Source organism: Elephas maximus, chromosome 10 (assembly GCF_024166365.1).
Source record: "Elephas maximus indicus isolate mEleMax1 chromosome 10, mEleMax1 primary haplotype, whole genome shotgun sequence".
Classification (NCBI taxonomy): Eukaryota; Metazoa; Chordata; class Mammalia; order Proboscidea; family Elephantidae; genus Elephas; species Elephas maximus.
Window position 1 is genome coordinate 34,143,350 of NC_064828.1, and position 139,000 is coordinate 34,282,349.

Below are 139,000 nucleotides of genomic sequence, written 5' to 3' on the forward strand. Positions count from 1 at the left end.
TTTTTTTGTTTGTTTTTTTTTTTTCTTTCCCCCTTAAAATACCTCCAATATCTGTCCCTTTCCATCACATCAGCCCAGATTAACTCAGGTCCTCCTCCCTGCATATATTAACTATTGTAATATACTCCTCCTAACTGGTCTTGAAACTCCAGTTTCTTTTCACTATTGTCTCTTCTATATGATGTATTCCAGAGGTTGGCAAACTATGGCCAACAGGCCAAAGCTACCCACCACCTATTTTTGAAAATAAACTTTTATTGGACCACTTCCACATTCATTGGTTTACATATTGTCTGTGGCTGCTTTCAAGCCACAATGGCAGAGTTGAGCAGTTGCAACAGAGATGTATGGCCCATAAAATATTTATTCTCTGGCCCTTTACGGATAGTTCGCTGACCCCAGAAATGGAATAGTCTATTCTATTCTGTTACCAGATTGATCTTCCTAAAATACCCTTGTTTGTGTCATTCTTCTGCTTCTAATCTTTCCTCATGTCAGCGGCCATCCAAGGTACAGCAAGTGGTCTATATTCACCTGGAGCAACAGAGGAAGGAGAGTCAGGAAGAGGAGGACGATATGGAATATGTGGCTAATTGCCGCCATGAACAACTGCCTCCTTTGCTACAGGACCAGAAGAATAGGATGGTGCCCAGCTACTATTACTGAGCATTTCAAAGATTCTATAAAAGAATCCTGATCAAAGGGGGGGAAATGCAGAATAGAATTTCAAGTTCTCATGGAATCCAGATTTTCTGGAGCCATGGAGGCTGGATGATCCTCAGAAATTATTGCCCTGAGGTAATCTTTAAAACTTAGAAGAAAAATATTCCCTAAAGTCTTCTTAAAACCAAACAATAGTTTAGCTAACTAGTAAAGAATGTCCACCTTGAGCATTCTGCTATTTTAAGATCTATATAGGATCAAATTGACAACAGCAACTCAAAAGATTAGATAGGAAACTTACGGGACAGTGAGTTTATGTTAATCGTGGAAGAACAACTCAGAAAAGGAGGGTGAAAATGGTTGCACAACTCGAAGAATGTAGTCAATGTCACTGAATTGTACATGTAAACTTTGTTGAATTGGTGTATATTCTGCCATGTATATCCTCAACAACAACAAAAATAAAATAAATTATTAAAAATATATATATTACAGCCTTGGAAACCCTATGGGGCAGTTCTACTCTGTCCTACAGAGTCAAAATCGACTCGACAGCACACAACAATAATACCATTAGATTCGGAGAGCACACAGCAAGTGTGCAAGTTAAAAAGAAAACAGAGATTTCAAACATACTCGAAACTCTTCTGGCTTTGAAAGCAAAATAAACACTTCAGTTTATTAAAAAGAAAAAAAATTGTTGCTCATGTCTACAAAATAAAATCCAAAGTCCACAGTTTGGCATGGGCCAACATTTTCCCAAACCTGGTGCCATATTAAATTAATGTTTAAATCAAAAATTCAGTGAGATAGTGAATATAACTTAGTACAATGCCCAGCACATAGTAAACAATTATAAGAAAGCTTAAAAACTAGTCTCAAAAGGATCGAAGTTATCTACAAGTAACTTAACTGTATGTCAGAACAAATTCCAACATTTTTTTAAAAGAATACCTAGTACCCAACAACATAAAATTCACAATGTGTGGCATCTAATAAAAAAATTACCAGGCATGGAAAGAAGCAGAAAAATACAACTCATAACTAGGAGAAAAATCATTCAATAGAAACAGACCAGAAACAACAGAAATGATGGAATTAGAGGATAAGAACAGTAAGAGCTATGATAAATCTTCTAAATATGTTCATGAATATAAAGAAAAATAGAAATATAATGAGGAAAATGGAAGATATAAGAAAATTAAACTTCTATAGATGAAAAATACAATATCTGAAATGAAAAACACACTGGCTAGGATGAGCAGATTAGACACTGTTGAAGAAAAAAGTGAACTTAAAGGCATGGCAATAGAAGCTATCCTAACTAAAACACAGAGAGAGAAAAAATAAATAAAAGCTTAAAAAACTGAAGAGGCTGTGACCTGTGGGACAATATCAAACAGTTTAGCACACATGCAGTTGGAGCTGCAAGGAGGAAAAAAAGGGATAGGACAGAAAGAAATTTAGAATAGTGGCCAAAAAATAAAGATAAAAATCAGGAGGCCTTATAATAAAATCTATTAAGAAAACATTCTGCATCCCACTTTAGAGAGTGGCTTCTGGGGTCTTAAACGTTAGCAAGCGGCCATCTCAGAGGCATCAATTGGTCACAACCCACCTGGAGCAATGGAGAATGAAGAACACCAAAAACACAAGATAATTATGAGCCCAAGAGACAGAAAGGGCCACATAAATCACAGGCTACATCAGCCTGAGACCAGAAGAACTAGATGGTGCCCGGCTACAATTGATGACTGCCCTGAAATGGAACACAACAGAGAACCCCTGAGGGAGCAGGAGAGCAGTGGGATAAAAAAGACCAGACTTAATGGTCTCACCGAAACTAGAAAGGCCCCAGAGATCATGGGGATTACATTAGATTAGAGATCTGTTAGCCCAAGACAGGAGCCATTCCCAAAGCCAACTCTTCAGACAGGGATTGGACTGGGCTATAGGATAGAAAATGATACTGGTGAGGAGTGAGCTTCTTGGATCAAGTAGACACATGAGACTATGTGGGCAGCTCCTGTCTGGAAGGGAGCTGAGAAGGCAGAGGGGGACAGATACTGGCTGCATGGACACGGAAATACAGGGTGGAGAGGAGTGTGCTGTCTCATTAGGGGGAGAGCAACTAGGAGTATATACCAAAGTGTACATAAATTTTTGTATGAGAGACTGACGATTTGTAAACTTTCACTTAGACCACAATAAAAAAAATTTTTAATAAATAAATAAGGGGGCTTTGGTGATTATTTCAATAGCAGATGATGGAAGATACTAAACGGAAGATCAAGGATGATGCATACCCAGGTTTCTAGCTTGAGCAAAAGGGAACATGGTAGTATCATTTATCAAGATAACGAATACCAGTAAGAGAAAAGCAGGTCTTGGAGGTTACGGGTGCGTGGAGATAAGTTCAGTTCTGGACATATTTTAACTTAATCTGAGGTGACTGTGAGAAGTTAAATAAGATTGGGTCTTGGACTTGTCATCTGCTACAAGAAAGGACTAGTCCAGGTCAGTTTTCAACCTAGTAAAGAAGCCACAATTGAGCTTCAAGACACCTTTGAAGCCCCTCAAAGTATATGCAGAATTTTGTGGGGGAAAAATATGTATTTTTTTAAGAGGATCACAGCATCGACCATACTTTCTAAACAGACTGAAACACATAAAAAAGGGTTACGAAATCACTGAATTCTTGAACAAAGGCAGAAACTCTTAAACATCTAACGTTCTAGGCATTTTCCTTGTTATTTTTTCTTACATTGGTTGTTAATAATGTGCCTGCAGGGCAACTACAAATTTTCTCCCTCCTGGATCAAGAGACTAAAAAGCTGAAACAGTCACTTAAAAGTTGGGGGTAAGAATTACTGAACAGTATTCTGCACGATACCACCATGCATTCGTATTATGTCATTTAATCTTCACAGTAACTCCAAGGAAATCCCAAAACTTGTCCAAAGTCACAGAACTAGTGGTACGGGGATGTGAATCCAAGTGGCCTTACACCTAGCTTGGCCCTTGTAATTATTACATCTACTTTGCCTGTCAAACTCCAAAATGAGTTGCCTTCCACCCCATTCCGACACATGACAACCCCGTGTGTGTCAGAGTGGAACCACGCTTCATCAATTTTCAAGGGCTGGTTTTTAGTAACTAGATGACCAGGCCTTTCTTCCGTGGGGCCTCTGGGTGGACTTGAACTTCTAACCTTTTTGTTAGCAGCCGGCCGCTTAAAATTTCATTGAGTCTGCAGTTATTTAGCAGAAAGAATTAACCGTCATTGTGCAGGAGGAAGAACCCAAGTCAAGCACATCCAAAACTGCCGCGGGGCTATTTTTTACCAAACAAATCGGGGAACAATCTCTGCTTTAGTGCACTGAGGAAAACCCCGGGTTTACGCCGTCATTAACCATGGCAGCTAAGGTGGCTTTTGGCTTCAATCTCCTAAAACCGCCCTGCGAGCGATCTTGTTAACGTAGCCCTTTGCGTCTTCTCACCCACTTCAAATATGGCCGACTAGCTCTAGTTTCCTTTACCACCTGATCCGTGACGACAGCTCCGGCTTCAAGCCCATTTCCAAAAGGGCCTCTCCCCGCAGGGCTGCGAGTGTGAATGCGCAGGCGCAGGTCATCTGCCTAGGCAAAATGGCGATGAGGCTGATGTGCGAGCGCCGGGAACTTATACTACTGCTACGGTATCAGCGTCAGGTAAGGTTGCACCCGGGTTTAGCGCCCGAATGCATTCTTGTCCCTGTGATCCGACCCCAGGGACAACTCTTGCTTGGATCACGAGCAGACGCTGACCTCCTCACCGGGACCTGCGTCTCATGACCTCGGGTCGCATGAGACGCGGAAGGGTTAGTTCTGCGCCCGCGAGCTCAGCGACCCAGTATCGTTGCCTGTTCCTGGGAACAGGTTTGGCACCTCAGCCTCGCCTGTGGGCCCCAGGATGGGTCTGGAATAACTGAGATGCAGGACTGCACTCACCAGTTATATGCCTTCGGGCCAAGTCCTCACTTCGGGCCAAGGCCCTGTCAGCCTGCTTCATGGGAAGTGAGCATATGAACGTCCTGTGCCCCCACGCTGGGAGTTCTGCCCCCGATTCAGGGGCTCCCTCATCCTTTTACCCGCTCAGTGCCACAGCATCGCGGGGATCTCGCCCTGGCCCCGGAGACCGCTGACCGCTAGGCTCCTGTTCCCAGCCGGCCAGAGCTGCAGGCGCCCGCATTATGTCGTCGGCCCCCGCTGCCTCAGTACCTCTGCCATCTCTTTTGCAGAAGCCCAGGTAAGAAGCGTTTCGTCCCTGCAGCGTTAGGAGGGGTGCTTGTTGGTTGTTTGGTTTTTCTTTTGGTTGAGGAGGCACGGGACGTAATAAAGCAGTTTTCCACACTCCCCACAGCTCTCAAAAATGGTAGCATTGGGGTGCGATTTTCAATTCGTTTGGGAAATGATTCGAAGTACACGGGGTGAGATTCACTGGTGGTGGTATATGAGATATGATTCCAGGTGTATATGTGTATTAGAAAAATTATAACTTGCATATCAAGTCCATGATTTAATGGAAATTATTTCCTTGTATAAGACCAGCTAGGTATTCTGGTTTTAAAAAGCGGGTTGTTTAAAAGAAAAATCCTAAGTATAATAGTTCCAGCATACAGCGAATATCATGAGGGTGGTACGCCAATGACTGAAGTTTGGGATACACTTATACAAGAAATGGAAACCCTGGTGGTGTACTGGTTAAGCACTACCTGCTGCTAACCTAAAGGTCGGCAGTTGGTATCCATCAGGCGCTCCTTGGAAACTCCAGGGGGCAGTTCTACCCTGTCCTCTGGGGTCACTATGAGTCAGAATCCACTCGACCCCAACAGGTTTGGTTTTTTTGGTTCATACAAGAAATAGCTTAACATGAAGTGAGGTCTTACTCTGAGTAACTTACCTTCCTGCATATAGGAGAAAATAAGATGACAAAACTTTTTAAGGTTTAGCTGTAGTCTAAACCTGGGAGAAGAAAGAGAGTCTAGAGAACAGAACCAAGCAATGGCTTTCTGTCCGTCTGCCCTACTGAAATGACTTCCTTTCCCACAGGTCCAGGCTTCTCCTCCAGTCGTTCCTGTAACTCTCTCACCCACAGCAGTGACTGAGGTGGCTCCTGGAGAGACTGCAGATGTAGTCCAAGCTGCTGTAGAACAGACCTTCACTGAACTGGGGCTAGGGTCATACACCCCAGTGGGACTGATCCAGAACTTGCTGGAATTTACGCACGTTAACCTGGGCCTGCCATGGTGGGGGGCCATTGCTGCATGTAAGGGGAATATATTCTGGGCAAGGGTAGCAGGGGGGAGCCCTGGTGGTGCAGTGGTTAAGTGCTCAGCTCCTCACCAAAAGGTCAGCAGTTCAAACCCACCAGCAGCTTCACGGGAGAAAGATGTGGCAGTAAAGATTACAGCCTTTGAAACCCTACAGGGCAGTTACTAGTCAGTCCTGTAGTCACTATGCATTGGAATCATTTCGTCGACAACAGGCTTAAGTGTAGCGGAAATGGGGAATTAGGGATTGACCCTCAAAGATGGCAGTCTATAAGTGGATCAGGGAAATAGTTGCAGAAGTTTGAGGGTCAGAAAAGCAGATGATTCAAATGAGGGATAGAGGTTCATGATACATAAAAAAAATAGATGACTTATTTTTCATAAAGGGCATTCTAGAATCACTAGATCATCTGGGATTTGAGAACTATCAATATTTGAGCATGGAATTACAGTAAAGAGAACCTACTAATAGGATAAAGCTGCCCTGATTAGGGAAGGCCAGATTAGGCATTTAGACCCCAAAATTGTGAAGCCATCCACATTGCGCCTTTTTTTTTTTTTTAATTGTGCTTTAAGTGAAAGTTTTCAGCACAAGGTAACTTCTCATATAATCCCCACAATGTGACAGCACTTTCCCCCTTTTCCACCCCAGGTACTCTGTCCATTCGACCAGTTCCTGTCCCTTCCTGCCTTCTCATCCTGCCTTCCGACAGGAGCCGCCCATTTGGTCTCCTGTATCTGACTGAACTAAGCAGCACACTCCTCACATGTACTATTTTTTGTTTTATAGTCCAGTCTGAAGAGTGGGCTTCAGCAATCACATTGCACCTTTTGTAAAAGACAAAAACTGCTTTAAATTGTTTCCCTCTGTTTCTTGGTACATACTGCTCCATAGGTTATCCTTTCTCTCCCCTGTGTTCAAATTTTCCCTCCTTACTGTCTACCCTGAACCTGTAAACATGCTCAAGCATGCCACATATTTGGGGTAGGGGGTGGTTCCTTCCCTTCATCCTTCTCCTTTTATGACTACCCTACCTTTCTCTCCTTCCTTTCATAGGTTTATTTTAAAAAGTGGTCAACATCCAGGGGGCAACCTGGCTTTTAGATATACCATTTCATTGTAACTGCCAGTAACATAATTGCTAGACCCACTTTTTCTTATCATACTTGACCTTTCTGCATTAGACACTACATCTTGAAATCAGCCCCTTGGCTTTAAGAAAACTTTCCTGGTTTTCTTCCTGCCTTTCTGACCACACCATTCCATCTCCATTAACCAGTCTTCCACCTACCCCTTCAATGCTGATTTCCTGGCTTCCAGGCTCAGCTCCTTTCTCTTTCTACTCCCCATCATTCATAATAATGTTAATAAGGCCGAAACCTGTATCTACGTGGTCTCTTCTCAGCCCAACCCACTTGCATATCCTACCAAAAAAAAAAAATCTGTTGCCGTTGAATCAATTCTGACTTACAGCGACTCTATAGGACACAGTAGAACTGCCCCATAGGGTTTCCAAGAAGAAGCATCTGGTGGATTCAAACTGCCAACCTTTTGGTTAGCAGCTGTAGCTCTTAACCACTGTGCCACCAGGGTTTCTAAAACCAAACCCATTGCCGTGGAGTCGACTGTGACTCATAGCAACTAAAATAAATATTAGAATGATTGGGAAATACAAAGTGTAAGAAATAGGAATGAGCTAAAGCACCATATTACTTTCTGCTCCAAGGATTTCTAGAACAGTGGCTTTCAAACTTCATTCCTGGGAGCCCCCGAGTTCTGTAAAGGTGTATCTGAATAAGGTGTAGGTCAGAGCATACATAGTCAGCTAGCCAAGCTATCTCTTTACCCAGAGCAGCCTGATTTTATCTGTTTTATATATTGGGCTGTACTTAAACAGTTGAACAGAACTGGTAATTGATAATAGAAAGGTTTGAAAATCATTGATCTAGGGAAATAGATTCTGACACCTTTTTACAGGAAACAGGCAGGATTCCTGGTTATCTGCTTAGAGAAGTTAACACCAGTCTTTTGTTCTCTGCAGAGAACCAAGCCTTAAAGGAATTAAATCTTGTTGATAGTTCTAGGCTCCCTGGGCATGAGTCACAGTGTGGTAAAAGCTGGAATGAGAGAGACCCATTCAGTGAGAACCTAAAAACTTTGCATCTTCCAGCTGCAGAACTACTTTCAATTTCACTCCAACCCTGATTTGTGTTTTCCAGGTACAGTCCTTGCCCGCTGCCTGGTTTTTCCTCTCATCATAAAGGGCCAGAGAGCAGCAGCCAAGATCCACAACCACTTGCCAGAGATCCAGAAGTTTTCCAATCGAATCAGGGAAGCTAAGTTGGCAGGAGACCAGGCTGAGTGTGAGTCAAACTGCAGAATGAACGTGGGAGAGAACCACATTTACACTTTTCCTGACATTCTGCTGCAGGAAGCAGCAACCTGCAGCAGGAGATGCTACAGTTGGGCAAGTTCTAAAGACTTTTCTGCTCCCTGGGCCTAATGTGTCCAGTGACTAGCCAAGGTCAAGTAGAAATTTCATAGGCCAGATGGTGAGAATGTTCAGACGTTCACCTCCACAGACATAACCATTAGCCTATTAACTTCTCCTCACCTTCCAGTTTACAGGGCCTCCTCGGAGATGACACTTTACCAGAAAAAGCATGATGTGAAACTCTTCAGACCTCTCATTCTACCTCTGACTCAGGTGAGCAAAAACATCTCTCTCCTTACTTCATCCTGAATCCATCAAACAGGAAGCACAGAGAATTGCTGCCTCTATGCTTCGTGCACCCTTGCTCCCCAAAAAGCAGGTGTTGATATTACTCATGGCTTTCAGTAATAAGGTAATGAGAATTTCCCCTCTGCTAAAGAGTCCTGACACTGTTTATCCTCTTAATAGGCCCCAGTCTTCATCTCCTTCTTCATTGCCTTGAGAGAAATGGCCAACCTTCCAGTGCCCAGCCTCCAGACAGGTGGCCTTTGGTGGTTCCAGGATCTTACAGTATCCGACCCCACCTACGTATTACCACTGGTAGTCACTGCCACCATGTGGGCTGTCCTTGAGGTAAGCCCAGGCTGGCCAAGTGGCTGGCCTACAAAGCTGATGGCTCTAGTGAACTGGGAATGGGGGTAAAACAATTGTGCAGAATGGTCATTCTTCACTCCCTAGAGAATATAGATGATGGGTAAGAAATTAGAGCCAGATTCACTAAAATTGACATGCCTTTGCTATTCCTCTGGCTTTTCTTTTCTTTGGCAGCTAGGTGCTGATACAGGTGTGCAAAGCTCTGACCTTCGGTGGATGAGAAATGTCATTAGAGTGATGCCGCTGGCAGTCTTGCCCATAACCATCCATTTCCCCTCGGTAGGTAATGGCACAGGAGCTGGCTCCAAGCTTTTCCACCTAGCCTTGCCATTTCCTAGCAAGCTAACCAGAGATCCCACTTCTGAGTACCTTCTCTTTGTTCTCACCCAGGCAGTGTTCATGTATTGGCTCTCCTCCAATTTGTTTTCCCTGGGCCAGGTGGCCTGCCTCCGGATACCAGCAGTACGCACTGTCCTTAAAATCCCCCAGCGTGTGGTGCATGACCCTGACAAATTGGTTCCACGGGAAGGCTTCATAAAGAGCTTCAAACAAGGTAAGGACTAGTCCTCTGTGAAACAGGACCAGGGGAAGTGGTGTAAAAAATGGGTGCAGGACTGACTCTTCTCTTTACACAGGCTGGAAGAATGCCGAGATAGCACATCAAATGCGAGAGCGTGAACAACGCATGCAGAATCACTTGCAGCTAGCAGCCAGGGGTAATCTTTTCAGTATAAATTCCGTCCTTTGTTTCTTCCCCTCCTTTATTCTTCAAAATTTGTTTTCTCTTCTTTCCCCAGGCCCGTTACGACAGACCTTTGCCCACAACCCTCTGCTACAGCCTGGAAAGAATCACCCTCCCACCACGTCAGACAGCAGCAGCAGCAAACCAAAGTCAAAGCAGCCCTGGCGGGACACACTTGGCTAACTTATGTTCCCTGCTTATACTGGCAGGAACTCTGTCTCCTGAAAGACTCAGCCTCAGAGCAAGGCTTGATGCTGTGCCCTTACCCCAATCCTAGGAACTGTGGGACACAGAGGTGTTCATTTTAAAAGTGGATTCCACTACAGTTTCTCATACCTGTGTGTAGAAGAGAACACTGGGAAGCCGGGTGATCTCCCCATCCACAGAATTAGTAAATTCCTGTACTACATGCTGCTTCTGATACTTATTAAACAGGGAAATGGGTTGTATACTTCAGAAAAATGAAGACTGGGTTGGGAGCGATTTTGCAGTGTCTCAAAACGTTTTTAACTGGGCATTAAGACCCTAAACCCCCACCCCATAGATGGTAGATGTGTTGCTGCTATCTGCATTTGCATTGCAGTGATAGGGTATGACTGATGAGTTGAGATTTTATCTAAATTTGTTGCCCCCAAAATTTAGACTTTATCCAAAGTTATGTAAATTCGTTGCCCCCAAAACTCCCTGTAAAATTTCTTTTAAGAAGTAGGTATGCTCAAATTCTTACTGATAGTTAAAAAGTTAATGTTGTTTTTATTAACAGCCTAACATTTTACTGTGACAGTTTAGGTGTTCCTCCTGTCTGCCTTGTATGTGTAGAGATTGGTTGCATCAACCTTCAGCCACTGGCTTTGGAGGGAACACTCAGATACTTTCAGGCATAAGATTGTTTTGTCTTTCTGCCATTCCAATAATGGAAGCTATCCTAAAGATGCTATAGCAAATGAAGCAACTGAAAGCTTAGGAATATATCCCTTTTATTGTTGTCCAGCACCTGTGACAGTTTCCTATCTCTCTAAAAGAGTCAAGAAGCTCAGAGCATTACTGGTCCTTTTAAAGGAAAAGAAGATTGGGTCAGCACAACCCAGAGGTGAGTCAGCATCTTAAACACCTAGGAATGTGCTACGAGAACCATCAAACCCACCCTTGACATGCTCCCCACCACAGCCTGCTTTACCATTCCCTTAAAAAAAAAAAAAAAAAAAAAAACCTGGAACACTATATAGCAAAACAAATAAATTACTTTCCATCTCTCAAAAAACAAGTTCACAAGGTTATTGAAGCTGCCTTGACCAGGCATCTGGTAGGTGCCTCCAAAGAAGTGAGCTTTCCTTTTCAACTTCTTGGCTCCAGCTAGTAGGAGACAAGAGGTCCTCATATCAGGACTCACAGTGGTATTTAGTTAGACTTGGGGTCTCGTTGCTTAGGCATCTCTTCCCCATCTTCCAAATCCATCTCTGTAGCAACTGCCATACATAGGACCTGGAGGTACCTTGTGGTGGATGCTGTAAGAAGAAATTTGAGTCAAAACTGGGAAGAGGTCAACTGGGCACTGGGTAGAGCTGGGCCTGGGGGGAATGATTCAGTTAAGCCCCAGGGTTAAGAACAGGAAGGGGCTATGGCAAAGGTGATTTGGAGCCTAGATGTGCAGAAATAGCTGAGCTCACTTGAGGATCCCAGGCTTACCCACAATCCTTCGGAGGCAAAGAGGTTGTTTGTGTTCTGGCACTCTGATGATGAAGAAATAAAAGGGCAAGCCTGAGAGGGCAATGCCAATGCCAATGAGGGAGTTGATGGTATCACTGTAAAGTGGAACAGCCACCAGGAAGATGGTGCAGAGGCAGAAGACAATGGGGAAGAAAAGGCTGAGCTAAGGGCACAGAGGAAACACAAATGAAGATTAGACAACTCAGGATTCTTAGCCAAAATAACCACACCTTCTGTGAAGATCAGAGCACTGAACCTTCTTTCCACCCATTCATCTCCGTACCACCACATCCTAAGCAAAGGTTTCTAAATAAATGGTCTCAGTCTCCTATCGCAGCAGCTCTAGCAGTTCAGCTGGAGCAGAGAGAATGATCGAGGTGAGTTACCTTAAGAGGTCGAGGCCAGCCAGGCTCCTTCCAGCGCAGATAAAGCTGGCCCACAATAGAGAGTCCCACAAAGAACCAGTAGCTGAAGCTGTAGTAGTTAATAAGCTGGAAGATGTCCTCCACACACAAGTAGATCAGTGCCATGAGACCCTGTAGGCACACAAGCCACCTGTCAGAGCCTTTGTTTTTCAAGGCAGTTTTCACTCCCCGTTACCCCCCTGTGAAATCCTCAGTCTTTTCTCATCTGTTCTTTTCCCTATCCACCCTCTTGACCAGCCTAGTTTCTGTACCTCCTTCCTTCTCTATGAGAAGCCAATAACCTCTCAACTGCTTTTTTAGCCCATTCAAACCTTTGCCAAGTTAACCTATAAAGCACAGCTCAAAACATAGTCCCTGAAAAGCCTTTGGTCTAAGAGCCCCTTCATAACAGCTCCAACCTACATTCCAGTTTTTATCTCCCACTACCCAGCTCCACACTGTTTTACCTCCTCAGGATCTTCTGGTGCTGTTTCTCTTACCCATCTCTACTGTTTATAATTCCAAGCTTCAAAATCTACTTCAAATACACTTCCTGCAAGAAGTCTTCCCTCATTCACCCTCCATCCCTCTGGAAGTGATCATTTTTCCTTTGAATACCACATCGTTCACTATCTTCCACTGCACTCATTTCACTACAGTATGTATTCCATGTACTACAGTGTGCCTTATCTTAGACCAGAGGAAGTTGCCATTCAGAAGATAGAGTATTTCTACATAACCACTGTACCAATTAGCACAGTGCCTTGTACACAGTGGGTGTTCCTGCAGTAGTTTTTCTCTTAGAATCTCCTTTAGAACTTTAAAAGAAGCTAAATAAGTCACATCTGCTGTACTAAAGTTTCTCCCACAAGCCTCTTCTCGCTTTCAACGTCATCCTTGAGATTACTTACATTGAAGAGCAGAGAAGGTACTGGTGTGAACCGCTCAACATGAATCATGCAGATGGCATCAGGAAGATGACCTTCTCTTGAACCCACAAAGAAAAGCCTAAAATAGATAAAATCGTAAGACATGGTACACCTGACACACAGTCCTGCCTCTCTCCCATCCCTTCTTCAAAAGAGTTTGAAAAATATAGAATGGAGTTCAGTATTGAGATGAGTGAGAACTAGAGGCTGCCAATGGAAACAAGAAAAGGCCGTGGGTATCATCTGGGGGACACAGGTGGTAGACTCTGGGTCCTGTAAGTCCTACCATTCCCTGCCATTCCTCCTCATAATAAAAAAAACATAATACCCCCCAATAAAAGATACCACTTTTACCTAGAAGCAGCCACAATGGAGGCATTGAGGCCACCAAAGCAGGATAATGCAACTGCCAATGGAATTGTCCAGTTGAATACTCCAAAAATCTGGTCTGCAAAAGACTAAGGGAAAGGAATGGAAAAGAGTCATCAGCAGTGCCTATAAGGGATGAAAGGCATGAGCATGTATGCCCCAAATTCCCTTTACTGGAACCCAACGTTCTTCCACAACGGGTAACGGGACTTTCCACATCCAGTATCCTAAGTGTATCCCTTCCAGGCTATCTACACCCTTTCAAGAGCTGGAATATACTCAGGAGCCCACAAACACACCCTCGGTCTTTTGCTAGTCAGAAATCTTACCACAGCAACAGCATCACTGGCCAGGATGTCTCTCATGTCCAGCACGGTGTAATACGCCACATTGGTCAAGATGTAGATGATGGTGACAATGGGCATGGAAATGCCAATGGCGAGTGGCAAGTTCCTACAGCCAAACAGGATAAAGGATATATTAGTCCCATGGTCCAATCCCTATTTCTGCTTTAATCCTTAGATTCTTTCCCTGTCGTACCATCTTTCCAGGGATGGGGCTTCCTGCTGCAATTCTCTAGTGCCTTTGCCTCTGAAATAGCCTAGGATACTGGCTCAAGCCCTGAAGCTTCAAACTCTTATGAACAAAAGAACATCAGGGAAAGGGCTAAGCAAATGAAAGAAAAAGGATTAACAAAGAACTATGTCACAGCTGTCTGGGAAGAAGTACAGCCAGAATGCTCATTAGAAGCAAGGATGGCAAGACTTCATTTCACATACTTTGGGCATGTTATCAGGAGGGACCAGTTCCTGGAGAAGAACCTCATGCTTCGTAAAGTAGAGGGTAGGCAAAAAAGAGGAAGACCTTCAATGAGATGGACTGACACAGTGGTTTCAACAATGGGCTCAAATACAACAACGATTTGTGAGGATGGTGCAGGACCAGGCAGTCTTTCATTCTGTTGTACATAGGGTCTCTATGAGTTAAAACTGACTCAATGGCACCTAATAATACAACACGTCACAGCACAGTAATAGCACAGGAAAATGGGAAGTTTCTTTGACTTGTTTTTTACATTGAAAGGTCTCTTGATGTCAGTATGCCTTCTTTAAGACTGTTAACACTGGAAAATGTGTCTTAAGCTTGGAAAGTATAAAAAGAAATTATGAAATCTAACATCTCCCTTCTCAGTAGGAAGAACAGCGTACATATCTGAACAAGCAACCTGGGAAATATGTCCACCCCATCCCTTCCTCAGTTTGAGAACCTTGGGTGCCATCCTAACTGGTGGCCAAGAGAGACAGAAAGATGTCTCAAGATTCCTCTACCCCAACAAGGCCATCTTCTTTATAAACATCCTTGACAGTGAGAATGCCCAAAAAGAAGAGGGGGCAAATACTATCCAGTCATTCAGCTTCTGTCCAGTAGGTGGAAGCACGATGCAAGCCTGGATCCTGCTTATTATCTCTGCTCTCCAAGGTTGCAACACTGGATGTGTACCAAGAGTGTTCTTTGTTTCTCAAAGCCAAAAGGGGTTTATTGGTATGAGAATTGTTATTCCTTTGACTTGAAAATTTATAGAAACTCCATTCCCTGGAAGATTTTAGTTCCCAGAATTGGAATTTTAGAGCCAGGATTTTAGAGCCCTGGAGGTCACATAATTCAACTCCCTCCACTACAGATAAGAAAGCAGGCAAAGAAATGGTGAGTGACTCCCTCAAGGTCATCTAGCTAATCCATGGAAAGAAGATTCCAGGCCATTGACTCCCTGTCCAGTGCTCTTTTCACCCTGAATGACTACAGAATCATTTAGAGTAACACTACCGTAGAGAGGTGATATAGTTGAATCACTGAGACAATACCACGTTGTCCGTATGAATTTGGGAAACAAGGAAGGATCAGTTCAATAGAAGTCTTCTGGAAATCTACAGCCTGAAGTTGGGGATAAGGGTGGGTGAAAAGATCTATCAAGGAAGATCTATAAAAAAGCATACATAAGCTAGCAATAAACCCATACATCTATGGTCCAAACCACAAAAAAACAAAAATGCAGACACCAGAAAATTTACATCTCAGCTCTATCACTGTGTGACCACGGACAAGTTACTTCTCTGGGCCTCGGATTCGTCTGTTAAAATGGGACTGATAAAATCAACCTCAGAAGCAGTTGTGGTCAGCTTCCTGGCACACAGCAGGAGCTCAATAAATGCTGTCTACCATTACTGCTGTGGAAGGCTGACGGTGAGGTACCTACCTCTCAGGATTCTTGATCTCTTCGGTGACATAGTTGAGGGTGTCCCAGCCCGAGTAGGAGAACAGAGCCGAGTACAGGGCCAGGGCAATGTCACCCATCGCATATGACGAACCCTCAAAAGAATTCTCAAAGTGAGATGAGGCTCCTGGAACCCAGAGAACATTGAAAGGCAAAGTATTAGTGGCCCAGCTCCCCAACTTCAAGGTGATCCAGTAAAGAAGTGAAAGAATATGGTTATAACAGGGGATAAACAGCTTATAACACCTTCAGCAGCAACAGTACCAGTGAAGGAACAGGTAGAAGAGTGACATCTACAGAGATGGGCTGGAATGGAGGGAACAGCATGGAGCTGTTGACTGCCTGGGCTGCCTTCAAGGCTAAGAAGTCACCAGGGAGCAGAAGGGCTGGAGTACAGGAGTGCCGCAGCTCCGTTATGCACCCTGCCTGACTTCTGCCCCCTTTCTAACACCAGACAGAGCTGATACAGGGTAGAGAAAGAGGCAGGGCTCAATATACCCAGGTCAACAGAGGATCTGTCATACCGGAAAACTGGAGAGGAATGGAACAAGGAGTTAATTTCTTCCCTTGCCCACTCCCAAGGACAGAAAAATAGCCACGGCATTTGGGTTCAGCAATCAGCAAAAGCCAACTCCCAGGGCAGGACTGTGAGCCCTTTTGCCAAGATCAGCCTCTTCTGGGAGGCAGCATGCATAGAAGTTAAGCTACAGGCTTTGGCGTCAGTCTGTCCTGGACAAATTTCAGTTCCCCACTTGCTATCTAGTGACTCAGTCAAGTTACTTAACTCTGCAGCCTCAGTTTCCTCATCTTTAAGACAGGGATAATAATAGTACCTACCAAATAAGGTTATTGTGAGAATTAAATAAGATAATAGAGAGCACTTAGAAAAGTGTGGCTCATCGAAAATGCTTAACAAATGTTCACTGTTATTATTTCTTACCCTGGCTAAGTCTAACAATGCCTGCAATGATGACCGCGATCAGCGCCAATACTTTAGCATAGGTGAAAATATCTTGCACCAGTGTTCCCCACTTGACATAGGCACAGTTAATGAAGGTTAAAAGACCTGAAAGAAAAAGAATACTGATTGGTAACTGTCCCTATCACCCAGAGGACACTGGACTCTCAAGCAATTTTTCCAGTATTAGTCATGAAGATAGACCCTTTATCCAAAGACAGATCAGGGTTCAGGCTCTAACCCGCTCTATATTGGAAACCTCTGCCCCAGAGTATCCTCACCATTATCATTCAAAGGCACTTCCTGAAGGCCTGTGTACAGAGCTCCACCACCACCACCACCCCAGCACCTTGTATGGGAGACATGAAACAAAGTGACCATGGATCTGATAACATACAAAAGCGCACACAAATTCCCAATCACAGCAGTGGGAGGCAACGGGTAGTTGTACAGGATTAGTGATGTTTTCCGGCTGTTGGCTCTGAAAAGTCACAGTCACTCCCTTTCCCCGGACATGGGCTCCAGGACCCAGCACGCTGACTCTGCGGTGTTATTGCTGAGTTTCGTTAACCTTGATGAATCCTGTTATGATTTATCCAATGTCTGGGCCAGCAGGTCAGGACGTGTGGCCAAGGATTGGCAGCAGGGCCAGGCTTCCTGCCGACACATTGCCTGCCAGCTCAGCTGCTTGTTTTCGTGCTTGGAAAGATTCTTGCAGGTAGGACAGGGGCCTAGAGAATGGGGACAGGGCATTTCTCCTGGCCAAACAATGCAGAAGAGCTACAAACGTTCCTGAAGTCCTTCTACCCTGTAGTAGAAGCAACCCCTTTCAGTCTGAATGAGCTTTAGTAAAGTTTATGGATCACCTTTCTGAGCCAGGGTTCTTAATTTTAATTAGGGCCATGAGCTTCACACGCTCCTGAAATCCTTTGCAAAGTGTTAGGTCCATGTGAGTGTATGTATTTTTCTGAGAGTCCATAGCTTGCATCAGAATCTCAGAGAAATTCATTTCCCCAAAAAAAGCTATAAACCACTAAAAATACTTTAAGAAATTCAGGGGGAGGCCAGACAAGCTGTGAGGTTGACCAATAGCCCCAGGATGTGGCAGGGGAAGAAAGTCAGAAGAAATGATTCTGAAACTCAGCAGAATGTTCTTTGCAACCCCTCCCAGCCTCTTAAGCAGTCAGGCAGGCACATTACAACATACCTTCCCCACTGGTGGCAGAATGAATCGCTTCGCTGCACTAAAGGATAACTTAACAGTCTTTCTTCAAGAACTCCAAGGAGAAGGTCAGAGTTACTCTGCCTTACCAATAGAGAAACAGCAGCCCAGTACTGGGCTTGCCTGCCTGAGGCCACCAACAGTCAGTAAGCACTCCCCATCTCAGAGTTCTACTAGCAGTGAGAGGTCCTTGGTATCCCTGGTCCACCTGTTTTGGTGTGTTCTGGCCTCATCACACTCTGGCCAGAGACTACTTTATCCCGTGAAGTAGGAGAGACCACCCTCTCAGAGCAGTTATCCCATCTTTTAGTTCTCAGTCTCCCTTATTCCCTCCTACTCTACTCAAGTAGAATGTCCAAGTTCTTTTCTGCTCTTCGAAAAAAAGGGCATTCCAATACAAAGCCTTGCCTTTCTGCCTAATAAACAATAAACAACCAAATCTTATCACAGGGCTGGGCTAAAATGCACCCATATAACTCTAGGCTACCATGGTACTAAGTTAATAATTAAAGACACACGTGTCCAGTCCCCATTAAATGACCAAAGTATCTGTATCTTGCCCTCCACAAATCTTCAAATCTGTTGATTTCCCTCAGCCAGTCACCTAGCCTTTCTCCCCACTGGACTTCTGCCTCCAACCATCCCACAACCTTCGTATCCCTTCTCCCCATGCTGTGACCTCTACCACTTCCTGCAGAGGCTCCATAAGCCCGGTTTCTGATTAGAAACACCAGAGACAACTGAAGCTGTCACAGTCACAGCGAATGGAATCCCCGAATACAAATTCTTTGTTAGCCCTCAGGGTAACCAGGGGTCACAACACCAAATTGGAATAGGCTTAAGGGACTAGATCTAGTTCAGAGTCAGAGCAGGCAGTGGTGCGCCACAGGTTCTGTTCTCAGCTCTGTGGGGATGTAGACATTCACCCACCAATACTCCTGCCCTCACTCCTGAGCCTTATTTCTCAGCTACTGACCTCATGCCCTAATCTGCTCTCTGTATTGAGCACAGGGGACTCGTTCCCCCCACCCCCCAAGGTAAAGTGTCATATTTATTCCTACTATTTATGTATTTGTTAACAAATACAAATTATATATTTGCATTAAATCAATGACACATGGTACACATTTAATATATCTAAAACTATTCTATGCTTTTTACTACGCTCTTATCTTTTTTTTGTTTTTCCTCACTTTTTTTTTAACTGTACTTTAGATGAAGGTTTACAGAACAAACTAACTTCTCATTAAACAACCAGTATGCATATTGTTTTGTGACATTGGTTAACAACCTTGCAACATATCGACACTCGCCCCTTCTGGAGCTTGGGTTCCCCATCACCAGCTTTCCTGTCCCCTCCTGCCTTCTTGTCCTTGCCCCTGGGCTGGTGTGTTCATTTAGTCTCATTTTGTTTTATGGGCCTGTCTAATCTTTGACTGAAGGGCGAACCTCAAGAGTGACTTCACTACTGTGGTATAAGGGTGTTCCAAGGCCATATTCTCAGGGTTTCTCCAGTCTTTGTCAGACCAGTGAGTCTGATCTTTTTGTTTGTTTTGTTAGAATTTTGTTCTACATTTTTCTACAGCTCTGTCTGAGACCCTCTATTGTGATAACACAGGGGACTCATTTTAAATGAAGAAGGGAATCCCGTGGAAAGAAACCAGGGAGCAGAGATAACTGCCTGATGAGAACTTCCTCCAGGCCCTCTTGGCCGTGGGAGCAGGAAATTGGTGTATGGCCAGCAGCAGTGCTGACTGGGCTCTTTCTCCCTATCCCAGGCGGATACAGCTGACCAGCAGCCCCAGAGGCCAGCCAAGTGTGCTGCTCTTGAAGTGGATGGAGCCTAACCTTCTGCTTCAGAGGCAGAGACAGGAGGGGACTGTGGGGTTAAAATAATATGGAGGCAACTGCCAAGTTAACTTCAAGGACAAAGACTCTGTACCTCCCATCCCCAGGTACAAGTCAGTCCCCACTCAACACTGGGCCAAGTCCGTAGTAGAATGGCCATAGAATAAACTTTGGCCCTTGACTCAGGTGAATTCCATTCTCAACCCCAGCGGGGGGACAGAGAAGCTGTGAGGCAAAGTCACTCCTATAATCACCTAGAGACACTCCTGGGTGGATGGGTCATCACAGCCAGCCTACACGGGCTCTCCTGGAGCGGGATGCTAGTTCTGGCACTAAGGTCCAGAATCAGCTCTCAAACTAAAAGCCAGGAAAACACTGCACTAGGTTGATCCAGAACAGAACAAAGCATCCAGGCCCACTCTAGATCAGATGCCCAGGTTTTATTTGTATGCCCAAACTGAATGGTCCCTAAAAAAGAACATTAATCCAACAATTCTCCCAGTACCGTTAGCACAACATACAAAACTTGGGCTGCCATTTAATCCACCTTCTGCTTCAAACTCCCAAGGACTATAAAACCTTCATACTTTCTTAGGCAACTCAGTCCATTTTTTAACAGATTTATAGGACTTCCTTCCCCTAAGCCAAAACCTTCTTCACAACTTCTACCCAGTGGTCCTAGACTTCTCTGGACTAATTTGCATTGCTTTAAGCCGCTAAATTTGTGGTAATTTGTTACAGCAGCTATAGGAAACGAATACATCACTTAACAAGGTGTTTTCACATCCTTTCTGTTCTTTGAGATCTGAGATTCCTGGTGGTAGTTCTGTGATCTCAACTAATTATAAATTCTTTCCATTTATCTGCACCTAGAGACTTAACACTTTCTTAACACAATGACATGCTTTATTACTATCCTCTCAACTCTCTTGACCTGCTTCTTTGTTGGCCTAATCACATTTATTGAACCCTTTCTCGGTTAATAACCCTTCTGCCACATATAGAAGTTTAGAAGGAAACAGAACTTGGTCCCTTTCCTTTCTCTCCATCATCTATTATCATAGCACTAACTGCCCCCAGAACATCCAGCCCTGACCTCGATGTTCTCACTTTGAGTATTGAGTATTCCTCTCAGAGGTATTATCCTTAGTCATTTCTTAAGATTTTAGTTCATGCCGGGCATTAACCTTCAGGACACTCTTCTTGTACCTCTAGGCCACACCTGTATTTACTCTTGATTCCATCACCTCTCCACCATCTCTGGATTTTTTTTTTTCTAAAAATCTAAATTCACCAAAAAGCAACTTGGTCAGTCACACTGGTTTTTACAGAGGAGTCTTTTTTTCTAACTAAACAAGATTAAGATCATTTTCAACCATCTTATCAGAATTTAATTTTCGAGAGCCTCTTGGTCTTTTCTTTTTTTAATAAATCCCTGGCTGTGGTGTGATGGATCGCTTTTATATGGCTGGCAGAGTAGGGTGCTTCTGGGCACTTATTGGTGGAGCTAAAGAGCTTTGTAACACTTGCCCAAGCAAGGCAGAGGCTAGGCTGAGGGGCCAAGGGCCAGAGAGAGGCCTGCCTGTGGGCAAGACTGAGAGAAGGCTGTCCTGATGGAAGAATTATATCCTGAGCTGTTTTTGATTCTGAGTTGTAACCTATCAGTTCCCTAATAAACTCCATGGCTACGAGTATGGTCTGTGAGTTCTGTGTGGCCATTGCAACAAATTATCGAACCCAGCAGGGAAGTAGAGAGTGCCACGGGAGGGACAGCTGGTGTCAGAATTGGTAAAAAGGTTGGAGAGAAGAGGTGTGTCTGACCTCCACCTCATAGGAATCAGCCTTGGTTGTTGATCTTGATTCTTTTTCCCCCTCTTGAAGTTAGAGAAGGTCAGACACCCCTACCTTGCCATTTTCACACTGGCCATGAGATTATAATTTTGTTTTCCCTAAACTTTTTTGCAATCTGATTGCCTCAAATTTAGAGTGAGGAACCCAGCATTTCTTTTCCTGAGAGGTATAAACTCCTAGCTGGCATTGTCACTTCCTCCCCAGGATTCCACATTTCCCCTGAATATGTTAAAAAGTAGTAATAAATACTTAAAGTCCTTATCCTTGAGGGATTCATATTGAAGGCTTTAAAGGTTAAACAGTATGATGTCACTGATTCACTTTAAATAATCAAGTGGGGTGAGGGAAGGGTGGTTGAGAGTATAAATGAAACTACGTTGATAACCATTCAGGTTGGTGTTTGGACCATGGGAGTTCATTTCATTATTTTCTTTTTGTATACGCTTGAAATTTTCCATAACATACCATCTTTTAAAAATTTATAGAGGTACTGCCTTTAGTAGAATGAAACTGAGTTTAGCAAAAGCTATGCAGGGAGTTGACGCTTCTTATCACTACCACTATTTGCCTTTTGTACCAATTTTATAGCCCTTATTACGAAAGCAAAATATTTTTTCTCCTAGTCAGGTGATCTGCAGAGCCCTGGTGGCGCAGTGGTTAAGAGCTACAGCTGCTAACCAAAATGTTGTCAGTTGGAATCCACCAGCCGCTCCTTGGTAATCCTATGGGGCAGTTCTACTCTGTCCTATAGGGTCACTATGAGTTGGAATCGACTTGACGGCAATGGGTGGGTTTTAATCAGATGGTCTGCAGTATATACCCACAATTAGATCACTTCTACCTCTATCTGCTTTCTGCTTCCTATCGTCTCCACCATGCTTCTTCCCTCAGGATGCACTATTCATACATTATTGTTATGGCAGGCCTTCAGAAAAATAACCAAAACAGAACCTGAGAGCTCTTTGACACCACCATGTAATAATTTGTCCTTCAAAGGTAAGCAGATGGGATTAACAGAGGCCAGCATCTCTGTACCCCTTCTCAGAGACAGGCTGCATATCTGAGCGAGGGAGGAAAGACTTCTATGTAGCTACAGGAAGAAACCACCTGCAGGCAGAGGGCTGCACTCAGTACTTGGGTGGTACCAGTCATTACATTCCTTGGGGAACAAAGGAGAAAGAGAATTTTTTGAAGATCTCTGTACCTTAGCATACTGAACTTTCACTCTCACTGCAATCCAAAGGATCAAAACGTGACCTTACCCAGAAACAGAGGACACCCCTTATTAGAACAGGTCCTAACACAAGTTCATATTGCTTTGATATGCTACATCAATCCCCAGCTCTTTCTAGCAAATCTCTTTTGAACAAGGTATACCTTTTCACTGTTATATTCCAGTGAAATATCACTGATAGCTTTGAAATTGTTTCCTCCATTTAGTAAAATGTTAAATGTGTTTATTAACCTTTGTGTGTGTGTGTTTTAGGTGAAAGTTTACAGCACAAATTAGTTTCTCATTCAAAAATTTATACACAAATTGTTTTGAGACATTGGTTGCAATCCCTGCATTGTGTCAGCACTCTCCCCCTTTCCTTTATACCCCAGGTCCCCCATGTCCATTCGCCCAGGTTTCCTGTCCCTTCCTGCTTTCTCGTCTTTGCTTTTGTGCAGGTGTTACCCATTTGGTCTCCTATACTTGATTGAACTAAGCAGCATGTTCCTCACATGTGCTGATGTTTGTTTTAAAGGTCTGTCTAATCTTTGGCTGAAAGGTGAATTTTGGGAGTGGCTTCAGTCCGAGTTAGCAGGGTGTCCAGGGGCCACAATTTTGGGGGTAGTAACCTCATTTTTAATGTTTGTCGATATAAGTCCAGAAACATCATTACCAACCTTCTATCCTATTTTCTCCAAGTGAGCAACCCTTCCACCTTTATTCTTCTTTCTGTGTAAAATCTGATAGCCTCTAAAATATCCAGACATATACTTTTATCTGTGTGCATGTTTCTCCCTTCCTCTCCAGTTTCAGTTAAAGGCCTATTAAACCCATCCCTCTCAGTCCCTGTGAAATCTGCTCTATACCTTGCCAGGAGACCTTTCTGGTATCTTAGCATTTACGGTCAGATGCCCTATTCTGTGTTCTTTTTTCCTTCACATAGACAGCCTTCCATTGACAGAGACATGAAAATTCCGCCTGTCACTCAGCTTGCTACCTTGAACTTCAAAGTCACCAGTGACACATCTCGGGTGTTTTCCAACTGGTGATGTCATTCATCCCACAGCAATCAGCAGGAGTGTAGTGGTCCGTGGGTTAATTAAGGTGAACAAGCTCTTCGTCACATAACCCAAAAAACCCATATTGCTAAGAAAACCACAAGTCTCTGCATTAAGCTGGCTCTACATATAGTCAGAGTCACCCTGGTTGGGTGGAGCAGCCAAGCCTCTTAACCAGTATACTCGTACCTGCTAACACCCTGGTGTCTCCAGAACACTCTACCACTGCTTCCTCAGAAAGTCCAGATCATGCTGTCTTGGAAAAGCCTCATATCCGATGTCTAAACCCAGAGGTTTCAAGTTTCTTCCTTTTCTCTGCTGTTTATCACCATCCTTGTTTTGTTTGTTGGTTTTGCCTAATACAAATTTAGGATCCCCCAAAAATTTAGGATACTCTCTAAAAACCAAAGAAACCAAACCCAGTGCCGTCGAGTCGATTCTGACTCATAGCGACCCTATAGGACAGAGTAGAACTGCCCCAAAGAGTTTCCAAGGAGCGCCTGGCAGATTCGAACTGCCGACCCTTTGGTTAGCAGCTGTAGCACTTAATCACTACGCCACCAGGGTTTCCAGGATACTCTCTACACCTTAAAAATCACTTTTCCTTCCTGGCTTTCTTGATGTAGTGTTTCTTGCATCCTGTCTAGGTGCTATTATTTTTCCCAAATAGCAGGTGGTCCTCAAACTTTTTTACCTTCTCAGGCTAGAAAACCATTTCGCTCAGCTCAGGTATCACGGCTGAGAGCTTCTGACAAGAAGACACACCAAGCACAAACTCTATGGGTCACTGGATCAGATCCCTCCTACTCTCCTCCCTGAAAGTCAGTCAGCACTTTAGTCCCTGTGGCTCTGCACCAAACTGAAGGAGCAAGCAGGCAGTTTGTACCAGAAGGCCCTAATATTAAACAACTCCATCTGCTCCTTTTTCAAAGTCAGCTGGAAAAAAAAAAAAATCCATGCCGTCGAGTGGACTCCAACACATAGTGACCCTATAGGACAGGGCAGAATTGCCCCATAAAGTTTCCAGGGAGCGGCTGGTAGTTTGAAACTGCTGAACTTTTAGTTAGCAGCCTAGCTCTTAACCACTGCACCACCAGGGCTCCCAAAGTCAGCTAGCTCTTGTTAATCTGATCCCTACTGGTATGCTCAGCTAGATCCAGTTTAGGCCCTCAGAAACCTGAGCCTCAAGGGAGCATCGGAATCACCTGAGGAATTTGTTAACCTGCAGCTTTGGAGCCCCACCCCAGAAGTTATGATTCAGGAAGTCCAAGACGGGGCTCCCAGGGAGTCTGAGGGTCTGCCTGCTTTGGACATACTACCTCAGCAAAATCATCACAAAGAGAACCTTGATCAGAACAAGCTCAAACCCTTTACTTCACTCAGGGCTCTTTTATCTTGGCTGCACACTGCCGTCACGTGACCAGCTTTAACAAAGTCCAGTGTTCAGGCCCCACTCAAGGCCAAGGAAGTGAGAAGCTCTGGGGCTTAGGCCCCCAGGTGATTATAAAGCTCAGTGACAAATGAGAACTCTTCCCACCTTCTGTAACACATGGCCACCATCCCCTCAGCAGCAACTTTTCCTCAATTCTCATTCTCCAAGCCAATTCTAATTCTACCCAGCGGTTCAGAAGTTAGGAAGAGAGAAGGAGGAGGCAGACGCATAAGTGTTTTGTTTTTTGTTTTAACTCCCTAGGTTATTCCAATGTGTGCCCAGAGTTGGAATCCATGGTCTCTAGCTCCTTCCTTGGCCTCCTCTAGACTATCCCTTCAGCTTCTTCTGAAGCTGAGAGAAAGAGAAAAGAGGAAGTCAGAGACCAATGGTGAGCCCCCAAAGAGCCTTGGGGATCAAACAGCTCTATGCCCTTCACTGCTGATAGTGTTCCAAAGTTCACGTTGACCCCATACTAGAAAGAGCCCACGGGTCTGACTCCAGCCTGTTTTTGAAGTGAATGTGGAGCATGAAATGTAAGCTTCCTCATTCCAACTGTAACACAGCTCTTGGGAAAGCCCCTCCAGGAGAGGTAACTAGCTTCCAAATAGAAAGTTCAAAGTGTAAAAATCAGCGGGGGGCCCAGCATCTGGCTGTTCCACCTCATTAGCCACAAGTACATGAGGTCAGTCATTCTGATACCAGGAGAAGCTTCGTAAGGGTACGTGGTCAAAGCTCTCAGACGCAGAGATCCGAAGTCCTTTACAGTCCACGGCAGCTCTAGCAGACTCAGGGTTGAACTGCCTGCCCTCTCCTCTGCCCAGTTTCCACAGCAGCCCTCAGCCCCCCACCACCATCCCGAGAGCCAATTTCATGCAATGCCCTGCTAGGCCAAGAGGAACCTGAAACCACGTCTTCTGTTCATTCACTCAGCCAACTGTTATTGAAGCAACTACTACATGCAAGTCACTGTCAAGTGTCAAGTGTCAGGGACATGCAAGTTGCTAGGGTCAAGTGTCCCTAAAGAACAGTACTCTATTCACAGGGGGCCCTGAATAAGTGTCACTGGCTGACTGGGACAGTGGACAAGCTGAAGACACAGCAGGTAAAATGTCTTATAAATGAAAGGTCAAAAAAAAAAAAAATTCCGATCACAGTGTAGGCAAGTCTAGGCAAGGTAAGTCAGGAGCAGAAACATCCAACCATTCTAAGAGTGAGCCAAAACACTGGGCTCTGAGGAAAGGACAGTAGGTGAAACTGGACTTCTGGACACCTATCCCTGACTCTGCCAAAAGGAAAGTTCCACCTCTCCTGCAAAACAGGAAGAAAAGTCTCAACCCTGAACTGCTTGAAAGCCAACCAAAGACAGACTGTAGAAAGCACAGTTTTTAGAAATTACTAAGATGCATATGATTGTGAATATAATTTGCAGTAATAGATACCATTTTTGACTGACAATTACATGCCAGGTTACACACATACATCATCTAATTTAATCTGGCATAAGACCAAACCAAACCCGTTACCATCAAGTCAATTCAGACTCATGGCAACCCCACATGTTACAGAGTAGAACTCCTCCATAGGGTTTTCTTAGCTGTAATATTCATGGAAGCAGATCACCAGGCCTTTCTTCCACAGCACCACTGAGTGGGTCTGAACCACCAACCTTTAAATTAGTGGACAAGCACCACTGTTTGTGTCACCCGGGACCTTAATCTGGTATACGATAGGTTTTATTATCTTATGAGAGAAAACTAAGGTCACTCAGCCAGACACCAGCTCCAAAGCCTGCATACATTCCACCACACCTTGTGCCTCCCTATTTGTATACAAGGATGTGGGGCTAAGAGTGGGATTGTCTCCACATATGGCAATAGAGTTTCTGACTAGAAAACCCGACAATCCAGGAGGAACTCAGAAGCCAGAATAATCAGCTTCACGAGGGGCCATCTGCACACTTCTCTGACAGGGAAAAGCAACCTTTGTCTAGTACTCTGGACAAGCCAGAAAGCTTCCTTCAGAACTCAGAATCCATTCATTCCCCGAATAAGCACGTATTGAGCACCCACTGTATACCAGGCTTGAAACCCACTAAGTGTCAAGCTCTGCAATTAAGATCCAGTCCCTAACTGGTTGAGACTGGAGGGCTCCCCAAGATTACTGCCCCAGTACTCTTCAAACCTTGAACAGAAGCTAATCCCTCAGGTCACATTATAGCTAGATAACAGACTGGCTCACAAAATAATGAGTATCACCTCTAAGTACCGGGCTCCTTTTTAAAATCACGTGTATATGAGACCAAGGAAACCCTGGTAGCGTAGCAGTTAAAAGCTACAGCTGCTAACCAAAAAGTCAGCAGTCTGAATCCACCAAGCACTCCTTAGAAACTCTATGGGGCAGTTCTACCCTGTCCTATAGGGTCACTATGAGTCGGAATTGACTTGAGGACAGTGGGTTTGGTTTGGTTTTTATATGAGACCAAATGATGAGCAATTACTTTAAAACAAAGACGAGAATGTAAGAAGGCAGGGAAACTAGATTAATGGAAACAAAACAATCAGAAGGGAAATAATGAGAATGTTCACCATTGTGTGAAAATTGTTAAACGGGAACCTGAACTACTGTGTAAACCTCCACTGAAAACACAATAAAATCTTATTTAAAAAAAGATAGTCCCTATACAGTCCCTAACCTTCATGAAATTACAAGAATCAGATGCTATGAAAGTTACTAAGAAGGAGGCAACCCATGCCGTCTGGGGGAGTGGAAGGGAGGCAGCACCCAACAGCTGTTGACTGAACTGAGTATATGGAAGCTAAAAACTGGGATAAGGGTGGGAAAGGGAAGCAGTGTTCCTAGCAGAGAGGGTAACCCGTGCTTACCCTGACAATAAAATCAGCAATGAGTAAGTCACCCACCTGTAGGAAAATTTACCTAAGCAATAGTGGTAAAAGGTTTCAAGGTCTAGTAGCCATATTACCCTAGGCTGTGGTTCAACAATTGTTCTAAAGGAAGACCTGTATTGTTATGCAAATAAAGCAGTGCTCTACATTTTTTGCCAACCTCGCCCTCCCCCAAGCCAGGTATTTTCTTGAGCGTGCTATGCTAATTTTTTTACCTGTTGCTGTAATACAATGTGTACATTATTTGCATAAAAATAAGCTATGCCTATCAAAGGATAGTAAGCCACTCAACAGGAGCAGAAATTGTGTTTGCTCTCTTGAACTTGTCACTGTTTGAATAGACAAAGATGAAAGTATGGTGGAAATATAGGTCACCCCCCATAAGGTAAGAATCATTCTATGGATGAGGAAACTGAGGCTACAGATGAGGAAACTGACTGCATCCAGGCCTGCTTGATTCCATACTCTTAACCATTATGCATGATACACCCCAAGGGATGAGGGTGTCCCCTGCACTGTTCAAGGGAGAGAAATGCTGACTCAGGGAACCCAAACATTTCAGCCACAGAGAAGGTGCCTTTGTTGTGGGGTAAGGATATATCACTCAGCTTTTCCAGGAATATACCCCAAACCAACCTAAGACACGTTTAAGTCTTTCCCATAAAACCCTCCCGCAACCTTGGTCCCTCCCTCTACCAACCATCAGCCTTCCCTTCAGAGTAAGTCATCTAGAAATCTTATCTACATTCCCTCCCCTCCTGTACAACCCACCCCACCACTCTACTGAAACAACTCCACCAAAGTTACCCTTGATTTCCTATTTGCCAATTCTGAATAATGTTCCATTCAATAACAGTTTCTTGACAGTTTCTCAAGAAAGGCTACTCAAGTATAAACCAGGCCACCCCCTAGGTGTGCTGCCCTTCCTCTGGGCCCCCACATCCCCACACTAACCACACTGTACTAAAATGGCTTACAAATCTGTCTTCCCCAGAGACCTTGAGCTACTTAAAGGCAGAGGCTAGATCAAAGTCATCTTCATATCCCCAGGGCCTAGCCCAAAACTAGGCACATAGCAGACAAATTCTTCACTGGGTGAAGGAATGATATCTCTGAAATCTTAACTCCACACTCACTGGCCTGAAATTTCCCTCTTCAAAGTAACCAGTGATCTCCATATGATAAATCCAATCAACCCCAGTCAGTGATCTAGTTGACCTCTCGGCAGATAGGACAGCTGGCTGTTCACTCCTCAGATTGCTCTCTTCCACTCACCATTACTCAGATTTCCTCTTTCTCTCTAGATGCTTCTCTATCTTTTTGCAGGATACCTATTCTTCAAATGTTGGTATTCCTAAGAATGCTGTCCCACCCCAACAGTACTAAGCCTTTTTCTCCTCTTTCTACAGGTCATTTCTCCTCTTTCTACAGGTCATCTCATCTATTCCCATGGCTCCAATTACCATCTATATGCTGTTGACTCCCAAAAGTATATCACCAACCAATCTCTCTCGCAATTTCTGATACATATGATTACCCAACTGCCTACTGATGTACGCCAGGCGCATCAAACTCAACATATCCAAAACTGAGCCCATGGATTTCCCTCAAACCTACTGCTCCTCCAGTGTTCCCATGTAAGTAGTTAGCATCACCATCCACCCAGTTGCCCAAGCCAGGAACCTGGGCATCTTATTATGATCAACAACCTGTACTCACAATTAATCAACATCTAAGTCTTAACCCTCCTCAGTCTCCACATCCCCAAAACACGACTCCAGTTCAAGCCACTATCATCTCTCACCAAGATCATGGCAACAGCTTCCAAACTGGTCTCCCTCCTTTCAGTCCTGCAGAGCCAGAGTAATCTTTCTAAAATCACAACTCTGATTATGCCACTCTCCCGTTTTAAAAGCCTTAATAGGTTTCCATTGTCTTAGGAGAAAGCCCACCAAACTCCTTAACATGGTTCACGGGGCAGACTGTATTTTCCAAAGATGCCTCGACAATATCTCCCATCCCACATGCTTTTCTCACAATGTGACTTTCATACTTCACCCACCAAGAGGTGAGGTCTGTGCCTCTCCCTGTGAAACCGGGTAGCTGTCTGTGAATGTTTCTACCCATACAGTATGACTGGAGTAGCTCCATGTGACTTCAGAGGCTAGGCCACGAAAGATGATGCAGCTTCCACTCTGTCTGCTGGAATGCTCATTCTCGAGGCCTTCAGCTGCTTTATAAGCAGTCTGACTGCCCTGAGGCTGCCATGCTGTGAGGAAGCCCAAACAAGTATCTATGGAAATGTAACATGGAAAAGCCCTGACACTACATGAACAGAAAGAGATGCTCAGCTAGTCCCCAGCTTCTTCAACATCCCACTGATCTAGCTCCCACCACCACCTGACCTCAACTATATAAGACACCCCCTAAGCCAAAACGGCCCCATTAAGCCCTCCCCAAATTCCTGAGCCAGAGAAACCATGGGAGATAGCAATAAAATGACTATGTTGTTTCAAGTAATTATGTATTAGATGATTTTTTTAAATAAAATAGTAACTAGGACAGTTTATAAAGCCCTGAACAACCTGCCCTCCCCAACCCTATTTACCTCAACAGGCCCAACTCTTAACATTTCCTACCTTAAACTCAACACAACAGCCCTCCCTCCACTCCTTTCAGCATCTCAAAGATGATCTTTCTTGCCTTCAAGCCTTCACACATTCTGTTCTGCTGCTGAAATGTTCCTCTTCCTATTCTCTTAATGCCTCTTATCAAATAGCGTGAACTTCCTAATGAAGGACTGCTAAACTCCTAGGGTAGGTCAGGTATCCTCCCGTGCATTCCCAGAGCTCCCTGTACTTTGCAAATTGCCCAGCGGTGATCAAAACCCATTATAATCTTGTGTTGGGTTGTCCATCCTGCCCTCCCAGCACACACATACACACACTGAGAGCACCAAGAAGGTAATGACCAGTACCAGCAACATGGCAAATGCTCCATGAGCATTTGTCAAATGCTCAATCTCCAGCCCATCTCTTTCCTGAGCTCCAAACAGGCACGTCCACCATGTCCTACAAATAAATTTCAAATTCAGCATGGCTCTGTCCTTCCTCTCCCCATAAACCTACACCTCCCCTAGAACGCCTTTTCTCTGTACGTGATGCCAGCACCTACCAGTTGAGCAAACCAGAAAAAAAAAAAAAAAACTCATCTGTATAGTCAAAAAATATTTATCAAGCCCCTGTCTTTGCTGGGGATATGGTGGATCCTGAGACAGGCACAGCCTTGCTGGCACAGAACTTAGAGTTTGGTGGAAGTCTTTCTAGACATCTCCCTTTCTCTCACACCCCAATCTTCCAGTAAATCTATTGGTTGTACTGATTAGATCTTTTAAATTGCTCTCAGATCTACTTTTTCCTCACCATCCCTACAGCCACTGCCCTAGTTTAGCCTTTTGTTATTTCCTTCCTGGATTGCTATAAGAGCTGCCTGATAGGTGTCTCTGCCTCCAGCCTTGCCCCCTATGTCCCACTCCAGATATAACACTCTCCTGCTCAAAATCCTTCAGTGGTTCCTCATATGCTTTAGGATAAAATCTAAACCCCCTTGGAAGGTATTCCTCACGCTCTAGCCCGCCTCCCTTTGCTTCTTCATATTGCACAATGTTCCATCCACACCCTATACTTTTTCTCACCTTTGTGCCTTTACATCCCCTTTCCCTATACCTAAAATGTCCTTACCTCTTCTTCATTCAACAGGTATTTATTGAACATCTCGCAGATGCCAGGCACTGTTCTAGGTGCTGGGTATTCAGCAATGAGCTAAACTAAATTCTTGCTCTCATAAATATTTACATTCTAATGGGAAGACAAACAATAAACAATAATATGTCAGGTGGTGATGAGTACTATAAAGAAAAACAAAATGGGATGGGGGACTGAGTGACCGTATTAGATAGGATAAGTCCCTGGTAAAGTAATATTTGTGCAAAGATGTGAATGGAGTGAGGGCATAAATTCTGCAGGCATCTAGAAGAAGAGCCTTCCTGGCAGAAAGAACAACAAATACAAACCCCCCGAGGTGGGACATGCTGGGCATACTGGAGGAAGAGCAAAAAGGCTGGTGTGGGTGGAACAGAGACCGTGAGGGCGAGTGAGGCGTGAGTGTAGTCAGAGAAGTCAGATGGAGCAGAGCCTTGCAGATAAGGGTTTGGGTGTTTCATCCCCACATTGACTCCTTTCTATCCTTCAGTGTTGTGTGCAGATGCAATCTCCTGAATAAACTGCTCTCCACCCATACCTAGCATTTTACCATATATACTGTGTTTAATTGGCTATTCATTTGCCTATCTCCACCACCATACTGTGAGTTCTCAACTTGCCACAGCCTTTCAGCTGTTTTTATAGAGTTCATCACAGTTCCTCGTACCTAAGAAGCACTTGGTAAATTTTTCTCCAACTGTCAAAACTTTCTTCCTTTGTTCCAATTCCATGCCCCACAAGGAACTTTCTGGTCACTAGATGGGTTTGATGATGGTACTAAGAACTGAGTGTTCTGATAGGGACACACATTCAGGTCATTCAGAATTACACATATATTTGGAGGTTTAGGATCATGGTTTCATGGGACATCCCAGTTAATTGGCCTAATAACGTGTTTAATGCTTCTGTTCCATCTCCTAGTTTGTTGTGTAGTGCCTGGGGTCTTAAAAGCTTGCAAGTGGCCATTGGAGGCACAACTGGTCTCTATTTGCCTACGGTACAGAGGAAAGAGAGTCAGGAATAGGAGAAGGAAATGGAATATGTGGCTAATTGCCTTCATGAACAACTGGCTCCTTTGCCATGAGACCAGAAGAACTGGATGGTGCCCAGCTATCATTACTGAATATTTTAATCAAAGATTCTATAGCAGAATCCTGATCAAAAGGGGGAAAATACAGAACAGAATTTCAAATTCTCATGAACTCCACACTTCCTGGAGCTATGAAGATTGGATGAACCCCTAAAACTACTGCCCTGAGATAATCTTTAAAACTTAAACCAAAAATATCCCCTGAAGTCTTCTTAAAACCAAAAGGTAGTTAATTTAACTAGTAAATGTCTGCCTTGAGCATTACGCTCTTTTAAGAACTATCTACATGGAATCGAACTGATAACAGCAACTGGAAAGATTAAATAGGAACCTTGGGGGCAGTGAATTATGTTAATGGAAGAGGAACAACTCAGAAAAGGGGAGTGAAAACAGTTGCACAACTCAAGGAATGCAATCAATAAAAAAAGAAAAGAAAAGAAATTACATACACATGCTCACCATTAAACATTAGTAAACTGGCGTCATCATTTACACATCAACCTGTTTCAGGTAAGTGACTCAGCTGGTGGGAAAATGACCAAACTCTGACTCATGACGACCTAAGCGAGGCGCTGCTCACAGAAGGGCCACGTACCAGTAGAAGTCCCAGATACCCCTCTGCCTCCTTACTCAGTCACCTGCCCTATTTCAGATGTCTGTCCCATGACCCTCATCGGCCCAAGCTTAAATACTCAGAATCACTTCTGAGAGCTCCCATACTGCCCACATCCAGAAGTCCTAGAAATTCCACCTTATAACTACTTCTTTATCCAGCCCCTCATCTCCATTCAAAGGCCATTTCCACTCTTCATCTGGAATCAGGTTTCAGTCTCCCTACCTTCTGTCTCACTCTTTCCAAAAGACCCTCTCCACATGGCCTCCAGAGTCCTTCTTCTAAGCAAATCTGATCATTGCACTCCCCTGCTTAAAATTAGTAGCTTCCCAAGATAATGTCCAACCTGTTTATGCACTATCTAAAACTTCCTTGTGCTGGCCCTGGGCTGTTTCCCCTTTCTCCCACCTCTCTTCCCCACTCCTCCCACTCCACATTCCAAACATACCAATACCTGGAATTCTCTAAACAGTCCCCTTCTTGCACCTCCACACCTTTGCACAAGCAGTTCCTCCGTGAAAAATGCCCTAGGAAACAGCTAGGTTCAGATTCAGACATCGCCTTCTCTGTAAAGTCTTCCCGAACCCTCCTCTCCACAAAAAACAAAGTTGTCCCACCTGCTGTTAAAATACTCTATCACCACACTTACGATATTGCAGGACAATTATTTGTTAATATGTCTCCCTCCTGGACTATGAGTTCTTGGATGGCAAGGGCCACACTTTATTCTTCTTCGTTTCCCATCCCAGCATTAAGTAAAAAATATCTAGCACGTTAAAAAAAAGAAAGAAAGAAAAAACAGTTGCCAGTCAAGTCAATTCTGACTCGTGGCGAAAACGTGTGTCACAGTGGAACTGTGCTCCCTAAGGTTTTCGACGGCTGATTTTTCAGAAGTAGATCACCAAGCCAAATAACAGATTGTCTCATAAAATAAACAATATCACACATGAGTAACGTGCTCCCTTAAACAAATCAACTATATGAGACCAGTCAATAGTTACCCAAAAGCAAAGATGAGAAGGCAAGGACAGGAAGGGAATCTAGATCAATGGAAATAGAACAAATAGAATGGAAATAATGAGAATGTTGACACATTGTAAAAACTGTACCAATGGTATGAAATGACTTGTATGAAAATTGTTAAAACCATAAACAAAAGAAGACCCCTTTGCCTGTTGAGTCGATTTCGACTCATAGTGATCCTATAGGACAGAGCAGAACTGCCCCCATAGGGTTTCCAAAGAGCAGCTAGTGGACTCCACTGTCAAAAGAAGACCCCTTTGCCTGTTGAGTCGATTTCGACTCATAGTGATCCTATAGGACAGAGCAGAACTGCCCCCATAGGGTTTCCAAAGAGCAGCTAGTGGACTCCACTGTCAACCTTCTGGTTAGTACATGAACTCTTAACCACTGTGCTACCAGGGCTCCAAAAATAGTTAAATGGGAGCCTAATTTGTTGTGTAAACCTTCACTTAAAGCACAATAAAGTATTCTTTTTAAAAAGTAGATTGCCAGGCCTTTCTTCAGAGGTGCCTCTGGGTGGACTGGAACCATCAACCTTTCAGTTAGCAGCTGTGCGTGTAACAGTTTGTACCACACAGGGACTCCAAAATATCTAGCACATAAAAACCAAACCTGTTGCCATGGAGTTGATTCCGACTCAGAGTGACCCTACAGGACAGAATAGAACTGCTTCCTAGGGTTTCCAGTGAGTGGTTGCTGGGTTTGAACTGCCAACCTTTTGGTTAGCAGATGAGCTCTAAACCACTGTGCCACCTGGGCTTTATAAGTACTCCCTAAATAAATGTTTCTTGAATGAATAAAGAGTAAATGAATGGAAGCTTTATATTAAAGCCCTTCTCTTGCTAAATCTGAAGATTTAGCTTAAGTCCACACTGAGGCTAAACAGAATATCCTCACAGGTCTCAGCAGCTGACTTGTACTAGGTGTTCCTTAAACAATGGCTAAAGGAATAAACCCATGGATCATATGCCCCTAAATTCTCACAATCTTGGTTGTCCTTCTGAATCTTCTCCCAGATCTCCATCTCCCTCTTAATTTATTAAAGATAAAACAAAGTCCAGATTCTACCTGGTCAGAAGTATCTCATTTATCCAGCTATAACCACTCAAGAGAAAGCCAAGAAGCAGGAAAAGGGAAAGGCCTATAGGCTGCCAAGAGAGAATTTTAACCATCAATATCTTACACTTGAGTCATGGTTTATGGTTTTCTCATTTCATTCTCACAGCAGCCTTAAAGTAAACAGCCACTGCACCTTGCCTAAGGTCACACAGCCATTAAGCCCAGCTTTAAACACAAATCTCATCCACTTTTCACTCTACCAAAGTTGTCTCAAATATATGCCATAAATCTACACACAGAAATCCACACCTTTTATTCACAAGTAAGCTCCTCAGACTAATTCATAGCTGTGACCACTTTGCATGTATCCTTACAAGGGTATACATGTGTGTATATCTGTACGTGGGTGTACACAGGTTTGAGTACCTCTCCATTTCCAAATTAGAAGTCACAAATTAGAAGGAGTAACTGGCGGAGGTAGGCACGATGCCAGAATCAAGGAATGACAGCTGTCAGGCATGACACAGATAGAAACAATTAAGAATAAAACCTGAAGAAATGAAGTCAGGCCAACAGCCTGAGGCCACTGAGTAAGGAAGCAAACATTCTTCCCTACCCAGTGGCCGGGGAAGACCTCACAGTCATACAAGAGCTGAGATGTGCAATGGTCACCCTGAGTCATCAAAAAAAAAGTCAAAATATGAAGGCAGGCAAACATGTCATTGGTTTTAAAGAGATTTCCAGCAAAGATGGTTAAAATAATAGAATTCTGGCGCTTTTTAAAGAGATGCAGCCATCTGGAAAATTTACTTAAATGGAATAATCTTTATACAAGCTAAGGAACATACGCCCAGGGGGCTCCAGACCAACAAAAAAAAAAAATTAGTTTCTCCAGTAAGCCAACCTACCAGATCATCAGTAAATGATGCAAAAGAGATTACAGATCACATTTAAGGCTGCAGGAGAAAACCCTCATCTTGCAACACAAGGCAGTGCCTTCCACCCCTCCTGGCTGTTGCCATGCACAACAAACATCCCCACGCACAGAGATGAATCTACACCATACACATAGACGCACAAATCACAAGAGGACCGCCAGTTCTCTGCACAAGAGCAAAATTAGGAAGGCTGAGGAGTAAAATGGAGCAATGGAAAAACTGAAAGAGAAAAGGACATAAGGCTGATCGGGGAGCCAGTGAGTAACTACACCCGGTACAAGACTCTTGCACCCCACCACTGCAGCTGCTGGAGCAACTGCCCCTCAAACTGACAGAATTTCTGAGCTTCTTCCCAGTTGAGAGTGGGGAGAAGACTCTCCAAGGTCCCAGTCTCTTCTAAGCTGGGAGGGGATTTTTCAAGGACAGAAGCACCTGAGGCATGGAGCCATAGCAGACTGTCCTCTAAGCACCTCCAACGTGGCTTTGCTGAACGTACAGATTTAAATAATATTATTTGAAATGGAAAAGAAAGTCAAGGTGGATTGAAATGACAGTTTTAAGAATCTAGTCTACAAAAATACTCATGGACGTACAATAAGGATATTCAATGAAGCTTTATCTGTACAACTGAAAAACTGGAACCAACATAAAAGGCCATTAACAGAGGTCTGAATGACAGTACCAAAACCCAAAACCGGAACCCTCACTGTCAAGTCGATCCTGACTAATAGAGGCCCTAGGGTTTCCAAGGCTATAATCTTTAGGTAAGTAGACTGCCACATCTTTCTCCCGTGGAGTGCAGTGGCTGATGTGTTCAATACGCTGACCTTTCAGGTTAGTAGCCACGCACTTAACCACGGCACCACCAGGGCTCTGAATGACAGTACAGCCTTGAAGTTAATTAATGTGGACTAACATGAAGTATTAAAAAGAATATTTGATCTGTAAATAGAAACAAATATCACTGACAAATACTGGGAAAAAAGCAAATGGTTGAATTATATGTACAGTATGATCCTTTGGAACAGACAGAAGAAAACAACATCTATTTAAGGAGTATAAATAAAAATCAGGATGGACACACAAACTGCTAATGGTATGGACAATGGGATACTGGGAAGGGTAGGGATTTTTTGCGGGTTGGGTAAAGAAAAAAAAACTAGTTGCCATCAAATTGACTCCAACTCATGGCAGTTCTGGGTGTGTCAGTGTAGAACTGCTCCACAGGGTTATCAATGACTAATTTTTCGGAAGGAGCTCACCAGGCCTTTCTACTGAGTTGTACTTAGTTACTGTTTGAATTTTCACATAAAGCATACATTAATTAAATAATGATAGTTTTTAAAAGGTGCTGTCAGAGGCATTCCCTTTCATCTCCTTCTTACTCCCTGATTGGACTCACAGCCCCACCTCCACCCTGACCCTCTGCTGGCCCCTCCAACCCCAGCCCAACTTACAGATGCAGGCAGCAGCCAGCAGGCGGACAGCAGCATAGGGGGCCAAGCAGCTGGGGAAGAGCGGCTGCACCATGTAGTTGGCAAAGGTGATGGCAATGACGGCCTGGCTGGTGGGCTCGATGATGAGGAGGGAGGTCCACAGTCGGATGAAGGCAAGGAGTCCCCCAAAAGCCTCGAGGATGTAGGCATAGCTGGCCCCAGATTTCTTAATGGTGGTGCCTAGTTCAGCATAACAAAGGGCCCCAAAGACAGAGAAGAGGCCCCCAACAGCCCAGATGACCAGGGAGAGGCCAAAGGAGGCACTGTACATGAGCACGCCCTTGGGAGAGACGAAGATGCCCGAGCCGATCATGTTCCCCACAATCAGGCACACGCCGTTAAGCAGTGAGATCTCCTTCTTCAGCTTTACCTGCTCGGACCCTGGGCTAGCCCCATCGGCCAAAGCGGAGGAATCCCCGTCGTGCTGGGGTGCCACTGCATACTTAACACTGTCACCCATGGCGGAGAAGGAGAGGAAAGCCTTCACCAGCTCCCTGGCATCGCCCTCTAAGGAAGAAAGATAGTGATACACATTGAGCAGTTGGCCATTACATAGAATCCCTTGACCATAGGGCCCAGTAGTGACAACCCACCCAACCCACCTTTTCAGAGACCTCTCTCTTGTCTCCCCACTCCCACTAACCTCTTTTTCTCTGGCTCAATCATCAAAACAACCCCAGCTTGAATTTTTAAAGGAGGCACCCACTTCCCAGAGAGATAGCATCTGTCTCTCACCATTAGGATGGTGCCGCCCACTAAGCCCTATTTCTATCTGAACCTGCTGTGATACAGGGCAAGACAGGAATGAGGGCAGTTTGGCAGCTTCCAGGTGCAACCACAGTGGTTTGAGTCTGAGTTTTCAATCTTACCCAAAAAAAGTCTTGTCGTCCCTCCAATTTCAGTCTCACCTGTCAAGTGTGCTGAAACACAACATTAGGAACTAACCTTGCAAGCAGCTAATCTGTGGGGTCTTCTCACAACACTGCTCTTTTCTCCAAGGACTCTGGCTCTGACAAACCTAGAGGCTTCAGGAACCCACAACCATCCCTCTGCTCAGGGAGTATTCCTTAACAGCCCTCAGCTGGGGTCTTCACCCCAAGAAAGCCCCCAAACCACCCAGAAAGGAAGTGGGCGATTTTCTTTTCCTTGCTGTTCCTCCTTTCCCAAGTACCTTTTCCAGACCTCCTGCCACCAAATCACATCAGTATAGTTGCATTACCCAAAAAAGTTTGAAAGAGAGACCGAAAACCCAAACCCACTCCCATTGAGTTGATTCTGACTCATAGCAACTCTGCTGGACAGAGTACAACTGCCCCACAGGGTTTCCAAGGCTGTAAAGCTTTACAAAAGTACACTGCCACATCTTTCTCCCATGGAGCGGCTGATGGGTTCGAACCACCAACTTTTCAGTTAGCAGCCGAACTCTTAACCACTGTGCCACCAGGGCTCCTCTGAAATGAGAGGATGATCCAAATGCAAGCCAAACCTAGGGATGATTGGAGGCAGCTGATGGCTGCTCCCCACCCAGGAGTTGCTACTGGGGATACACCACCCAACACCAAGCAAGGAAATAGCTGAAGCAGGACAACAGGTCCCAGAGGAAACCAAGGCGGGAAGACACCTGAGGGAAGACAGAAGATGATCAAGCAAGTGGAGAGGTACTGGAGCGAGAGGCAGCCAGGAGGCGTTACTGGACACTGCAGAGCAGCAGACAGGTGGGGTGAGCAAGGTGAGTGAGGATGAGGGAAGGGTGGGACGCACACTCACTCCCTAGCCCGGGATGTAAGTAGGTTCCTGGGGCAGCAGTGGTGGTGGTGGGGGCGGGGGCGGCGGCGGCAGCAGGAGCGGCGGTGGCAGTCTGGAAAAGGAGCCCTCAGGCCCCAGGAGGAGCCGTGGCCCAACTGCTCCTCCCCCTTTCCGCCAGCAGTAAAAGGGAAGGCCCAGCAAATGCTTATGGATTTAAGTCGAGTAGAGGAGGGCGGGGGAAGTGAGGGAGGAGAGGAGGGGCATGTTAAGCAACTGTCTGGGTCTAAGGTTCACTGACCCTTCGCATCTGCAGAAGGGGCTGCTAGGAGCTCTAGGCTCAGCATTTTCTGAGATAAGAAGGCGCTCTCTCAGGAATCTCCTTTGTCAGCTCCACCCCAGGCCTGGGGACCCAGAAGGACTTGCAGCTGGGTGCAGTTTCCTCAGCTTCCGGGGAGACTGTCCTCAAGCAAGTTAGCTGAGGACAGGGCAATGACTGAGAAGGAAAGCACAGCCCTTGCTCTCCAACCTCCGTGCCCCACCCTAGCCCTCCTTCTCTCTCGTGCAAACAATTAAGAAAAGCAGGAAGGTTGTACAGTGTGACACAAAAGCTTATTCACATGCTGAGATTAGAGGAAGTGTAAAAGAGGCCCCTACACCCCGTGATTGGGCATCCTCCGTGATTGGGTGTCCTCCGAGGAGAACTCTGCACACTTCCCCACGTAGGATGATGGGTGGCAGACCTTAAGCTTGGGCCATTATCCCAAGACTGAGCTACTTCAAAGGAAACAAGGGTGATAAATGAGACTCAAACCCTTGGTTGCATCCACACCCCACCCACGTGCCATTTCATCCTTAAGAAAACATACCAAGATCTTTGGGATAAGCATGAGGTCCTATAAGTTCCTTCACCAAATACAAGTGTGCCGTATCCCAATTTCCTAAATATATGGGGGAGATAAGATTTGACTGAGCTAGGCAGGTAGGCCCAGACAGGCAGAGGATGCCAGGCAGTTTTTGGAAACCACATAGTTTATTCTCTCTTTATGGTCTACTTTAAATCTGATAGTCCAGGTCTCTTTTACCAACAGAAATATACCCTAATCATTCAGAAATCCAAATGCCTGTCTGTCTGTCCCTTCTCACACCCTTTCTAATCCTCCTTGGTTATTCTACAACCAGAGAACAGAGACCTAAAAATCCCTGGGAGACTTATCTCTACCCCACACCCTCCCATTCCAGCCCCTTAAGCCTTTTATTTTTTTAATCCGAGGGGGATCCTGGTGTTAGCCTTCCCAGAGATAATGCTTCTCCCAAGACACAGTCTCATAAACATATGAATTCCACCCAGAGAAGACTGGCCTTTTCTCCTGGCCCATCCACCAAAATACTGTTTGAATATAGCTAGCACTTACTGAGCATTTACATAGTCCCGACACACTGTTAAGCACTGGAGTACATTATCCTATTTAATCCCTGGGTAGCACAAACTGTTGAGAGCTGGACTACTGGCAGAAAAGTTGGCAGTTCGAACCCACCCAGTGATGCCTCGAAAGACCAGCCTGGCGATCTGCTTCGGAAAGGTCACAGCCTTGCAAACCCTACAGAGCAATTCTACTCTGGCACACTTGCGGGTGGTCCTGAGTCAGAATCCATGGACTGCAACAACCACCCACCATCAAAACAAAACCAAAACCACTGCCATCAAGTCGATTCCAACTCACAGTGACCCAATCAGACAGAGTAGAACTGCCCCATAAGTTTCCAAGGAGTGGCTGGTGGATTCGAACCTCCGACCTTTTGCTTAACAGCTGAGCTCTTAACCACTGTGCCACCTGGACAACCATTTAATCCTTTGGCAGCCCCTGGAAAAAAAAAGCAAGTACTAAACCATTTGCCAGGTTTCAAACTAGAGAAGGAGGCCGGTCATCTGGAAACCCAGAGTCCATGCTCTTAACCACTGAAGTGTACTGTCTCCTGTACCTTCCCACCCCCTCCAAGTATCTACACTCCAGGACTTCCTTTTAGGCTGGAAAGCAATTCAGGTGGCTCCTTATGACTTCCCTGGGGGAATACGTGGTTAGATTGAAAAGAAAGCCAACAGCTTCTGCGGTCCTTCAGTCTGCAGTCTAAAGGCTCCAACAAAGCTTATTCATCTCCTTTCCCACTGCCGCTCCTCTTTCTCATCCCTTTGCAGGGATGAGAGGTGATTACAAGCCCTCTTGGTAGTGCTGCTATTCGTAGGGTGCCCACTTATAAAGCAAACAAAAATACATGGAAACACATCTTCACGTCTGCCCTTTTAAGATCAAATTCACTGGCACCACGGGGTGGGCATGTGTCCTAACATGACATGAAGAATAAATGAGGGAGGGAGAAAGGAAGGGGAACCCGTGAGGGCATGTGGGGACAGATGTGTGCAGGGCTTCATTCCTGGCTGGGGATATCTGAAAAGTTAAACCGTCTTCATGGCATCTAGAGACCAAAAACCACACCAGCAAACAGCATACCCTAGTGGTCTCATGAGGAAGTGCTAGGAGTGGAATCTACCCAGCGCTTCAGTCTGCCCCACAAACTGGCCAGGAGGCCAGTAGGTTGTCATTCGTCCAAAGGATGCCCCCCTCTTTTCTCAACCACTGCCTAGCATTGTAGGCAGCTCACATTCCTCCCTAAGACCCTGGTTCTTGGATTAATGCTTCCACCATTCAAGCATCCTGGGATCAGCAGAACTCCCAGGCTCTCCTAAAAGGGCTTCTCTGACTCAAGGTTTTAGAGGAAAGCCTTGCACAGTCTGAACCCCTGGGAGCCAACAGTGTTCACAATACAGTATCCTTTGTTTTCTGTCTGAGGTGCTGTCATCTCTGAGGTCCTAGCAGAGATTACAGGACGACACACTCACCCAATAGCTAGTGGGAGAAATCTTGGATTCAGGGGTTCAGGAGGGCAGCATGCAGTCAGTGCCTGGCACAGCAGCCAACGGAGCCCTTCACTCTGGCCCCAGCTGTGAATGGCAACACCAAAGCACACTTCCTCCAGGAACCACCACACACTTAAGGGGCTTGGCTCCTCAGCCTGCGAAGGCAGCTACCGTGAGAACACACGCCCTCCTCCAGAGACCCCACGTCCTGCCTTCCTGGCTCCAACTGGTCTGGGCTGCCTCCCCTAACTGCAAGAGCAGAAAACAGACATACTCTGGTCCCCAAGGATTCCCCCATCACCCCAAGCTAGAAGCTGAGCTCCTCCCTCCCCAGTTCTTCTCTTTGTTTTTCTATATTACACTGCAGCTTTTTTTTTTTTTTTTAAAGAAAAAAGTGAAACAGGAAAGAAATTCCCGTGGCCAGAGCTTCCACTAACATAGGGTTGAAATCTCTAGGCAGTGCTCTGCCCAGGGAGGGCAGGGGCTGGGATCAGGAACCAAGAGGCTCTTGGGTCTCTGTTCAGCCAGTTTTCAGCACTCTCACTCCATCCTTCTCTGCACTTTCCCTCTCACCCACTGTCCCGCCTCTCCCACGTCTTACCTGTCCAGTGGCAGGTGCAGGGAGGAGGCGCTACCAGCACACTTGGGGGAGGAGAAGGCTCTATGAAGGGGAACTGGGGGGAGGGGGTTATGGCTCAAGCTGCAGCAGCTGTTGACTCTGAGGAGCAGAAAAGGCAGAGGGTGCCGGGGACCGAAATGGAAAACAGGAAAACACATGTGTGACTCTGACCGGCAGCGGGGAGGGGCCAGGGGACGGGCTGGAGCTGGGACTGCCTGGTCATACCCAGAAGACATCGTCCGCCGCCTGCTCGCCTCCAGGCACCTTCTCCACTCTGAGTCTCACCACAGCTCCTCCTCCACTACCTTAGCTCTTGTACTTCCTTGTAGCCCTACATTTACTTAGCCCGTCAGCTTTCCCAATGATTTGCAGTTCACTCCTGACACCCATTACAACCTCCCTCTGCCCTCATTCCATTTCCTACTCATCTCTCACTCACGTACTATCCTTAGTCCTGTGGGGGGCATATGATCCCATGGTTAGAACAATGGAACTGTGCAGTCCCGTCCCAAGAATTTCTGTGCCACTTTGACCCCTATGTAAGGTAATACATGCCAAGGAAGGTAATGCATGCCTAGGAAGGCCATCTATGGGAATACAGTCAAGCGCACAACCAAACACCAAGCAAGCCCACTCACACCGCAGATCCCCAATTGGTTCAGGTGATGCCTATGTCACCAGGTAAGAGCCAGCTAGGGCCATAGCAAGCTGCGGATACCCTGGACAGGCTAATGAGTTGGCACCCCTTCAAACCAGTATCATCTAAATATTTGTTCAATGTTTACTTAGCGGAGGTGGGGGGGGACTGGTTTTCTGAGAATAACAACTATAAGCCTTTTTATATCCAAAATTAGGGATTATTACGTGGATGCATCTGAAGCAGACAACTTCTTAGTAAGCATATTAAACCATTTAACATGTGGACAATAGCATAAATGTCTCATTTTCAGTAAGCAGCACTTCACGGTACATTATGTATTTTCAGAACTCCAGCTGGACTGCTGCCTTTAGGCAACTGTCAGCTGGCTAATGTTGAGGCCTCACCCTGCAACTTGCACCTGCATGTTGTAAATTACACCAGACAGGTGGTCCAGGTAAGGAGTCAGGGATTCTGTCGATGTCAGTGGACAGGAGCCAACTTACATTTCACCAAAAATCACAGAAATCAGAGTTTACTTGGCACCAAATGTCTGAATTATTCCAAGGATAATCTAGTGCCTCTTTGGGCACAAGCTACTGCCCAGCTGGCCTGCCCTTAATCCCCTTCTGGGGTTTGGTCCAAGTTGTGAGGGGTGTCCTAGGAAGACAGACCTGAAGCTGCCCCTGCTGGCACTGGCCCCTTCTCTCTCCTCACTCCACCCCAGCTACCCTGGCTTCCTTGCCATTGCCACCATCAAGCGCATTCCCACCCTCAGAGCTTTTGCAATTGCGGCTCCCCCTGCCTGGGACATTCTTCTCCATGGCATTGTTTATCCCCTCACTCCACTCAGGTCTGTGCTCAACCATCACCCTATCACAGAGGCCTTCCTGAGGAGTCTCTCAAAGAGCAACTTCTTCACTCTGTCACTCTCTAGCCCTTCACCATGCTTGACTTTTCCTCATGGGCACTTACTACCACCTGGAATTTATTTATTTGCTTATTGTCTCCCTCTCCCACTAAAATGTTAGCATTGGAAGAGCTTTATTCACTACTCTATCTCCAACGCCCAGTACATGAAGACCGTCAAAAAATATTTGCTGGATGAAGAAATCAATGGATGAACAATGTTGTTCCTCCTAAACTGATTTCCCAGCTGGCTGGGCTCCCTGGAATGTCCCTGAACATGCCCTCTAGGCCCCCTTGTGCTGCTCCTCTGGCTCCTAAGCAAAGAGTATTCTGAAGTACTTAATTCTTTTTGGTAGTGTTGAGCTGAAGGGAGGGAGGAGTGTATGATTTTCACAGTTCTACTGAGAGGCCCGGAATGGCTTGAAGAGGCCCTTTTGAATCATTAATAGGGAAAGAAAAAATTATCTAACGCTCCCCCAACCCCCCGCCCCCGGATGTGGGAAGCCCTCAGCAGCTATGTCCCAAACCCAGGCGACTGGCCTGGGTAGGAGAGAGCCAGGTGCTATGACAGAAAAACGTGAAAGGGCAGAGAGGCAGAGGGAGGCAAGAGCTCAGCCTCTAGCAAATGCAAGTGGGTTCAAGCTGCAAGCCCCTAAACGTGAACTCTTCTCGGACCCCGCACTTTCCCCTCCCGGCCCCCTCCTTCTCCCATTCTCCCTTGCCCCAGCTCTCCTCCCCTGATCCTCGCTGGCCCGTCCTTCGCCCCTTTCTATTCCGGGTTCCCCGGCCCTCTTCCGCCCCCGCCCAGCCGGCAGCCGCGCTCACCTTTGCCCCTCTCTCCCCCTCCCACTCTCGCTTTCCTGGGGCCCGGCCCCTTCACGTCGCCCTAGCCGTTTCCCTCTACTTCCCTCTTTTTTCCTGTGGCCCTCGGTTCCGGCACCCCAGGCCCACAATCTCGCCTTCCCAAACCCCAACCCCTAGCCACAGCTCGCTCGCAAATCCTCTCTGAAGGTCGTCGAGGTCTGGCTGTCTGGGCCGAACGAGGCTATTCCTTGGCGGCCCCGGACCCCGCTCCACCCTACGACTCCCCGTCTCCTCCACCTGGCCAAGCAGCCCCCGCCCGCGCTAGCAGAGGGGATTGTGGTGGGTATTGGCGAAGGGCCCAAAGGTCGAGAACCGAGAGACCCACAACCCTAATCCCTACCCACTCCTCGCTTCAGTACGGCTGCGCTGCCCGGAGGACGCAAACATGACTGCAGATACCCTTAGAGACGCGTCCTCCGCCCCAGGAACGCTCCGCTTCATCTTCCCTCCCTCCCAATTCAGCTCGAGCTGGTGGCCCGACGGGGCTCTGGGGGGTAGCCCCAAGCCCTGGCAACCCCTGCCTCCAGTCCCCGGACGCTTGGCTGCAACTCGGAAAAGGACCCTAAACTGGGAGGTCCCACGTGGGTGGGGGTGGGGGTAGGGCGGGGCCTGCTTGGAGCCACGGGGAGGGGTCTCCCGGAAGGGCGTTTCCTCCACCCCCCTCCCGGGTTCCCAACTCTCCGCCCCCTTGAAAGTGGTATTGCATCAGCTTCGCGATCCAAAATGAAGAAAGTGGTCTCCACCGTACCGAAAAGGATTTGTCAGGCGGCGGAGCCACCGCCAGGTGGCAGCGCTTAACAAAAAATGTCTGGACCAGTGTGCCCGGGAGGCAGAACCTCTAAGCACCTTTCATCTGAGAAGCCTTAGCAGCAGAGTGGACCCTGCGAAAAGTGGGAGATCCCAGGCTATGGTTCAAGAAAAGGAATCTGGAGATGTTTTCCCACATTTTAAGGCTAAAAAGATGATTTGCAGATAATACGATTGCCTTTTCTTATTCCTTCTGGACAATTCAGCTTTGACATTTTTTAAAGCCCAGATTGCCACTCTGCAGACATTCACAGTGGGCTACCTTTAAGATCCACAGCCACCCACCTTCAAGACCACCCTAGTGGAAAGGCACACATCTTATTAAGACACTTTCCAGCTGCCAAACAAGAAAGAAGAGTGTAGCCTAAGGTCATAATTTACTCATCTTGAAGCTGGGTCGTTTAACACAGAATTTAGCCAGTACTGATTAAGCAGGGATTTGACAGCTCTGGGAAAAGAAAAATATATTACAATAAACTATGTAAGTAAAAAGGAAATAATATGCAAAGCTGTGTATGCATGTGTGTGGGTGGTTTATAGCCTTCCATTTCCACACTTCTTCCATGGAGTGGTACAGTGATTTGATCTTTGCACTGTCCTGAGGAGGAAGACAATGAAAGAATGTAAAACATGACCCTACCCAAACAGTTCTCCCTTCTCTCCACAACTTCAGCCCTAAAATTTGGTCACAGCATGCAAAAAAGGGGAAGAGGCTAGAAAACAAGATGGAATTAATTACCCAGAGTCAGCTCCACTTACATTCCTTCTCCACTGTTATTCATCACAACAGTTAAAAAGCACCTAATTTCCCAGAACAAAGCACTTGTACAAAAGCAACTCTATAAATACAGACCTGACAGCACAAAAGGATATTGGAATAAACATTTTTTTTTTAAGTGAGTGAATAACGAAAAGTTAAAACCAAATACAGGTCATGATGCCCTTGAAAAGAAAGGAATTTAAGTAGATTTCTGGCCAGGAGAAACACCAGTAAAGTGGTCCTCTCCTGTTGGCTCAGGCTGTCAGAATCCAAGAGGAAGGAGATGAAGCTAAGACTCCTGGTGCTTCTCATTGCTCTTAACTCCAGCCTTTGCCAGATGGGGTCCAGAAGTTGAAACGCATCTAGTTGGGATGATGAAGCTGCTTTCCTATGACTTAGGAGGCTGATGAAGTCATCAAGAAGTGCTGTCCAGGTGCCTGACCCCCGCCCTGTGAGGTCCCAGAGAATGCTCATGATGTAAGCTGCTAGCTTGCTCTCTTTCCCTCTCCCCCCCTTCTGTCTTTGTCTCTCTCTCAAAATCTCAACCCATACTTCCTGCTATTTACAACGGATAGATTGTCCCCCTGCCACATCACACTAACCACGTAAAAGGCTGAACTTGTCTTCCTCCCAGACTTCCTAGGTCTGAACAAACTTCTCATCCTGCCCCTGAAGTCCTTGACTCCCACAGCTATCAATGACTGCGTGTGTTTGCTTCCGCATGTGAAGTTCATATTGTCCACGTTATTTGCTCACCTTAATGCATGTCCTTTTCATTTTTTAATCTGCATTTACTTTTCTTATTGTTTTATAACACAACATTGGCCAATTCAACATCTTTCACGTGTACAACTGTGACACCAATTACATCAATCATGTTATGCAACCATCACCAATATCCATTACCAAATTTTCCATCGCCATAAACAGAAACTCAATACTTCCTCAACAGTAATTCCCCCTTATCTCCTCCCTTCCACCTCTGGTAACCACTCTTCAGCTTTGATCTCTATACAATTGCCTATTCTAGGTATTTCATATAAGTGAGGTCATTCAATATTTGTCCTTTTCTGACTGACTTACACACACTCTTTTCTATAATTTTGCAAATCAGTGGTGTCCCCCTATTGTGCGAGCTACTAGAAATCAGAGTATTGCTGGTTTAACTCCTTTATATAGTGCAAGGGGTAGAGCCAGCCTATAATCTTTCCTGTCAATCCTGAACATCGACACTTAGGTTATTCTTTGAGCCTCTGGCTTCTACCACTTGATTCCCCAAAGGTAAACTATTTAATGAGTGTCCAGTGCTATCTACTTTCAGCTGTCTATCTCAGCACCAGCCAAAGGCACGTGGAGCCAAGCTTGGGGAAGGTGTCACTCAGTCTTTATTCTACCACTAACTATAAAACAATAAATCAACAGACAACTTTTGGTTCAGCTCCCTGATCTACAAGCAATTTGTAAAATGATTGTTTCCTGGCCTGTCTTATCTCCTTTACAGGTTAATTACAAAAATCAAATCATTTATGTGGAAGTGTCTGTTACATAAAAATGAAGCATGAAGTATATGAACATAAGATAGAAGTGGTACTCTTTTGTCTTATTTCCCTATGGCTCCCCTTCCCTGTCCATCTGTTGGCTTCTAGCCAAGTTTCTGTTGTTCCCTTCCCCTCTTCTGATTTAACCATGGCCTATACCATTCTTATTGTTATCAAAATAACTGCTTTTACTTCTTAAACCAGGAGCCACCCTTCCCCTCTTTCAAAGCACAACTCAGAGCCACCTCCTGTGGAAAACCTTCCCAGTCTTGCAGAAGGAAATGATAAACTTCCAGATAGGCCATTACACCACTCCTCCAGGTCCTGCTCCCGCCCCCACCCCCATGTTTGTGTGTCTATCCTAGCACACAATACTGGGCACTTTTTTAGGATTTTTTTTTATATACCTTTTATAAAGCACTTTCATATTATCAGTTTTAAGATGTTTTCATATATGCGATATATTAAGCTTTTTTTTGTTTTAATTAAGAAATTAAAGTACTGAGTAGCAAGTGATAAAAAGGAGAGAAGGAGTCAGATCTGGGTTTCTCACTAGTACAGGTAGTCCTCCACTTACAATGTATTCGAGTTACAACAACCATCTGGTTTTGTTTTGTCCATCTTATCGTTAATAATATGTACTACATACAATGTTGCCGTGCATAATTTGCTCTTATCATTCTCAGATGTTCACTCGCATAGGTTCATTTTTATGATTTACTGTTCAAAACGCTACCATACAGGTTTAGTTTTCTAAACTAAATCAGGGGCTTCAGTTGCTTAAAAAACATGGACCCAAATGCTGATCACGTTGCTAAAGTCGAAAGGCAGATTCAGGAAGTAGTGAGTGGTCACCACGAAATATATGAAGAAAACAAGAAAAGGACAGCACAGACAACTCTCACTAATTTTCTGACTAGAAACGTCATCCCCTTTCCCAGGGATAATCCAGACCTTTCACATGTGGAATTATTAATGCAACTGACAAAATGCCAATGTTGTCCAACTCTTCTTTATCGTTGGAGTAAATTTTTATGATTTGTGTATTTTTCTTTTTTTATGTATATACTAAAGGAGCCCTGGTGGTGCAGTGGTTAAGTGCTCCACTGCTAACAAAGTTTGGCAGTTCAAACCCACCAGCAGCTCCCTGGGAGAAAGAAATGGCAGTCTGCTTCAGTAAAGATTACAGGCTTGGAAACCCTATGGGGCAGTTCTACTCTTTCCTATAGGGTCACTATGAGTTGGAGTCGACCAAAACTGGTTTGGTTTTGGAATGTATTAAAATATACCTGTTAAGTTTATACATAATGTTTCCAACCCCCAAAGACAAGGATCGGATTTATAAAGATACTGATAATAAAGGCAATAATAATGAAAACTTTAAAAAAATGGTACACAACTTACCATCAGAACCGAATTGGTACCCCATCGTAAGTCATGTACTACCTGTACCTACCTCACAGCGTTGATACAAAGAGTATAGTTGGCAATGTGTGGTAGTAAAAAAACAAAAAAATGTGTGGTAGTACCTCTTATAAAACCGGAATCAGATCTCAGCTCCAACACCCCTTCTTCAAGGAGGCTTTCCGTGACTGCCTATTCTAGATCGAGTCCCCATTATATGCTTACAGGCACCACGTCTCTTTCCTTCTCAGCGCTCATCTCAGCTGTCAGGTTACATTAATGTGTGTGGTCATCTGATTACTGTCTTCTGTCTCTAGACTGCAATCTCTATCAGCATAGAGGTGATGTCTGTTTTTGCTCTCCATAGAATCTCCTGTGCCTAATACCACACTTGTCACGTAGAACTTCTTCAATAAATTTTGTTGGATAAATAGGTGAGAATTTAAACCCAAGTTTTCTGATTCACTCTTGATTTGGCCACTTAGTCGGAAAAATATGTGACTAACTGTGACGCGAGACACTGCAGAATGAGGTAACGTGGCTGTTATTCCTCTGAGAGACCTTACTATAATTTACACAGGACTAGAGGACGATGGAACGGTTCTTTCACGGTTCAGTTTAGGAAGCCACGACTTTCACTGAGGAGATGGCATGAGCAAAAGGCAGTTTTATCCTTCAGTTCCGTACGACGACCCAAGATGGCGGGGCCCGTAACTTGAAAACCAAGTCCAAGATGGCGGTTTCCGGCTCCCTCCGCAGCGTCGCGCGTGGCTACCAAGGCCACGCCCATTTCCGGCCCTCCGCCGAAGCATGGCTGTGTTGGCGACTCTGCTCTCGGGTGAGTGGGCATAGGGTCTGTGGGCTCCGGACCCAGCGGGAGGCCGGCGCGGGACCCACCAGGCTGGCCTGTGCGGCTCTCCCCCAGTTCTGCCCCGTTTCCCAACAGGTGTCCGGAGGCTGCACTGCAGCGCGGCGGCTCTGGCGGGCAGCCAGTGGCGGCTCCAGTAAGTTGTTGAGGAGGCCGGGGGGGCTGGGGGGCCAGGAGCAGGGCCGTACCCTCACCAGACAGTTTTTCTCCCCCCAGGCAAGGTCTGGCTGCCAACCCCTCCGGCTACGGGCCCCTTACTGAGCTACCAGACTGGTCGTACGCGGGTGAGCCCTTGATCTGACACTTCGGAAATTTTCACCTAAAGGGAACGCCCCTGGACGGGGAGGGCCTGGGGCTGTCATGGTGGGGCGGTCTGAGTGGAAAACAAATTTAACTTTATATTTGGAAGACGGAGTTTGGGTAAAGAAGGCTTATTGTTTATTTTGTAAATTAAACTACGACTACGGAAAGTAAAGCTAGGCAGGATCGATCCTGATCCTCTTGGCTTGTGAGGATAAGCAGAAGATAATTCTGATTCGGGGCTCGCGGGAGTGGAGAGGGTGACAAGACTTTTACCTTTCTCAAAAGGGAACATGTTTTTCTTAAAGTTAGGAAGCACTGCCCTTTTGTGTAGTGAGTACATTGTTGAGAGTTTGGTACCAAATGCAGAGATCTCAAGTTCCCAAATGAGCGTCTAAGAGAAGTGGAAGGGTGAAGGTTGAGGATGGCAGGTTCCCTTCAGAAAAGCCTTTCCCTTTTACTTAAAAAAAAAAAAAAAGTAGATGAGGGACAGAGGAGGCAGAGAAGAAATATTGGACCTAGAAGGGACCTTAGAGAAGTTGAAGACACTTCCCACTCTTCATGCAGGACTTTAACCTGTTGCAATCGATTCCAACTCATAGGACAGAGTAGAACGACCCCATAGAGTTTCCAAAGAGCGCCTGGTGGATTCGAACTGCCGACCTTTTGGTTAGCAGCTGTAACACTTATCCACTATGCCACCAGGGTTTCCTGTAGGACTTTACAGGTAGGGGAACTGAAGCCTGCAGAAATGAAATGCCTGTGATCATGCAGGTTGTAGCAAAGCCAGGACCAGAACTGGGCAGGGGCCAGCCCCCCTTCACAACATAGATACCAAAAAACTACCCTAATTAGGTTTTGTACAGATCCTGCTTAATTAGATATCGATGGCTGAGGAGGATGGTGAAAATATTTTCAACTTGTCATTTTAACTGTAGGAAACCTAGGATCTCTTTGTAGTTAGTGGAATATCGGAAAGACTCTGGAGTTATAGGGACCTGATTTTTAATCCAAGCTTCCCTGCTTGCTAACTTTATGGTCTTGGACAAATTACTTAATTTTATCAGATTCTCAGTTTCCTCATGTGTGAAAGAAGAAAAATATCTATTTCATATGGTTCTTTTAAGAATCAAATAAAGCAGCAAATGTAAAGCACTTGGCATATGCAATATTGGTTCTATTTCCTGATAAATAATACTTCTAATCTGTCTTGCCTTCAAACTATTGAGCAGATTTTTGCTCTATATTATTTTGTTTGTTTGTCCCACTGTAGAAAGTAGGTGTCCTTTCTCCCTATCTCCATTATAAACTACTTGAGGTCAGATACTGCATCTTTTCAGCAAGTCAATAGATATTTATGGAGTATTTATTAAGTACTTACATGCCTACACTATACTATGAACAGCTGAAGAAAGATATAGTCCCAGATCCAAAGGAACTTAAAGTCTGGTTGGGAAAACAAAACATGGGCATTTTTTTTTTAATTAAATGATACTTTAGTCCTCGGCCTCTTTCCAAAAGAATTTGAGACGCCTAAGTACACTAAAAACAATAGTACAAGAAATGTCCCAAGGCAAATAGGTGAATATTAAATGATTCATATGCACTTCTTTCAGATGGGTTGAAAAAGTTAGAGAAGTTGTTTCTGAGAAAGATAGGGCTTGAGGTGGGCCTAAAAATGACAATTTGGCTGGAGGGAAAGGAAAAAGGCATCTCATTATGGAGTGGGGTGGAACTTAGTGTGAAGACTCAATGAGTAGAATGGTGATCAGATCACTTGTGGAGGATTTCTGAAAATAGAACAGATGGCAGCATTGCAGAGGACCTTGATTTCTCCAAGCTCAAGAGTGAAATAGAGTATGAACATGTCTAGGAGCTTATTCTTTGTGGGCCGTCATAGAAGAATTGCCTACAATAGTGCGAAATAGAGAAAGGGGCTAGAGGTTGGTTCTTCCCTCATTCCTGTCAACTGTTTGCACAAGGTGCTACAGGCCATCTCTAACACTTGCCTTTTCTCTTCTATCTGCAGACGGTGGTCCTGCTCCCCCAATGAAATGCCACCTTCGAAGAAAGGCCCAAAGGGAGAAGTTTGCAGTAAGTGGGTAGAGAAACCAGCAGGCTACCTGTGTGTAATCAGAGAAGGAAAATTTAAATTGTAATTTGTCTTGAGTTCTGTCAGCACCTACACTAACATGTGTCCTTCACACACAGGCTTTAACAAAAAAGGGAGGAATAGAGTGGGACACCCCAGGACAGAAACAAGCAGTAGACATTCTGCCCCACGTTTTGCTGCCTTCCTCTCCTGCTTCCAGACCTAGGACACAGTCCTACCCCTTCCCCAGTCAGCAGTGTCATTCTCCAGCTGAAACCTCTGACTTTGATCTGTGAATGAAAGGATATATGGTGCAGAGCTCAAGCCCCAGATGTTATCCACACTGTTTTCCTGTCTGTTTCAGAGACGAGTTGTATTGCTGTCACAGGAAATGGAAGCTGGATTACAGGCTTGGCAGCTCAGGCAGCAGCAGAAGTTGCAGGAAGAAGAAAGGAGACAGAAAAATGCTCTTAAACCCAAAGGGGCTTCATTGCAGAGCCCACTCCCAAGTCAATAAAAAGCAACTCTTGCCCTATTCTCCCGCTGCTCTCTGGCTTTCTTTTGTTTTAAATTGTGGTGAAAATATATATAACAAAATAATTACCAATTCAACCATTTTTACGTGTATAACTGTAACAGTGACAGTGGTTACGTTCATCATGTTCTACAATCATCACCACTATCCTTTTCCAGATTCTACCACCATTAACAGAAACTCAGTGCCTCCTGAACAATGACTTTCTCTTTCTCGCTCCCTCCTACCCCAAACCAAAACCAAACCCATTGTTGTTGAAGTTGAGTCAATTCCCACTCATAGTGACCCTACAGGATAGGATAGAAACTGCTCCCGTAGGGTTTCCAAGGAGCAGCTGGTGGATTCCAACTGTTAACCTTTTGGTTAGCAGCCAAGCTCTTAACCGCTGTGCCGTAAGTTTTGGTCTCTGTACGTTGCCTGTTGCGTATAAGTGAGATCATACGATATTTGTCCTTTTGACTTAATTCACTCAGTATGTTTTCAGGGTTCATCCATGTTGTAGCATGTATTAGGACTTCATTTCTCTTTATGACTGAATAATGCTCTACTGTATATACCATATTGTGTTTATCTGTTGATGGACATTTAGGTTGTTTCCAGCTTTTGGCTATTGTGAGCAATGCTGCAGTGAACATTGGTGTACAGGTTCTCTGGCTTATCTTTTCTAGATGTCTTATCCCAGCCTGAAGGGAGCCTTTTTGTTTCCCTCCTGTCTTCAGAGCAAGAGCTTGGACACCAGGAAGAACAGGCTGTAAGATGACTAAGGGTTGTTCAGTACCCTTACCCCAGCTCCATTCCAGTTCAACTGAATCTTGTTCTGGGATTTTTACCCATCTTAAGGCCAGAGGATTGGCCAGAGTATGAGTTGGAGCTGCTCTGGGAACTGAAAAGGGGGCAGCAGTTTCCCTGGTTTTAGCCAGGCACTCAAGCCTGTTATCACGGCCCATACACAGTTCAGACAATGTGCAATTAGACATTTAATAAATGTTTTGATGAAAAAGGCTTCCAGCTGAGGTCCATTTCTTGGCAAGAAACAGGTACCGGTTTTCCTAAAGTTCAGATATATGACCCAGGAGGATACCCCCACCTGAAGGCCCACAAGGGCAGAACCAGACTTGCCTATTGAATTTTCGGCTTGAGTTGGGTCCTGAGGTCTCCATGGTTCTGACATGGTTGGCTAGAGAGGGACCTGCCCACTACTCCCTACCGCAATTTACATAGGGAGCCCTAGAAATGCTCAGCCCTCAAACAGTCACTGTGGGATAGCTGCCCAGGAACCTGGGGAGTCTGCCATTTTATTGCTTATGGCTCCTCCTATGGACTCTGAACTTTTCTTCCATTTTCCAGCCATAAAGATATGATAGTTTCTGGATCCCTAGGATTTCTGGACCTTCTTGTCTGACCTAATTTCTGTCCAACCTCTTCTATTCCTTCCTTGCTTGCTTTCCCTCCCTTCCTCCCTCCACTCCCTCCTTCCTCTCTCGCTGACCAAATGCAGTTCTTGGATCTTAGATTTCGCTGATGATCCAGTTTTCTGTCTCCCACATTTTTCCTGCTTCCGTCGTGCTGCTTTTCCAGATCTAGTTCTCAAGCTCTTATCTGTCTCCCTTTCCCATCACCAGCTTTAGTCACCCTCCCCCTCCCCTGCAAACCTCCACCTTTTGTTCTCAGTGTCTAGTCAGTCCCTGAAGGAGAACTTTTTACTCTTTAAGGAATTAATTGCCTCCTTTTTTCAGTATAGAGGTAAAAATGAGACCCCAGAGTCCTAACACCCAGTACCTTTCTCCCAACAGTTTAACCAAACTTGATTTGCTTTTCCCCAGATTTCATGGGCTTGCACCTCTTTCCTCCCCAGCCAGTCTCCTAATTAAAAGAGCATCCAGATTGCAAATTACAATAATAAAGGGACCACATTTGTCTTTCTACAGGGAAAGATCTCCAGATCCTGTGTGGTTGTGGGGTTTGATGTTGGGATAGTTGGATTTTGTTTTTGTTTTTTTGGCATGGGCGGGAGAGACGGAGGTAGTTGTCAAGAATAAGGGACAAAGTTTCGATTTGGTCAAGGCACAGGTACCAGAAGACAACCCCCCAACTGCTACTAAACTGGCCCCTTTTCTCCAGCCCAGGTATCCTGAAGGAGATTCTTTTTCCCCCCTCCCATCCCAGACCCTCAGCTCCGGGTTAACCGCAGCTGCTGAACCTCCCCAAACTTCCCACCCTGAGGTGAGACAAACGCTGAATACCAGAGGAATCCAGCCACCCAAAATATGCTTAGGAGGAGAAAGCCTCCCACATCCCGTCCCCTGGGTCCCCCCACAGCCCCCTGCTCCCGGCCATGGCCTCAACCCCTGCAGATGGCAGCCTGCACCACAGAAAGACAACTTAGGGCTTTTTTTTTTTTTTCCCTCCAGCTCGTTGGCTGTAATTGGATTCAGGCTGAAACAACCACGTCCCCACCAGGAAAGGAGGGCATTGGGGCGGGGGCGGGGCGCGGGATAGGCTGCGGGAGAAGGGAGGGACCAGAGGAGAGAGCAAGAGAGGGCTCCCGACCCAGTTCGCCGACTAAGCAGAAGAAAGATCAAAAAACGGAAAAGAGAAGAGCAAACGGGCACTCTCAAGAACAATTCCCTCTTTTTCAAGCCAGCAGCGCTCTAGGAATCCAAATTCAGTGCCTCCTGAAGACAAAGGAACCCCGAGGGAGAGGCGACGCGACCCCAGGGCGTGGGCCCCGCCACGGAGCCCGCACGGCTCTGCTGCCCCGACGGCCGCAGACCATGTCTCCCGCCCCACGACCCGCTCGCAGGCTGCTGCTTCCCCTGCTCACGCTCGGCACGGTGCTCGCCTCCCTCGACTTGGCCCAAAGCAGCAGCTTCAGCCCCGAAGTAAGTGAGCTCCTCCGGCCCTTCCCGGAGTCGCGCCCACCGGGGAGACAAGCTCGAGGGTCTCCAGGGAACGGCCCCCATTCGGAGAAGAGGGCTCTCGGGGTCTCGGCTACTCTGGTCTGCAGGATCCCCCTCCCTTTTTCTTTCCCTCCTTATCTCCTAACTTGCAAGTTAGTCGAACTCTTGCCTCCCTGCATCTTCCCCTCTCCCAGACTTTCTATCCTGTTCCTTCCTTTCCTTGGAAGAACTTTACAGCTGACATAGACCCCCATTCCCCAATTCCCCTGGGCTCTGAGCGCAGCTCTGGAACGTTTTGGGAGCCAGATAAATATTTGGAGTGCGCTCAAACCCCGAGCTGTCCCCGTTTCTTGTCATGTGCGCGTTTGTTGTTTCTTCAACTTTCCAGCTCTTCAGCGCTCTACCTCCCGCGCGCCCTCCGCGGGTGCCTCGGCGGCCAGGGAGGTCGCGCGGACGGCGCGGAGCGGCTCCCGGCCCCCCGTGCTTCGGCCGCCCCGTCCCGCCTCCCCGGGACCCCCACACACGCATCCTCGGCCAGGTGGGGTCAAGGGCGGACGAAGCGGAGCGGTCCTGTCCCCCACCCCTGCTTCCGCAAGAGGACCCGGCTGTGCCCGGCCCAGAGCCCTGGCGTCGAGGGTCGCGGGCTGGCGCCCTGGCCGCGTTTCTGTACACACAAAGCTCTCCTTGTGAGCCGGGGGCTCGGCCAGGCCAGCTCCTCCTCCCCTCGTCGGCGCCTTCAGGCCCTTTTTTGTTGTTGTTAATTGTTTTTCTGTGTTAATTGCAGGAAGACTGGGGGCGTCCTACGGGGAGTGGGGAGAGGGCCTGGCCCAGGGCGCCGGCACATCCCTCGACTGACTCTGGTGACCCCCACCCCCACCCCTGCCCCGGCGCTGGCCCACCGGGCCCGGGAGGAAGCCGCGTGGGAGTTGTCTGAGGAGGTTTTTCCTCTCTCTCTCTTTTATTTTGGGGTGAAGGTGGGAGACGGATTTAATCAGTTTCTTATTTTGGGCCATCCCAACCCACTCTGCCCGGCGAGGACCTGGGTGCGGTCGGGAGGGGCCGGGAAGGGCCCGCGAAGGGGGGAGGGGATCTGGCCTTGGCTTCCTCCGCCCTGGTCTCACTCCCGGATGAAACTTCTCCAGGAAGAACACACTCTTTCTGTCCCTGAAGGGATCTGGGACTCACTGGAAATGTGTGCCCCTAGGAGTCGGGTTCGAGGACCCATAGTGGAGAGCTCAGAGACCAGGGAGAGTGCAAATCTGCCCGGGGTTGGGGGGTAAATCTGACTGACTGGAGTCTTCATCTGAGGCCTGAAGGGGAGAGCGCCTAACAAAAGGAGCCTGGGCATCTAGGGGCTGCCCACTGCCAACTTCCCCCGCCCTGCCTGCCTTCCCTCCCCTGCCCTGCCAGGCCCCCTAGGGGAGGGGCGGCAACCCTGGCTCTGTTTAAAGTGGGTCATGGGCAGCCCCAGTGCCAGAACCACCATTTGCTCATGGGCCATGGAAGAGTGGGAGGCAAAGGAAGGGAGGAGGAGGCCCAGAGGCTAAGATCCAGGGCCTGCTGTATTGCCAGAGATCCCCCAGCCCTGCCAGGACCCCTGGGCCAGAGCTCAGAGGGGTTTCCTTGACTTTCCCCTGGAGAAATATCTTGCACCCCTCATTCCTCAAGGCAAAGCCAGGAGACTGAGTTCTTTGACCCAAAATAGTTGCTCCCTTGCCAGGCCAATCTGGAGGGAGAGGTGGGGCACCCCAGGCCTCAGGCAGCCTGTCCCTACCACCAGGCCCCCCACAGTCCTGCATCAGCTCCAGGACTACCCTCTCCTCCCCTTGGCCTGTCTGGTGCTCAGCCCTTCCCCCACCCAGCCGCAGACACAGAGTCCTCTCTTCTGTGGTTCGGACCTCATAGTCTTCTCTGTGGTTCCTCCTTTGCTCAGAGCCTGCCCCTGTAAGAAGGAGGAAAGAAAGCTCCTGCGTGGGAGGAGAAGAGGGATGGATGCACTTGCCTTCCAGGCGTATGGCTCTCTAGACTCTAGGGAAGCCCCTTTCTTGACTAACCTCCATTTCTCTCTATAGGGTGTGGGGTGGAGGTTGTGGATGTGAAAATTTAGATCTGTCTGTCCTGGTGGTGTAGTGGTTAAAAGCTATGTCTGCTAACCAAAAAGTTGGCAGTTAGAATCCACCAGGCACTCCTTGGAAACTCTATGGGGCAGTTCTACTCTGTCCTGTGGTGCCGCTATGAGTCGGAATTGACCCGATGGCAACAGGTTTGGTTTTTGGTTTTTTACCAGTCAGCAGTTCGAATCCACCAACCACTCCTTGGAAACCCTATGGGGCAGTTCTACTCTCTCCTATAGGGTCACTATGAGTTGGAATCGACTCCATGGCATTGGGGTGCCTTCTTGAAGGATTCATCAGGGAGAGGGATTTATCCTAGAGATCCTCCTGGATGTGGTTTCTCCCCACCTTTCTGCTACTCTTCCTTCTGTCGACCGTCCCTAGAAAATTCACTTCAGCTTTGCCCTCTGAAAGTTGAGGGGGCCTGGCCTCAGTCCCACTAACTTCAGCTCTAGGAGTAGGTTACTCCCATCCTTCCCCAAAGCTGCTCTCCCGCCAGGGGTCATAGGCCTGGAGTGTGTCTACCCTACAGGTGAGGCTAGGGGTAAAGGGAGTTTCCTGCATACTTGCGCACAGGCTACAGCAGGCCTCCCACAGGCACTGGCTGTGGCATCAGCCAGCACAGGTCAGGGCAAGCCCACAGCTCCTGGAGAGCAGCCCGGGAGGAGAGTACCCTGCTTATGTCCCCTCTGGCACACCAGAAGTTAAACTTCACGGCCTCCGATACCCATGAGGAGGGGCTCTCAGAGCCCAACAGTGCAAGGGCTGTTCAGGCCAGGCCTGTTGGCTGAGAAAAGGCTGGGTTGTTTACACCCCAGGCCCTGACTCCCATCAGCCATGGGGGATCACTTCCCAGAACTGTGTTGCAATTCCTGCCCCTGTGGGCTCAGGTCCCCAGTCAGCTGCTCCTGAATCACCCCCAGCCTCAGTGCAAGGTCACTGCTCTTATACCCAGGGCCTGGAGGTACAGGGCCTCATGAAAATCCATCCTGACCCTGGGCAGGGAGAATGGGAGATACAGCACCCAACAGCAGTCTACACCCCTCTGCCCTCTATCCTAGGCAACCTGCAGCCCCACTCTAGGCTCCTTCAGAAGGCAAAGCCGGAGCAGGGACCAGAGCGATCTGGGTAGTGTCTCCCTATCAGAGAAGCCAAATGTCCTCATATTCCATAAGCAATCTGGCTCATTTTACTTCTAAGGCTTTAAGAAAATACTCAGCTGTTCTTACAATAAAGGCTGGCTTTTTCCCTCATGGGGTTTTGCAATATGCATACCTTTCAAATACCAAAAACCCAACTTTAATTGAAGGCAATATGCCAGCCTTTATATTATGAACAATGTACAACATACCTGAAATAAAATACAGTTTTCAAGCCTCCCTCACTCCTTATCTCCCACTCCCTCTCTGGTTTACTGAGAACCTTAAACAGGCCTTTAGTCTCATCAGCCTTAGGTCAGATGCTGTTTGAATGGGGACGGTTGCAGGATCCCAGCTCAGGCTGAAATCACACCTCTTGCCAAATCCAAAGGCTCCAGCTTCCCCTATCAGCATCCAGCCTCAGCCCTAGCTCCTCTCCTTTTTTAAAAGATCCCAGCTGTGAGGGTCCTAGATGCACCGGCACCCCTGTCCCAGGAAGGCCTCATGCCAGGGCCAAAAGTGGAGCCCCTCAGACCCTGAGCCTGCCTGTCTGTGCTTGCCCTCTACCATGGGCACAGCCCTTTACCAGGTGGGGTATATTGTATTTGCAAGAACACTGACACAGAAGAGAGAAGCGCTAGAAAGACTCACAACCCTGATAAGACAACCTAGAACTCTCAGTTAAACCATCAGGAGATCTATTCTCAAGAAAGCTACAGCCAAAGTCCAAAGCTTTGTGGCTCCCCACCCCTGTTTGAGCTTACTCCAAGGAGTAAGCCATGCTGTGGCCTGCAGCCAGAGCTCAGGTCCAGCCTGGGAGACCCATAGGCTCCTGCCAGGGCCAGGCTAGAAGCCCACTGCCTTTCCTCATCAAGCAGAGGGTGCATGTCAGGTACTGTGGGGGAGGCAGAGGCTCCCTGTGGGCCACGTGGGATGCTCCAAGGCAGACCTCTTTCCTACAGGCCTGGCTACAGCAGTATGGCTACCTGCCCCCTGGGGACCTGCGTACTCACACACAGCGCTCACCTCAGTCACTCTCAGCTGCCATCGCTGCCATGCAGAGGTTCTATGGTTTGCGAGTGACAGGCAAAGCTGATGCAGACACCATGAAGTAAGTGCTAGACCTTGGCAGGAATTCTTCTGCCCCAGCACACACACGCACTCATGCACACACCACATACACACACACACCTACCCACCCAGAGATGTTGCTACCTGAATGCCTGCCTTGCCCTCCAGAGCCTATCCCCACATGCTGATCTTGACCCTTTCATATTCATCCTGGCCTCATAACCTTGGCCTTTGCTCACAATGACCCTACCCCTACACCCAGTGAACCCCACCCCACACTGACCCTGTTCCCCGATGTTCCCCCTCTCCCCTGAAAACCTTTCTCTTTCATATCCTGTACTGACCCCAATCCTCTACCCACCCCAGGGCCATGAGGCGTCCCCGCTGTGGTGTTCCAGACAAGTTTGGGGCTGAGATCAAGGCCAATGTTCGAAGGAAGCGCTATGCCATCCAGGGCCTCAAATGGCAACATAATGAGATTACTTTCTGGTGAGTCCAACAGGCAAGCAGCCTTTCTCACATCTGGTTATCCTTCCTTACCAGCTGTGCTTACACAGAGGCACAGAACCTCCCTGTCCCCTCACCTCTGTTCTGGGAAAGCATCCTTGGGAGTGGGGAAGAAAATGGCTGTAACCCTGGTGAGAAATGCACCCAGTGGGGGGTGTGCCTCAGCACCAGAGAGCCAAAGCTTGGGGGTCCCCCAGGCCCACGGTTGGTTCTTGAGACAGGCATCATGAAGCAGCAAGAAAAAGCCAGGTCAGGCAAAGGTGGCGGGGCAGTTCAGTCAAACCTGGGAGAGTGCAGGGAAGAAGAATTTTGCCCCTTGCTATCCTAACACCCCCATCCTCTCCCCACGTGGCTGCACCTCAGCATCCAGAATTACACCCCCAAGGTGGGCGAGTATGCCACATTCGAGGCCATTCGCAAGGCATTCCGCGTATGGGAGAGTGCCACACCTCTGCGCTTCCGTGAGGTGCCCTATGCCTACATCCGTGAGGGCCATGAGAAGCAGGCCGACATCATGATCTTCTTTGCCGAGGGCTTCCATGGCGACAGCACGCCCTTCGATGGCGAGGGCGGCTTCCTGGCCCACGCCTACTTCCCAGGCCCCAACATTGGAGGGGACACTCACTTTGACTCTGCTGAGCCCTGGACTGTCCGGAATGAGGATCTTAATGGTGAGCAAGGGAGCCCTGGGACTCTACCTCAGGGAGAGCCTGCGATCATCTATAGGGGTGTTCTCCTCCCTCTTAAAACCTCAAACCCCAAAATCTCAGGGCTAGAAGAAACCACAATGGTCTCCTGGTCTGACTTCCAACCAAAACTGGGATCCTGTCTTGAGCTACTTAGTCTGATCCTTTCTTTCACCTACTAACTGCCTACCCAGACAAAGACTTCAAAGCACCCTTATTACCCACTTTTCCAGGCAAATGTCATGGCTAGCTTCTGGGAGAAACTGAGGCCCAGAAAGGGTCTCAGCATCCCTTAACACATATCTTTCTGAGATCCTGCCTCAGAATACTCTCTCATCTCCACCCAGAGGAGGTTGCCGACTGGCTTTGTGTTGGTTGCCAATCGTGAGGCTGAACCTCAGGATTTGGTTACTTGGGTGGGAATATGGCAGGCAGGCTTGGGTGTAAAACTGAAGCCTCAGGTGGGAAAGCAGGGAATGTGAAGGAGGGAACCCAAGCCAGGCCATGATCGTAACCATCTCTACCCACTCCAGGGAATGACATCTTCCTGGTGGCTGTGCATGAGCTGGGCCATGCCCTGGGCCTCGAGCATTCCAATGACCCCTCAGCCATCATGGCACCCTTTTACCAGTGGATGGACACAGAGAACTTCGTGCTGCCTGACGATGACCGCCGGGGCATCCAGCAACTTTATGGCAAGTAATCTACCCCCACACCTGCTCCTTTCTCTCCACTGGTTGTACCTACCTGGTCTCTCTGGTCTGTGCATTTTTTCCCTTCCCCATGCTTGTTTCCTGATCCTGCATAGTCTCCTCCCACCATCCACCCAATCCTGCTTCCTTTAGCTTCCACTTTTGACCCCACTTTTCTGTGTTTTCCCTGCTAATTACCTCAGCTTCCCTCAGAGGCCCGTTCACACCTTTCCAAGCGTGTTGTCTACCCATCTGTCTGTTCTTCTGTCCCCCTCTGCTACCAAGTCTGAAATGCCGTCATGTTTTCTGCCCCAGGGAGTCAGTCAGGGTCCCCCACCAAGATCCCCCCTCAACCCAGGACAACCTCCCGGCCCTCTGTCCCTGATAAGCCCAAAAACCCCACCTATGGGCCCAACATCTGTGACGGGAACTTCGACACCGTGGCCGTGCTCCGAGGGGAGATGTTTGTCTTCAAGGTGAGAGAAGGAAGAAGTTGGCTGGTTTGGGGGACAAGGGGGCTCTGTGGTCGGGAGGCTGGGTCAAAACGGCAAACAGCAACAGGAGGACTAAACCAAAATCAGGGCACAAGGACAGTGGGGGACCTTTGGAGACTGAGCTACAGAAGGTAATGTACTCCTCTTCCTGCCCTGATTGGCTTCCAGGAGCGTTGGTTTTGGCGGGTGAGGAATAACCAAGTGATGGATGGTTACCCAATGCCCATCGGCCAGTTCTGGCGGGGCTTGCCTGCATCTATCAACACTGCCTACGAGAGGAAGGATGGCAAGTTTGTCTTCTTCAAAGGTAACCAAGCATCCCCCTTGGTCTTTGGGGGTGGGGAGAGTCTCCCTAGAGGAGCTGATTCTAGTTGACTCTTTCAAAGACCCTAGAGCCCAAGTCAGCCCAGATCCTACCCTTCTCTGTCCTCCCAGGAGACAAGCATTGGGTGTTTGATGAGGCATCCCTGGAACCTGGCTACCCCAAGCACATTAAGGAGCTGGGCCGTGGACTGCCTACTGACAAGATTGATGCTGCCCTCTTTTGGATGCCCAACGGGAAGACCTACTTCTTCCGGGGAAACAAGTAAGACATCAAGCCCTTAACCCCAGGCCTCCCTCCTCAGAACCCCCTCCCCTGCCACACACACACATACCACACACACACACCACACACACACACACGCGCGCGCACACACATTTTCCTCAATTTTGGAAGAAGATACACTTCACCCCTGAGATATTTCCCTGGAAAAGGAGCTGGCTGAGCCTCTGTTGTTGCCTAGTAACAGGCAGCTTCCAATGAGTGCTCAGTGAGTAGGATGTGACCGGGTCACTATTTCAGACCTGGTCATTTGATGCCTCCTGCCCCCAGCCCTGTGCCTCCACCCCAGCAGCCAGGCACTGTCATTAAGGGCTGCTGGTGGCTCCTTACTGCCTGGGCCCTCCTTCCCACCCCCACCTTCTGGCTCTTTCAGCTGCAGGCCCTCATTAGTCAAAACCCCTGTCCCCCACCCTCTCCACAGCCACCCTTCGCCCACTGGTGAATTCAGCCCTAGATCCCACTATCCTTGAAAGACATGCCTAGTGTCCAACACTTCCCTCCCCCTCCCCCAGGTACTACCGTTTCAATGAGGAGCTCAGGGCAGTGGACAGCGAGTACCCCAAAAACATCAAAGTCTGGGAAGGAATCCCTGAGTCACCCAGAGGGTCATTCATGGGCAGCGACGAAGGTGAGAGGGGCAAGAGGAGGTGTCCACTAGGGGAGGATGGGATTAGAGAATTCAGGAAGAGCAGGAGGAAAGCCTGAGAGTATTATGTGGGAAATAATGATGATGATAATGGTGGGGTACTTTTTTTTTTTTTTTTACTCACCACCAGCCAGGCACTGTGCTCAGTGCTTTACTGGCATGACACCCTTCATCCCCACTGCTCTTCCAATCTGGCACTACAGTCATCTTCGTTTCACTGCTGAAGAAACTGACACTCAGAGAGGTTAAGAGATTAACTTGACTGGTGCTCACATTAACATATTCCTTCTGCCCCTCTCCTCTCTTTGGCTCCTCTTCTGGACCTTGCCCCCATCTATTGTCTTCTTTGCCACCTTCCTCCAGTCTTCACTTATTTCTACAAGGGGAACAAATACTGGAAATTCAACAACCAGAAGCTAAAGGTGGAGCCAGGCTACCCCAAGTCAGCCCTGCGGGACTGGATGGGCTGCCCATCGTCTGGGGGCCGGCCAGATCAGGGGACTGAGGAGGAGACGGAGGTGATCATCATCGAGGTGGACGAGGAGGGCAGTGGGGCAGTGAGCGCAGCCGCTGTGGTGCTGCCTGTGCTGCTGCTGCTTCTGGTGCTGGCAGTGGGCCTCGCCGTCTTCTTCTTCAGACGCCATGGGACTCCCAAACGACTGCTCTATTGCCAGCGCTCCCTGCTGGACAAAGTCTGACCCCCACCGCTGGCCCGCCCACTCCTACCATGAGGACTTTGCCTCTGAAGGCCAGTGGCAGCAGGTGGTGGTGGGTGGGCTGCCCTCACCCGTCCCAAATTCCCTCCCTCTAACCCCGCCGTACCCTAATTCCCTTCCCTTGACCCCTTTTTTCTCTCTGTCCTCTGACTGGCCTCTCCCACCCTCACCCTATGTTGCTTCTTTCCTAGGAGTGTCGCCTGGGGGCTGAGCAGGGGGGCCCTTTCAGTCCCTGCCCCTCAGGGGAACCCTGTAGCTTGGTATGTGTCCAGCCCCAACTGAATGTCTTGGGGGCTCTGCACTTGAAGGCAGGACCCTCAGACCTCGCTGGTAAAGGTCAAATTGGGGCCATCTGCTCCTTTTTCATTCCCTGGCATACCTTTAACCTCTGAACTCTGACCTCAGGAGGCTCTGGGCACCCCAGCCCCACAAGCCCCAGGTGTACCCAATTGGCAGCCTCCCACTACTCTTTCTGGCTAAATGGAATCTAATTTTGTGTGGCGGAGACCCTGAAGGAGTGTGAAGGGATTGGGGACTATCCAGCCACCTTAAGACTTTGGGAGCAAAACTTAGCAGAGGGTCTTTATTGATAGGTCAGCCCACCTCTACTCCATAAAGATCTGCTTCTGCCCCATCTACCCCAGAGAACTTCCAAGGAAGGAGCCTGAGCCATTAGGGACTAAACTGGGGCTAGAGAAACGCTTGGCAGCCTTACCCCTCTCAAATGTTAGCCTTGGATGGGGATTTGAAGGTTGGAGGAGCTCCCAGGCTAGGGCAGGCCAAAGGGAGAGACCCGGTGGGTCTGGCACCCTGGGGGTGAGCCTGAAGGTCACAAAGGCCAAGAAAGAACCATACTTAAATGCAGGCAACTGGGGCTGGGACCCAGGGGCAGAGCAGTCAGAGGGAACAGAATGGGACCAAAAGGGTAGATGAGGAGGTACAGCAGTAGATGGCTGGGGTGCCACGGATGAGCTGTGGTACTCAGGAGAGGTCATATTTTATTGGAGCTCTCAGGAAGGGCCCTGAGAAAGGCACGCTTGCTCTTCTTTGGTCCCCTTCCTTGCTGACCATAAAGCATTGAGGGGAAGGATGGGATACCCAGAGAAATTAACAAAGACGGCATATATGACAGGGACTGGTAACTTGGGAACCTCAATGAGAGGCCACCTAGTCTGGGTAGTCAAGGAGGTTCCCAGAGGCCTGGCAGGCTCAGTCTTAGACTGCATCAGCCAGGATGGGGTCTGGGCCTTACCTCCAGCCTCAGTAAGGGGGCAGGCGCCTGGGTGTCTCTTGGTTAGGTAGCTCCTCACTCCCCTAGCCTATCTTACCAGTGTCCTGCCCTCCCTCTCCCCCACCCAGCCTGCCTATTTGGAGTCTCCTTCGGCCACCGAAAGTGGTCATGGTACTGGGGACATTAGAGAGTGAGAGACCCTGTGGAGGGTGTGAGAGGAGGGGAATGTCAGGGGGGAGCATGGGGGGGTGGGGGGTAAATGGGGTGAACGGTGCTGGCAGTTCGGCTAAATTTCCGTCTTGTTTTTTTTTTGTTTTGTTTTGTTTAATGTATATTTTTATTATAATTATTATATATGAATTCCATTCAAATTGTTCCTTTTTGTTAACAAGGGGCATGGGGAGGGGTGGGGGAGGGGGGCAGAGGCATTTGACCCCAGGAACCTGCAGGGCGGGGCTGGGTCAGTGCCCTCTACGGACATCTTTGACCTTGTTCAACCTTTCCACAAAGAATAAACCATGTTTCACATTCTTTGTATGGCTGCCGGTCTGTGTAGGGGTGACTAGGGTTTGGTTATGAGGGGAATGGAAAGGGGGAGCCTCGTCATGAGTGGTGTATTCCATGAGATGGGGCTTTGGTATTTTTCATAAAGGAATATGTTTATTCTTGGCGAACTGAAGGTTTTGGGGGCCAGAGTGGAGAGGAGGGCGTACCCCATTGTGGCCGGGGATTGGTTGACAGAGCTCAGCTGCTCTCCCCTCAACCTAGCTGAAAAGGCTACCTTTGAGACCCAAGGCTGCCGAGACAAGAGGAAGTGGTCAAACTGGGGCCACTTGGAAAATCTTCCTAAATTGCATTACCCTGTCGTGTGATCTGGCCGCAGACCCTCGGTTCTCTTACGCCTCTCTGCCTGCCACAGGGGGATTCCCATGAGCATATTCAACCTCATTCCCCCTGGCAAGCCCTTCACCCTCAGTCCTTGGGACCTAAGCCTTTTCCAGGCAGCAGAGGGTGGGGCCAAAGGAAAGAGAGAAAAGCTTACCCCAGGGCCCAATAAGGAGCAGCCTGCCTCTGACAGAACAGGGGGTGTCAAGGAACCCAGTTGCCCAGAAGTGCCAGGTTGGTCAGTTTGGAAAGGCAGATTAACAAGGCTTTGTTTCCTCTTTTCTTAGAAACTGCTGTCCCAGACAGGGTTCCCAGGCTGGGCTTCCTCAGAAACTACCCTGAGTGAGGAATCGCTCCGTTGCTGAGTCAGCTCAGCTGGAGAAGAGCAGCCTCTTTTCCTCGCTGCACCCCCCAGCCCCGCCTTCTTGCCTCAGCCCAGCCCACTCCGGGCTCTGGCCCAGGCCCCCTCCACAGCCAGACCCTCAGAGCCCTGGCCACACCTATGCCAGTGGGTCTATCCAGCTGCTATTCAGGGCTTATTGGTGTGATTGCTTTGGCAGAAGGGGTCCCCACCTTCCTGCCAGCCAGGAACCCTGACCCCACGCCTGGCCTCCTGTGCTGCCCCTGCCAACAGCTGTTTGGCAGGGCCTGTGAGTCTCAGTGCAGCTGGACACCGCCTCCCATCACCCTCACTGAAGATGGGACCCTGAGAAGCCAGTATGGGGAGTCGGTGTTTGGGGGTTGGTGGGGTCTGCGCGTGTGGCAGAGAGCTCAAAGATGAGCTCATGGCCCCATTGTGTTTTTGTGGTCCACATCTGGAGGCAATTACAGATGTTATCCAGTGGGAGTTCTGCAAAACACAGCTGGAGCCAGTGGAGGAGCCTAGGGAGGGGGGACTGCCAGAGGGAAGAGGAGGGGGAGCCTAGGGCTCCCGCGACTGGAGTGCGGTTTCCTCATCACGAGGAAATTGTTTGGCCCTGATTCTGGAATCACAAGATGCTCTGTGAAGCCAAGGGGGAGAGATGGGAATGGAGGACCAGAGACAAAGGGGGAAGAGGTGAAAAATGGGCCCCACAAGCAGGGGCCCTGGGGAGCAAGGGCCACAGGTTCCCATGCTTGGGCCTGCCCCAGTCTAGCCACCACAGTGAAGCTGCCTGGCGGCCCTAGGAGGTCCCCTAGTGCTCACAAGGCCCTACCAGAGGGAACCACCTGGGCCGGGCTGGGTTGAGGGACAGCAGAGGGCCCTGTGGCTCCAGAGAGACCTGCAGGCTCTGTTTTCGCTGGCCCTAACCAGCTTTGTCCATTGGGTCTGACCCAGTTTCTATGGTTCCAAGTTCCTTTATTCGAAAGCAGCACATGTGAGTTGGAGCAGCCAGGAGGGAGCCAAAGGGAATCTGCAGGAGGTTTGGGCAGAACCCAGGGAAGCAGGACGCTAAGAAGAGGCTGGACTGGGGGCAGGGGGTTGAGGAGGGGCAGTGCTCTGCCCACCATTGCAGATTTGGAGGGGAGAGCCTCGGATTCCCCTGTCATTGTCTCCTGTTCTCCAGGGCTCCAGCCACCAGCTGGGCCCACGCCTCCAGGGCTGCCAGCCAGGTGCTAGGTCAGCGGGATGGGAAGGAAAGAGAAAGGGAGATCTAATAGGCACCTTGCCTTCCAGAGCAGAGGGAATTGGGCAGAGAGACCCCCACCCCAATCTGGCCGGTTCTGCCACTTCTTCACTGTCCCTCCCTTAGGGCCTCTTCTCCCTACAATCTCCAGTCCTCTTTCCCCTGTGTAAGGAGCTCTGGTGGCTCAGTGGTTAAAGCGCTCAGCTGCTAACCAAAAGATAGGGGTTCAAAACCACCAGTGGCTCCACAGGAGAAAGATGTAGCAGTCTGTATCAGTAAAGATTTAGAGCCTTGGAAACCCTATGGGGCAGTTCTACTCTGTCCTATAGGGTTGCTATGAGTTGGAATTGACTCAGTGGCAGTGGGTTTAGGGTTTTTGTTTTCCCCTGTGTATCCCTACTTCCCTTTTCAGCAAAAGGGAGAAGGGGCAAGAAGCTTAACATTTACTGAGATCCTCACAACACCCCATGACACAGGCACTAACGTTGCCCCCATTTTAAAGATGAGGGAACTGAGGCCCAAAAAGGTAAATGACTTGCTTAAGGTCATCCAGCTCGTAAGTCCAAAATTCAAACCCAGGTCTGTCTGGTTTTTTTTTTTTTATATACAGGCAGATTCTGACAGGTCTCTTGGATGTCTCTTCCACTGGGGGCCCTCTGTAGCCGAGTGTCCACCTGATAGTGTGTTCTGGGGACCTGTCTGCAACTGTGTGCTTGCCTGTTGTGCTATGTTTTTGTCCCACAGCATCGGCACGGGGGATGGGAGTGCAGGGGAAAGGAGCTTTTCCTCAGGAATCTACTTTGCCAGGCCAGCCCGTGGGCCCCCTTCTTGACAGGAATAGGCACTCTGAGGGGAGGAAGAGACAGCAAGACTCAGAAGGCAGAGGGACTGAGCAGGACAATGGCATAGCTAGGAGAGGGGTGCAGGTGGTAAATGGCCGTAGGAGGGCCTGAAGGAGGGGGAGACCTGCAGGGGGTCCCCCATTGCCTATGGCCCCAACAAAACCCCGGTAAAGGCTGTCCCACTGTCCTACAGACCCTGTACGCCTTCCTACCCACCCCTCAAATCTGACTTTACCTCCTTCTGGAGACTAATTCCTGCACACCTGGCCTCACCCCTGGGGGTTCCTGCCTTCCTCCTCCCTGACAGACTTGGGAGATTTGGGAGAGCCAGAGCCTGCCTGTGAGGGGGTTGGGCAGCCAGCCCCTGGAAGGGAGGCAGGCCTGACTGGCCAGAGGCCACCTTCCAAATGAGCTCACACACATACTTTCCACCCTGGCCCAGGGCCGCTGGCTGAGCTCCTTCCAGGCCAGCCTTTCCCAGCCAGGCCCAGCCCCCTCTGTCCTACCCTGCCACACGTCCTGGCCCCAAGGCTTCCAGAGAATGATCCAGCACCCCAGGCTAGGGCTGCCACCACATCTCAAGGAAGCAGCTTCCTCTGCCTCCATACTGAGGACAGCCGCCCCAGGACCCCTTATTCCCTGGCTTAGAGGGTGAGGAGACCAGCTCTCTGCCCCCAAATACAGGGGCGGTAGAGGGACAGAGAGGCAGTAACACTGTAGAGGACTGCCGGAAGGGCTTTTGAGTGCCCAGAGTAGTTCAATGATTCAGGGCCCGTGCCAGATCTGGAAGCTGCCTCACCATGGGTCACATCCTGCTCACTCACTCAATTTCCCTTAAGGGGCACTTCCTTGACTTGGGGCAGGATGGGGTCTGGGGGCGGGGGGGCAAGTCCAGGCTGACCACAAATCGGGAAAAGACTGGTGTCTCTGAAAGACTAGCCTATTCACACACACGCGACAGGACAGGCAACGGTTCACTTTGAGCTGCGCTGTGGTCAAAAGCATCACCCTTCACCCCGGCTTCCAGAGACATGCAACACCATGTGGGAGACAAGGCCAATTCCCAGAAATGATCTCCTTGCCTATCAGTGCCTGGCTCTGTGCTAGGAGCATGACTTCCCTGACGGTATTTCCTGGGTCCAGTAATACCTCCTGAGATTCTGTGAGTTAGTATATTCAGACAGACAATTTGTCCCGTTGTGGATTCCAAAAATATAGCCACTGCAAGTAGATCATATAGCCGTTGCCCGCTAAGGCAATGACGTAGGGGCAGATTAGCCACAAGGCAAGGTATGCACCAGCTTACTTGTATTTACTTATTAATCTGTAGTGTACAATTTCACATGGATTTTTTTCACAAAAACAAGTGAAATTGTGTGGTACAGATTAGTAAGTAAGCACAAGTCAGCCCGTGCATACTTTGCTTATTGGGTAATCTGTCTCTGCAATGACAGCATAGTTCTCTGAAGGGGTTACTATGATTCATAATAACACTGACCCCACCACAGCTACTGGACAAAGATGTTCTGTCCTGACTTTTCTTACAAAAGGGTGGCATGGTCCTAGGAAATAAATAAAAGGCAATCAATAAAAGTTGGTTGAATTAAATTGCCATTACCAATATTCAAGCAATATGGTAGTAGTTATACAGGTGACTACATAAGTTAAAAAAAAAAAATCATTGAGCTGTACACTTAAGCTTAGTGGATTCCATGAACTTTACTGTGTATTTCCGACACCCATGGAAGCAGCAGTCAGGAAATCAAATGACATATTGCATTGGGCAAATCTGCTGCTGCTGCAAAAAAAAAAAAGACCTCCTTAAAATGTTAAAAAGCAAAGATATCACTTTGAGGACTAAGGTGTGCCTGACCCAAGCCATGATATTTTCAGTCACCTCATAAGCATATGAAAGCTGAGCAGTGAATAAGGAAGACGAAGAAAAATTGATGTCTTTGAATTATAGTGTTGGCAAAGAATACTGAATATACATGGACTGCCAGAAGAACGAACAAGTCTGTCTTGGAAGAAATGCAGCCAAAGTGTTCCTTGGAGGAGAGGATGGCCAGACATCGTCTATCTCATGTACTTTGGGCATGTTATCAGGAGGGACCAGTCCCTGGAGAAGGACCTCATGCTTGGTAAGGTAGAGGGTCAGCGAAAAAGAGGAAGACCCTGGACAAGATGGATTGACACAGTGGATGCAACAATGGGCTCAAGCATAACAACGATTGTGAGGATGGTATAGGACCAGGCAGTATTCTGTTCTGTTGTACACAGGGTCACTATGAGTCAGAACAGACTCGACTGCACCTAACAACAACTGTATATTTTATCTCAATCTTTAAAAGATTAATAAAACAAAGAAAAATATATTGAAGTAAAGAGGTTGTACTCTAGAACTACTGCTTTGTCCCTGTAGGCCCTACCCCTCCTCCTTAGAGCCAACATTCCACCTCCAGCCACCCCTGAATCTGGGAGTGTTTGGTATTAAGTTGTGTTGACCCAGCTATTCTTGAGATATCAAGCCTTCAGGTTGAACTGCCAGCCCAGCCTAGCACCAGAACCCTGACCTGGAGGGTCCAACAGGGAGATCTCTCTTCCCTAAACCCCTCGAAGCTTCATGCCAGGTGTCCCCCAACTTTCTCTTCACTCACCTCCAGAAGCACCACCACCACCACATCCCAGCACAAGGCTACGTATAAGTGCTGGGTGGTGAAAAGGTGGAGAAGGGGCTCAGAGGAACACCCACCCCGCTTTCTGTGTCTGGGCACTCCCCCTCTGCAGTGGAGATCATTTGGGGAGTGTTTGCAGGGTGGTGACACCCCCTTGTGTTGACTGTTGGGACTGCAAACCGAGCCCAGAGAGCTGAGAGCGAGGCAAAGCCAGCCCCGCCAGGGCCAGGATACTACCAGCCTCCCGCTTCCCCACTTTCCAATTTCTATGCTTCCACCTTGGACACCTGTACTTAAAGGGGTGGGACTATGGGAGAGAGGCAAACACGCCGTTCTTAGCCTTCCGGCTGCAGAGAGGGAAAGTCAGTATTTCTGTCTGCCGTCCCAGCATTGGGGTTGGTGGGCAGCCCTCGAATAACCCGGGGAAGACAGTGGAGGGAGTGCCTGACAGAAGGCCTGCTGAGGAACAGAGAGAGGCTGGCTGTGCCCTTGTCCTCAGAGCTTCTCCAAGTTGTCAGACTGCCCCCTTGTGGATGCCTCAGGCCCTGAGGACACCAGAATGCCCATCCCCTGGGTCCCAGGTTGGGGTCCAGATAAGACTGCACGGCTGGACCTCAGAATGCCTTGCCAGAGCCCCCCATGGCCAAGGTAAGCGAGCCTTAGTGTCTCTCTTTATCTAAGAGTGTGACATTTCTAAGGTCTTTGGAGATCATGCCCTTGCCTCTTGGGAGGCCTCTAAACCTGCACCCACCCGTCCATTCTCATCCCCACCCTGGGACCAGGTGAGTCCTTTAGTGTCGATTTACCTTAGCTTTCTAATTTGATAGTTTTTTTTTTTTTTTTTTAATCCTGTAAGTACAGTCAATACTCATTATTCATGGATTCCATATTTGCGAATTCGCTTACTGGCTAAAATGTATTTGTAATCCCGAAACCAATACCCGGGTCGCTTTTTCAGCCATTCACCAACATGTGCAGAGCAGCAAAAAATTCCAGTGCGTGATGTACACATTCCCAGCTGAGGTCAAGCAAGGTGATGCTCTCCCTTCTTGTTTCGTCTCTCAAACTGTAAATGTGTCCTTTTCACCATCTATTTAGTGTCACATTATCAGCATTTTTTGTGCTTTTCGTTGGTGATTTTGCTGTTCAAAATGGCCGTGAGTGTAGTGCTGAAAAAAAAAAGTGCTGAAGGGCTGTCTAAACCCAAGAAGGCTGTGTGACGTGCCTTATGGAGAAAACGCTTGTGTTAGATAAGCTTTGTTTAGGCAGGAGTTAAAGTGATGTTGGCTGTGAGCTCAATGTTAATGAATCAACAATATATATTAAATAAGGTGTCTTTACATAGAAACACAATAAAAGAAAGTTATGTACTGATTGGTTGGCAAAAATGTTGTGACTAAAGGCTCAAAGAAACCTAACTCCATATATCTCCTAGGAGCTATAATTCAGTGTTTTCGGCAATTTTATAATACAGACAGTCCCGGGATTACGAACGTCTGATTTATGGACAACTCACACTTGCCCTTTAATGTTACGTAAATTTGCCCTCACTTTGAAACCATTGAACCAACCCCTAACTCGCAACAAATTCTTCATCGCAATCACCTTCATTTGCTGCACTTGCAGCTTTTAAATCATTGAAAAGGCTTCCAGCCTTTTCTTACACTAAAACCAAAACCAAACCCACTGCTACTGAGTTGATTCAGACTCATAGCGACCCTGTAGGACAAAGAAGAACTGCCCATAAGGCTTCCAAGGCTGTAATCTTTACGGAAGCAGACTGCCACATCTTTCTCCCACGGAGCAGCTATTGGGTTCAAACTACCGACCTTTCCATTAGCAGCTGAGTGCTTGACCCTGCACCACCAGAGCTCCTTTTTCTTGCACTAAAATAAGGCTAAATAAGAACCATACGCACCTCTTCTGACGTATCTACAAATTCTTAAAGACACAGTCAGGAACAGATCTCGTTCATAACCCGGGGACTGCCTGTACATCCAGTTACTGTCAAGTGGATTCCAATTCATGGCAACTCCATGTGTCCGAGTAGAATTGTGCTTCACAGGATTTTCAAGAGTTGATTTTTCAGAAGTAGATTGCCAGGGCTTTCTTCCAAGGTGCCTCTGGGTGGACTCAAACCTCCAACTTTTCATAAGTATCACAAATAATGAGAATCAACTGTATCATGTGACTAGCACTATAACATTGTGTTGTTTGTGGTAAGCTTTTTCATTTGTTAACTGTAAACATTTAAAACACACCAAGTATTTTCAAAATCGAATTGGCATTAGAGACTAAAAAACTCTCTGTCTTTGCAGGGCAATGATTTACTTAATACAGCCCTTCTAGCCATAGTCTTTCTGACTAACACACAATGACTGAGTGGGACTGTGCAAATAGGGTGTGTGGAACCCTAACGCAGGGATTGGTCAGTTTTGCCATCCCTCTAGAGTTAAAATGAGCCATCCCAGAGGTGAGAGGAGAGGATCTCACCACCACCAAGAAGGAAGAGGCAGGAGTGGAGCATATCCTTTGGACCTGGGATTCTTGTGCTGAGAAGCTTCTGGAACCAGGAGACAGAGAGAGCTGTAACACCAAGATGGCAAGAAGCAGCGGCAGAGAAATGATTGCAGCAGAGGCAGGAGATGGCCTGGTGGGCTTCCCCACCCACAGACCAAGAAAGCTGAATGCCTTAGGGCAAGAGGCTTGCTGGCGGAGCAGGGTGCCTCTGGGCACTTGGTGGAGCTAGGTTTGCCAACCCACAGAGTGAGAGAGCTGAGCACCTTCGGGTAGAAGCTTACTAGCGGACTGGGTTGCCTCTGGGCACTTATAAAACCCCCTGCCATTGAGTCGATTCCGACTCATAGTGACCCTATAGGACAGAGTAGAACTGCCCCATAGAGTTTCCAAGGAGCGCCTGGCAGATTTGAACTGCCAACCTCTTGGTTAACAGCTGTAGCACTTAGCCACTATGCCACCAGGGTTTCCCTGGGGACTTATAGGCAGAGCTAAAAGAGCTTTGTAACACTTGCCTGAGTAGGCCAGAGGCCAAGGGGCCAGAGAGAGGTATGCCTGCAGGCATGGCTGAAAAGGGGCTGACCAGATGCAACAACTGTATCCTGAGTCTTTCTGGACCTGAATTGTAACCTGTCACTTCCCTAATAAACCCCAAAACTATGAGTATGGCCTGTGAGTTTTATGTGGCCAGTGCAACGAATTATAGAACCCAGCAGAGAAGCAGAAAGTGCTGTGGGAGGGACAGTTGGTGTCAGAATTGGTAAAAAGGGCTGGCAAAAGGAGGCACTTCTGAACTCTGCCTCATAAGAATCAGCCTTGGGCTGTTGATTTTGATTCTCTTTCCCGCTTGTGAAGTTAGAGGAGGTCAGACGCCTCCACCACGCCATTGTTACACCCTTCAAACACAGAGGTTACCTCATCCTAACAAGCTGTCTCCTGAATACTACTTCAATCTCAAATGATTTCCTCCGATCTTTCTCTTTCCTTTCAAGCCAAACCAAAGTGTTTTGAAAGCTGGCTGCATTCTTTCACTGGTCAATTCTTCTTAACTCAATCTCTACATTTGTACTTCAACCTAGCATTTACTGAAACTCCTCCCTGAGAGGTCTTCATGACCCTTTCCTTCCCACCCAAGGGCCTTTATCTGCATTTACTTTCTTTGGCCTCATGTTAGCATCTAATACAACTTGCTTCTAGAAGCTCCCTTTGCATTTGTCTTCTGTGATGTTATGCCATCCTGAAGTCCACGAGTCTCAGAGTTGTCAAGGAGCCTGAAGGCCCCACTCAGGTATCTTTCTGCTTCACCCCTAAACACACCCTCAGCCTCTGTATCTCAAGCAGGGGGTAGACTGACTATTTGCTCTGTTAGTTCTGGTTTCTGCCCTTCAGACTGTACAGAATAAACAAATTCTTGTTCCACACTACAGCTCTTCAAATATTTGAATCTAGTTTTCATGTATGGAACTTGTCATCAAAGTTAAGCCTTTTCTTTAGTCAAAACGTTTTCTATTCCATAAACGGCCTATATGACAGGGCTTAATGACCCCTCACCATTCTTGTCAACCTCTTCTGGATTTTTTCATCTTATCAATCTTTCTTTTAAACTGTGACTTCCAATATACAGGGAGGCAGTATAAACTAGTGGGTAGGAACAAGGGCTCTGGAATTAGTGTCTGAGTTTGAATCTAGTGTTTACTATTTAGTAGCTGGGTGACCTTCATCAAATTTTACATATTCCCTGAACATCAGTTTCTTCATCTATAAAATGGAGCTAATAATACAAAGGGTAGTTGAGTGGATTAAAAGACATAATCTAAACATTTATAACCTAGACATAATTAAAAGGCATTTCATCGATTGCTTCCTTCATTCAATAAGCATTTATTGAGTTTCTACTATGGGCCAGGCATTGTTTTGGGCTCTGGGGATAGAGCAGTAAACAAATCAATCCCTGGCCTCATGGAACTTGTGAAAGGAGCAGGCCATAAACTTGATAAATGAGTAAAATATATACTATGTTAGATAGTGATAAGGACTAAGGAGAAAAATTAATTGAGGAAGGGGTAGAGAAAGTATGGAGGGATGTAATTGTAGATAGTGTGGCCAGGGAGGGCGCTGCTGAGAATCCAAAGGATATGAGGAAACAAGCCATGTGGTTCTCAGGAAGAAGAGCATTCTAGGCAGGGGGAACAGAAATGTCAAAATCCTAAGGTAAGGGCATGTCTGCAAAGTTCAAGCCTTAATGAATAGGGCAATGTGGCTGGAACAGGATGATTAAGAAAGAGAGATCCAAGAAGTACCAAGACAAGATCCTATAGGACCTTGTAAGTCATCGTAAAGTCTTTGGCTCTTACTCTGAGTGAAATAGGAAGCCTTTGGAGTGTTTTCAGCAGAGGAAGGGCATGATATCTTAGCACAGTGTAAATACTCACTATTATTATCTCACTAATTCAGTGCAATCTGATCAGTTGAACAATCATCACTAGCCCTCATGTAATGCTATGTGCCAGGCCATATTATTTTTATATACACACACATATACACGCTGTAAGCTAGTAGTATTGTCAGAGATCCTCTAACTTTAAAGGGGAAATGAGAATCACCATCAGCATTAGCACAAAGCTGATTCCTATGACGTGGAGGTCACACATACCTCCACTCTCCAAACTTTTTACCAGTTCTGACACCAACCATCCTCCCCACAACACTGTCTACTCTGCTGGGTTCAATAATTTGTTGCAATGGCCACACAGAATTCACAGACCATTCTCACAATGATGTGGTTTATTAGGAAAGTAACAGGTTACAACTCAGGATCAGGATCAACTTGGAAGTAACAGGGTATAACTCAGGATACAGTTCATCAATCAGGACAGCTTCTTAGCAAGACAGCTCTCAGCTCCTTCTCAGCCATGCTAGCTGGCAGGCCATGCTCATCTCTGGCCTCTGTCACCAGCCCCACTTGGGCAAGTACTACAGCTCTTTTGGCTCTGCCATCAAATGCCCACAAGTACCCAATTCTGCCAGCAAGCCTCCTGCCTGAAAGTGCTCAGCTCTCTCGGTCTGAGAGTCAGTGAGTCCACTGTAGTCACCTTGCTCCATGGGTCAGGAAACCCACTGCAGCTGTATCACATCAGTCTCCGAGTTCTCGCTGCTCGTACTGTCTTGCACCATCTTGTGCCATCTCCAGTGTTACAGCTGTCTCTGTCTCTTGGGTCTAGGAGGTTCTCAGCACAAGGACTCTCGGTCCAAAGGATGCACTCTGCTCCCAACTTTTCTTCTTGATGGTAGTGAGGTCGCCCTCAACCTCTGGATCTTTTATAAACCTACTCCTCCCATCAAGACCACAAACTAACCAATCCCCTTATTGGCCACAGGCACCTTATTTGTATAGTAAACTGTCCAATCCCTGAAAGAGTTTCATGTATCTTATTTGCATAGTAAACTGTCCAATACCTTTGCAAGATTGTGGCCTAGCAAACCATCTTGGCAGAACTACAAACCCAGGGCCAGAAAGTCCATATATAAAGAGAAAGCCGTTGCACTGCACAAGTGATCAGGCAATGGGCAGAAGCTGGAAGGACTCTGAGAAGCGTGAAATACTAAAATGAATTGCAGTGACTGTTAGTAGAGCCATGAAGCCTATGAAAGCTCAAATGAATGTGAAGAAAACGATTTTGGAAAGTGGAGGAAAGAGGATCATTATTATACAATAGCAAGTCTAGCAACACTGTTGTCTGTAGTAACATGGAAAGTAGAAAATGCTAGGAGATCTGTTATTGTTGTTGTTGTTGTTGTTGTTAGGTGCTGTCAAGTCAGTTCTGACTCATAGCAGCCCTATACACAACAGAACTAAACACTGCCCGGTCCTGCAGCATCCTAGAGAAGGAGATTTCCATGAAGAGTGTTGAAGGTAACACCTGTTTTGTTTTGTTTTTGCTGCTTACAGTAAAATGTTAGAGCAGAGAGAAAAGCTTAAATAAATAAATACTATTTAAAAGGACCCAGGAATTGTTGGATTTTAAAATTCTCAACCTCTCCAGAAAGAAAATGATGCTGAAAATAAGAAATAGCTTCTGGAAAAGATAAAATCCAGGTCACTCTCAGGAAAACATGGTATAAAGATGAAGATTGGCTGTAAAATTCTTTATTAAGATCTCAGGAGGCTCTAAATTGGTGTCTCAGAAAACCATTTGATCAAGCAATAGGGCATTTAAGAAGCTTAAAAATATTGTCCCTTTTCAGTTGTAGCAGAAACCCAACATAGAAAAGAGTTAATCTCAGAAATTTGTGGGCATTATTTTGTATACTCCAATAAGATTCACAGGAGATCCATAAACATTTTAAGAGGATTATATTGGCAGAAACACCACAAGCTTTGATTAAGAGACAGAGACAAAACAAAATGAGAAGTTTTTAGACCCCCAAACTTCTACAGGCTGGGAAAACTACACAAGTGCAAACATGGGCTACAGGCTGGGAAAACTACACAGGTGCAAACATGGGCTACAGGCTGGGAAAACTACACTGGTGCAAACATTGGCCACTTCTGATGGAAAACGAAAGCTGGCTTAGAAGGCAGAACAAGAGCCCAGCAGTAGGACCCATGAGGAATTATGCCTAGGCCTTGAGTGCTAATCAAGGAACTGCCAACATGTGCCCTGCTGGATTTTAGAACTTCTATTTTTTTTTTTATGTACTAGAGACTCCTTTGTATCTCCCATTTCCCCCTTTTATGAATAGTAATATCTAAAGCAGCTATCCCATTTTGTCTTACCATAGTATGTTGGATGTGTATCTGTGTTTGTTGGGGGTCTTCAGATCAAAAGGGGCTGTACTCAAGAGTTATACTTGTGGCACTAATCCCAAGGACTTCATCTGTATCTGGACCTGTTTTAGAATACTAGCTTGTGGAATTCAAGCTATTTGGTAATGGGATGAGACTTTTGGGAGCCTTGGGACAGTTGAGTATATTTTACATGTGTGCGGGACATGACTCATTGTGGGCCAGAAGGCTTTCTATGGTAGCCAGTCTCCAAGATGGCTCCTAATGGTCCTTACTTCTTGGTATTCATGCCCATGTGGTCTCTTCTCACAATGAAGAGGGCTGACTTGTTTAACTAAAGTGATGCTGCAGAAATGTTGGAGTGTGATTTCCGATACTAAGCCCTAAAAGACATTACTGCTTTCACTTTGCTCTCTCTTGAATTACTCATTCTGGGTGAAGCCAGCTACCAAGTATTGAGGACACTCAAGCAGCCTGTGGAGAGGCCCACATGGAGAGGAACTGAGGTCTCCTGCCCTAATCCTGCCTCATTAACATAATAAATATAACTTAATCTTCACTGACATAACCTAATCTTGCTTCATTAACATAAAAAACATAACCCATTCACAAATGGGATTATAACCACAGAGGTTAGAATTTACAACACATCACAAAATGGAGGATAATTACATCAGATCACAAAATGGAGGACAACCATACAACACTGGAAATCCTGGCCTAGCCAAGCTGGCACATATTTTGGGGGGACACAATCCAATCCATGACAGCAACCCTATACATAACAAAATGAAACACTGTCCAGTCCTGTACCATTCACACTTTTCCCATATTTGAGCCCATTGTTGCAGCCACTGTGTCCATTCATCTCATTGAAGGTCTTCCTCTTTTTTGCTGACCCTCTACTTTACCAAGCATGATGTCCTTCTCCAGGGACTGATCCCTCTTGATAACGTGTCCAAAGTACATGAGACGAAGTCTTGCCATCCTCGCTTCTAAGGAGCATTCTGGCTGTACTTCTTCCAAGATAGATTTGTTCGTTCTTTTGGCAGTCCATAGTATATTCAGTATTCTTCACCAACACCATAATTCAAAGACATCAATTCTTCTTCAATCTTCCTAATTCATTGTCCAGCTTTCACATGCATATAAGGCAACTGAAAATACCATGGCTTGGGTCAGGCGCACCTTAGTTCTCAAGGTGATATCTTTGCTTTTTAACTCTTTAATGAGGTCATTTGCAGCAGATTTGCCCAATGCAATAAAAAAAAAAAAAAATGCAATACATCGTTGGATTTCTTGACTGCTGCTCCATAGGTGTTGACTGCGGATCTAAGTAAAATGAAATCCTTGACAACTTCAATCTTTTCTCCATTTATCATGATGCTGATTATTGGCCCAGTTGTGAGGATTTTTGTTTTCTTTATGCTGAGGTGTAATCCATACTGAAGGCTGTGGTCTTTGATTTTCATCGGTAAGTGATTCAAGCCCTCTTCACTTCACGAAGCAAGGTTCTGTCATCTGTATATTGCAGGTTGTTAATGAGTCTTCCTCCAATCCTGATGGAGTGGGAGTATACAAATAAGGTAATTGTGGCCCACCAAGTGTAGTGGATAGCTTGCTAATAATGCAAATAAAGTTCATGGCAAGTGTATGGTAGTGGGATAATGCAAATAAGGTCTATGGAACCCTAACAAAGGGATTGGTCAGTTTTGCCATCCTGCTAAGCTTAAAATGAGTCATCCCAGAGGTGGGAGGAGAGGACCTCACCACTACTAAGAAAGAAGAGCCAGGAGTGGAACGGATCTTTTGGACTCGGGATCCTTGCTCCTGGAATCAGGAAACAGAGAGGGAGAGCTGTAATACCAAAGACCGTGAGAATTAGCGGCAGAGAGATGGCAGCAGCAGAACCAGGAGACCAGTAGCACACTGCCCAGACCATGGATTGAGAAAGCCGAGTGCCTTCAGGGCAGGAGACTTGCTGGCACAGTAGGGTTCCTCCAGGCACTTGGTGGAGCTAGGTTTGCTGACCCACGGAGCGAGAGCTGAGCACCTTCAGACCAGGGATTACTAGTGGACTGTGGTGCCTCGGGGCACTTATCAGCAGAGCTTTATAACACTTGCCCGAGCAGGGCAGAGGCTGAGGAGCCAGAGAGAGGTACACCTGCGGGCATGGCTGAGAGACGGCTGACCTGATCGAAGAACTGTATCCTGAGCGTTCCTGAACATGAACTGTAATCTGTTACTTCTCTAATAGGCCCCATAATCTTGATTATTGCCTGTGAGTTCTGTGTGGCCATTGCAATGAATTATTGAACTCAGAAGTAGAGAGAACTGTGGGAGGGAGGGTTGGTGTCAGAATTCGTAAAGATGGCAGAGAGAAGAGGCATGTCTGACCTCTGTCTCTTAGGAATCAGCTTTGGCTGTTGATCTTGATTCTCCCTCCCCCTTGTGCAGTTAGAGGAGTCAGACACCTCTGCCACGCCATTTTTACAAGCTTGAACTTGCATATGAGCAGTTGACGGTCTATTCTGCAGTCAGCCACTGGCCTTGTATGATTGATGATATTGGGCTTCTCCATCACCTCTTTCCACAGATGTAGTTAATTTGATTCCAGTGTATTCCATCTGGTGAGGTCCACATGTACAGTTGCCGTTTATGTTGTTCAAAAAAGGTATTTGGAATGAATAGGTCATTGGTCTTGCAAAATCCTATCATGCGATCACATGGGTCATTTCCATCACCAATGCCATATTTTCCAACTACTGATCCTTCTTCTTTGTTTCCAACTTTCACATTCCAATCACTGGTAATTATCAATGCATCTTGATAGCATGTTTGATCAATTTCAGACTACAAAGGTTGGTAAAAATCTTCAATTTCTTCATCTTTGGCATTAGTAATTAGTGTATAAATTTGAATAATAGTCATATTAATTAGTCTTCCCTGTAGGTGTGTGAATATTATCCTATTACTGACAGCACGGAATTTCAGGATAGATGTTGAAATGTTCTTTTTGACAAGGAATGTGGTGCCGTTCCTCTTCAATTTGTCCTTCCTGACAGAGTAGATCATAAGATTGTCCAATTCAAAATGGCCAATACCAGTCCATTTCAGCTTATCAATGCCTAGGATATTTATCTTCAAGCAACAACTATCTTCGTTTTTGACAACTTCCAATTTTCCTAGATTCATATTTCATACATTCCAATTATTAATTGATGTTTGCTGCTGTTTCTTCCCATTTTGAGTCATGTCACATTAGCAAATAAGGTCCATGTCATTAAGGTTGAGTCTACTTTGAGGAGGCAGCTCTTCCGCATCATATTTTGAGTGACTTCCTACCTGAGGGGCTCATCTTCCAGCACTATATCAGACAGTGTTCCACTGCTATTTGTAAGGTTTTCACCGGCCAATTTTTTTTAGAAGTAGATTGCCAGGTCTTTCTTCCTGGTCTGTCTGAGTCTGGAAGCTCCGCTGAAACCTGTCCACCATGGGTGACCCTGCTAGTATTTGAAATACCCATAGCAAAGCTTCCAGCATCACAGCAACACAAAAGCTACCACAGTACAACAAGCTGACAGACAAGAGGTGGCTCAGGCATAGATAAGTAAAAAAATCTTGAAACCCAGGTAGGACTGACTCCAGAGTCCAACTGCTTAAGTGCGTTAGCTCTTAAGCAACCACACCATACTGTTCACTCACATGCAGTTAGAACCGATCAAAATCCCTAATTCCTCTTCACATGAACAACATTTAAACCATCTATCATGTTGTTATAAATAGATGTTTTTTACCTAAGTGTAGAATTTTGCATTTTTTTCTCTTCTTTCATTATAGATACTTTAGAACCATCAGTCTAAGTTGTCAGAACCTTTAGATTCCTTATTCTCTCTCCAGAAACCCTGGTGGCATAGTGGCTAAGTGCTACGAATGCTAACCAAGAGGTCTGCAGTTCAAATCCACCAGGCACTCCTTGGAAACTCTATGGGGCAGTTCTACTCTGTTCTGTAGGGTCGCTATGAGTCAGAATCGACTCAATGGCGGTGAGTTTGGTTTGGTTTTTGGTTTTATTCTGTCTTCTAGCTTTCTATTCCAATTCATGTCACATGAAAATCTGATTGACTCACTTTCTACACCTTCATTCATACAATTAATTTTTTATATGTTGACTGGGGCTCAACAGTTTGGTGTCAGTTTTGATGTGTTCACTATGAATACATGCTTTAACTCCACACTACTAGTCATACTATTATTCAGCCCATATTTTCCTATTGGCTTCCATCCAAATAATCTATGTTTATGGTATTGCCTAAGTAATATTTCCCAAAAAAGAGAATGATTTTAGAGTGATGTGACTACTTCTTGGGGCGAACCCCTGCCAGATAATAGTGATGATTGCCTGTATCAGTCAAGTACTGGCTAGGAAACCACCCCATGCCAAATGGTCTAATAGAAGAAATTTAACAGAGAACTAGCTAGGAAGATGATGAAATGTTGAATAGCCAAAATGCGGATCACCAGGCAGCCCAGAAATTAGTGACAACAGGAAGCCGAGGAGGTGGTGGTACCAGAGCTGGGCTACTCAGTGAGTGCTGGAACTATGGAAGAGCCCCAGCTCCTGCTGGAGTTCAAAGCTGAAGCAGGAGGATGGGAAAGACTCTGAATTCTCCTTTCTTCTTAATCCCCCATCTCCCAGAAGTATCTCTCACTAGCTGAATCTAGCCGAAAGTCACTTGGCAAGGAAGCCCAGGAAGTGTAGTTTGCAGGGAAAGGCGGGAGAACAAATCTGAGAACAGACAGGTGGATGACTGGCACATTACCTCTTCCCCCATTGCATATTCACAAACCATCTGTTTTATAATCTCTTCTAGAAATTAGCCAGATATTGAAATAAACTCCTTGCTCTGAAGTTTCCAGAATCTATCATGTTTAAGAGCAAGGACTCTGATCTGGACAGCTTGAGCCAAGCCCTAGTTTCTGCACATGCTAGTAATGTGATTTGAGCAAGCTATCCAACCTGTCTATGACTCAGTTCTGTCAAATGTAAAACAATTGTAAAAATAGCACCTACTTCCTAGAGGTGTGGTGAGGATTAAATAAGACAATATATGTGAGGCACCTAAATAGTGCCTCTTGTTAGGTGCCGTCCAGTTGGTTCCAACTCATAGTGACCCCATGCACAACAGAATGAAACACTGCCCGATCTTACACCATCCTCACAATCATTGCTATGTTTGAGCCCATCGTTGCAGCCACTGTGTCAATCCATCTTATTGAGGGGCTTCCTCCTTTTCGTTGATCTTCTACTTTACCAGGCATGACGTCCTTCTCCAGGGACTGATCCCTCCTGATAACATGTCCAAAGTATGTGAGACGTTGTCTTGCGATCTTTGCTTCTAAGGAGCACTCTGGTTGCACTTCTTCCAAGACAGATTTGTTCATTCTTCTGGCAGTCCATGGTGGAGGGGCGAGGGACAGAGGAAGTAATCTTTTTACTCTCTTGGCCAAGTCTTTGGATGAGCATAGGTGTCTGATTTTTAGGAGCTCCCAGTGATCTAGTTTCACTTCTGGTGTTTGTGCACTGTCAGTAATGTTTTGTACACTGTTTATGCTATGTATTAGGGCTCCTAGCATAGCCCATATTTTTTCTTCCATAATCTTTATCGTTTTAGATTTTATATTTAGGTCTTCGATCCATTTTGAGTTAATTTTTGTGCATGGTGTGAGGTTTGGGTCTTGTTTCATTTTTTTGCAGATGGATATCCAGTTATGCCAGCACCATTTGTTAAAGAGACTGTCTTTTCCCCATTTAACTGCATTTGGGCCTTTGTCAAATATCAGCCGCTCATATGTGGATAGATTTATGTCTGGATTCTCAATTCTGTTCCATTGGTCTATGTATCTGTTGTTGTACCAGTACCTGACTTTACTCTTAAACATCAACCCTCAGTGTCTAGCACAGTGCCTTGCACTTGGAAGGCACAATAATAAATATTTATGGATAAAAGTTTGTTCCAACCTGGGGCCATTCCTTCCTGATGATGGTGATTGCACCCAACAGCACAGCTCTTTATTTTATGTTTTGTAAATTTCAGTTTATTCAGCTACTTTTCACTCTTCAACTCTGGTTCTGGGTATCTCATTCCTCTTTGGATACCCATTCTTCCTGGAAACCACATATTTGAGAGGATTCCAGGAGTAAATACTTGTAAAATGCTTAGACCTGTTACCCACATAAATTATAAATAGCTCCTGTAAACTATAATAATGATAATAACTGCTAGCAGGTATGGAGCGCTTCCTATATGACAGGCATTGTGCTTAGTGCCCAACTTGCATTATCTTTCTAAATGTTCACAACAACCTAAAGAGGTCGTTGCACTATCATCAGCCCCATTTCACAACTGAGAAGCACAGAGAGGTTAATTTTCTCCAGGTCACACAGCCAGCAAGTAGCATTTATGTTTATTTACCTTTTCTTGAGTTCTTACAGTGTCCCAGCAGGCGAGAAGCCCTGAGGGTACAAAGGTAAACCTTCTAGGCTCCAGTTTACCCGAAGTTTCAGTTTCCAAAGAGTAGGGCGGGGTGAGGAATGACGAGTAAACAAATAGTTATGATACTGCGTGGTAATTGCGATAATAGAGGCTCACTTACAAAAAGTGCTACAGGACCTCAGACACTGGGGCAAGGCAAGTACAGAGAGCTTAAGGAGTCAAAGGAAGGAGTCCCTCGTGACAATTGCGGAATGAGCAGTCGACCCTTTGACAAAGTGTGACGAACGTCCCGTAACCACAAGCGTGTAACACGGAATGGACGAAACCGCGTTACACTTTTAACCCGGAAAAGCCAGGTTAAAAGTGGAGGCAGGTGAAGGGCCCGTCTGACAAGTCAGGGCAGACCGGAAAGGGGTTAAGGAGAGCAGGTGGGCGGGACCCGCGCGTTGATTGGCAGGGGTGGGGCCAGGCTCGTCGCCCGCCCCCTCCGTCCACCCCGGCTCCTCCAACCCGGCGGCCCGTGGGGGTACCGCCTGGGTAAGGACCTGAGCGCTGGGCCCAGCCGCCTCCCCCCTCCCCCGCTCCGTGCGCGCTCCAAGGGCTGGACGAGCTGGAGAAGTTGTGCAGCGCCTGAGCGGGTCCTGGGGGCTGACAGTCGGCAAAGTTTGGCCCGAAGAAGTAGTGACCTCAAGCCCCGGCAGGTGGCGGCCAGGCCTGGGCAGGAGCGCTCGCGGCCTGCGGGTGGGCTGCAGGCGAGGGCGCGCCCCAGCTCCCCGCCCCGGGCCGAGTGTAGAGTCGGCGGCTTCGGGAGGCGGCCCCCGGAGAGAGCGCGGTGGCGGCGGCGGCGGGGGAAAACAACTCTGAAGTTGGCGAGAGGCACCGCCCCTGCTCCCGGGCCGCCGCTGCCCGCCCCTAGCCCTGGCATCCAGAGCACGGGTCGAGGAGCCCAGGCCATGGGGCCCCCTCGGGGAAGCGGCACCAGGTGGTCTGGACGCCCGGAGCGGCGCCGCCTCCCCACCGGCTAGACGACAGAAGCTCCAGGACACTTCCTGCACCTTCAGACTGCCCAAGATGCTGCCGGCCAGCCTCCTCTTCCTCCTTCTGGGTAAGAAACCGAAACCAGACTACCCACTCCCCCAGGGCTGTCACTTGGCCCAGCTGCTCCAATTCTCTTCCTCCTATGCGACCCCTTACCTCACCCTGCCTGCCCGTGTTCCCCTGTCCTGTCACCGCACCCAGCGGTGCGGGTCCCAACTCCCGGGAAGTCCTCAGCAGCTCCACTCAGCCCTCATCCTCTCCCCGGCTTCACTAGACCTCTGTACCCACCCTACAGGCTGTGCTGCCGGTCCTCCCCTCGAGGTCAAACTCTACAGCCTCCCCCTGCCACACCACCCCCACTCATAAGCTACCCGGAAGTCCCAGATGGCTTCCTTTGGTTCTAAAGCTGCTCAGGTAAAGAAAATTCCGAAGGGTGACTCACTCTCTTGCCCTCTCTCTCTTCCTCTAGGGGGCGCTCTGGCACATCCAGACCGGATCATTTCCCCAAATCCCGGTGAGTGAAGGGAGCCCTTGTGGCCTCGCGGGCTTTACAATGGTAAGGGGGACCCAAGAGAAGGTCTCCTCCCTGAATTCCTCTGGTACCTGCCATAGTCCTGGAATAGAGATCATCCATCTTTATTTTACAGATGGAGAAGCTGAGGCCCAGCATGGTCATCACCCGGTAGTTGCTATGTGCTATGTTTTGTTTTTTCCAAATATCCATATTTGATCTCCCTAGCTGGAATGTAGTCTTCCTCAGGTTAGAGGCAGTATGGCCAGCTCCTCCTGGCCCAGTGGCTGGCACAAAGCAGCTCTAGTATTAAGGTAAAGCCATGGAGAGAGTGTGAGGAAGGCACTGTGACCCTAAGATGTATGTGGGGGGAGTACCCCTTCTCCTTTGTGAAGAGCCCAGGCCTTTGGGGACCTCAATCCTGGAGAGGGATGGGATGCTAAGGGACTCTTGATCACTGTCCTACCCTCCTCTCTGCAGCTTGTAAGGAGCCCCCAGCGGTGCTGTTGGAAGCACAGGGCACTTTACAGAGGCCCCTGGGCCGGGAGAGCCGCAGCTTCCCTGCCAACTGCACCTGGCTCATCCTGGGCAGCAAGGAGCAGACTGTAACTGTCAGGTGAGAAGCAGGGCAAGACCCAGTTCCTCTCCTATGTCCCTCGCCCCTCCACCATGGGAACGTCTCCAGGGAGCACTTCTCCATGGAATTTCCATCCCTTTCTCCAGGGGAAGAGTAGAATTTTATTTGGCCTGGCTTCCCCAGAAACCCTGGTGGCATAGTGGTTAAGTGCTATGGCTGCTAACCAAAAGGTCGGCAGTTGGAATCCACCAGGCACTCCCTGGAAACCCTATGGGACAATTCTACTGGAATCGACTGGACGGCAATGGGTGGGTTTTGTTTTGTTTTTTTTAAGGCTTCCCCAAAAGTCTGACATGTTCTGGGCTAGACGTGGTGAATTGGAGTTGGGCTGGCGCAGCGCTGGGGTATCTAGCTTGGGTTCTGTCATCTCCGAAGAACAAGGGTCACTCTAGAGATGGTCACCGGGCTTAGATATGACTGCTTTGAGGGGTCCTTCAATCTATTGCCCATCTCCTGCTTTAATCAGCTCATAACCTTCCTCAACCACCCCAGGTTTGTTTTAACATTCCAAATCTCCCCAGGCTCCGGATATGGGGTTTGGGCCCGTGTTAAGTACCTGGCTACTTGCCTCACACAGTTCACTTCCCATGAAGTTAACTCAGAAAGGTGTAGGCCAGGGAGAGGGCAATCTGTTGAGAGACTGTTGGGGTAGAGGGATCGTAATGCGTTGGGGATCTAAGGCTTCACCCCCTGGCACAGGGAGGAAATGGTGAGTTGTGTTCGCTGAACTGTATATGGTCGTTGCCAATTACTGCTGGTGCCATACTTGGGTGACAGTGTTTCAACTACTAGAAAGCAATAAGTCTTCTCTTAGCTCAGTCCTTGAACCCAAGTTATTTTTATGAGGGGTTCTAGGATGTACTGCATGGTTTCATGGTATCACTGGCCTCTGTTAGGACTACCCCCATTGACTACAAAGGAATTCTGGTTAACCGAGTTTTCATGTTTATTTGGATTGTGCAGAAGCAGGTGTTTGTGCTTGTTAGGATAGCAGGGATCCGGTGTACTGGGGAAGAAAGAAGGCAGCAACAGTCAAGAGCCTCTCATGTCCTGTCTCTTCACCCCTGTAGGTTCCAGAAGCTGCACCTGGCCTGTGGCTCAGAGCACCTAATCCTGCACTCTCCTCTCCAGCCACTCATCTCCCTATGCCAGGCACCTGCCGGCCCCCTGCAGCTGCCTGGGGGCAACGTCACTATCACCTACACCTATGTTGGGGGCAGAGCACCCATGGGCCAGGGCTTCTTGCTCTCCTACAGCCAAGGTGGGTTGGACAGCAGTGTCTGTGAGACCATTAGAACAGGCAGTGGAAGCCCCAGCTGGACAGTGGTGTCCTCAGGGCCATTAGGGCCAGCAGTGGGAGTCCCAGGGCAGAGGGGAAAATCCTACAGCCTCCAGTGCTTCACAGTCGCTCTCCACGGTGCCTCTCTGCAGACTGGCTGATGTGCCTGCAGGAAGAGTTCCAGTGCCTGAACCACCGCTGTGTGCCCTGGGCCCAGCGCTGCAATGGCGTCGATGCCTGTGGGGATGGCTCTGATGAGGCCGGCTGCAGCTCACACCCCTTCCTTGGCCCGACCCTAGCTCCTGTCCCTGCTCCACCCTGCAATCGCACCTTGGAGGACTTCTATGGGGTCTTCTCCTCCCCCGGATACTCACATCTAGCATCAGGCTCCCACCCCCAGTCCTGCCTCTGGCTGCTGGACCCCCACGATGGCCGGCGGCTGGCGGTGCACTTCACAGCCCTGGATCTGGGCTACGGGGATGCAGTACATGTGTATGATGGCACCGGACCCCCTGAAACTACCCGGCTGCTGCGCAGCCTCACCTACTTCAGCAATGGCAAGGCTGTCACTGTGGAGACGCTCTCTGGCCAGGCTGTCGTGGCCTACCACACAGTTGCTTGGAGCAGTGGTCGGGGCTTCAACGCCACCTACCACGTGCGGGGCTACTGCTTGCCTTGGGATCGGCCCTGTGGCTCGGGTTCCAGCCTAGGGGCTGGTGAGGGCCTAGGTGAGCGCTGCTATAGTGAGGCACAGCGTTGCGATGGCTCTTGGGACTGTGCCGATGGCACAGACGAGGAGAACTGCCCTGGCTGCCCACCTGGACACTTCCCCTGTGGGCCTACTGGCACTCCTGGTGCCACAGCCTGCTACCTGCCTGCTGACCGCTGCAACTACCAGACCTTCTGTGCAGACGGAGCAGATGAGAAACGCTGTCGGCACTGCCAGCCTGGCAACTTCCGATGCCGGGACGAGAAGTGCGTGTATGAAACGTGGGTGTGCGATGGGCAGCCAGACTGTGCCGACGGCAGCGATGAGTGGGATTGCTCCTATGCCCTGCCCCGCAAAGTCATCACAGCTGCGGTCATTGGCAGCCTAGTGTGTGGTCTGCTGCTGGTCATTGCCCTGGGCTGTACCTGCAAGCTGTACGCCATACGCACCCAGGAGTACAGGTCAGTGAAGTAGTACTGCTGACTTCTGGTAGGAGGACTGGCTGTCAAGGAGCAGGGACTGAGGATGAGACAGGGGAAGTGCGGCCACAGGAGAACTGTGAGGGGCCCCACCTTGAGGATAGGCTCTGGGTGACCAACTTGTGGTTTGGGTCCTGGGGTTGTCCACCCTAGGGATAGGCCTGCTCAGCTGAGGGAGGGACAGGCCTGGATCCTGAAAGCCATCTCAAGGAAGAAGGGACCTCCTCAGGTGATTTTGGGAAAGCCATGGCATAGTTCCAGTTGTCTTGGCCTGAGTGTGGAGAGAAGAGGCCTGTCCAGGGTGGGTGGCTGCCCTGACTAGATACAACCAGTGACTGAACAGCACTTGCTCCTTTCAGCATCTTTGCTCCTCTCTCCCGGGTGGAGGCCGAGATCGTGCAACAGCAGGCACCTCCCTCCTATGGGCAGCTCATCGCCCAGGGTGCCATCCCACCTGTAGAGGACTTCCCTGTAGAGAACCCGATTGACGTAAGTCACCCTTCAACCCTAGCATCTCCTGGTCCCAACCCCCGCCGTGGGCCTGCCACTGCACCCTGCTTCTTTCAGGCTTCTGGCCCTCCCTGCCTCCCTCCAACTCCAATGTCTGCTTCTTCTCTTTGTAGAACTCGGTGCTGGGCAACCTACGTTCTCTGCTCCAGATCTTGCGCCAGGATATGACTCCAGGGGGTACCTCAGGTGCCCGCCGCCGCCAGCGGGGCCGCTCAGTGCGCCGCCTAGTACGCCGTCTCCGCCGCTGGGGCCTGCTTCCTCGAACCAACCCCCCAGCCCGGGCCCCCGAGACCAGATCCCAGGTCACACCTTCCGCTTCTCCTCTCGAGGCCCTAGATGGCAGCACAGGTCCAGCCTGTGAGGGTGGGGCAGTAGGTGGGCAGGATGGGGATCAGGCCCCTCCACTGCCTGTCAAGGCACCCCTCCCATCTGCTGGCACATCCCCTGCCCACTCTGAGGCCCCAGGGCCACTGGCCTCACCGCCCCTCGAGCCATCACTGCTGTCTGGAATGGTGCAGGTCCTGCGGGGCCGCCTCCTGCCCAGCCTGCATACCCCGGGAGCAGCCCGGGCCCTGCCTGGACCTCACACGGTCCTGTCCCCAGAGGACGAGGATGATGTGTTGCTTCTGCCACTGGCAGAGCCGGAGGTCTGGGTGGTCGAGGCGGAGGATGAGCCACTGCTTACCTGAGGGGTCCTGGCTTCCCAGGGGGTTCTAGTCCCTGTGGCAACAGCTTCCACTCCACCCCTTCCCTCCCTGTCCCACAGTCCGAGGGCACTTGTGGGCCTCCCATTGTCCCTGTGTAGCTGCTGTAAAGTTAGGTGTCCCTCAGGCGGGGAGAAGGCTCACACAGAGCCCTTCTGCACACAGCCAGGACCACGCTCTCCCCACCACCACCCTTTCCCCACGCTGCCACCATTCGGGTAGCTGTTTTTTAAAAGCAAAGTGCTTAAAGGGGCATAGGCCTGGACACTCCATCCTTGCCAAAGCCTTACCCAAAAGTGACCTTATGCACCAGGATGCCAATTGGCTGGAGATGTTCCAGCCCCCAAGGGCAGAATTTAGGCAGGGTTTGAGGTCTTGTCAACTATAATCCCTCCTGCAGGGCCTGGCTCATAGAAAGAGCTCAACAAATGCAGCTTGTCCCATAGTTGGGTCATTCCCCAGGAAGCCAAGGTGAAAATAAAGGAACCATAAATTTAAAAATTTTTGCAAATTAGCTGTGAACCCAAGCCTCTGTACCCACTTCAGCTTAAACTCACCTCACCTTACTCTATAGAGGCCTCACTCTTCCCTCCACCTTCTGCCCTTCTTCTCATCCAGGGGCGAATTATCCAATAGGCAGGGTAAGCACAGTGCGTATCTTGCTTACCAGATCATTAGAGTTGTGGTGAAACCCAGGTGAAATTGTTCACTACAGATTAGTAAGTAGGCACAAGTAAGCCCAGGCTTACCTTGCTGAGTCTTCCACCCCGTCAGGGATTGTAAGTTTGAAAAGAGAATTTGATTGTGTAGGAAGGTGCTGTGGGGTTGGGGGAGAGACAGGTGCCAGCCATACCTAGAAGCAGACTCTTTAATGTGGTGAAAGAAATGTGAAATTGTTCATTACGGATGATCTGGTAAGCAAGGTTGTTGTTAGGTGCCGTCGAATTGATTCCAACTCATGGCCACCCTATGTACAACAGAACAAAACACTGCCCAATCCTGTGCTGTCCTCACAATCGTTTTTATGCTTGAGTGCATCGTTGCAGCCACTGTGTCAATCCCTCTCATTGAGGGTCTTCCTCTTTTTTGCTGACTCTCTACCAAGTAAAATATCTTCCAGGGACTGGTCCCTCCTGATAACATGTCCAAGGTACGTGAAATGAAGTCTTGCCATCCTTGCTTCTAATGAGCATTCTGGCTGTACTTCTTCTAAGACAGATTTGTTTATTCTTCTGGCAGTCCATGGTGTATTCAGTATTCTTTGCCAGCACCATAATTCAAAGGCATCAATTTTTCTTTGATCTTCATTATTTGTTGTCTACCTTTTGCACTTATATGAGGCGATTGAAAACACGATGGCTTAGCTCAGGCACACCTTAGTTCTTAAAGTAACATCTTTGCTTTTTAACATTTCAAAGGTCCTTTGCTACAGATTTGCCTGGTATGATGCATCATTTGATTTCTTGACTGCTGCTTCCATGGGTGTTGATTGTGGATCCAAATAAAATGAAATCCTTGACAACCTCAATCTCTTCTCTGTTTATCATGATGTTGCTTATTGGTCTAGTCGTGAGGTTTTTTGTTTTCTTTATCTTCAGGTTTAATCTGTACTGAAGGCTATAGTCTTTTATCTTCATCAGTAAGTGCTTCAAGTCCTCTTTACTTTCAGCAAGCAAGGTTGTGTCATCTGCATAATGCAGGTTAAGGAGTCTTCCTCCATTCCTGATGCCCTGTTCTTCATATAGTCCAGCTTCTTGGATTATTTGCTCAGCATACAGATTGAATAAGTGTGGTGAAAGGATACAACCCTGACACACACCTTTCCTGATTTTAAACCACGCAGTATCCCCTTATTCTGTTCAAGTGACTGCCTCTTGGTCAAAGTACGGGTTCTTCACGAGTACAATTAAGTGTTCTGGATTTTCCATTCTTTGCAATGTTGTCCATGACTTGTTATGATTCACACAGTTGAATGCCTTTGCATAGTCAGTAAAACACAGGTAAACATCTTTCTGGTGTTCTCTGCTTTCTGCTGAGAGCCATCTGATTACCAGCAATGATATCCCTCGTTCCACATCCCCTTTTGAAGTATCTTCAGCAAAATTTTACTTGTGTGTAATCTTAATGATATTCTATAATTTCCACATTCTGTTGGATCACTTTTCTTTGGAATTGCACAAATATGGATCTCTTCCAGTAGGTTGGCCAGATAGCTGTCTTCTGAATTTCTTGGCTTAGAATTTCTTTCCAGTGCTGCATCCATTTGTTGAAACATCTCATTCGGTATTCTGTCGATTCCTGGAGCCTTGTTTTTCACCAGTGCCTTCAGTGCAGCTTGGACTTCTTCCTTCAGTACCATCGGCTCTTGATCATATGCTACTTTCTGAAATAGTTGAACATCGACCAGTTCTTCTTGGTACAGTGACTCTTTGTCTTCCATCTATCTTCTTTTGATGCCTCTAGTGTCATTTAATATTTTCCTCTTAGAATCCTTCAATATTGCAACTCAAGGATAGAATTTTTTCTCCAGTTCTTTCAGCTTGAGAAATGCCAGGCATGTTCTTCCCTTTTGGTTTTCTAACTCCAGGTCTTTGCACATTTCATTATAATACTTTGCCTTCTTGAGCTGCCCTTTAAATCTTCTTTTACTTCATTATTTTTTCCTTTCGTTTTAGCTACTTTTACATTCAAGAGCAAGTTTCAGAGTCTCTTCTGACATCCATTTTGGCCTTTACTTTCTTTCCTGTCTTTTTAATGACCTCTTGCTTTCATGTATGATGTCTATGATGTCATTCCACAGTTCTTCTGGTCTTCAGTCATTAGTGTTCAATGTGTCAAATCAATTCTTGAGATGGCCTTTAAATTCAGGTGGGATATACTTAAGGTTGTAATTTGGCTCTCATGGACTTGTTCTAATTTTCTCCAGCTTCAGCTTGCATATGAGCAGTTGATGGTCTGTTCTGTAGTCGGCCCCTTGCCTTATTTTCACTGATGATATCAAGCTTCTCCATCACCTTTTTCCACAGATGTAGTCAATTCGATTCTTGGGTATTCCATCTGGTAAGGTCCACATGTATAGTTGCCATTTATGTTGTTGAAAACAGGTATTTGCAATGAGTAAGTCATTGGTCTTGCAAAACTATCATGCAATCTCCAGCATCTTTTCTATCAGTAAGGCAATAGTTTCCAACTTCGACATTCCAATCACCAGTAATTATCAGTGCATCTTGGTTTCATGTTTGATCAATTGAAGAATGCAGAAGTTGGTAAAAATCTTCAATTTTTTATGTTTGGCCTTATTGGTTGGTGCGTAAATTTTAATACTCGTATTAACTGGTCTTCCTTGTAGGTGGTAGGCAAGGTAAGCACCTTTAACTTCACGAGGGAGAAGGAGAATCAAAATCAACAGCTCAAGGCTGATTCCTATGAGGTGGAGGTCAAACATGCCTCCTCCCTCTCCCCTTTTTACCAATTCTGACACCATCCATCCCTCCCATGGCACTCTCTCTTCTCTGCTGTGTTCGATAATTTGTTGCAATGGCCACACAGAACTCACAGACCATACTCACAGTTATGGGGTTTATTAGGGAAGTAACAGGTTACAAATTCAGGCTCAGAAATGCTCAGGATACAGTTCTTTGCTCAGTACAGCCTTTTTCTCAGCCGTCCCATAGGCATGCCTTTCTCTGGCCCTTCGGCCTCTGCCCGAAAGCACTCAGCTTTCTCCCTCTGTGGGCCAGGAACCCCACCTCATCATCTCCTGCTGGTCTCCTGGTTCTGCTCCCTCTGCTGCAGCTTCTCGCCATCTCTCGCCATCTCTGGTGTTACTGATGTCTCTCTCTGTCTCCTGCTCCTGCTGCCTCTATCTTCCTTGTTACAGCTCCTCTTTCTCTTTCTCCATGTCTCCCTTTAAACCTAGCAAGATGGCAAAACTGACCAATCCCCTCGTTAGGGTTCCATACACTTTATTTGCGTGGTCCCACCCCCACAAGGATGTCATGCACCTTTTTACATTATTAGCAAGCTATCCAACCCCTTAGTGGGCCACAAGCACCTCATTTGCATAGTTCTCACCTAGTCATTTGGTGGGAGTTACAAAGGCTATGGCTAGAAGGGTCCTATTAAGTAATTCACTGCAGTGTACCACCCCTGTTCTCATCTATCTTCCAGCCACTCCATTCTTAGACTAGTCAGAGGGTAAGACAACCCTATGAACCCTAAGGACTAACCCTCTCCATCTCCACTCATTGCACAGGGGCCAAATCTACAGTGACTAACACCTAGGAGTTTGCATCAAACCCCTTTACTCAGTACTAGGTTAGAAGTCTGAGGAGCCAGCTGGGCCCTACAGCCAAGAAAGTTTCCATTTTGGAGTACTTCCAGAGTACAAATCACAGGAGCAGACTGTCCCTGGTAAAGCAAAAGAGCCACGACTCCTAGTCTGTTCTAGGCAAGTCGTGAACTCTCAGCCAGAATGCCTAAAACGGGCAAGAACAAATAAAGAGAAAAATCACAAATATTCAGAATGTGAAGATGTTGGTATCACCTTGACCAATTCCAAGAGGTCTTCCTGGAAGAGGGCCCAAACTAGATTGTGAACAATACTGTCACCAGTTGCAGTAGAGCTGTGAATTCGAGGCAGGACGAGAGTCCATAGTACAAGCAAACTAAGCGTGCCTGAGAGCCAGGGCTTTAGGCTAGACCTCAGACCTCCTGAGAAAAGGGGGCTGGCTGAAGGGCAGGCAGTAGCCAGAGCTGAAGAGCTGAGGAGCATTATGGAGGGACTGATCTGCAAGAAATGTTAGAATCCAGCTTCTGATGGGCAAGGTGACAGAAGCTGCCCCAGAGTTTGAAAGGACAATCAGGGCAAAGGATATAAAAGGAGCCCTGGGGGTGGGAGTGATGCCCCAGAAGCAGAACTGAAGCATCCCTAAAAGAGCCAGTCCCCAGGGGAACAGGTTCCTCAGGCTCTCCCCCTTCATGCCTGGCCCAGCCTCCACCCACCGCTCTGGTGGAGGAGCCCTGTTGATTACTCCCTGTGAGCATCCTCACGCCGAGCACTAAGAGCTTAATGTTTCCTCTCTCCTAGTGAGCAAGAGCCTCGGGAAGTGCCCAAGAAGGGGTATGGATCCCTGTGCAGGCCTAGGACCCTGGCACCTTAGCTCAGGGAAGATCTGAGCTCCTTTTATACCAGACCCTCTCCAGAGATAGGGGAAGGGGCTCCAGAGAACCTGGTTCTTGGTTACCGTTCTCCCTTTGGGCCCTTCCAAGGGCAAAAATTTCTGGGTCTGAACAGTGTCAGGCCTAAGCAAAACAGTGAAGCACGGAATGTTGATTTTCCCTGCCCTGGCCTACCTCTCCATCACCCTCTCCCTTGCTCCTATCCTCCCCCACAGCCAACTCAAAAACCCTCAGCCTGATGTCCTCATTCCTTGTCCTGTCCAGACCTTTGCTAGGGGCATTGACAACTGGAAAGTGGACAAAGATTTAAGGTAGAAGAATTCTCTAGTGGTGGAACACTGTGGAATGCTAGAGAGAGGACCTTAGAGCAGAGTTCACTGGAGAGGCCTGTTCCTGTAGATGACCGGGCCTGAAACTCTCGAGATCCCAGTTGTGTGCTCTGTGAGGTACAAGAGTAACGTTGCTTTTCTCAGAAACTCAAGGGGGCAGGGAGAGGGGATTCACCATGCATAGGCAGGTTGGAAAAACTAAGACAGAGGGTCCTTCCCAGGTGAAGGTGGGGCATTAGGGTGCAGTCACCCAAGTTCATTATCACCAGGGCCCAAGGAAAAAGAATGAGGCAACTTTAAGTCCCATCAGGATGGACCCTACCATCCAAGCTGCCCAGTCACTGAATGGTGTGGGACCCACATCAAGGTTCTTGGGGGTGGGGAGAAGGACAGGTGTTGTCAGCGTGGAACAAGGATCAGGTTGTGAATCAGGGAGTCTGAGATAACAGAAGATACCAGGATTCAGTCTGTAAAGAGCAAGCTCTGGGCCCTGCTACAAGAGAGCCCTAGCCACACAGCCTGAGTCTGTAGGAGCATTAAGGAAGCTGAACAGTTGGGCACCTGCTGAACGCCAGATACTTTATCATGTGAAGTAAGCCCTCACAACAAGGCTGTGCCATGGGCATGGCTCATTAACCTCGTTTCACAGGTTTGAGAGCCGCTTCAGAGAAATTTTGAGACTGGCCTGGTCTCTACTGATTTAGGCCTCGATTGGTTCAGTTCCAAAGCCCACTGTCAACCAGACATGGGTGAGAGGACAGCAGAAGACAATTTCCAGTCTTCTTTTTCTAGTGGGATCAGGCAAGTTGCTTGAAGGGTGGAGGTGAAGGGGTGCTCAAGATGAAATTCAGCCTGCTGTAGTGGCCCAAAGCTGGATCAAGGGTAGGCAGAAGTCACGATAGACAGCTATCGCTGGGGCCTGCAGCCCCTGACTCACTTTCATCTGGCATCCTGGAAATGAATCCAGCCACTTAAGTCAGTTTCCTAGATACGTAAAGCTCACACCCTTACAATTTAAAACTTTTTAAAAACTCATTTTGGGAGGAAATCATTCTAAAATGTTACAGTCCTCTTTAGCACATCTGTGATATAAAATTTGTGGATAGCCGAGGATCATCCATAGAAAGCCGGGGTTCACTGCAGCACTGTCTTAAGAGGCTTTGGCTGTGGAGGGAACTGTTTGTCTCTATGCTAAAGTACCTCAGATCACTTTTAACCTCTTATGACTGCTTTAAAAGTTTGTTTTGTTTTTATGGTGTTGCCTGCCTTGCTACCAGGCTACCAGGGGTCACTTGCTGCTCTAATTGTGCTACTAATTTGCTAGTACAGGAACCCCCATGGACACACTGAAATCGTCAGTAAAGTGAGGCTAAACAGGTCATAACTGAGGACTTAAAAGTATCCAAAATGAGTAAAGTACACTGAATATTTTAGCTGCTCAAGAGTCCTTTCTGCTTCCTCCAGACCCGGCTGCCATGTTGCCCCTTCCATTGGAAAAGTCCACTGAATATTGCGATACAGATTACTTCCAAAAATAGATGACAGTTGGAATATTTGAGACAAGGATGGCAGCACAGAGATGAAAAACACACTCTGGCATTGGAAAGATTTGGGTGGGAATCCCAGTGTCCCCATTTCCAGCTGTATGATTGATTTGGGGACAAGGTACCTGCCTACCACTCTGCGCCTTTGGGTCATGAGGCTGAAAGGAGATAATGCAGAAAGATGTGTTATCTGGCACAAATCAGTCAGGAAGGAGAGGAAATCTGAATGTGTGCCTGGGTGCTGGGAGTGTCTGGAAGGAGGAGGACAAGAGTGGGAACCAGAAGGGAACAGGAACCAAGCAGTGAAGGAGCAGTAAAGACCCACCATCCCAACTGCCCACAAAGAGGTAGAGTAGACATCCGTGTCTGCCTTCTGCAGCCAGAAGGCCTGGCTGATACCCCAGAGAGCGCTGGGAGGAGGGCTGGCAAACACACACACACACACACACACACACACAAATACAACTTCAGGTCAGGGGCTTTGAGAGGGCTAGATTCATTTCTCCCTTTTTTTCTGCTCTGATTAACACTAGCTTGGTGGGCCTAGCAGGGAAGGAGAGAAGGGGGAGGAGTCCCCGCGATGGCGTGCACCCGCCTGAACCTAACCGCAAAATGAGGCTACCCCAAAGCAGCGGCTCTCGCCTTCCTCAGAGCCCCCATTTGCATAAGAGCCAGGCTGGGAAATGGGAACCCTTGTGGGTCTCAGCCCTGCAGAGACAGGTTTGGAAGTGAGAGGATGGCAGGGAGGCTTTAGGAATGGGACTACTCCTTGCCTCTGCATCTGTTTTGGCCTATTTCTATTTGTCTTTCAGATCAGCTTTCAGCCTTTTGCCCCTCCGTTCAGCCACTGAGCACTCAGTCTGGGCTGGACACTAGGGTAGGGGGCTGGGAATACAGGGACAAATGACGCATAGTCCTGGCTGCTCCAGAAAGAACTCCTGGTACTCAGGTCCCTGGCTCTTGCCACATCCTCGGCTCTCTGAACCCGTCTCCTCTGCACCTCTGACTTTGTCCTGCTCATGACTTACCTAGGCTCTGCAGTGAGAGAGAGAGAGAGAGAGAGAGAGAGTGTGTGTGTGTGTGTGTGTGTGTGTGTACACGCTCCCTGAGGGAAGCAACACAAAGGAAAGGGAATGGGGACGCAGAAAGGAGGGAATCCCACTGACATCACTGCTCATTAGCATGTGTGACCTCATCAGGGGGCGGTACAATTTCCCCAGGTGTCGGGGGAGGGCACGGGTGGAGGGGTGGTATTTAAAGGGAGAAGAAGCTGACTGCTGCTGAGGGAGGGAGCGGGTGCTGCAAGCTACCGGGCTGCACACGCACAAACACACCGATGCAAACGGACCCCGACACCAACATGGACACGGACACAGAAACCACAGCACTCTGCCCTTCAGACAGCCGCCAGGGCTCCCCTCCAGGGACGCCCACACCAGGTGAGGATTGACCTGGGCAGGTTCCGAATGAAACCTTAGGGGTGAGAGCAAAAGCTCTGGTGGGGAGGTCAGAAGCAGAGGTTGAAGGAGCTGAACTCAAACTACAAGAGGGGAAAAGCAACTCAGGAAGTGGGGAAGACCCCTCTTTCATGGGGATCAGGGCTGGGCTAGGTTAGAGGGGTCGAAGCGCTGCCTAAATTTCCCCTCCCCCATCGCGCCCAGGGCTTTGCCAGGGAACTGGTGCGTAGCCCCGAGTCCAGCCTAATTCCCAAGAGGCAGCGAAGGGCAGGGGGGAAGACGGAGAGACGAGGGGCAGCCCACAAGCCAGGGAAACACGGGCTAGGGTCTCCTCTGGGGACCTGTTGTAAGGGTTTCTTCCGGCTCCGGGAGGCCTTGGCTGCCAGCCAGGTATTGATCCTGGGCTATTTCCAGCCTCTCTCCATCCCCCTTTGTTGTGTCTGTTCCTCCTCCAGTTACCCTGACCCAAGCACTGTCACTCTCTCTCACTCTCACACACACACTGTCTCCCTCTGTGAACACAGTATTCTCTACCGCTCCAGGGGCAGCCACGAATGTAGCAAGATTCTCACGCAAGCATGCACAGGAGATGCTCACCTACAGGGGCCACCAGAGAGGGAGGCCCCTTTCACATACACATCCACGGACACCCAACACGCATCATCTCAAAGAGCAAAGTCACTTCCCTGGGAACAGGCTCCCCACAAAGTTTTTGACTCTGCAGATATCCATGCTTAAGCAGCAGCTTCAGCTTCTCATCCCCTCTATCCCTCCCCAGTTCGGGGACTGCCAGTGCAGGAAGCAGTGAGAGGCAGGGGCATCTTGGTGGAAGGAGGGGCAGCTTGGGGCCAGAGGCCTAGTCTGGGGGTGTGCCTGTGTGTCAGCGTGAAGTGTGAGTGGGTGTGTGCACACACACGCAGGTGCCACCCCTGCATGGGGCATGTTTGGAACAGGTTTGTGGCTGGGGCCACGTTAGGGAAGCCATCAGGTCAACTTGGAGCCCAGATTTGTGGAGGAATTCCATGTGAGAGGTCTGGCCAGAGTCGCAGCTCCTCCTGGGTCCATGGTCATGGACTGGGCTTGGCTGAGCTTCTGGAGCTGAAACAGCCAGGAAAGAGCCCACTGCAGATGGCTGTGCATACCCCACTCAAAGCTTCCCTCTCTTTGCTCCCCAGAAGCAGTTGCCACACTGCTGAAGAAGCCAGAGAAACTGCTGGCAGGGTTGGACCGGAGCATTCCAACCCCTGCCCCAGGGGCCCCCAGACGAAGAGGCAGTATGCCTGTCCCCTACAAGCACCAGCTGCTGCGGGCCCAGGCTGTAGATGAACTTGACTGGCCACCTCAGGCGTCATCCTCTGACTCCTCTGACTCCCTGGGCTCAGGCGAGGCAGCCCCCAACCAAAATGATGGCATCTTCAAGGTCATGCTGGTGGGGGAGAGCGGCGTGGGCAAGAGCACCCTAGCAGGCACTTTCGGAGGTCTACAGGGAGACAGTGCTCATGAGCCTGAGAACTCAGGTATTTTGGGGATCCCTGCAGGGGCTGAGGGGGACTTTGGAGCCCTAGTCAGGGACAGAAGTGCTCTTGGCATGAGCAATCCCTGGAGGCAAGAAGCTGAAAGGCTTCTCCAATGCTTTCTATGGCAGCCTCCCTGGAGGGGGGTCCCTGGTTACCAGGTCTCACAAGTGCTGGGAAGCCTTCTAACAGGCTCTATTCCCTGTCCTTGTTCTCCCAACAGAGGACTCCTATGAGAGACGAATCATAGTGGATAAGGAGGAAGTGACTCTAGTTGTATACGACATCTGGGAACAGGTGAGAACTAAGATGTGGTTGCAAGCAGGTGATGAATTCTAATTCTGCGAGAGCTGGGGGAAGAGCAGTCTGGCTGAAGGCTAGTGGGACTGCAGGCCCTGGTTGCAATGCATACTTGGAACTTGACCTTTCATTTCTATCATCTCAGACACCAAAGGCCCACACCAATGTGCTACTGTGATTTTGAGGGCCACTGGATCTTCTGACCCAGAGGAAAGTTAGGGTCTGAATTGACAAACTGTGAAGCTGCAAGCCAGGCTGAGCATCCTGAAACTGACTCCACCCACAAAGTTTTCAGTCTGGAAGAGTTTGATCCGACAGAGCTCTGGAGTAGCAGAGAAGTAAAAAACAATAATAATTTAAAAAAAGACATGAATGTTTGGGCATAAGTGGTTACTATGTAGAAATGAGAGGCCAAATTACACATATTTGAATAGTATTCATTTTTGAATCAACAATTTAAACATAAGAAAGTAGAATGGCAACCCAAGTCTAGGATCCTATGTCCCCAGTTCTCCATGTGGGACTCACATTACTAACTTCTCCCTCCCCTCCACCGCCCCCCCGCCCCACACACACTTGCAGTATGGAGATTCTGCCACTAATTAGCCCTGCTTCTGTCCTATAGGGTCACTGAGTCGAAACTGACTCCATGGCATCTAACAATTCCAAAGCAGGTGGCTGGCTTCTCCTTCACAGCCCATTTTCGTCATCCTTGACATGAAAAAAAAAAAATTTTTTTTTTTTCACATGGAGGTGCTAGAGAGGCTCTCCGCGCCCCCAGCCCTGACATTCCACGACTCTCTGCCCATCTGCAGGGGGATGCAGGGGGGTGGCTGCAGGACCACTGCCTTCAGACCGGGGATGCTTTTCTCATCGTCTTCTCAGTCACCGACCGAAGAAGTTTCTCCAAAGTTCCAGAAACCTTACTTCGGCTCCGGGCTGGGAGGCCCCACCACGACCTGCCCGTCATCCTTGTTGGCAACAAGAGCGACTTGGCCCGCTCCCGGGAAGTCTCACTGGAGGGTGTGTATCCTGAATCGCATCCCTAAACGGGACAGGCTCTTGCTTCCCACATCTACTCTCTAAGGCTTTTTGACCTTCACTGGCATTTAGCCCCAGGCTAAGGGCCCACGGCCTTGAGAATCCCTTCTCTTCACTCCCCTTCACCTCGTGCCCCCCTTTTCCCTCCCCACTGCACCTTCACTGCCCCACCCTGTGATCCTTGTCTTGTTCCCTCACTTGCGGGTTTCATTTGCCCTGAATCCCGGTCCACGGCACCCCGGAACCTCCCCAGACCCACCCTCGCCCGGACCCAGTGCGGTCCGCAGGCGCCAGAGCCCATCCCTTCCTGCAGAGGGCCGCCACCTGGCCGGGACGCTGAGCTGCAAGCACATCGAGACGTCAGCCGCGCTGCACCACAACACGCGCGAGCTCTTCGAGGGCGCGGTGCGCCAGATCCGGCTGCGGCGGAGCCGGGGTCGCGCCGGGGCTCAGAGGCCGGAGCGGGGCAGCCCCGAGGGCCCAGCGCCGCCCGCGCGCCGGGAGAGCCTCACCAAGAAGGCCAAGCGCTTCCTCGCCAACCTGGTGCCGCGCAACGCCAAGTTCTTCAAGCAGCGCTCCAGGTCGTGCCACGACCTCTCGGTGCTCTGAGCTGCGGTGGCCATGGCCACCGCGGTCGCCATGGCCCCCGCGCCCTCCGCTCGCCCTCCGCCCCGCCCCGCGCCGCCCAGGTCCGGCTTCCTCTGTGGAGGCCGTCTAGGAAACCAAAAATTCCCAGGTGCCGTGGTGTGGCCGCGGGGGCGGGCCGGAGAGGGGCGGTGTCGTCGCCTCCCACGCGTTCTCTGGCTGCTTCCTGGCCTCAGGGCGCCTGGAAGGCGGAGACGCCGGCCTGCAAGCCGGCGCACTGCGGGGTGAGCGGAGCGGGCTCTGGGGGGGGTCAGGAAGGAAAGTTTTGCAAGGTATTTTGCTTTTTTATTGATTCACGCTTGGCCACCTCTCTTGCAAAGAGATTCTAAAAGCGAGAACTGAAAAAGTGCTTTGTAGACTCCTTTGCGGAATTTTCCGCCATTGTACTCTGCGCGAATCTGCCTCCCCTTTAAGACATTCTTCTCAAGAGACTTTTTGGCAAACGTCAGGCTCTCGTCTGCCGCACTTGTCTACTTTTCCCTTAAGAAGACCTTAAAGGCAAGGGCCTGGAAATTGTGTTTTTGAGAATTGATTCTGGGATATACCATCACTCCATGGCACTTCCCCTTTAAGGGTATTAAAGGTAATGTGCGGACGGACTGTCTGGAGACGCCTACGTAAACTGATGAGTGGCATCCCTCTTTGGCTGGGGCCCGTGAGGCACCAGAAAGGGGTCACCCCTTCACTTTTCAATAAAGAATTTTTCTACTTTACTTGTTCCCTCGACTCTTTGTTCTCAAAGCCCCCGGGAAGGGATGGATATGGATAGAAACATCTTTTATAGACGAGAAAACTCAGGCCCAGCGGAACAAGGGACCTAAATCTCTAAGGAGGATCCAGAACTGACTTTGACAATGACAAAGGCCCCAGAGATAATCGGGTCTAACTCCTCCCTTAAGGGATAAGAAAACTGAGGCCTATTGAGGAGCAGGGGTCTGCTAGAAGTCATTCAGTAACTTGGTGGCACAGTTGGGCCAAGGCTTCATTCAGCTCCTTACCCCATCCTATTTTGTGGAGAACAGGCTTGAGGCTACACATAGCTCCCAGGGCTACACTCAGCTCTAACCAGGGCTGGCTCAGGGTGGGGCGCCATCTACCAGGGAGGCCCATCAGCTGGAGCACCATGGGGTCTGCCTGCACCTCCCCTGGCAGGGCCCTGCCACCCCAGCCATCACCTGCAATGCCTGTGAGAGCTGAAGCTGTCAGTGCCTCCCTGGGGACACCCACGTCTGCTGCTGCCTGAACAAAGAGAGCAGAGGCAGGAGCTCCCCTCACCCCTAGACACACAATACAGCTACCTGAGCACCTAAGTGCCAGGCCTCCACCCAACTCCACACAGTCTCCCAGAACTTGATGAAAGAACAGTGATATGTCTTCTGAGTGCAGCTGGGGAGGAGCCAAAGGGCACCAGCCCAGCGCTGTGGCTATGAGATGATAATATGAATTATGGCACTATTCTTAGGACTTTATGCACTTTATCTGAGTTAATTCTTTAACAGCTATTTAAGTGTTATTACCCATTTTACAGTAGAAGAAACTGAGAGTTTGAATAACTTGCCTGAGGTCACCCAGTGAGTAACAGAGCAGAAATTCCACTAATGTCTGCCAGATGCTTAATGATTATTTTATCCATCTGTTATGGATTGAATTGTGTCCCCCCAAAATATGTGTTGTTAATTCCTAATCTCCCTGCCTGCAGTTATAATCCCATTTGGGAATGGGTTGTCTTTGTTATGTTAATGAGGCAGGTTAGTGTAGGGTATGCCTTGAGTCAATCTCTTTTGGGATATAAAAGAGATTAAACAAGCAGGTGAGCTAGCAGAGATTAGGAAAGAGAAATTCATAGCCACATGAAGATCCCCAAGGAGCAGAAGCTCAGAAGAGACAAGGACCTTCCTCCAGAGCTGACAGAAAGAAAAAGGCTTCCCCTACAGCAGGCGCTCTGAATTCAGACTTCTAGCCTTCTAAACTGTGAGTAAATAAATTTCCATTTGTTAAAGCCATCCACTTGTGGTATTTCTGTTATAGCAGTGCTAGATATTAACTAAGACACCATCTTTGCATCTGAGTTCCCATTCCAGGAAGGATAGGAGGAAGAGGAGGAGAGACAGCAGAAGAGATGCAGGAGGCACCACAGACCGCTGGGGTGAAAAGGCTAGAGAGATTGCATGGCTGTAGTGGAACAACCAAGCTCTAAATTCCGGGGGCTCATAGGCAAAGGCAATTCAATTTTTAAAATGCAGGAAGACACACTGGCCCATTCGGGGACCAGATGGTTCTACAGTTGGGTTGAAACCTCAGGGACATGAAGAGGAGGGGTAAAAGACAAGTATGGAAAAGAAGGTTTGAAGTCCCACTGCAAAAGATCTTAAATGTCAGGGAAAGGAATCTGTGCCCAACTCTGAAGGCAGTGATAGTCACTGAAAATCTCTAAGTGTGGAATTGACATGCTCAGGATGGTCCTTTGGTAAAAGAAGACTGGGAGAGGTGTTCATGGACCGGAGCAGCCGAGGCAGAGCCTAGGAACAAGTAACAGTAATACAGATGAGGGCAGTTAAGGGGTAGTTGGACAGGAGGCAAGGGTTTGACAGCCAGAAAAGAATCAATGGGACTTGGCAACTGAGTGGGTGACTATAAAAAGAAGGAGGGGTCACAGTTGGTGGGAAGATGGTAAAGAACTAGAGGATTTAGGGGGCAAAGGAAGTAGGGTGGTAGGTGAGCTCCATTTTGGAGATACTGAATTTGAGATGCTAGGAGGACATCCATATGGACACCCCTGGACAGCTGGGTCTGAAATTCAGAAAAAACTTGTGGCAAGAGACACAGATATGAGAATAATCACCATAAAGATAATGGTGGAACCCAGGGGAAAAGGATGAGATGCAGGGCCAGCTTTATGGGTATGTGACCTGTGCTTAGTTTAATCCTCTGATGTCGCTGTCTAGAAATTCTTAATAATTTTTTTTTTTTAAACAAAGGGCCTTTTATTTTCATTTTACATGAGGATCTGCAAATTACATAGCTGGCCTTCATGAGATGCTAAGGGAGAGAGTTGAGTACAAGCTGGGATCCTTCACCCCAGATCACAGATGGGCTGTGGAGGCCTGTGATTCCTGTGAAATGCACATACTATCTGATATGATTGTTCAGTAAGGCACTTGTCTGGGAGTAGGGTCCGCAAATTTTATCAGATTCCCATGGATGATACTGTATATGAATTGCCTCTGGGAGAGGAGGACTGGGTAGGAGACTGACTTTTCCTTGTATCCCGCTTTTGTGGCTTTTGAATTTTGAACCATGAGCATATATTACCTCTTCAAAAACTAAATACAATAATTTAAAACAAAACAAAGTGTCACCATGGCAGAGGAAGAAGGGAGACCACAGAGAGAGTCCTGGGGACAGGCAGATGAAGAGGGCAGAGAAGCAACAGCCAAAGAGAGAGTAGAAAAACTGGGATGGAACAGGTGGAGGCTTCTGCCAAGGGAGGGGGTTTTTCTAGAAGGAGAATATCACCAATAAGGTTAGATGTTACAAGAGAGGAGGATGAAGAAAAAGAAGGGTCAGTGCCTTTCACCTCGTAGAAGCTTAATAAGTGTATGCTGACGATGATGATGGCTGGACCTCCCCCATGAAGGGAGCCACATACACCACGACAAGCCTCCTTCCTCCCAACTCAGCCAGTCCCATTAGCCCGACCCATCTGTGTGTTCCCTCCAGACGCCTATAGGGAAGAGCTCAGAACAGACAGAAGCTGAAGCCAGGCTCCAGTCAGACTTGGGAGAGGTGGGGTCTTTTCTGAGAGCCAGGCCATTCTCCTCCCTCAGATTAAGGCAAAGCAGGGCCCCTGGCCTGGGCTGGGGTGAAAGGCTAGCAAAGCGCCTTGGGGCCTGAGCTGCCTGTGCCAGGTAAGGTCCCCTCTACCCCTGTGCTTCTCTTTTCAGCTGCAGTTTTGTTTTGGGACCTGGGAACTGCTGGTGTTCCCTTACCAGACCCTGCCCGCCCCTACTCCCATTCTCCCTTGCTTCAAGGCTTCCTCCCGGGCTCAGAACAGAGACTGTGTGTGCTCTGCCCCGGGGGCCAATGGAGAGAGCAGTCCTGTGTCAGGGATGATTCCCTTCCAGTTGGGGCCTCTGCCTCCAGTTGGGCCTTCAGGCCCTGCGCATCCCTCTTAGGGAGGGATGTGGGTATGTGCTCTCCACTTCTGAAAGGCTGCTAGAGCTATGGAAAGGCATTTCACAAGCCCTGTGTGTTACTCCCAGGAAAATACACACACACACATAGACACACATCTTTTTATTAATCTACCATAACTTTAATCCCTATCAGTCTTAAGTAAAACTTTCCACACATTTTTATCTTTCATCCACAAATGCTTGAAGACATAGTTTCCCTCAATACTAAGCATCTGCTCTATGTCCATCACTGTGCTAGGCCCTGTGGGGTAAACAAATACATATTACACTATCCCCACCCTCAAATAGCTTATAATTGAGCTAGTGGGGAGAGCCAGAACAGCAGCAAACTATACCACACCCTGCCTCAGTTAACTGGGGACTACTCATGTGCTCTAGAAACTCAGAATGGGAGAAATAGTAAATTTGAAGGCTTACATTTTAGGAACTGGGCCTTGAAGGATATATAGTTTGTAGGTAGACAGGGAAAAGAAGGAAAAACATTCCTTGCAGTGAATCTATATGAGCAAATACAAAGAGGAGAAATGGTGACCAGCCCATCACATGATGAGGAAAAGCCCAACCCTCCCTAGTGGTGCAAATGATTAATGTATTTGGCTGCAAACCAAAGGCTGGAGGTTCAATTCCACCCAGAGATGCCTCAGAAGAAAGGCCTGGTGATCTACTTGTGAAAAATCAGTCATTGAAAACCCTATGGACATTCTCAAAGCCAACTCTTCAGACAAAGTTTAGACTGGACTATAAGACATAAAATGATACTCGTGAAGAGTGTGCTTCTTAGTTCAAGTAGATACATGAGACTGAATGGGCAGCTCCTGTCTGTAGGTGAGATGAGAAGGCAGAAGGGGACAGGAGCTGGTTGAATGGACACAGGAAATCCAGGATGGAAAGGAGGTGTGTGCTGACATACGAATAGCAACTAGGGTCACATAACAATGTGTGTATAAATTTTTGTATACCAATTTGAGCTGTAAACTTTCACTTAAAACACAATAAAATATATATATATATATATATATATATATATATATATATATAAATACACTATGGATGCGAGTGGCCACCTAAGATACAACTATTGGTCTCTTCCGGTCTGGAGCAAAGTAGAATGAACAAAACCAAAGACTCAAGGAAGAAATTAGTCCATAGGACTAGTGGGCCACGTGAACCACAGCCTCTTCTAGCCTGAGACCAGAAGAACTAGATGGTGCCTGGCTACCACTACCGACTGTTCTGACCAGGCACACAATAGAAAGTCTTGGTTAGAATGGGAGAAAAATGTAGAACAAAACTCAAATTCATAAAAAAGACCAGATACCCTGGACTGATAAGAGCGTGAGAAGCCCCCTATAGCCATAAGATACACTTTTAGCCTGGCACTGAAGCCACCCCTGGAGGTTACCTTTCAGCCAAATAATAGATTGGCCTACAAAATAATAATATCCATGAGGAATATGCTCCTTTAAATCATCAACTATACAAGACCAAATGGTCAACATTTACCCAAAGCAAAGATGAGAAGGCAAGGAGGGGGAGGAAAACTGGATGGGTGGAAATGGGGCAGGCGGGTGAAAATGGTGAGAGTGCTGACCCATTGCAGGGACTGTAACCAATGTCATGGAACAGTTTGTATACGAATTGTTGAATGGGAATCTAATTTGCTGTGTAAACTTTCACCTAAAACACAATATTTTTTAAAAAAAAGTAAATCATACTTCTAGGAATTAATGCCTGTGTATATATTTAGCCATGTGCACAAGATGATTTGATAAGGGTATTCACTATAGTATTATTTTAGGAGCAAAAAAGAGAATGGGAACAACCTAAACGTCCAAGAATTGATAATTAAATAATGCCTCTTAAAAAAAAAAAGTGTGGAGTAGTTCTACTCTGACATACATGGGGTCACCATGAGTCAGAGTTGACTCTAAGATGGCAAAATTTGAGCAGGTGATGCAGCCAGGTTATCGAGGGGCCTCAAAACCAGAGAAGAGCATTCTGCTTCTCAGTCCTTTATCATCCTGGTGGCTGATTGATATGCTCGAGGTCTCTTTTTCATCTATTTTGAATGTTGATGTCATGCCTCCACAGCTTGGTGGTCTCATAAACTCAAAATATGAACGTAAATTCAATGGGATCTTGGAAGCTTTTAAGTCACACTCGGGTCCATCATTTCCTGCACGGAGGTCCAGGGGCAAAGTCACTCTTCACCTCTTGGCCTTTCTGAACTTCACTTTTTTCAGCTATAAAACAAAGATAATAAGAATACATACCTCACAAGATAGTTGTGAGGACTAAATAAAAATGCAAAGATTTTTGTAATTTATCAAGCATTATACGAACGTCAGTGAGGCTTTGAGCTGTGGAAGGAATGCTTTTTGCCACCTGTGCCCGGGCCCCCTATTTAGGCACCCAGGCAGCTTGCTGACCTACCAAAGCACAGCACCACTCAGGAGATGCAAATTTAACTTGTGCTCTACAAGATCCAACATGTTTTCCATCAGACTCAGAGGTTAACTTGCTATCGGGGTTTCGTTGTTTTGGGGGGAAGGTTGGGGAGAAGATTGGAACTGAAGCTTAAGTGATGGTATTATCCTGCACAATTTTCCACTTTCTTTTTTGTTCAAATTATGACTTGTCTTTAGGCAGAGGACCTGTACTGATTTGAAATACTTATTTAGAAAGGATATTGCCAGGGGAGGTCTAGGCTCTGGAGACCACAAGGTCAGGCACTGTAGGAGTGCTTGGGGGAGGCTAGGAGGGACACTAAGCAAAGGGCTATGAAAGAAAGAGCTCTGGGACTTCTTAGAACAGCCAAAACAAAGGGCACTAGGTCTACATGAATGTATCTGAGGGGCTCACCTTGATTTTTCAAAACCATCTGGTTGCAATCTGACTATACAGACAGACCCTCTGCCATGAGAAATGAGACTGGGCCTGTGGGATTTGTGTTTTTGAAAGCTAGGCTGGTTGTATGTGACCCAGGACCTTCTAAGCCTGGGGCTTTGGCCCCGAAACAGTTAATTTTTACCATTGCCCCCGCTCCATCGCTTCTCCTGTAAACCTAGAGTGTGCTCTGAAGCTGTGGATAATGAAATCTGTAGGCATCCAGAGGAGTAGGAATAACGATGATGGTAAAAAGCTAACAAGTTCTAAGCCCTTTAAAAAAAAAAAAAGCCCTTTATACATATCATTTAATCCTCACAAAATCCCTATGACGTAGGTGCTGTTTATCATTTCCTTTTTACAGATGAGGAATCTGAGTTTGAGAAGTGAAATAACTTACCCAAGCTTACTCAGCTCATTTGTGACAGAGGAAGGACCTGGGCTATGCAGTCTGACTCCAGAGGGTGGCCATTCTGCTACAGGGTGGAGGGGCCCCTAGCTTGGTTGGACCTAGGGGTTGGGAACCTGTTGCCTTCAAGTCGATTCCGACTCATAGCTACCCTATAGGACAGAGTAGAACTGCCCCATATGGTTTCCAAGGAGCACCTGGTGGAATCGAACTGCCGACCACTATGCCACCAGGGTTTATAGGAGTTGGGAGGAGGAGACCAATTCTCAGCACCACTCACAATGCTTGAAAGCTCATTGAAGAGAAAGAGCCTCCCATCCTTTCTAGAACATTGGCAAGGGTTTGATAAGTCTGATTTCCAAGGTCATCGTTTCCCCTCTCTACAATCGGACACTGACTGGCTCCTTTCCAATCTTCAGGCACCTCATCCATCTACCCATTGCTCTCAAAAATAACTGCTTAATGGCTCTCCAGGAACTCCAGCCAACTCCTTAAGGGCTCTTGAGAGCAGATCATCTGCAAGAGCTAGCTGAACTCATCCAACTTTTTAAAGCCATCTTTGATCGGCTCTTCCGTTGCCCCCGGCACCCATGTGATCTAAATTGGTCGGTCTGCTTCACCTCACACTCACGGAACTCTCTCAACCAAGAGCACACCTTGAGAGCAAACCAGGTCTAGATACTGAGTGCTTAAGTTCAGAGGGAGGAGAAGGGATGTCTGAAGCCAGAAGATTCAGACACACAGTTCCTCAGACCAGAATTCCTTTCCTACATTCAGCTCATGACTACTGACTTCACCTGGTTGCCATGGAAACGTCAGTCTCTGGTGGATGGGAAGCAATACTTTAGACAGAAAGCATCACAGGCTACCATGGTAACACCAAAAAAGAGTAAAGCTGCATTCTCTTTCCCGGAGGAGTGAAGAAGAAATGGATGAGGCTGCTGGGGGAAAGCAGGCTAGAAGGGACAGGCTTTAGAAAGTCTGCCTCTGGCTGTCCCTATGGGGTCACTATGAGTCGGAATTGACTCGACGGCACTGGGTTTGGGGCTCTGGCTTTAACAGAGAAAGGAATTAATTCAACATACATTTAATATGAACAAGGCAACCCAGTAATAGTGAAAAAGACATGTTCTATGGCTGGCCTCATCAGGCTAACGAAGTAGTAATACAGTTTGCAAAGAACTGTAAATAAGGACAGAATAAGACCAATGTAAGACCAACAACCCTAAAACAGGAGATTAACTCCAACTGGGAAAGCTTCAGGATCTTAAAGGACCAGATTTTGACTGGCAGAAGTAGGAATGGAAGAGAGAACAGGATCAAAGACATGAAGTGAAAATGTTTAGGGTACACTGAGAACTGTGTACAGACAGGAAGTGGTACTTTTCCACTGACTCCCAGACCTTGGTTTCCACAGAGGCAGATAAGGTTAAGATCAAAGGATTTGAAGCCAGACCACCTGGACTGGAATCTCAAACTTGCTGTGTGACTGCAGGCAACTTATTTAATCTCTTTGGGTATCAGTTTCCTCACATACAACATGAAGATAATAAATGAATCTACTTGAGGGTTGTTGTGAGGATTAAATGATTCCATACACATAAAGTGATTAGAACAATGCATTTTTGTTGTTGTGTGCCGAGTAAATTCTGACTCATAGTGACCCTATCAGAGTAGGACTGCCCCATAGGGTTTCCTAGGCTGTCATCTTTACGTGAGCAATTGCCTGGTCTTTTCTCTGATGGAGCCGCTGGTTAGCTCGAACCATTGACCTTTCTTTTGGTTAGCAGGTGAGAGCTTAACCATTGTGCCACCAGGACTCCTGAACAATGCCTAACCCACAACAAATTCTCCATATATGTTAACAATTGTCATTATGCCACCTCCTCACTTTCAGAGCCAGGATACCCTCTTTCCACTGCTCAAGTCTCATCAGCCTCTTTCCTTAACACGGAAAAGGGGGACTGTGATATTTCTGCCTTCAAGTTTTCACTCATTTCCCCCTGTAAGTGCCAAAACTAAAGGTTCACAGGTCAAGCCCCTACCTTCTCTGGTAGCTCACCTCTGGGGGTGGTTGGTGCCTAGGAAGGAAGCAGGCAGAATCTCATGCCAAGGACACAGCAGGTTAAAAAACAGGGAGGAAATGTCACTGCACAGAAGCATAGTCTATAAGCTTAGTCAGGTGAAAATCTGGTTTAGAAATGAGGGCTGGTGGGGAAATTATAACTATGCCACTTTAAGGATCTGTGCCACAGTCTCACCTGTATCCCACCCCAGTTGCCATGCTCAGGCAGGAGAGGCGGAGGGAGGCTTCCCTTACCTTGTACTGGGCCCACAGGCTGCTTGCTGCCCCCTTCTCTCCATTCCAACCACCCCCTATAGAGGATGAGTAACAAGAAGGCACTGAGTCACATGCAATGACACCGGCTGTCACCCACTAGACACTGTCACCTTATATGGGCTAAGACTAAAGCAGAAGTTGTTGCCGGATGTTTCTTCACTTCCACCATTGTCCCCCTCCCAGCAAGAGGCTGTATGAGCAATTAAGAACAGGGAACACGGAAAAACTAAGGTGGAAGGTAAGGGCTAAAATGCAGGAAGGCGAAAGTTAGGGACGGGAATGTAAGGAAGCCAAGCTGAAACCTGGGTTCATCCGAGGAGGAGGGCAGTGAGGCCAAGCCTGCGGGTATTGATAGTAGCTCAGAGGACTCCAAGCCAGCCATGAGGAGACCTGGTCCATGGCCTCCAGATGACTAACGAGGATGGTCCCCACTGTGGCTTCTCGGGACGCATTAGCAGTCAGATCAATAACTGTAAGGGCCTGGGCCACAGCCAGAGGCTCCTACCTAAACATAGTACATCTTCCTTCCCTTCCCCCAAGTCCAAAGTGCAAGCTAGGATAGGAAAGAACTGGAAGGGGTGGGGTGACAATGAAGGGAACAGCAGCACCAAGTGACAGCAGTGGCCCAGAAGAATCAGAGCTGGTCCTAGGTCCCTGCGGCCTTTCTTGCCACAAGCTGGCCTCAAGTACTTAATAATTTGGTGCAAAAGGCAACCCTAGAGGCTAATATCACCACAAAGCCATCATACCACTTACAAGTTTGAGAGCTAACAAAGAAATTAAAACCTAACAGCAATTATCCATATTTTTAGCATGATAATAAAGTCTTAACATTCTGTTGCCATAGAGATCAGTAAAGAATGGAGGAGCCCCACAGAGCCCTGCTGCTGGGCCTCTGGTCTTTCTGGTTCCCTGTACTGGTGAACCAGGCTCTTCCCAGATTACAGCCTCCCAAAGCAGGGAGAGGAAGATGAACTTCCCCTTCAAAGAGCTACTCCGGGAACACTCAGCTCCCATGGTCACTGCCCCAAGCCTGTGCTGTCCCAAGCTGAGCCATATAGGAGGCAAGAGTTGAGGGGACTGACCTAGGCACAATAGTAGACATCAGGTCAGGGGAGCCTGGATGAGAACTGCCCAAACCCCTTTCGATACCGGGCTGGGAGTTCTACTTCAAAAAGGACTAAAGGCAGGTACAGAGGTCAACAGGTAAGAATGGAGTTTAGGGGGCTTCTCTGGAACTTCAGCTCCTGGAGATCAGGAAACACCCCTAGAAGAAAGTGCAGAATGTGCTACTGTCACACTGCCATCTGGTGGAAAGACACAGAGCCGGAGCCTGGAAGTCTGGGCGTGCGGCAGGGAATGTGGGGCACAAACTGATGGGGCACCCTGCCCAGGCATGACCCTTCTGGCCATCTTTCTTTCTTTCTAAGCAAAAGGTTAAATGAAACAAAATAAAAAGAAAAAAAGCACAATGGTATTACAAATGTTTTATATCCCTGGCATCATTTGTAGTTTTGGCTCATGAGTAGTTAAAATCAGGCACATCAACTGACTGAGATCACACACGTGGGCAGCAGGCACCATGACACGCGAGCTGCCTTCTGTACAAAGTTTTTATGTATACATATACATATATATTTATGTACACAGACACAAAGATATAAAATCCAGTGAGAAGGACTCCCATGTGCCCAGGTAGGGGTCAGGAGTGGCTTTAGCAGCCAGGGTGCAGCCTGTGGCAGAGGCACACAGGGAGTGGTGGAGAGTAGAGCCCTCCCCTCCATCCTCCCACCCTGGGCCAAAGGGAGGCCCTGGGAGGAAGAACTATATGAAGGGGATGTTTCACAATGCACATGTCCATGTCATCTTCCAGGGCCCTTGTAGCAGCAAGCCAGCACCTTCAAGGTACACCCCCCCAAATTCCAAAGTCCTCTCAACCCAGAGGTCCTAAGAGTTTTCTCTGACAGACTGTAGAGCAAACATGGAGGAAAAAGGGGTCAATTTCCTCCACTGATACCCTGTAGACTTCCCAAAGGTGGAGGAATCGAGGAATCACTAAGAGATGGTTGGAAAGGGCAATGAAGGTCATCCACACAATACACAGAGAGAGACGTATTCAATGTAAGTGTCGATTCTGCCCTCTTAGGCTGGGGTCTTTGCTCCGCGGAGTCCATTTCCAGTGAAGCCACAGGCAGGAGCTCTTCTTTGTGTCCAAGGGTAGTCTTAATCGCCCCAGTCAATGTCCATGCCCTCAGGATAGCTTGGTCCACAAAATGGAGAAAAGGGGCTGTGGAAGGGGACATGGAGTGGTAGGGCCCAAAGGCCTAGGGAGGCACTGTACTGGGCCACTGATTTACCTGTGGCAAGGAGGACAGGAGAGGTAAACTGGAAGCCAAAGGAAAGAGAATAACCAAAGACTAAAATGGGCTGGGCCCTGAGACTCACATGGTCTTGGGGGTAAAGAGGCTGGAGAGCTGTAAGCACTGTGAGGCAACTGCCTGGGAGGCAAGGTTCAGGGCTGGACTCAGAGCTGAAGCAAAGAGAGGCAGAGAGAATGAGCGAGCACAGAGCTCTCCTTAATTCTAGGCCCCGACCCTTCTCTCCCTTTCCCAAGTCCAAGTTTACCCGTCAGAGCTGCTGGGTTCAGGGCCCCTAAGGGAACCGCTCCATTCAGTTGCAGGGCGGCAGCGGCAGCGGCAGCAGCAGCAGCAGCAGCAGCAGCTGTAGTTGGCAGCTGGATTCCAGAGCCTAAAAGGGGAAGTAAAGGGGGGGTTAAGTTCCAACCCTTGATCTCAAATTCAATCCCATGCTCTTCGCTCTGCAGAGCAACCCTACCTTCTGCCAGTTTGGCCATGAGCTGCAAACGTCCACCTGCTGATCCCAGATCCAGCTCCTGGTCTCCATCAGGAAAAGTGATGTCGGTGCCACCATCCGGTCGTTCAGTCGCGTGGCCAACCCTCATAGGTCGACCAGCAAGCTCAAAGCCATTTAACTGTTCCAGAGCCCGCCGCGCACACTCGGAGTCAGAGAACTACAAGAAACCCAGGCCTATTGGTCACCTCCTGGCCACAGACATGCTCCCAAAGCCACGCTAACAGTCCCTCTCTTTACCCTCCCAGGAAAACTGCACGCTCACTGTGGCATAAACTTCGATTTCCCAGGGTCTATAACCTAAGATCTCATCCCCCAAAATGGTCCTCTGAAAGAGACCTCTTCCAAGGGACTCAAGAGGAACCACTTTCCAATCTTCCAGCTCCACTAAGAATCTAACAACACAAAAAAGCTATTATCTGGACAGAACTTAGGCTGACAGGCTGTTTGACAAAAGGGCATGTAAAATGGAAAATAAGGCTTCTGGGCTTTTTATTCAGCTCCTAGATCTTAGAAGTTTCAGTTCTTAGTCAAGAGCTAGGAAGCTGGAACTCTAGAGCCCTGCCCTGGGAGGGGAACATAGCATGGTGCTGAGAGAAGCCTGTGCCCCCACCCACCGCTACCCCACATACACACCAGTGCTACTGACTCAGTGACCTGCTCACCAGAGGCCTTCTACACTCTAGTTCCTTTCAGGATGACAGCTTCAGCAGCACACCTGCTATTAAGAGGATTCCCAGACTGCTGTTTGGGCAAGCATGAAGGTTGTTGACCTAAAAGGCTCAACACAAAGCTCAGAGGCAGAAGCCTTTCTGCATCTGAGTCACGCGGGAGCTAGAAAAAGTACTGGCCACCATTGAATCCTCAGTACCATAGCTGGCTTGGTTTACTCTGGTACTACCTGCCCTATGGCCAACCACGCGGTAGTGATAGATCCCAGGCAGGTGGTGTAGGTTGGTGCCTCTACTGGGTACTTCTGAGGTGAGCAATTCTCATAATATGACACAATTTACTTCCACTCTGCCCTCTGGGCAGTTTTGGGGGTATCTGATGCCTGAATTGAGAAAATATTAGCTTCTATCAAACTTTCTGGCTGGAAGCCAGTCTTCATCACCCTGGAGTCACATGGGGCTGGAAGAACCCGGTTATGAGAACTGGAAACCATTTTGCTTAAGTGTCACTGTCAAGGGGCCTCACTATTCTTCCAATAGTGCTATTTAAATGTAAAGATCCTTCTCCATGAAGAAATTGCTTCAAAAGGGGTAGCACCAAAGGTATAACTTTTTATTCCCACCGTTATCCTAAGAACAATACACCAATTCTATAAAGCACGTCTTTCAAAACCCATACCTAACCTCCCTCACACCCCCAGCCTCTTTTAGCTGCAGCCTGGAATCATTACTATTACCCAAAGAGCAAGTGGTAGCACCAGTGAAGCTGGGTGAACTCCTGGACACTCCCAGACCAGCGCCACTGACAGAGTGTGGAGCAAAGCCAAGATCTCAAGCAATGTACTCATCTCAAGGGGCAGAAGGCTAGTCCAAGCTTCAGGCACCAGTGTTTATGGGTCATTTAGACAGTTCCTAAAGGAGGAGGATGAAGCTAAGCTGCAAAATCAGACAAGTGGACAAACCCAAACTAAAATAAAAAACTAAAAGACTAGAGACTCACCGTAATGAAACCATAACCTTTAGAGTGGCCTGTATCTGAATCCTTGGTCAGGAGGATATCATCAATCTGCAGAATAGGAAGGAATGACTAGTCGTCTTTTTGGTTAGCTCGTGCCTTTCATCATTCCTGCCTGGACTATTCTAAATACCTCTAACTTGCTAGCCAACAAATGACATCTCTCCGAATCCTCTTTTTAAAAAGAGGTGAAGGCCACCTCTCTTCAAAACACATTTTCTGACTAATCTTACTTAGTCTGGACACATTATTTGATTCCATCGTGTGTCTCATTCCTTTGCTCACTAAGCAGCATGAACGCAGAGATGGAGCCTAACTTTCACAGCATGACCCAAACACCTGTTACGCTGTATGCAACCTGCGCGCTAATCATGGCCAGAGACAACAGACTGGTACAGTCAGTCACCCATCCCACTTTTTCCAGCTCCCTTCTAAGGATTCCTTCACTTTCTACTCACTTTGCCAAAGGGCTCGAAAATGCCCCGGAGCATGTCCTCGGTGATGTTGAAGTGCAGGGAGCCCACACAGAGGCGCACTGGCCCACCACTGCCTTTCTGCAGGTTGTTGGCCATGGCTGCCAGTCGGTTTTTCTCGGCCTGGAAGAGGAGGAAATGATGGGTCACGTCCCACATCCTCACCTCCAATCCCATTTTCTGTACGTCAGTTTCTCAACCTGCTCACCTGTGAGGCCTGCACAATGATAGGTACCCCGAGCAGCCGCTGCCCAGTCAGCCCAATGGCCAGCGGCACAGACTGAATTTCACAGAATTCCACGTAGGCAATGCCCTTAGAACGACGTGAGTTCCGATCTGAGATGATACGCACATCACGAACCTATGCAGGGCAAAAAGGAAATCCTGAGTTGGCCATAGAAGGGAACGGAAAATAGGTGACTCCTAAGAGAAGAAAACTAAAGAAGGGAGAGGGTTTACCTTGCCAACAGCAGAGAAAAAGTCCTCCAGGTCTCGAGGCCGAATGCGGGCAGCCAACTGCATACAAAAAACTGTGCGGGCATCACGCTCCTCAGGACTCAGATTATCAACTGGCTCCCTACGGAGTGAAAAGAATCAGAGACCAGTCTTCTTAGTACTTGGGCATTGTTCTCCAGCTAACCCTCAAGTACTACACATTCCTGTACTTTTGCTTAAACTTTTTGTTCATATATCACAATTCCTAAAAAAAGCAGTCATCTCAACTCACCTGACTGGGCTTTTCTCTCTGAAATGAGGACTCTTGCTGTGTCCATACCTACGCCTAAGAATACAGAAAAACAATTAAAAATCATTGCATCAAACCTTATTCACACTGGTCTAATGCTGGGTCTTCCATCATGAGTAAACCAGATTCCAGAACCCCATTTCATATGTCAATTCTTAGCACTGCCCTTCCAGTAACTGGGGATCCTGCCCATCACACAGGTCCAGAGTGTACTCAGGATTCCCTGGGTGGTACAAACGGTTAAGGTGCTTGGCTGCTAACCAAAAGGTTGGCAGTTCGAGTACAGTCAGAGGCACCCTGGAAAAAGGCCCGGTGATCTTCCAAAAAATAAGCCACTGAAAACCCTGATACACATGGGGTCGCCATGTGTTGGAGTAGACTTGATGGCAAATGGTTTACAGTAAAATTGGTGTTTTTACCCAGGGGGCGATACAGGGGTGATCTTATTAGCAAAAAGTGATACCCAGTGGCAAGTGGGGGACTCCTGTAGCGCACACGATCCTCACGACGCTGGTCCCAACTTCGTGACTCACTACTACGTTGATGATCCCAGCTACGGCTGCGATGACGATGCTGCCGTTCCCGACTTCGGCTCAGACTGTTTCTCTGTCTATGTCGATCCCGGTCTCGGCTATGACTACAGGTGGGAATTAAGTTTGTTAAAGGCCAAACAAATCTGTTTTGTTTGGCCTTTAATAAAGAGCTTACTCTGGTGTTTTTCCATTTATACTAATTCCCAAAACCCAACAGCCCAAGAATCACTGACCTGGGCTTTCTATCCCTGCTTCTACTATGGCTCCGACTCTTCTTCTTCCTGCAAATACAGTGTGAATTCTTACTTCTGAGAAGCTCTCATGATCTCTCCCAAGGAAAAGAAAGGACAAGAAGACCAGGGTGAAACTGAAAGCAGTAAAAGACCAAAGCCCAGAAGATGATCTGGCAGTAGTTCACGGCAACTGCACAACGGCGGCTTCCACAGCCCTGAATGCTGTCAGGCATCTGAAGCAGCCACTTTACCCCCAAAGTCAAACAAAAGCTGGTGTTTCCAAATCAAAGGTCCTCTTGTTATTTTGTTCAAATGACATATACCGATGGTAGGACTGATCCACAAATCTACATTGGAAAGTGAAGACTACAAGTTCATTAAACCAGGTCACCATTATTCCCATGACCCAGTGGAGCCATTACTAAAAGCCAGTGGTCTTCAGAGCAACCAACTCCCTGTTCTGGCTGTTTCTCCAATGGATGCAGATGTTTCCCTTCCCTAAGTCACCAACCCATTTCTTCACCCCACACTCACTTGCTTGTCTCCCCACTGCTGCTGCTCGCACTAGTCCCACTGCCATTGTTGTCGGTGCTGCTGGTGTTGTTGGCGGTATTGCTAGGGCTGTCCTTTTTAACCTCTTTCCTTTGCTGCTCATCCTGAGGGGTTCGCCAGGAAATTGTCACAAGGCACAAGGTGGCAGACACACAGATTCCGTTGGGCAAAGAAAGAACAAAGGTGAACAGGAAAGAAAAGCCCGTGAAATCAAAGCTCTCAATTAACTAGCCAGTTTTTAAGGACCTACATCTTCTAACAGGGGGAGTAAGAGGAAGCAAGGAAACTGCCCAAAAGGAAGAGATCAGAATGACAAATTTTGATGTCAAAACTTTAGCCACCCGAGACACGTTTCAATGACATTTCTCAGGACAGTGAGAAATTAGAGCTAGGTCTGAGGTACGCTGACTGTCCACTGTGTCACTGAGAGTTACGAACTAAGAACTTGTTCCCACCGTATTATGCTCCCACCCCAGCCTTTGGAGCCTTTTCTAAAAGCATGACCCTAGAGTTTAGGGCCCCCAGCAGAGCTAACTAAAAGCCCACACCTTTTATAAATAGCCATATATAGTAAATAAGCAGGGAAAAAGAAGCCATAAAATGCTGAAGTGAAAAACCAAAAAACCCACTGCCACTGAGTTGATTCTGACTCATAGCAACCCTATAGGCAGAGTAGAGCTGCCCCATAGGGTTTCCAAGGCTGAAGTCTTTACGGAAGCAGACTGCCATATCTTTCCATGTAGTGGTTGGTGGGTTAGAACCATCGACCTTTCGGTTAGCAGCCAAACACTTAACCACTGCACTACCAGGGCTCCTGCTGAAGTGAGGTGGGGAATATTACCTCCTCTTTTTTATAGGCAGCCTCCAGCATGGCCTCAATCACTATATCAAAGTCATCGGACGACATGGTGTCAGAATCTGAGGAGAGGACATCGATACATAAAAACCTCATTTATACTTATTTCCCCTTCCAGCAACCCACATTCCCTTCCCCCTCCAAGAAACAGCCATCAGGATATACGGTTCCATTTCTTGACTCCAAAGGGATCTTACCAGCTGTTGTTCACCTGAGACTTATTTTTGCACCTTATAGATCTGAACTAGTCATGCTTTGTGGCTGAGGAAAGGTCAAGGGTTTAGAAGAAAACTGAACACCTAGGTAGAGACAAAATACTAAAATACAGACCCAGTCCTGGGAAGAGAAAATGTTGGTACTCAGCATTTCCATTCACTTAACGATGGGTTTTTGGCCTCCTTTCCACTGTTCAAAATTCTGAATAAACAACTGATTTAAACTTAAATCATAAAAATAAGTACACATTTCCAACAAAAAGGTAAAGATGCAAGAGTGAAAGTTAGGAGCAAGACAAAGCAACACCAGAATGATGCAGATCTGCCCTAAGCTCTTCCCTACATACCCCAAACAACAATAATTAGGGCCCCGTCACTAAGCACTTTCCGTCCAATACCAACTAGAACTTAGATAACTCAGAAATATTAAGAAAGTCTTAACCGATTCCATTTTGAAGTCTCTTTGTCTAGGCAGGCAGGGGAAGACTTCTTGCCTCCCCCAAGCTTTCATATCTAGCAATCAATGGTCCTTCCCCAGGCTGTCCACCACAGGTCTGTCAAGTACGAAAAACAGAAAATACCAAACAAAATCAGTAGGATAAAATTATTCAAAAATGACTGATCTGGAATCACCGATACATTCAACAACATGAATGAATCTCAAAATAATTATGCTGAGTGAAAGAAGCCAGACAAAAAAAGCGCGCATTCTGTATGATTTCATCTATATAAAATTCTAGAAAATGCAAACTAATCTAGTGACAGAAAAGAGATACGGGGTGGCCTAGGGACAGCGGCGGGTGGGGAAGGGCAGGAAGGAAGGGATTATAAAGGGAACAAGGAAACTTTTGGGGGTGAATGGCATGTTTGTTATCTTGATTGTGGTGACAGTTTCATGGGTATATACACACATCAAAACCTATCAAATCGTACACTTTAATGTGTGCAGTTTATCAATTATACTTTCATGAAGCTATTAAAAATTGATCTGAGGGCTTTCTATGCAAGACTAATCAAAATCAGATTTTCTACATCCACGAGAGTTTTGTCCTCTTCAAAGCAGCTAATGTATTATTCAGTGATGTGTCCTGGTTGCCCCCGAACCCAAAGCCTATTTTTTTTTTTTTTATTAACTTTTATTGAGCTTCAAGTGAACGTTTACAAATTAAGTCAGACTGTCACATATAAGTTTATATACACCTTACTCCATACTCCCACTTGCTCTCCCCCTAATGAGTCAGCCCTTCCAGTCTCTCCTTTCGTGACAATTTTGCCAGCTTCCAACTCTCTCTATCCTCCCATCCCCCCTCCAGACAGGAGATGCCAACACAGTCTCAAGTGTCCACCTGATATCATTAGCTCACTCTTCATCAGCATCTCTCTCCTACCCATAGTCCAGTCCCTTTCATGTCTGCTGAGTTGTCTTCGGGAATGGTTCCTGACCTGGGCCAACAGAAGGTCTGGGGCCCATGACCGCCGGGATTCCTCTAGTCTCAGTCAGACCATTAAGTATGGTCTTTTTGTGAGAATTTGGGGTCTGCATCTCTCTGATCTCCTGCTCCCTCTGGGGTTCTCTGTTGTGCTCCCTGCCAGGGCAGTCATCGGTTGTAGCCGGGCACCATCTAGTTCTTCTGGTCTCAGGATGATGTAAGTCTCTAGTTCATGTGGCCCTTTCCCAAAGCCTATCTTGATCATTTCATAAGAGTAATAACACCTAAAGTTTATATTGCCTAGCACATGCTAGGCACTGTGCCAATCGTGTTAGAGAGATATGATTTTTGGAAAGAGCAAAATAATTAAAATTATTTGGAGCCAAATTTAAGACTTAAAATGTTAAATTAAAGCTGAATACACCCACTGCTGTCTAGTCGATTCCGACTCACAGCAATCCTATAGGACAGAGTAGAACTGTCCCATAGGGTTTCCAAGGAGCGCCTGGTGAATTCAAACTGCTGACCTTTCGGTTAGCAGCGCAGCTCTTAAAACCATTACGCCACCAGTTTTCCAGGTAGGTATAAAAACCAGGGAACTCAAGTTCTTAAAATACCACCTTACATTTATCTAGCAATCACAGGCAACGTTGCTACAGACAGATAATATCTGATCCAAAGTACAGACGAATAAACTATCAGGAACTGTAATATATACTATCCGGCCCATTGTGAGAAAGCGGTTCTAAAAACAAAAATTCTGGTTCTCAAGCCCTGTTCCTTTCAATCATTTTGACTGCCAAGTCTATACAAATTTTGTATTATAAAACTCTTCTCTATTTTTTACAATCTGCCTTTTCCTCTCCAAATTAAATGCTTCTGACTTTGAAAATTGCTTTGTTGAGTATCGAAAAGCACAGGGATACCTTAACACATACACACACGTTCACTTAAATGAACAAGTCTCTGAATGTAGTTTTCATTCAGACTCTGAAACAAATGAACCTATTTAAGCACAGACATATACAACATGAACACACTTTTTTGAAACTTGGGATCTCCCTGGATTTAGTCTATCTTATGTCTTTCTAGATGTCCTAAAGACAGTATGACCTCAGACACTATGCATTCCCTTCAAGCTCTATGTCCTAACTTACAGTGCTTTCTTACATCCCTGTTTAAAAAACTGCCTCATTGTTGTTCTGTGCAGTGGAATTGATTCTGACTCACAGCGACCCTACAGCACAGAGCAGAACTGCCCCATAGGGTCTCCTAGGCTGCAATCTTTCAGCAGCCCAGCACTTGATCATTGTGCCACCAAGACTCCTTGTCAAAAACTGCCTTACCAAAAGGTCAGCAGTTTGAATCCACTAGCTGCTCCTTGGAAACCCTACGGAACAGTTCTACGTTGTCCTATAAGTGGGAACTGACTCGATGGCAACAGGTTTTGATTTTATTATTTTAAAAACTGGCTTAAAATTGAGTTTCTTTGAAAATTTAAAGTATTAACACATACACAAACTGCCTTACCCACTGCCCTCGAGTCAATTCTGACTAATAGTGACCCTATAGGAGAGAGAAGAACTGCCCCATAGGGTTTCCAAGGCTGTAAATCTTTAGGGAAGCAGACTGCCACATCTTCCTGCCACAGAACAGCTGGTGGTTTCAAACTGTCCACCTTTCAGTTAACAGCCCAGAGCACTTAACCACTGGGCCACTAGAGCTCTTTGGAAAACTGCCTTAGGGGTCCACAATTATCCCAGTGCCTGAACTTTGTCATAGCACAGTCAAGACCCAACCCAGAACTTAGGACTCACTATTGAAGAATCGCTGTGAATCCAATTCAGACAGAATTCACCATATGCTGGAGTCCCATGGGTGATGGTAGTGCCATCTCCTGGGACCGTTACTGAGCTGGGCATAAACACCTCCAAAACGAAGGCAGCTTAATTAAGGACAACAGGAACAGTAAGAGAAAAACAAAACATTGCTCTCCCCATGCTGTGTAACAAGCCATGACTACCCTTTAAAAAATAGTCCATCACTGCGAGGAGCAGGGTCCCAGCGTTCAAATCTCTTACGTGACCACAGAACACGCTTCTACCACCACTAAATGTGTGGTCAAAACGGAAAAATGATGAAAGCCCACAGAGGCCACTGCAGTGAATATTAGTCTCCAAGTGAAACGGGGATTGGGGAAGAAATCTCAATTCCCTCATTTCTAAGTGGTGGCACCAACGGCTGAAAACCTGTGTCCTCCAGGCCGCGGAGGTTCGATGCATGTGTCAGGGCTAAGGGGACTGGAATGAGGTTGAGATCGAAGTCACTGGGATTCTTTTGAAACAGCATCTTTATCCGTACAACAGAGAGCCACGAGAAGGCCGATTCCTAAAGTCATGCCAGTGAACTACATATAGGGAGCGAACACTTCCAGATCAAAATACACAGGAAAAAAAAAAACCTTTTTAAGTTTGCCCGATTCTGCTCGTGACGCCATTTTCTGCCTGTGACGTCAGGGGGAGGCGCCCTGCGCCAACGTCACGCATAGGTGACGTCGCGGGGGGGAACTTGGTTTCGGGGTTTCTCACCAGTTCCGGGTCCCCGCAGGGGGGTCCCGGTTCTCTCCGTTCCTTTGGGAGTGTAAGGGGAGCCAAGTCCGTTTATTTCTCAGAGTCTCAGCAATAAACGTAGCACTGCAGCCGCAGCAGTTCTTCTTCCCGCAAAATGGCGGCAGATCCTCGGCCTGCCTGCAACTTTCCCAATCTGCGCATGCGCCGAATCACTTACGCGGCGGTGGAACCAAACCCGCTGGTCTCGTGGCAACAGTCTAGAGTACAGGTTTTCATTGGTTAAAACCCTAAGCTTGGGTGGAGCCATCCTCAAATGTGTCTTAGCAATCATCAAGTTCCCATTGATTGGCTGATCTTCTAGAGACTCAGCATCATTTGTAACCGCCCACCACTCTCCCATTGGTTAAATGACACGCGGAAGGCGGGCCAAGGATAGCGAACAGGACCCACCCCCTTCCAAGCGCTGGGGTTGACCATGCCAAGAAGGTACAACAGATGCCCTTGGTCCAACCTACAAATTTGCCGAGGGGGTTAAGTCGGTCTTCCTAGGACAACTTTGTGGAGTTAACTGCGTTTGTTTCACCACGGGGAGGATGCTAGACTCCACATTCCCATCCTTTGCGGGCTGTCTACCTTCCCACATTTCCTGCCACCTTCAATGCCTGGGACGTGCAGGTCTTGCTACAGATTTGTCTTCTTCCAGTCAGCCTTAACGCCACCGCCTGGTCCCACAGGTCACATACCTTCAGTTCGTCAGTGCCCCCACACTTCCCACTGCAAGAGCAAACTTTAGACAGTTTCTCAGGTATCTCCTTTTTGCAGCAAATCAGCCCTCCAACCAGAGAGAGAAGGAACTGATGCCAACCCCCACATTCCAAGAGCTTCCAGAGCCCCTAGAGACTTCAGCTGCCTAACACAACTGCCCAAAACATAGCTGGTTGTAACATGGAGTGAGCCAGAGTCAGAGGGCTTCTGTTGCAGTCCTGACCTGGAATACTAACATTATGCACTGTACGGATTTTAACTTCCTCCTCTGTAAAATGCAGTTGGACTAAATAATCTCTTAGGACTTCAAACTCTAACCCTGATTTTATTCAAATAGGTGGCTTCTCGCCCAAGATGGCTAGATGACTTCCAGTTCCTCCCAAAAGGTAACAAAAGAACTGACAGTTGAGAAGCTCAGGAAAGCAGAGGAAAGCTGGCTTCCCTCGCTACCCCGTTTTCCACCAAGGCTGCAAACTCTATGCCTCCTCCCTACAGAGAAGCCTGAGCAAGGGTCCTAACAGACAAGACCTCACTGTAGCTGGTCAGGAAGGCCTATACCCAGGAATCCAAGAGTCATCACTCAGCTTCTTAAACGTGGAATAAAGCTAGGCCCCTTTGGGTCTCAGACAACATAAGGGCACAGATATAAATGGGTGGGTCTAAGTGAGGTATAAAAAAGCAGTCAGGGGGCAGTGGGGTTGGAGCAGGAAAGGCCATAACTTTATTTGTATTTCCTCCTACACAAAACCATCAAAATAGGAACAGAGATGGGTAGGGAAAGGGCTGAAAATGTGTTCAATCCAAATGTTCTCAGGATTATTCCAGGGAGTTCTTGAGGCTGAGTGCCTGGTTGGTGTGGCTTCAGACCCAGCACTAATTCTTCAAGCCCTGGCCTGATGTCTTCACAGATTGGTAGCTTGAGCCCTGCAATTAACTCTCATCCTTTGGCCACTTTGATGTAAGGCAGGAAAGCAGACTGCAGTACTCCTCTTTGATGGGCAAGGGGACTCACAGCCCAATGATGTATAGCACCTTCTGTGCTACAGGAGCAGAGCCGGAAGCTGCTTCCAAGACTGTGGACATCTGTGGCCAGGGCTAGAGGCCAATGGTGTACGAGCGGCCTGTGGGGTTGTGAATGGCAGAACAGACTGGTGCTGTCACAGCCCACTCATACCACACCTTCTTGGAATTGCTGCATCGCCAGAAACGCACACAGATAGTCTGGCCTTCGCGTACTGTAATGGGCTGCTGTAGGAAGAAAGACGCAGAGGTTCAGGGTGAAGCTAACAAAAAACACGTTGCAGTGTATTCAGCTCTGCATAGACATAAAATGATAAACATGAAGACTGTTCTAACACTCAAGAAGCTTATTTGAAGTCTATCAAAACACTCAACAATGAGACACTGAACGAATAATCAAAAGTATGGTATTATGAACACATGCAGGGTGCTACGAAAAATACCTACGAAAGGGATCAGTAAAGCTAAATTGGTCTAGGAGGGCAGGGAAGGTTTATCTGACGATAGGAAGAGACCTGGAAGATAAGTTCAACTGGGAGAAGTGATGAGCAAAGAACGTTCCTGGCAGAGGAAAAAGATATGAAAGCCTGAGGAAGGAAAGAAGACAGTATTCAAGGCCCACAGGGCTGAAGAAATGTAATCAAGTAGGACAACAGCTGAAAAAGTAGGTGAAAACTAGACTGTGTCGAGTCTTATGAGCAATGTTATGGATTTTTATCTTTACCCTACGGGCAGTGGGAACGTGTTGAAGAGTTTTAAGCAGGACAGAAGTATGATCAGGTTTGAGTTTTTGAAAGAAAACTCTTGCTCAAGATAGAGAATGGGCAGAAGATGCACCACAATAGATGTGAGGAGTCCAGGGTGAAGGTCACTATAGATATCTAAACACCTACAACAGGTGTCCAAAAGCATGTGAGAGCAGTAGAACATGGGTCACAGCCAACTGTCATCCTGGGAGAAGGGAAAGGATAGAATATCAATGGTCAAAGTTACTCCTTATTAACCTACCTGAAAATCCAACCAAACCCGTTGCCAGAGTCAACTCTGACTCATAGAGACCCTATAGGACAGAGCAGAACTGCCCCATGTGGTTTCCAAGGAGCTGCTGGTGCATTTCGTTAGCAGCCAAGCTCTTAGCACCAGGGCTCCCGTTAACCTATACTCTTAAAAGGTGACTCCTACCTTAATGGGGAAAAGAATAGGAAACCATGAGAACATCCCAGGAGAGTGAGTCTCTGGACGGATACCTGTGTGGACAAAATAATGAAAAAACTGAAGTCTCCACGACTTCCTTCTGCATTGGTTGAAGAGGAACTCTGCTATGATCACAGAAACAAGTAATCACTGACCCTTGGACTCCCCTTGAATCCAAATGAAACATGTACCTAAGCTGCCCAGGCAGCATACCTTCACACCCCATCACTGCCCCCACTCACTCAGAGTTATGTCCTGATAAAGCACAGTCTCAAAGTAGCCGGCAAAGCCATGCAGCACTGTGTTCACTTCCACAGGAAAGTTCAAGGTACAATAGCGGTTGTTGTCCATCATAGGATCTGTCAGGGAGGAGTTGTGCGGGTGGTGAGGAGCCGGGGCCCTAGGTCACTTGGTAAAGCATGAGCAAGAACCACGAAGGGACGCCTAGACAGCCAGGGAAGAAACCAGAAGGGTGTGCTCACCCCCATCTAGTCAGAGGACAACCATGCAGGCACTTACCTCTGTTAGGGTGGCTGAAGGTAAAACAGGGCTGGGGTGCAGAAAGCTGGTGGAAGTTGTGCAGCCGTACCACATAAGGCATCTCAAACTGGGCCTGTCTCGAGAGACAGAGAGCTAGAGCTGGAGAAGACAGGCAAGAGGTACCCAATTCCCCAGGGAAAGCAGCTCAAGCCTCAGGGGAGCAGAAAAAGATAAAAACATAGTTTCACTTCAACTGCTATCCTTCACTGCCATCTCCTCCTTCACCTCTTCATCTTCTCCAGTGGAAGAAAGCAGTCAAAGCTGACACAGAAAAAGGAGTAAAGAGAACTGCTTCCTTCTAGGAGAGAGTGGCTCTTTACCTCAGGGTCACGGTCCTTTTCCCGACAGGCTCGGACCTCGTTGTACAGCTTGGAGGAGGAGATGGGAGCCAGGAAAGAGGTGTACTCCCCAGGGATGCTCACGCCATCATCTGCAGGACAGGAGGGTCAGATTAGTTCCCAAGGAATGGAAATGGTGTGTCTGTACTAACTGAGGCTCACATCCCCTTCCTACCCTCCACAACATCAAAACAGACCCAGGCTGGTGTGGCCATGGCAGGAAGAGGCATTCCAGGGCAGGCCTGCTCCCAGCTCTTGTCCTGGAGGATTCCACTTACAGAATCACACAAGATTAAAACTGGAAGGGACCTAAGATATTAGAGCGCTCTTTCCCTGGTTTGTAACTTCTGTGGGTCACAAAGCTCTTTGAGATTCCGACAAAATCTAACCCCAACATGCGTATCACATCAGCTCAGAAAGCCCACAGACCTCAGGTTAAAAACCTCTGCTCTAGTCTTCTTCTCATTTTTCAGATGTGAACACTGATATTCAGAGGTTACTTCATTTGAAAAAGTCACAGAGCCAGCAGAGCAGCACGTCTCAAACCCATACGATCTGACCCCAAGTCCAACCCACCTTCCCCTAAATCTTGGAACCTCCTCTTGCCATCACAGCCCCCTACCCCCACCCTTCCCACCTGATAATCCATTCCCCTTACTCGGTACACCCCAGCTTGGAGGCACCTTTTAGGAAGTGCTGGGCTCCATCCAGGCACTCAGGTGACAGTTCATTGTCAGCGAAGGAACCCAAAAGCTCACTGACAATGATGTCTGCTTTCTCCGGAGCCACCCATTCCCGCATGTCCGAAGAGACTACTGTCACCTGGCTTCCCCATTCTTCAAACTGCCAGTTCTCTAGCCTGAAATAGAGAAGATACAGATGGGGACACCGATGAGGAAAACGGACAGCAGGAACAAACTTCCAAATAAGCAGGGTACTACTCACGTCACCACAGCATTTGGGTTTTTCTCCACAGCGTACAGCTTTATCCTCCGGTCAGCCTGCTTGGCTGCCCGCAGGGAGGCATTCACCAGGGGACCCCGGCCTGCTCCCAGTACCATCAGCACCCTGAGAAAGGAGAAAGACTCAAGTGGACTTGTATATACAGGAGGCACGCAAGTCCCAGGGACTGCAGGGAGAACACTCACTGGACACTGGTATCCTTCTCTTCTTCTGGCACTCGGTCCAGCAGACATTTATAGATAGCCTGAGAGAAGGAAAGGAGACCTTAGCAGGAACAGACTCCTGGCTATAACTCCAGTCTCACCCAGATCACCCTGGTCCTGTGCTTGCCCCAACCTAGAACCCACACCATACCTGCTGGTACTGAGAGTATTTGATGGGGTCCTTTTCAAATACTTCGTATGTCTGAGATTCCAGATTGTCCATAAGTGGCTAATGGACAAAAGGAAAAAGGCAAAGTAAGTTAGCTAGTTTCTGGCAGGGACAATGCACCAGAACAACAAAAGCCTTCCCACTGCCTCCTGAGTTTTAGAAGGGATTCAGGGCACCTACTCTCAAGAGACATCCCCACCTCTGCTTCCCCCTCTCCACACACTCCAGACTCACCTGGAGCGGGGACTGCAGATAGTCTTCATAGCCCTTGGCAAAGAGTTCGTAAGCATTGGGTGGAGGGCGGTTCTGGCTCAAGTATTCCAGGTACTGAAGGTAGGAGCAAAACTCCTTCTCTGAGTGGTGGTTGGTACCTGTGATGATGAACTGCACCTCCAGCTGTGAGAGAAATCAAACCATCAGCCCTCTAACCAAGATTCTGGAGGTACTTTTATGGTCTATGGCCAAAGACCCCTACATAAAATAAGGCCAGAGAAGCAGTTCTCTACTCCCCAGCACCAATGAATGGGCTGCACGAGGCTTCATAAGGATTATCATGGCTTACAAGGCCCCATGGATTTTTGTTGTAACTTTTTAAATAAAAGCTTTTGCAAAATTCTCAGGAAGTCTTGTTCCTTTTAAAAGATTTCTGAGGCTCCTACTGCCATCTGCCTTATCATTCTCAACACCAACTTTGCTGAAACTGCTCTCCAGAAACCAGAGAGGAAGAGTCAGCCCCGTAAGAAAAAAGCATCACACTTACATGAATAAGGCAAGAGGATCAGATGGATCATCTTTAGAACCACTCTACCACCCACCTTGAGAAGCCGGAAGATAAGCCTCTGATGCATCTTTGAAAGAACAGGAAATCCCTTCTTATTGGTCAGGAAAATGCTTGTGGGGAGAATGGCTGCTTTGATGGGCTCTCCAAGCCAACGATCAATGACGTGATTAGATGGGAGGTCAGCCCCAATTTCAAGAGCTAGACAAGGAAAAAGAAAGACCTGTCGACTTCTGCCAGGCAAGAAGCCCTTCTTTATTACTTTGTGTTCGGTCTGTTTACTCCTTTTCTCAAGAGCAAGGCTGACTGGGGCACAGGGAAAGTAGCAAAACTAAAGGGCCACATAAGCAGAGACTACATTAGCCTGAGTCCAGAAGAACTAGAAAGTGCCTAGCTACAACCGATGACTATCCTGACAGGGTACACAACAGAGAACTCCTGAGGGAGCAGGAGAGCAGTGGGATGCAGACCACAAATTCTCATAAAAAGACCAGACTTAATGGTCTGACTTAGACTAGAATGACCCTGGAGGTCATGGTCCCCAGAACTTCTGTTAGCCCAAGACAGGAACCATACCCAAAGCCAACTTTTCAGACAGGGATTAGATTAGACTACGGGATAGACAATGATACTGGTGAAAAATGAGCTTCTTGGATCAAGTAGACACATAAGACTATGCTGGCATCTCCTGTCCAAAGGGGAGATGAGAGGGTAGAGGGGGTCAGAAGCTGGCCAAATGGACATGAAAAGAGAGTGGAGGGAAGGAGAGTGCTGTCTCATTAGGGGAAGAGAAATTAGGAGTATATAGCAAGGCGTTTATAAATTTTTCTGTAAGTCTGACTTGATTTGTAAACTATCACTTAAAGCATTAAAGCACAATAAAACTTACAAAAAAAAAAAGTAGGAAAACTGCCCAGCAGCCAAGTACACATGACACTTTAAACTCCCGATTCCTATTCATAGAGGGTCAGAGAAGGGATACCTACCCTAGGAACCTCATGGACTTACCCACTGCAATCCTCTTGCTGTAGTCACACAAAGTCCGAAAGTTGTGCCACCTGTTCAGGGCAAATACAGCAACATACAGTCAAATGCACAGAACCTACCCATCACCAAGTTCAAAGGAGAGACTTCCCTAAAGGTTCCACCTGTACTTCCCCTCACTCTACCCTTTAACTTACAGAAGCACCAAAAGGAGACATACCACATCCATGTCTTCTCCTCCCCACTATACTCCTCTGTGTGTGTGGTTGGTGCATTCTCGATGATATCATCCCGCAGGTCCTCTGGTGCCACCAATGGGACCCGCATCCAGAACTGTACATGACAGGTACCTTATTTAGAACTCACTGTGTCCAGAAAGTTTCCCCCCCGTCAAAAGATCTTGATCCAGACCTCAAGTAAATACCTTTATATGCTTTTCCCAATCTGTGATTAGGTACATGTACATAAGGTCACTGTACTTAAAGTCACTATACATAGGGTCACCATGAGTCAGAACCAACTCGACAGCACCTAACAACATGTACAAAAGGACATGTATCCTGTGTTTGTCCTTATGGAAATGTCTGCCTTTCCTTTATCTCAACTCTAAGTTTCTAGACATAAAGTATTATATACTGCATACGTCTTATATCTCTCTGCATACCACTTTTATTTCGGAGATAGGCAATACTGACGTTTTAATTCTGCCATGTGCACCTTCCACTGAATGGCTAGGCATAAAAAGACACTTACAGCAGCAGACTACCGTATTATACAGTAGGAAAGGAGCCCCTCAGCCGTACCATAGAAGAGTGGTGGCCAGTGTGGATGTGGTTGGTCAAAACTCTGGCCAGGTTAGTGTTATCCTCCTGATTGAGGGGCAGCAGGAAAGCTGGAAGACCCAGATATGCCCCAAAATTCAGCTCCTGTAACATAGCCTAGACACAGAGATCAAGAGGAAAAGGTGAAGAGCTAGCAACCCAAATAGCTTTAACTCTGTTGTATCAGACACCTGATTCACCAAGTTATGAGAGGAAAAACTGCTCTCCCCACCCAGCTCAGTTTCAGATCTAATCCTTAGAAAGATCCAGTGGAGAGGTGAAACACCCTTACCGCCTCTGAGTTCCTGCGGATCTTCTCCACTTTTGAGTCTGGATGAATCCATGGAGAAAGCTTTCCGACAATTAGTGTATTCCAGTCTGCAAGTCCCAGCCAAGAAAGACAAAGACAGAATAAGGTTCAGCACTTTATTCTTGCTAAATTTCTTTCTTAGCAGGATACAGAGTAAGAGACAAGGACTTTTTCTATCACAGACATAGAATAGTTTGATCCAGAATAGGGAACTAAGACTTTTAGCAAGTAAGCACGGAGAAAATAAGATTATCTGTATCACAGGAACTAATCAACACTCCCAAATCAGGAAAGGAAGAGAATGAGGACCCTGATAAAGTAGAAGTTGTTACTGCCTCTGATAATTAAGGGGTATACGGGATGGTCCCTACCCCTTCCTGATAGCAGTAGGTCAGATCGTGTCTGGGGACCAGGCCGATTCTTAGCAGGTTCCTGAGTGAACTCCCTCTTGAAACGCGGGTGGAAGACAGGCATGCAGAGGAAATCAAACCTATAACCACGACAGACCCAGAGTCATCATGTAAAGAGAACAGCAATGCCCAGAGAGGTCCAAGCCAACTGGATTTAGACTACCTCAGTTTGCACCGAGCCCTTTCAGTTGCCATCAGTCACCCCACTGGGCTGCTGAGTTCAGCCCACGTTGGAGCATATCAATTCCGCTGCACTGTGCCTCAATACCAGTATGCCACGCAAAAAAAGAAAGACTCAAAAACAGCCGTGGACCAGACGAGTAAGAAGAGGTGAAAATTCATTCCAAGGAGAATACTTTCTACTCTGCTGTCACTGGCCTTCCAGGATTAAATCTGCCCCAATACTGCCCATGCCTCCCCTTTCTTTTTTCCTTTCTTGCTCCCTAATACTTTCACTCCTAGACAAGAACCTCGACTTCACTGCCTCTTTTTGGGTTTATTCAACAATTCCCCCGACTTTTGGCTCAGTGACCGCACACCCCAAAAGTTTCTCTTCCCTCGCTCCTGGAGTCGAGAGCTCTCCCGCCTACATCCTACCCTTTTCGATCCCCTCACCCCTGCCTCTCAGGGATGACTAATCTGCCCCTCTCGGTTCGCGAGTTCGGACCCCGGGTTCCGTTCGGTCTGGGTCCTCACCCCTGTTTGGCCACAGCCCCCAACGTATCAGCTATTTCGGGGACACAATTCAGGTCCCTTCCGCTGGACACGCGGCTCCCACCGGCACCCCCGACCGCCATCGCCGCCATCTTTCCCCTCGCGTTGTCCACGCCGGGGTTCCTTAATACTAGCAACCAATCAAAAACCCTATAAAAAGCCCCCAGAAGGCGGGACGAGTCGCCTTAACAACCAGAGCGTCTTCTACAGCTCGCGTACAGGAGACAGAGGGGTGGGGGCTCTTCCCGCCAATCCTCGGGCTTCACTGTGACGTGTGGCGTGGCTCCCAAAGATCTACCAACCGCAGGGTCTGGTACGTGACGCGCTTTAAGTTCCCATAATGCTTTATGCCTTTGCAGACTTCGTCAAGAGACTACACGTCCCGTGAAACCCTGCAGTATAAGCTTGAAGTGTCATCAGTGAGAAGGGCCACCTTGTCTCAGGGCCAGTGGCGCAATGGATAACGCGTCTGACTACGGATCAGAAGATTCCAGGTTCGACTCCTGGCTGGCTCGGTGGGACGGGCGTTCCCTTATTACACCCTAATGCAGTAATTGGTGTAAGGCTCGTGTTTCTGTGTTTTCTCGTTATCTTTTCACACCCTGATTTCAGGTCGTAATTTGATTAAGTTCTACCGCCAGTTTTTCCCCGTTACGCCTTCAAAGGTGGTTCTTGTGTCCACCTGTACACTGAGAAAACTGAATTAATATAGTTGGAGCTCTTAAATTGGGATCTGTCCCTGTTCGTTGCATGTTACATTTTTAAATAGACAATGATCACTCTGCCACTAATTCCTTGTGATTCTGTCTCAAACACAAAAGCTAAATAAACACACCCCTGAAGATCAGAGAAAAAGAATTCATGATGCGAGATTACAGTAGAGGGGAGCCATGGAGCTGCCTGGCGAGGATCGAAAGAAACTATGTACTTTCCAATGTCAACAGCTGCTATAGGGACAGAGAAGAAGGAAAGGAATCAGGCAAAGAAAGGAATAGGAAAGGGAACACCTGAAAGCTGGCGGCCCAACCGTATTGAAGGCCCTACCTCTGGGGTGGAGGGAGGGGAGGTGGATAGAGAGAACACAGCACAAGAGGCCCTAAGCAGGAAGCATTGACAGAACTGAGGGACCGACTGGCAGGGGACTGTGAGAATGGGAAGTCTGGGGTGATGCCCAGGGCTCTGGCCTCTCAGTGAGACAAGAAATGAGCGGTGCAAATTTAAGGGGAAATTAAGGTTTGGACGTGCTGAATTGAACGTCTAGAGGGCGCTGTGTAATAGAGAGTTGGATGAACAGTGATGTGAACCGGACAAGATTTGGAAATCACCAGAAGACAGGTAGTGACTGAAGTCATAACAGTGAATGAGATCACCATGGCCTGTGGGTGACAGAGCCCTGAGAACATGGAAAGGGTGTATATAAGATAATTTCTCCTCTGAGGAACCCTGGATTTAATGTAAGTGCCTTAAAAAGAGGAAAACCCAAAAGCCAGAGATCTAAGGAAATGCCCCACCGGGTCTGAGGGTTTGGAAATACTGTTGTCCCATCCTAAGTCTTTATTTGATACGTGCAGGTTTGTTTTATTATTATTAATCAATTTTTTATAACAGTTTTAGATTTGCAGAAAAATTGAACAGATAGTGCAGAATTCTCATATAGCCCTGCTTCCCCACCCCAACACCACACACCACTTTTAACTTCTATTAGTATGATACATTTGTTATAATTAATGAACCAATATTGATATATTATTATTAATTAAAGTTCATACTTTATTCAGAATGTCCTTTGTTCTAGGATCCCATCCAGGATATATTACTTTTAGTCATCATATCTCTTAAGGCTTCTTTTGGCTGTGACAGTTTCTCAGATTTTCCTTGTTTTTGGTGACTTTGATAGTTTTGAGGAGGACTGGTCAGCTGTATCCTAGAATGCCTCTCTATTGGAATTTGTCTGATGTTTTTCCCACGATTAGACTGAGGTTATGGGTTTTGGGGAGGAAGATCACAGAAGTGCCATTTTTATCACATCGTATCAAGGGTACATACTACCAACATGATTATGACCGTTGATATTGACCTTGATGACCTGACTGAAGCAGTGTTTATCAGGTTTCTCCACTGTAGATCTATTCCTTTTCTTCCTTTCTGTGGAAGGAAGTTACTATGCAGTGTACTTAAGGAGTGAGGAGTTATGCTCCCCTCCTTTAGGGTGGAACATCTACAGTAGATTGTTGTCCACAGGAAGTGGGTGAGGGTTCTGCAGACATCCTAAGGGATAGAAAAAGAGGTGTGGAAGCCTGCTTATTCTGTGCCCCAGCTGTGCCCAGCCAAACTCTGCATTCACAGAAGACTTATTAGATGTTGTTTTTCCTTCAGAAGCTAATTATCTGAGTTGTGGACCATCTGTGCTCCTGGCATCCCACTCCTGACGTCAAGCTGGTGGCTGCTCTTTTGATTGTTAACTAACCCATCTCTGGGTAAGAAAGAGTGAGGAAAAATCTATGAAGCAGTAATGTCAGTTTGGCCATCAGTTAAAATAATTTTCAAAATGATTCATGTAAAAAAAGCCTGGACTTTCTGACTGACCTTCAAGTTCAGTTTGTTGTTAGAAATTTCATTTGTCTGTGTTGTCTTTGTTTTTCCAGTCAGGACGGCCTCAGCTGTGTGGCAAGCATGATGCTGAGCGGTTCCCCATAATTCCATACCACATTGCTCTCCACTATCCTACAGCTCTGGTCTGTGCCATAAAAAAGCAGCATGTAACTGTGGGTCTATCTATAGGAACTTAGAGGAGCAAAAAGGGAAGGACTGAAAAAGAAATAGAGAACCTTCTACAGGACTTGGCCATAGGCAAAAAGTTGAAGTTGGTGACATCTATCACTCTCTGCTTCGCTCTCCGTGCTGAACTCTTGCATTCAGAAGCGTGTGTATAAAACTATGGGATGTAGGCTTTTGCTGGGATGGAAGTAGGGAGATGGTAGAACAGAAAGGAAAATACCCTGGGTGAGAAATACTGTTACTTTCTCAAATAGGAGTAAGTGACCAACAGGCTACCAGCTGAAAAGTGGAGACTCTTCTGGAAGGGAAGGAGTACTCATTCCCGGATAATCCTCCCCACCAGGCCTTTGGTAGCGCAGTTAAATGTTCGACTGCTAACAGAAAGATTGGCAGTTGGAACCTATCCAGCGGTGCCTCAGAAGGCAGTCCTGCCCATCTGCTTCTGAAAGGTCACAGCCTTGAAAAGCCTATGGAGCAGTTCTACTCTGCACACATGGGGTCATGGAGTCGCCATGTGTCAGAATTGACTTGAGCCAACCAGGCCCTCCAGCAGTCCCACTGTCAGGCCCAGTCCTACTTGATCCTG

At 47.5% G+C, this 139,000-nt stretch overlaps 8 protein-coding genes and 1 non-coding gene across 16 annotated transcripts; 6 read left to right on the forward strand and 3 right to left on the reverse strand.

Annotated features, from left to right (window-relative positions):
• The first annotated feature begins 4,261 nt into the window (after positions 1–4,261).
• Positions 4,262–10,214, forward strand: OXA1L (OXA1L mitochondrial inner membrane protein). Of its 2 annotated transcripts, XM_049899598.1 has the most exons (10): positions 4,264–4,373; positions 4,801–4,950; positions 5,754–5,970; positions 8,195–8,338; positions 8,597–8,682; positions 8,878–9,042; positions 9,238–9,342; positions 9,454–9,616; positions 9,699–9,779; positions 9,861–10,214. In XM_049899598.1, the coding sequence occupies exons 1-10, from the start codon at positions 4,311–4,313 to the stop codon at positions 9,986–9,988; spliced, it is 1,302 nt and encodes a 433-aa protein (XP_049755555.1). In that variant the 5' UTR covers positions 4,264–4,310; the 3' UTR covers positions 9,989–10,214. The 2 variants fall into 2 exon arrangements, with proteins under 2 accessions (XP_049755554.1, XP_049755555.1); XM_049899597.1 differs by having other exon boundaries at positions 4,262–4,373; positions 9,699–10,214.
• A 782-nt stretch (positions 10,215–10,996) lies between these two features.
• SLC7A7 (solute carrier family 7 member 7) lies at positions 10,997–50,844 on the reverse strand. 2 transcript variants are annotated; one of them, XM_049899596.1, is made up of 10 exons: positions 50,275–50,844; positions 37,913–38,458; positions 16,427–16,552; positions 15,469–15,613; positions 13,544–13,667; positions 13,200–13,303; positions 12,828–12,924; positions 11,899–12,048; positions 11,492–11,675; positions 10,997–11,310 (listed from the first exon to the last, which is right to left on the reverse strand). In XM_049899596.1, the coding sequence occupies exons 2-10, from the start codon at positions 38,409–38,411 to the stop codon at positions 11,204–11,206; spliced, it is 1,536 nt and encodes a 511-aa protein (XP_049755553.1). In that variant the 5' UTR covers positions 38,412–38,458; positions 50,275–50,844; the 3' UTR covers positions 10,997–11,203. The 2 variants fall into 2 exon arrangements, with proteins under 2 accessions (XP_049755553.1, XP_049755552.1); XM_049899595.1 differs by lacking the exon at positions 50,275–50,844 and adding an exon at positions 43,213–43,399.
• Positions 50,845–50,900: 56 nt separating this feature from the next.
• Positions 50,901–53,948, forward strand: MRPL52 (mitochondrial ribosomal protein L52). Its single transcript, XM_049899605.1, has 5 exons — positions 50,901–50,987; positions 51,096–51,153; positions 51,234–51,301; positions 53,347–53,411; positions 53,774–53,948. Exons 1-5 carry the CDS (start codon positions 50,960–50,962, stop codon positions 53,924–53,926), a joined length of 372 nt encoding a protein of 123 aa, XP_049755562.1. The 5' UTR covers positions 50,901–50,959; the 3' UTR covers positions 53,927–53,948.
• Positions 53,949–56,437: 2,489 nt separating this feature from the next.
• Positions 56,438–66,977, forward strand: MMP14 (matrix metallopeptidase 14). The gene is made up of 10 exons (XM_049899580.1): positions 56,438–56,826; positions 61,060–61,208; positions 61,535–61,657; positions 62,039–62,346; positions 62,895–63,060; positions 63,373–63,529; positions 63,716–63,854; positions 63,983–64,133; positions 64,664–64,779; positions 65,161–66,977. Exons 1-10 carry the CDS (start codon positions 56,719–56,721, stop codon positions 65,493–65,495), a joined length of 1,752 nt encoding a protein of 583 aa, XP_049755537.1. The 5' UTR covers positions 56,438–56,718; the 3' UTR covers positions 65,496–66,977.
• A 20,069-nt stretch (positions 66,978–87,046) lies between these two features.
• Positions 87,047–93,938, forward strand: LRP10 (LDL receptor related protein 10). 2 transcript variants are annotated; one of them, XM_049899581.1, is made up of 7 exons: positions 87,047–87,658; positions 88,061–88,105; positions 88,583–88,718; positions 89,810–90,000; positions 90,171–91,188; positions 91,566–91,695; positions 91,830–93,934. In XM_049899581.1, the coding sequence occupies exons 1-7, from the start codon at positions 87,625–87,627 to the stop codon at positions 92,403–92,405; spliced, it is 2,130 nt and encodes a 709-aa protein (XP_049755538.1). In that variant the 5' UTR covers positions 87,047–87,624; the 3' UTR covers positions 92,406–93,934. The 2 variants fall into 2 exon arrangements, with proteins under 2 accessions (XP_049755538.1, XP_049755539.1); XM_049899582.1 differs by lacking the exons at positions 87,047–87,658; positions 88,061–88,105; positions 88,583–88,718 and adding an exon at positions 88,935–88,987 and having other exon boundaries at positions 91,830–93,938.
• A 3,100-nt stretch (positions 93,939–97,038) lies between these two features.
• On the forward strand, positions 97,039–105,144 carry REM2 (RRAD and GEM like GTPase 2). Of its 2 annotated transcripts, none has more exons than XM_049899603.1 (5): positions 97,039–100,913; positions 102,107–102,448; positions 102,669–102,742; positions 103,561–103,768; positions 104,100–105,144. In XM_049899603.1, the coding sequence occupies exons 1-5, from the start codon at positions 100,811–100,813 to the stop codon at positions 104,393–104,395; spliced, it is 1,023 nt and encodes a 340-aa protein (XP_049755560.1). In that variant the 5' UTR covers positions 97,039–100,810; the 3' UTR covers positions 104,396–105,144. The 2 variants fall into 2 exon arrangements, with proteins under 2 accessions (XP_049755560.1, XP_049755561.1); XM_049899604.1 differs by having other exon boundaries at positions 102,110–102,448.
• A 10,591-nt stretch (positions 105,145–115,735) lies between these two features.
• RBM23 (RNA binding motif protein 23) lies at positions 115,736–126,535 on the reverse strand. Of its 2 annotated transcripts, XM_049899599.1 has the most exons (14): positions 126,446–126,535; positions 122,198–122,274; positions 121,339–121,460; positions 120,805–120,852; positions 120,502–120,675; positions 120,021–120,074; positions 119,753–119,870; positions 119,502–119,654; positions 119,279–119,416; positions 118,806–118,871; positions 117,099–117,294; positions 116,889–117,011; positions 116,709–116,793; positions 115,736–116,620 (listed from the first exon to the last, which is right to left on the reverse strand). In XM_049899599.1, the coding sequence occupies exons 2-14, from the start codon at positions 122,261–122,263 to the stop codon at positions 116,617–116,619; spliced, it is 1,347 nt and encodes a 448-aa protein (XP_049755556.1). In that variant the 5' UTR covers positions 122,264–122,274; positions 126,446–126,535; the 3' UTR covers positions 115,736–116,616. The 2 variants fall into 2 exon arrangements, with proteins under 2 accessions (XP_049755556.1, XP_049755557.1); XM_049899600.1 differs by lacking the exon at positions 115,736–116,620 and having other exon boundaries at positions 116,705–116,793.
• Positions 126,536–127,890: 1,355 nt separating this feature from the next.
• Positions 127,891–135,942, reverse strand: PRMT5 (protein arginine methyltransferase 5). 3 transcript variants are annotated; one of them, XM_049899584.1, is made up of 17 exons: positions 135,856–135,942; positions 134,884–135,002; positions 134,495–134,580; positions 134,185–134,319; positions 133,602–133,714; positions 133,406–133,455; positions 132,435–132,598; positions 131,854–132,015; positions 131,602–131,679; positions 131,433–131,491; positions 131,230–131,352; positions 130,968–131,143; positions 130,267–130,376; positions 129,926–130,019; positions 129,649–129,765; positions 129,395–129,459; positions 127,891–128,440 (listed from the first exon to the last, which is right to left on the reverse strand). In XM_049899584.1, the coding sequence occupies exons 2-17, from the start codon at positions 134,984–134,986 to the stop codon at positions 128,288–128,290; spliced, it is 1,788 nt and encodes a 595-aa protein (XP_049755541.1). In that variant the 5' UTR covers positions 134,987–135,002; positions 135,856–135,942; the 3' UTR covers positions 127,891–128,287. The 3 variants fall into 3 exon arrangements, with proteins under 3 accessions (XP_049755541.1, XP_049755540.1, XP_049755542.1); XM_049899583.1 differs by lacking the exon at positions 135,856–135,942 and adding an exon at positions 135,619–135,845; XM_049899585.1 differs by lacking the exons at positions 134,884–135,002; positions 135,856–135,942 and adding an exon at positions 135,619–135,706.
• Positions 135,943–136,078: 136 nt separating this feature from the next.
• On the forward strand, positions 136,079–136,151 carry TRNAR-ACG (transfer RNA arginine (anticodon ACG)). Its single transcript has one exon. It is a non-coding gene; the product is annotated as a tRNA-Arg (tRNA).
• The last annotated feature ends 2,849 nt before the right edge of the window (positions 136,152–139,000 follow it).

Bases quoted from the DNA above. Each gene is read 5' to 3' on its own strand.
- OXA1L (XM_049899597.1), top strand. From the start codon at position 4,311: ATGGCGATGAGGCTGATGTGCGAGCGCCGGGAACTTATACTACTGCTA. The intron at 5,971-8,194 runs GTAAGGGGAATA...TGTGTTTTCCAG, and splicing joins GTGGGGGGCCATTGCTGCAT to GTACAGTCCTTGCCCGCTGC. The intron at 9,043-9,237 runs GTAAGCCCAGGC...TTTCTTTGGCAG, and splicing joins CCATGTGGGCTGTCCTTGAG to CTAGGTGCTGATACAGGTGT.
- SLC7A7 (XM_049899596.1), bottom strand. From the start codon at position 38,411: ATGGGTGACAGTGTTAAGTATGCAGTGGCACCCCAGCACGACGGGGAT. The intron at 15,614-16,426 runs GTAAGAAATAAT...TCTGGGTTCCAG, and splicing joins CATTGTTAGACTTAGCCAGG to GAGCCTCATCTCACTTTGAG. The intron at 13,668-15,468 runs GTAGGTACCTCA...GTTTGGCTGTAG, and splicing joins GAGATCAAGAATCCTGAGAG to GAACTTGCCACTCGCCATTG.
- MRPL52 (XM_049899605.1), top strand. From the start codon at position 50,960: ATGGCTGTGTTGGCGACTCTGCTCTCGG. The intron at 51,154-51,233 runs GTAAGTTGTTGA...TTCTCCCCCCAG, and splicing joins GGCAGCCAGTGGCGGCTCCA to GCAAGGTCTGGCTGCCAACC. The intron at 53,412-53,773 runs GTAAGTGGGTAG...TGTCTGTTTCAG, and splicing joins CCCAAAGGGAGAAGTTTGCA to AGACGAGTTGTATTGCTGTC.
- MMP14 (XM_049899580.1), top strand. From the start codon at position 56,719: ATGTCTCCCGCCCCACGACCCGCTCGCAGGCTGCTGCTTCCCCTGCTC. The intron at 62,347-62,894 runs GTGAGCAAGGGA...TACCCACTCCAG, and splicing joins CCGGAATGAGGATCTTAATG to GGAATGACATCTTCCTGGTG. The intron at 64,780-65,160 runs GTGAGAGGGGCA...ACCTTCCTCCAG, and splicing joins ATTCATGGGCAGCGACGAAG to TCTTCACTTATTTCTACAAG.
- LRP10 (XM_049899581.1), top strand. From the start codon at position 87,625: ATGCTGCCGGCCAGCCTCCTCTTCCTCCTTCTGG. The intron at 90,001-90,170 runs GTGGGTTGGACA...GCCTCTCTGCAG, and splicing joins CTTGCTCTCCTACAGCCAAG to ACTGGCTGATGTGCCTGCAG. The intron at 91,189-91,565 runs GTCAGTGAAGTA...TGCTCCTTTCAG, and splicing joins ATACGCACCCAGGAGTACAG to CATCTTTGCTCCTCTCTCCC.
- REM2 (XM_049899603.1), top strand. From the start codon at position 100,811: ATGCAAACGGACCCCGACACCAACATGGACACGGACACAGAAACCACA. The intron at 100,914-102,106 runs GTGAGGATTGAC...TTTGCTCCCCAG, and splicing joins TCCAGGGACGCCCACACCAG to AAGCAGTTGCCACACTGCTG. The intron at 102,449-102,668 runs GTATTTTGGGGA...TTCTCCCAACAG, and splicing joins TCATGAGCCTGAGAACTCAG to AGGACTCCTATGAGAGACGA.
- RBM23 (XM_049899599.1), bottom strand. From the start codon at position 122,263: ATGTCGTCCGATGACTTTGATATAGTGATTGAGGCCATGCTGGAGGCT. The intron at 120,853-121,338 runs GTGAGTGTGGGG...CTGTATTTGCAG, and splicing joins AGCAGTGGGGAGACAAGCAA to GAAGAAGAAGAGTCGGAGCC. The intron at 120,676-120,804 runs GTCAGTGATTCT...TCCCACCTGTAG, and splicing joins AGCAGGGATAGAAAGCCCAG to TCATAGCCGAGACCGGGATC.
- PRMT5 (XM_049899583.1), bottom strand. From the start codon at position 135,728: ATGGCGGCGATGGCGGTCGGGGGTGCCGGTGGGAGCCGCGTGTCCAGC. The intron at 135,003-135,618 runs GTGAGGACCCAG...TCGTGGTTATAG, and splicing joins GGGGCTGTGGCCAAACAGGG to GTTTGATTTCCTCTGCATGC. The intron at 132,016-132,434 runs GTGGGTGGTAGA...TTTCTCTCACAG, and splicing joins TTATCTTCCGGCTTCTCAAG to CTGGAGGTGCAGTTCATCAT.